The sequence below is a fragment of the Eptesicus fuscus genome, chromosome 21, assembly GCF_027574615.1.
Source record: "Eptesicus fuscus isolate TK198812 chromosome 21, DD_ASM_mEF_20220401, whole genome shotgun sequence".
NCBI classification, from domain to species: domain Eukaryota; kingdom Metazoa; phylum Chordata; class Mammalia; order Chiroptera; family Vespertilionidae; genus Eptesicus; species Eptesicus fuscus.
This window is the reverse complement of record NC_072493.1, coordinates 39,410,057-39,553,463: the sequence shown is the minus strand read 5'-3', so window position 1 is coordinate 39,553,463 and position 143,407 is coordinate 39,410,057. Positions and strand designations below refer to the sequence as shown.

The 143,407-nt window shown below is 44.0% G+C and overlaps 6 protein-coding genes, 1 non-coding gene and 1 pseudogene across 9 annotated transcripts; 2 read left to right on the top strand and 6 right to left on the bottom strand.

Annotated features, from left to right (window-relative positions):
• The first annotated feature begins 3,408 nt into the window (after positions 1-3,408).
• ZNF180 (zinc finger protein 180) lies at positions 3,409-28,054 on the top strand. Its single transcript, XM_054710927.1, has 5 exons — positions 3,409-3,664; positions 7,293-7,380; positions 19,248-19,322; positions 24,184-24,307; positions 25,427-28,054. The coding sequence occupies exons 2-5, from the start codon at positions 7,327-7,329 to the stop codon at positions 27,151-27,153; spliced, it is 1,980 nt and encodes a 659-aa protein (XP_054566902.1). The 5' UTR covers positions 3,409-3,664; positions 7,293-7,326; the 3' UTR covers positions 27,154-28,054.
• Positions 28,055-33,633: 5,579 nt separating this feature from the next.
• LOC103301448 (centrin-2-like) lies at positions 33,634-34,497 on the bottom strand (annotated as a pseudogene).
• A 9,238-nt stretch (positions 34,498-43,735) lies between these two features.
• On the top strand, positions 43,736-55,889 carry LOC103301450 (zinc finger protein 233). Its single transcript, XM_054711132.1, is given in 5 exon segments — positions 43,736-43,750; positions 49,597-49,723; positions 53,780-55,499; positions 55,501-55,756; positions 55,758-55,889. Coding segments are annotated over 5 exon segments (2,250 nt in total).
• Positions 55,890-64,360: 8,471 nt separating this feature from the next.
• On the bottom strand, positions 64,361-80,140 carry LOC103301410 (zinc finger protein 235-like). The gene is made up of 5 exons (XM_054710923.1): positions 80,122-80,140; positions 78,382-78,444; positions 72,707-72,833; positions 71,930-72,034; positions 64,361-66,592 (listed from the first exon to the last, which is right to left on the bottom strand). Exons 2-5 carry the CDS (start codon positions 78,394-78,396, stop codon positions 64,626-64,628), a joined length of 2,214 nt encoding a protein of 737 aa, XP_054566898.1. The 5' UTR covers positions 78,397-78,444; positions 80,122-80,140; the 3' UTR covers positions 64,361-64,625.
• A 3,796-nt stretch (positions 80,141-83,936) lies between these two features.
• LOC103301451 (zinc finger protein 112) lies at positions 83,937-110,199 on the bottom strand. Of its 3 annotated transcripts, none has more exons than XM_054710913.1 (6): positions 110,161-110,199; positions 104,735-104,796; positions 102,855-102,884; positions 99,217-99,343; positions 94,941-95,036; positions 83,937-86,644 (listed from the first exon to the last, which is right to left on the bottom strand). In XM_054710913.1, the coding sequence occupies exons 3-6, from the start codon at positions 102,867-102,869 to the stop codon at positions 84,159-84,161; spliced, it is 2,724 nt and encodes a 907-aa protein (XP_054566888.1). In that variant the 5' UTR covers positions 102,870-102,884; positions 104,735-104,796; positions 110,161-110,199; the 3' UTR covers positions 83,937-84,158. The 3 variants fall into 3 exon arrangements, with proteins under 3 accessions (XP_054566888.1, XP_054566889.1, XP_054566890.1); XM_054710914.1 differs by lacking the exon at positions 110,161-110,199 and adding an exon at positions 109,839-109,861; XM_054710915.1 differs by lacking the exon at positions 83,937-86,644 and adding an exon at positions 94,556-94,666.
• Positions 110,200-117,870: 7,671 nt separating this feature from the next.
• Positions 117,871-124,172, bottom strand: LOC129147052 (zinc finger protein 233-like). Its single transcript, XM_054710840.1, has 3 exons — positions 124,158-124,172; positions 121,248-121,374; positions 117,871-119,753 (listed from the first exon to the last, which is right to left on the bottom strand). The coding sequence occupies exons 1-3, from the start codon at positions 124,170-124,172 to the stop codon at positions 117,871-117,873; spliced, it is 2,025 nt and encodes a 674-aa protein (XP_054566815.1).
• A 5,576-nt stretch (positions 124,173-129,748) lies between these two features.
• On the bottom strand, positions 129,749-129,855 carry LOC129147842 (U6 spliceosomal RNA). The gene has a single exon (XR_008555058.1). It is a non-coding gene; the product is annotated as a U6 spliceosomal RNA (small nuclear RNA).
• A 3,028-nt stretch (positions 129,856-132,883) lies between these two features.
• Positions 132,884-140,192, bottom strand: LOC129147037 (zinc finger protein 227-like). The gene is made up of 4 exons (XM_054710430.1): positions 140,133-140,192; positions 138,610-138,736; positions 137,252-137,335; positions 132,884-135,358 (listed from the first exon to the last, which is right to left on the bottom strand). Exons 1-4 carry the CDS (start codon positions 140,190-140,192, stop codon positions 133,245-133,247), a joined length of 2,385 nt encoding a protein of 794 aa, XP_054566405.1. The 3' UTR covers positions 132,884-133,244.
• Positions 140,193-143,407: the final 3,215 nt, after the last annotated feature.

The window sequence follows — 143,407 nt, the reverse complement described above, 5'->3', positions numbered from 1 at the left end:
TCTTGGGCCACAAGTTATGGACAGATGACCAGAGCAATAATATGAAAGGAGGCAGGGTCCCCATGATTATGAAGGTGCCACATTAGCCCTGACACTCTAACTCCAGACTCGGTTTATGTAAAAGCAAATTAAACTTCCTGCCTGGCTGGCATGGCTCAGTGATTAAGCGTTGACCTATGAACCAGGAGGTCACGGTTTGATGCCGGGTCAGGGCACATGTCTGGGTTGCAGACTCGATCCCCAGTGTGGGGTGTGCAGGAGGCAGCCGATCGATGATTCTCTCTCATCATTGATGTTTCTATCTCCCTCTCCCTCCCCCTCTGAAATCAATAAAAATATATTATAAAAAACACACACACAACTTCCATCTTGTTTAGGCCATTTGACTTTGGGTCTTTCTGTTACTTGCCGCTGAAACTAGTCTTGCCACAATGCCCTCTCCGGAAGTAGACATGCAGGAGCATCCCATCAAGGCAAGTAACCGGGATCCTGCCTGTCATCGACTGTCCATAGGCTGGGCTGTTTCCTCTCCTCTCGGTCAGAAATTCCAGAGAGTGAAGCTAGGAAGGAGTTTGGGGTGTGGTCTTCCCGGGGCCTGCCTAGCAGCAGTGTTGCTGACCATGGTGCTGAGCGGTGTCCCTGGCACCTGGGGAATTCAGAGGGTTTGGGGCATTGCCTGAGAACGGACGCAGGATATGGGCAGAGCCTGTGGAGATGGGAAGGACTAGATGCACAGAAGAATGAGGGTTTTTGGGGTTTCAGGTCCTCAAGGAAAATAGCAGGGGGCCCCACCCATGAGGTCATCACACCCTCCTCTGAGGAGGAGCACCCTGCACAGCCCAGTTCCGGTAAGTGACTTTGTAACGGATGCCCAGGGCAGCGGTGGGGGCTGGGGAAGAGGCTGGTGCTGGGAGCCCACCTGCTCCCAGCTTTGCCACCAGGTCCCCCTGTGATCACAGGCAAGCCCTGCACTTTCCGAGCCTCAGTGTCCCATCTGGAAAATGGGTGAGATTGGAGTTGAGATCTTGGACAAGTTCTGTCTATTCCAACAGCCATAGCAAAACTAGGGCACCGTGTGGCCATTCTCTCCTCCCACAATCTCAGGAAACTTTGTTAGTTGATTGCTGTAGACAGAGAGAATCAATCTCAACACAGCATTCAGGGAGAAGTGTGTGAGTCAGCCAGAAATCTTAGGCTTTTAACAATGTTTTGAAAATGGTAGCCAATGCAAAAGGTTATATCTGGCTTAAAATACTGAAGAGATGAAATTATTATCTATAGATGACTGTCTCATAGTAAAGCTAAGAGAATCAAATGTAATATTATAAAAATTCATAACATTTCAGTAGGTTAATCAAATACAAAATAAATGTTTTATATAAAACCAGCCACAACAACCAGTTATAAGAAATTTTGAGTATAGAGATTACAATGCAATAAGCAGTATTTCTTCTTCTTCTTATTATTATTATTATTTGTCATTAAAGGTTAGCATTTCTGTGAGGAAAACTATAGGAGTGTTATGGAAGCACTTAAAGAAACTTAAAAATACACTTAAAAAAAAAAGAATGTATTGTGTGGTAATATGTCTCAATTAGCTTCTTTTATTTTTAATACTAGGGGCCCAGTGCACAAATTCATGCACCTTGACTGTGGGCGTGAGGCTGCGGTGGGCACAAGGGTGGGTCTTGGCCCATCTTCTGCACCCCTGCCTGGCCCCTTCTGCCATGTCCTCCCCCCCGCCATCTTCTGTCTGCCAGCAGCCCTGCTCCCGCCACCGCCGCTCCCATGTGCTGATGGCACCAGCCCCCGCTCACACCCACCCGCTGACAGCACAGAGTGATTGGGGCCAGCGCCAGCAGTGGGTGTGATTGGAGCCAGTGCTGTCAGTGGGTGCAAGCAGCAGCTGCTGCCCTGATCGCCCCTCAGGAGCAGGGGGAGGTGGAGAAGCACTCAAGGGCGATCGGGACAGCAGCCGCCACTCACACCCCACTCGCACCGAGTGATCTGGACAGGCGCTGGGCGCTGGCCCCGGGTGCAAGTGGCGGCTGCAGTGCCAGCTGCGGGTGCGAACCAGGCCACCACCAGTAGTGGGTGCGAGTGGCGGCTCCCGTGCTGGCAGTGGGTGTGAGAGGCAGCTGCTGGCCCCCGATCGCCCCTCAGGAGCAGGGGGAAGTGGAGAAGTCCTGAGGGGTGCTGAGAGAGAATCATTGATTGGCTGCCTCCTGCACACACTCTACTGGGGATCGAGCTTGCAACCCGGGCATGTGCCAGGACTGGGAATCAAACAGTGACCTCCTCGTTCATAGGTTGACGCTCAACCACTGAGCCACGCAGGTCGGGCTAAAATATACATTTTTTAAAAACCATATTTTCATGCGGCAGAGCTCCAGTTTCCTGCTTCCTCCCTGGTGGGGTGATTGGGCTGGTTAAAGAGATGCTGGCTGTTAATGTGTTTTCACATAGAGCCAGGAACCTTTATTTATTCTAAACAAAACAAGTATTTTTTGAGCATCTATTACCTGCCAGGTACCTTAGGTCCTGGGGATACAGCGGGAAACAAAATAGATACAAACCCTTTCTCTTACAGTTTACAGTCAAGTGGTGAGGGCAGATGGACTCACATAAGCACCTAAAGTAGTGTGTTCGATAGTGAAATGTTCTCTAAAAACAAAAAGGTGGGAGACAGGGATTAAGTGGGGGGTGAAGGTTTTGTTTGCAAGTTTACATTGGTTGGTGGGGCATCCCCCATGAAAATGGGACATCGGTTTGAAAGACCGATGGTGGGGGAGTCCTCAAAGGAAGAGCCGGCCAGGCAGCATGAACAGCACATGCAAAGGTCCTGAGGTGGGCGTCCGCTTGAGCTGAAGAAGGTAGAAAGGACAGTATGGCTGAAGCTGAGACAAAAAAAAAAATTGTCCGGAGATGCAGGCAAAAGGGAAAAGGGGAGGGGAAGGTACAAAACGTATCAGATTCTTGAGGGCTTGATATGAGCCCCCCGACTGTATAATGGATTTGTAGCAACTATCTTTGGCCTTCAGGGCCAAAGGAGGCGGCGCCCGCCAAGCTTGGGACCAGCAGGCGCTGGGTTAGGGGTCCAGGAGGTTTCCATGCGATCCTGGTTTTTCGGTGACTCCTGGGCGTTAAGCCAGGCCCAGGGCCAGCCTTTCCCAAGTCAGCCACTCCTCACGCACGTCTGCCTCGGCCTCGGGTCCCGCTTCTCCTCTAGGCGCCGCACACAAAGCCGGACGCGCACAGCCGCAGCCCCCAGGGATCTAAGCTCGAAGCCGGGTTCCAGTTCACCTGCCCGGAAGCGCTGGAACCCTCAACGCGGCTCGCGCCGCCGAGGCTTCTGGGAATTGTAGTTCGGACCTCCCCAGCCCGCATGCACTTCCGGGTTCGGCCAGAAGCGCAGCCATTGTCTCCCCCTCGAGACCCCCCTCCACAGGCTCGGACGCTCGCTGTCGTATCGCACGTCGGCCCTTCCGAGGGTCTCTCCGAGCGGCCTTGCGAATACCGGGTTGGGGCGGGGACAGAACTAGCGTAACCGTAACCGGAGTCCGTCGTATGCAGAATCGGGGTACGTGTTTGCTTCACCGAGCTCGTCCCGGACACCTGAGGCTGGGGCAGGCCTGTCCTGGGCCGCGAGCCCTTAGACGCCCAGGTTGGTGCCAGCCGGGGCAGCGCTGGGTGTCCCGTGCGCGCACGGCATTGTCTAGGCCGGCCGCTGGAATTGGGGGTGTGGGTGGGCGGTCTGGGACCTGCGCGGGCGGCCCTTTGGCCTCACTCAGGTCACCAAAGTTGGAGGTACTGGTGGCGCAGCCGATTCCGGACTGTGCTCTGCGCGCGTGCGCGAGCGCTGTGGCCGGTGGTGCTCTTGTCTAGGTTCTGAGGATGCTCAGGTGGATGGACGACCAGCCCTGAGCTCGGGTGTTGGGGATGGGGCATCCTGAGAACCCCTCCTCCCCCTCATGCGAGGCCGGGCCTGGGTAGTGGAGGCCCCGAGGACCACTGGGTTGATGAAGTACCCACTTGCAGATTCTGGTTCCTGGAGGAGAGGGGCTGTGTCAGGGCCCCCATACCCTCGAGCAGGTGTTTGAGTAGGAAGCAGGAAGTGGGAAGTGAGATTCTGGGCAGTTGGCTCTGGACCCTGGAGCAGACACTGCCCTTCTCGGAGCCGCCCTGGGTAGTGGAGAGACTGGGTGGGAGTTGCAGATTCTTGCCCCTGGAGAGACAGTGGCGCTTCAGCCAACTCTCAGTGGGAATGGCTGATGGACTGCAGACTCTCAGGAGGGAGGAGGGCCTAGAGCAGTGGTTCCCAACTTTTTTGGGGCCATGCCCCACCTAAGCATCTCTAAAATCCTGATATTCCCCCTCCCCCCATGACATGTAATTCTTATTATTCAAAAAGTGAGCTCCTATTCACATGGAGGAAGCCTAAAAGGCCATTAACTTGGTCTAAACAAGCTTCCAAAGAACATGGCATCCATGAAAGAGAAAAATAAAAGAACGAAAGGACAGTTGAAGTACAGAGTAAGACATGGTTTAAAAATAGTAATAATATGAAGTGATATGAAAAAAATAGCAAAAAAGTTTCAAAACATATAATAGAGAACTGAAATGCATAAATATGTCACAATATATGTTTATATACTGTATCTGAGGCCCCTAGAACCATAAGAAATGCAAAAAATGTCACTTAATAACTCATTCTCGAATTGCCCCCCTTAAAAATCAAATTGCCCCCGTGTGGGGCATGTGCCCACGCTGGGAACCTCTGGCCTAGAGGCAGTATCTAGGCAGAGAGCTCCCTGCACGTGCTGGGCTTGGGCTTGGGGGCAGTTTCTCAGTGGGAGGCAGGACTTTGGACTGGTAACCCTGGGACCCTGGTAGGATGGTGCAGAGCCCGAGGGCGTTCGGGTTTGGTGGAGATGCTGGGTTGGAGGTACAGAATCGGAGCCCAGAAGGACAGAGCTGCAGCAGCTGCCATCAGATGGGCAGCTGATTGGGGGGGGCGGGGGGGCGGGAAGCAGGATGCTGCCTACATGATTATGAAGTCGGTGTTCCTGGGACCTTTGCCCAGGGGCTACTCTGCTTGCAGGCATGAGCAGGCCCAGGTTGGTAGAGGGACAAGGTGTGTGCTGCAGACTTAGGTGCTCATGTTTGGGTGGGGGAAGTGGAAGGTCCAGTTCCCATGAGAGCTGGTCTCTCATGGGCTTGACTACCCCAGGCCAGTGCTCAAGATCTGGGTTGCTTCTGGAGCTCTGTGCTAAGCTACTGTTCGTGTGTTCTGATGTTTTGGTGGCAAGCAGGCAGTGGACACAGGTGACCCCAGAACGCTAACAGAAACTTGCAGGTCCCAGGTAGGTTGAAGCACAGAATGGGGGATGCAGATTCTCATCGGAAGAGCAGGGACTGCACTGACCTGCAGGCTGGCAGAGAGCCCGGGTCCTGGATGCAGGTTCTGGGCATGAGCCTGCTCTGTGTATGCCAGCAGGAGGAGGGAACCTGGGCGGGTGGCCTCCGTGCATGGGCCCCTGCAAAGAGAGCCAGGACAGGCCCCTGAGAGCAGAGGCCTGGGTGTTCCATCTTGGAGCTGGAGGTTCTGGTATCGGGGCTGCTCCAGCTGCACTCGGCACATGCGCTGGCCTGTGGGCAGAGTGGGGAGGCATGGGCAGCCCTAGGGCCCAGATACTGCCCGAGGGTGCTCAGGTGGATAGAGGGAGCAGCTGCAGATTCTGGGCAGCAGCGGGGTAGGGCTGTCCAGTCCCTGCCCACACACAGGTGTGTGGGTGGGATACAAGAGGCTGGAGGTGGGTATTAGATGAAGGGTGCCGGGGTCTTTGTGCAGATGGCACCCCAGGCACAGCCTGCTGATGCCTAGGTTGGTAAAAAGATGGGATCTTTCTGAGCTGCAGGTGCCCACGGAGGTGTTTGGGCAGGAATTCAGGCAGGTGCGGCTCAAGTAGGGGCCTGTGGAGGTTGGTTGAATGAGAACCCAGTAGGGATGAGAGGGTGAGTGAGAGGGAGAGAGAGGGTGTGAGTGGGATGCATAGGGTGGGATTTGCCAGGGGCTATTCCATTCTCCAGCCCAGAAACGTCTAGTTGGTACAAAGACAACTGAAGCTCACATTCTGGACCTGGGAGGGGCTGGCACGTGCTGGGGTCTGTCAGGAGGCGACCACTGCCATGCCATCTCGGTTGCCAGTTCAGGCCTGAGGACATCCAGGTTGGTGGAGGGACCGGGTCAGAGCTACACATTCAGGGCCTTGGAGCGTTTTGGGATGGGAACCTGGGCTAGCGCTGGCAGGGGCTGGCCAACCCCAGAAGAGTGGAAGGCCCAGGTGCAGCTGAGCTCTGTGCATATGCTTGGTTATTTGAGCAGGAAGTTAGGAGCAGTCGTGACAGGTTGCTGGCTTCCTGCACGTAGTCAGGGAGTGTGATGTGGGGCCATGACTCCCAGAGCCTTGCTGCTTGCCCTAGGAAGAGATGCTGGTTTGGGGTACAGATTTCAGGTTGGGGAGGAAGGGGTCCTCGATGGACTAGGTGTTTGCAGGAATTTCAGAACCCAGTGGGGAGGGACTGATTTGCGCTGCAGATGGTGGTGGTGGTGAGGGCTGTGTTTGGGCGTGACCTGGGCTCACTGGTGCGGGATCCAGAGGCCTCCGCTAGGGGAGGACCCAGTTTGGGGCTGCAGTCCTGGCCTGGGAGAGGGACCAAGGATCTCCAGGTACACACACAGCTTTCCAGGCTGGAACCTGGGCAGGACCCTCTAGAGCAGTGGTTCTCAGCCTTCCTGATGCCGCGACCCTTGAATATAGTTCCTCATGTTGTGGTGACCCCAACCATAACATTATTTTCGTTGCTACTTCATAACTGTAATTTTGCCACTGTTAATGAATCATAATGTAAATATCTGTGTTTTCCGATGGTCTTAGGCTCTACAGCAGCGGTTCTCAACCTGTGGGTCGCGACCCCTTTGGGGGTCGAACGACCCTTTCACAGGGATCGCCTAAGACCATCGGAAAACACAGATATTTACATTACGATTCATTAACAGTAGCAAAATTACAGTTATGAAGTAGCAACGAAAGTAACTTTATGGTTGGGGGTCACCACAACATGAGGAACTGTATTAAAGGGTCGCGGCATTAGGAAGGTTGAGAACCACTGCTCTGGAAGCACACTTCTCATGAGAATGCACCCCGGAAGCAGAGACTAACCAGGGACGGGGTGCCAAGGTGGACCTACAGGACGGGGTTGTACTCAGGGTTTCTCCCTTTGCAATTCAGGACCTCAGGCCTCTGCCTGCGCTGGAAGGAGAGCATGGAAGAGCAGGAGGAGAAGCCCCCAGGGCCCCTGACGGAGGCCTGTATGCAGGTGAGTGAGCTTCCCTTCCCCTCGTCCGGAGACCCAGAGCCGGGTCCCGCCCAGGCCCCACAGCCCAACCCTCTGGACTTGGGAGCTGTCCCGCTCTCTGCAGTGTTTGGGGGGCTTTTGGCCCCTCCTGACTAGCAGGCCCCTAACACTTACACACGATGCATTTAATGAGGCTCTCTGCATTTCTTCACCCTTCTCACCCATATAACTCCTTCTGGGAGGAACTTGGCCCCCTGTATCAAAAGCCCTTAGAATACGGAGTGCCCTTTGACCAGCAACTCATGGCTTTGCCTGAGAATGAGCGCTTGAAAGAATGTTTGAGAATATGCAACGCAAGAGGAGCGTTGGATGCGTTATGGTAAGACCATGACGTGAGGTCCACTGTAGGCATTGGTGATAATGCATGTTTACCAGCGTAAAGGGATGTTTGTTTATGACCTACATTAAGTCAGTAGCATTTATTTTTTTATTTTTATGTTTTTAAAATATATTTTATTGATTTTTCACAGAGAGAAAGGGAGAGGGATAGAGAGCTAGAAACATTGATGAGAGAGATACATCGACCAGCTGCCTCCTGCACACCCCCCACCGGGGATGTGCCCGCAACCAAGGTACATGCCCTTGACCGGAATCGAACCCAGGACCCTTCAGTCCGCAGACCGATGCCCTATCCACTGAGCCAAACCGGTCTCGGCAAGTCAGTAGCATTTAGAAATGACCCCCTTTTTAAAAGGGGTGCGGTTTGTGTGTGTATAGAAAATACGGTAGGCCCGCATCACCCCGTGCTCCGAGGGCTGCAGGTTCGATTCACCGGTCAGGGCGTGTACGGGAGGCAGCTGATTGTTGTTTCTCTCTCACATAGATGTTTCTCTCTTTCTCTCCCTCTTCCTTCCTCTCTCTCTAAAAAAATCAATAAAATCCAATCCTTGGGCAAGGATTTGAAAAAAGAAAAAGGTATGTTAGAAGACAGTAAATATATCAGTTAACAAAGATTATCTGTACGTTACTTTCCAGGTGACTTGGTGTTTTTATTTATCTACATTGTTGTACTTTTGTACAGCGCATTTTAAGGTTAAGACATTACCAATTTAAATCATTTTCCTACAGCAAATATTCTTTGAAAATATTTAATTTCTTGAAAATGTTAAGTTAGGATTTCACTTTCGCCTTCCTGAACAATGCAGTCCCGAAGCCATTAGGTGGGGCAGAAGTAGGCAGAGCCGGGCAGGCCTCTGCACGTGAGGGAGGGCTCCCAGCTGTGGGGGTCACGGCCTGATCGGGGTGAGGAGGGCATCTCTGTGTGGAGGCATCAGGCGGGGCAAGGAAGGGGTGTTAGGAGTCAGAGCCCAAGTAGGTGCGGTTAGTGTCCATACGGAAGAGGGGATCTCGTTTGGGGTGACGGGGCCAGAGCAAGTGAGAAGGGCATCCAGAGAGAGGAGCCCAAGTGCAGAGAGGGTGCCAGCGTGGGTATCAGAGCCAGAGCAGGGTGACATGTGCACCATGTTGGGACTGGGGGGGGGGGGCGTGCATCTCGTTTGGGGTGTCACAGCCTGAGCTAGTTGAGATCATCCGTACATGAGGGTGGCCTGGCATGGAGTATCAGAGCCCAAGCAGGATGTCGAGGGCTTCCCCACGGAGCCAAGTCTGGGGGCAGGCGAGTGGGTCCATGAGGAGGGGCCACCTGGCCTGCAGAGTCAGAGCCCAAGCAGGGTGGGGGGGCCCCCCGGCACAGGGTGGCTTCCTATGGGGCAGCAGGGCCCAGGGGGGTCGAGGAGCATCAAGCAGGGTCTCTCCGTCAGATATGGACAGAGAACACTGGAATGAACTGGTGTTCAGTGGGCATTGGAGGTATTGTGGCTCATGGCTTTCAGAATGTTGATGCAGAAATACGTAGAAATGTGTGTGTGCTGTGTGTGTGTGTGTGTGTGTGTGTGTGTGTGTGTGTGTGTGTGTGTATGTACAGGCACATACTCCTATGTTCCCTAACTCTGGCCACTCTGAGGGGCTGGGAGCAGTGACACTTTGATACCATGTGCACACCTGGTGCCCAGATTTGGACTTCTACATGAATGCTGTGAGGTTTATGGACACACTGTTAATGGCTATTTAGTGTTCGGTTTTTTGCTATTACAAATAGCACTGCTGTAAATGTTTTTTTGCATATGCTTCCTGTACACATGCATAAGAGTTTTTTGAAAAGAGTTAAGCAAATATAAATTTATATTCTTTTTTTTAAATCAAAATTACAGGTACAAGGCATTTTGATGTGACCATTGGCATTCTACTATAAGCTAGTGACTTCATGTGTTTTCTGGGAATCTTTCTTTCTTTCTTTCTTTTTTTTTAATCTTCACCTGAGGATATACTTACTGGTTTTAGAGAGAGGAGAAGGGAGTGAGAGAGAGAGAGAGGGAGAGAGAGATTGAGAAAAACATGGATTGATTGCCTCCCACATGTGTCCCAACTGGGGATCGTACCTGCAACCTAGGTACGTGCCCTGACTGGGAATCAAACCCACAGCCTTTCGGTGCAAGGACGGCACTCCAGCCAACTGAGCCACATCGGCCAGGGCCCTGGGAATCTTAATGGTCCTTCTTCTATGTCATACAACGGAATCAGCAGTCTGTTCATTGTAATGTGTACTTTCCTCGCATGTTTTTTATTGCCTAGCCCAGGGGTCCTCAAACTTTTTAAACAGGGGGCCAGTTCACTGTCCCTCAGACCGTTGGAGGGCCGGACTGTAGTTTAAAAAAAACCTATGAACAAATTCCTACGCACACTGCACATATCTTATTTTGAAGTAAAAAAACAAAACGGCAAAAACACCCGCCTGTGGCCCGCGGGCCGTAGTTTGAGGACACCTGGCCTAGCCAGTGTAAAGGCCTAAGTGAGGCACACTGGGCAGAAAGATGATTTCGTTCTCGTAGACAGAATTGTGCTTCTTATATATCCCAGGGTTACATAGGAACCTTGCATTAGCTACCTATGGTCGCATACCCCAGGACTTAGCAGCTGAAAGCAGCCAGCATTTGTTATCTCACACGTTCTCTGAGGGCCAGGCCCCTGGCAGCGGCTTGTCTGTGTGTTTCTGGCGCTGGTGTCTGGCGAGGGTGCAGTGTTGTTGCCGGGCCGCTGCCCGCAGAAGGCTGCTGTGTAGGACGACCCACTGGCAAGGTCACTCACGTGGCTGTTGGCGAGAAGCCTCCGTTCCTCACCAGGTAGACCTCTCCCCAGGGCCAGAGAGAGAGAGAGAGAGAGAGAGAGAGAGGGAGGCAGGCAGAGAGAGAGAGTGCACCACCGAAAGCTTAAATGCACACACACCCAAGATGGAACCCACAGTGTCTTTTGTCATCTGATCTCAGAAGCGGCACTCCATCCCGTCCTCTGCAATCTGTTGGTCACACAGACCCACTGCGGTGCCATGTGGGCAAAAACGACATGAGGGGGTGCCTACCAGGAGGCGGGGTCACTGGGGGCCATCTTGGAGGCTGGGTACCATACTTCTCAGATCTGAATGTCCTCTAGTTAATTTGTTTGGGCCTGATGGGTACTAAATAGAGCCATGGCAGGGAGAAAAATCGAGTGAGCCCAAGTCTTGGCCTTGAATGAGGGACGTGAGTCCAGTGAACTGGCCTAGGAAGACAACGTATTGGAATGTTGCCTGAGGTATTTCAGCAACGTCCACACCTACAAGTAGCTAGCCTTCCCCGCTACCCCCACCCCCACCCCCACCCCGCTCCCCCGGGGAAGGCCTTGAGGCAACTCTGAGCCCTGCCTGCCTTCAGGGGCTGAGACCAGAAATCCTGCCAAGGGGGTGGTAGAAGCTCACCTGTCCCCTGTCATTCTCAACATTCATGGACGGGCAGGCTGTTGGTGAGTGGGTGACTGCATGGTGGAGGGTCTGTCCTGTCTATTTGAGTTAAGTGAGAATTATTCGTGATGATGATTGCGGGATGGAGAGGGAATTTTCTGGTGCATGAGAACTAGCGAGACCCTCTGGTCAGGAGGACCTGAGAACATCAGGCAGGGAACCCTCGGCTCTCTGATTTGGGCAGGGGCTGGTTTTACTCCCGGGCCCCGTGTATGACATCCCTCGCACGGAAACGTGAGCTCTGCCCTTCGTCTCCTGTGGGCAAGAAGAGAAACACACCAAAGAGGGGAAGTCTCCTGCATGATGCCCATCAGATTCATGTTCCGAACCCCCTCACAGACAGAGGGTTTCCAGCCCGCAAACCCCAAATGCAAAGCTCTGGGAACTGAGTTCAGCAACAGTTCTGTCATTTGACTGGAAGCTTTGTTTTGCCCCCAAAACGTCCTACCCCCACGGTGGGAGGGGTATATTTGGTCAGTTTTACTTACAGGGGAGGACAGAGCAGAGCCCTCCCTGGGTCTGCTTTGACCACAGGCCAACGTGCAGCGAGCAGGTCACTCCATGCCGCCTGGCTAGTCTCGGTTCCTCTGTTCTGGGTCACGTGGTTCCCCGTGTCACATAGAGAGCAGTTGGTACCTTCTGCCTAGGACTCCTCTGTGTGGAAGCCAACATTCTGGCTCCTGTCCCCATTCTGTGAAGCAGGCGAAGGAAAAAGGAGACTGTTCCTTTATTACGTGGAGAGGTGACTGCTGGACAGAAAGCATGACTTTAAAGTGCTCAGTGAAGTAAGCCAGACGTGGAGAGACAGATACTGCATGATCTTTCTTATATGTGGAGTCTAAAACAGTCGAACGCATGAAAACAGAAGAGTGGTGGCTGCCAGGGGCTGAGGGCTGGGGACGTGGTGCAGAGGTTCAGCTAGGTGGGAGGAGTAAGTTCTGGAGCCAAATGTACATCCTGGTGACTACAGTTAACAATACTGTACTGTGAACTTACAGCTTTAGTACATACTGTAGTACATCCTGGTGACTACAGTTAACAATACTGTACTGTGAACTTACAGCTTGCAAAGAGAGTTTATCTTAAGTGTCCTCACCATGCAAAATAGCTGTAACTGTGTGAGGTGATAGATGTGTTAGCGTGATTGTGGTACTCATTTGACAGTGTATATGTATAATCAAGACGTCACATTGCACACCTCAAATATAGACATTTCTATTTGTCAAGTATGCCCCCAAAGTTGCCAAATAAAATAGTGTGTGTGTGTGTGTGTGGTGTGGGGGGTGGTGGTGGTGGTCCAGAGCACCCAGAAGTGGGGGTAAAGGCTTTTAATTCCATTCATATATCCCAACCTGCACACATTTCTAGTCCTGTCAAATTCAGATAACTTAATACTGAGGAGAGTACAAAGTTGAAAAATACAGTTTTCTGTTTTTAAATATATTTTTATTGATTTTAGAGAAGAAGGGAGAGGAAGAGAGAGATAGAAACATCATTGATGAGAGAGAATCATTGATTGGCTGCCTCATGTCCCCCACTGGGGATGGAGCCTGCAACCTGGGCATGTGCCCTGACCAGAATCGAACCGTCACCTCCTGGTTCATAGATCGACGCTCAACCCCACCTGGTGGGGCTACAGTTTTTTACTGTATAGAATTCATGACCCAGGGAAGAGGCATATAGATAGAAGTAATACGCGGAGAATGATTTTAGTGGCCTAGTAAGAAACAGCCAAGAAATCATAAGGAAAGAAGAGACAGACTTTATGCTATCTGGGACCGCTTCCTGGAAGAGGTGGCATTTGATGGGGGCTTGAATGATCAGACTTTGAGCTGTGGGGTAATGGAAAGGGGGGGAGTGTGGATCAGGCAGGCAGTGTGTGGACCATCCCTGGTGAACTCCATGACTTAAATGAGTTTACTAAACTTTATTACCATTATTTTCTATGTTGGTGAAATAGACTTCACTCCTTCAAAAAGATTTAGATAATTGTCTGAGAGTGTCCATGTTGAAGTACTCTGTGTACTGTTAAACATAGTAGGCAAAAGATAGATGGACAGAGCTCAGATATAAGTAAGATGTAAATACAGGAGACATTCCCAAAACAGCCAGTAATCCAAAGTGGATAGAAAGTGTGTAGGTGTAGGTGTGTGTGTGTGTGTGTGTGTGTGTGTGTGTGTGTGTGTGTTCACACACTTTTGTGACAAGATGGTTTTTGAGCAGTAACTTGAGAAAGTTGGGAGTGGGTGCTGGAGGATGATGCTTTGAGTTTTCTGAGAAGGAAGGACTTCCAAAAGGTTTCTTGAGGCCAGAGGAGGGGCTTGAGCTCAGTGTGACTTGGTGACTCCGGGACCCATGGGGACAAATATGAGGCACGTTCCCTGTTGTTTTTTTCAGTGGTGGTTTTACTGTCAACACACATCTATGAAGTTCCTTCCGTGTCGGTACTGATTTAAGCCCAGTGCAACCACAGTGAACAGGAGAGCTCAGCTTTTACCAAACCCGCTCTAGTGGAAGTAGAATAAAAAAAAAAAGGTAGCCCGGCCAGTGTTGCTCAGTGGTTGAGCATTGACCACGAACCAGGAGCTCACAGTTAGATTCCCAGTCAGGGCACATGCCCTGGCTGCAGGCTCGATCCCCAGTGGGGGGTGAATAGGAGGCAGCCAATTAATGGTTCTCTCTCATCATTGATGTTTCTTTGTCTCTCCCTGTCACTTCATCTCTCTGAAATAAATAAATAAATATGTATATATATATATTTTTTAATTTATTTTTTAAGATTCTTACTTTAAAAGTTACACACACACACAAACAAAAGTACAGAAACAAAAGCAGGTCAGGTGGCAGAATGGACTGTTTGGATGGGGGCAGGCTTGACTCTGAGCAGAACCCATCTCTCTTTTATTTTCCCTGTGAAAAAAAAATTTTTTAATCCTCACTCAAGGATATGTTTTTATTGCTATTTATTTATTTGTTAATTGGCACCTGAGGACATTTTTCCATTGGTGTTTTTTTTTTTAAATATATATTTTATTGATTTTTTACAGAGAGGAAGAGAGAGGGATAGAGAGTTAGAAACATCAATGAGAGAGAAACATCGATCAGCTGCCTCTTGCACACCCCCTACTGGGGATGTGCCCGCAACCAAGGTACATGCACTTGACCGGAATCGAACCTGGGACCCTTGAGTCCGCAGGCCGACGCTGTATCCACTGAGCCAAACCGGTTTTTGGCTCCATTGGTTTTTATTTTATTATTTTTTAATACATTTTTATTGATTTCAGTGAAGAAGGGAGAGAGAGAGAGATAGAAACATCAGTGATGAGAGAGAATCATTGACCGGCTGCCTCCTGCATGCTCCCCACTGGGGATCAAGCCCGCAACCAGGGCATGTGCCCTGGACTGGAATTGAACCTGGGACCCTTCAGTCCACAGGCCCAATGCTCTACCCACTGAGCCAAACCAGCTAGGGCTCCATTGATTTTTAGAGAGAATGGCAGGGAGTGGGAGAGACAGAGAGAGAGAAACTGATTTTAGCTGTTTCAAAACAAAACACAAAAACTGAAAGTGTGTGTAATAATTTAAACTAGAGTCTAGTATTTTCCTTTCTTGAGAAACTTCTCATTTCCAAAGTTTTTTGTTTTTGTTTTTAATTATTATAGGATGAGTTAACTTCTGACCTTTAAATTGTTAGAATTCAACATCAACCACTTTTGTGGCAAGAAAAGACGTGTCTGCATTGTCACATGTTACAAATGGGATTTCTCTTTGCAGTGAGTTTCCACAATATGGTTGAGTCCATTAGCAGTTTGAGGTTGAATGGGGTTCCCGGACCCAATACCAACGTGTGTGTGTGTGTGTGTGTGTGTGTGTGTGTGTGTGTACGCGCGCGCGCATGTGTGTGTGTGTGTGCGCGCGCATGCGCTTCCTCACACCAACAAGCAATTCTCCAACTCCAGCAAGGTGTCATTCAACTCAATTCTGGCACTATCTACCCAGAGATAGAATCAGATTCCATAGGTAAGGAGCTCAGTCCCACAACGCCACCCTCTACTTTAGATGCCAGCTGCAAGCCACGTTGTTATCTGTGCTTTTCTGACCAACTGACTATAAACCACAGGTTCCCATGACCCCTCTTTGAGTTCAGTTACTTTGCTAGAACAGCTCACAGAAATCGGGAAACCCATTGACTTTCTAGATTACCGATCTATTTCAGAGGATGCTAAAGGATATGAGTCAGCACCCGGATGAAGAGACACGTAGGGCCAGGTCCTGAGGGAAGGAGCTGCTGTCCTCGTGGCCCCTGGGCCTGGCACGGTGGCTCTCGGAAGCGCTCTAGTTCCCTGTGTGGAAGCTGTCTAAAACAGGGACTGAGGGCTGTTCTTTGGGGGTTTTATGGAGGCTTCATTACATAGTCATGATCGATCCAACCCCAAGCCCCTCTCCTCTCCCTGGAAATCACGGTGGGACCGAAAGTTCTAGTTCTCTAATGACATTGTTGGCTCCTACTGGCAACCAGAGTCCACCCTTGGGTAGGATTCAAAACTCACTTCATTAACAGAGCAAGAGAGAAAATCCTAAGGAGCCGTGAATTAGGAACTGTGGGTGAAGACCAGCTATATCTGAGACATATATTTTAGTCACCTGGATGACCAAATATATGTATACTAGAGGCCTGGTGTGCGAATTTGTGCACATTTAAAGTAAATTAATTAGAAGGTGGCCTGCGGGGCAGGACTGGGTGAGACAGGCTGGACACGCCCTGGAGCCAACTTCCCATGGTCCCTCCCCAGCCGGCCGCACCTGGGGCAGTGCTGGGGCTCAAAGGGTGTCTGTGGAGTGAGCGGGGTCCCTCCAGCAGGTGGGGTCCCTCGGCCTGGCCTGCGGGGATCAGGCCAAAACCGGCAGTCTGGCATCCCCCAAGGGGTCCTGGAGTGCAAGAGGGCACTCTGCAAAGTTGCTGTCCCTTGGCAGCTCCTGTGTTGAGCATCTGCCCCCTGGTGGTCAATGCGCATCATAGCTACTGGTCAGACAGTCGCTTAGGCTTTTATATATATAGATATAGATACTAGAGGCACAGTGCACAAATTAGTGCACCAGTGGGGTCCCTCGGCCTGGCCTGCGGGGATTGGGCTGAAACCGGCTCTCCGACATCCCCTGAGGGGTCCTGTGTTGCAAGAGGGCACAGGCCAGGCCAGGCCAAGGGATCCCACCGGTGCACGATCGGGGCTGGGGAAGGATGTGGGAGGTTGGCCAGCAGGGGAGGGACCGTGGGAGGGCTCCAGGGTGTGTCCGGCCCATCTCACTCAGACCCAGTCAGCCAGACCTCAGAAGCAAGCTAACCTACCGGTCAGAGTGTCTGCTCCCTGGTGGTCACTGCACATCATACCGAGTGGTTGAGGGGCCTTAGCATATCATTAGCATATTACACTTTGATTGGTTGAATGCTCAACAGGACGACTGGACACTTAGCATATTAGGCTTTTATTAGATAGGATAGATATTATAACTATAAACCTACTTTTGCCCACCCCCATATATATATGTACACACACACACACACTCACACACACACACACAACACTCTTAGGAATTATCTGGTTCCAAAGTGATTTTTCAAGAGAAAAATATTTTTTCTGGTTTCTGATTAAGGGAAATAAGTGTTATTAAAAAATAGATACAGTATTAAAACATAGACTGTGAACCTGCTCCTCAATTCTCTCCCTCCCAAAAATAACTGCTTTTAATGCTTTGGAGACTGTCCTTACTTTTCTGTGTATGTTTGTATTCTATAGAAATCTGTTCATATTTTATAGATTTTTTTTCATTCAACAATCTATAATAATAAAAGCATAATATGCTAATTAGATCAGACTTTGGAAGAAACCGGGGCTGCGAGGAAAGCCCAGGTCCCAGGTGCCAGAGGGAAGCTGGTGCCAGCAGCCAGGGGGAGGAAGGCCTACTCTTGCACGAATTTCGTGCATCAGGCCTCTAGTGTATTATAAACATCTGTCTGTCATTTATACACATCAGTTTAGGCAAATTTGTCTCTTCTCTCGACTGCTACATAGTATTCATTTATCTGGATGAAGCATCATTTATTTAACCAGGCACTTACTGATGGACATTATTTAATGCATCCTCCCATTTATCTAGGATACTGTAACCCTTTAATGAGTTTTCTTGTACATATATACATCTAAGTGTACTTTCTGTTATTTGCTAATGAAATATAAGTAGACTTATTGGATAGTATATTATATTAAAATATTTCTATTAAAAAGACAAAAATAAAAGCAAAGAGTATCTACAAAAACTGACAAAATCTGAAAAAAAAAGTTTGTGCCTGAGTTAAAAATACTGTACCAATATCAGTTTTCTAATTTTGACAGTGTACTGTGGTTGTGTTAATACTAGCATCAGCGGAAGCTGGGCTAAGGGTACATAGGAATTCTTTGTTCTATTTTTGCAACCTCTTACAAGTCTTAAACTATTTCCAAATAAAATGTTATTTAAAAAATATATTGCTAACGTGGCTGGTGTGGCTCAGTTGATTGAGCATCGTACAATACACTGAAAGGTGGCAGGTTCGATTCCCACTCAGGGCACATACTCAGCTTGCAGGTTCGATCCCCAGTCAGGGTGCATATGGGAGGCAACTGATCGATGTTTCTCTCTCTCTCCCTCTCCTTTCCTCTCTCTATGAGACTGACGCGCTACCTACTGCGCTGAGGCACCTTCCTCTCTCTAAAGTCAATAAAAATATAAAAAAAATAAAATAAAATAAATAATATATATATAAATATATATTTTTTTTTTTTTTTTTTTTTTTTTCCAGTCCAGCCCTGGCAGATGGCTCAGTTGGTTGGAGCGTTTTTTTGTGCGCCAAAATGGTTTCGGATTTAATTCCCAGTCAAGGCACATACCTAGGTTATGGATTTGATCCGTGGTCAGTGTACGAACGGGAGGCAACCAATTGATGTTTCTCTCTCACATCAATGTTTCTCTTTCTCCCTTCCTCCCTCTCTCTCTCTCTCTCTCTCTCTCTCTCTCTCTCTCAAATCAGTAAAAACACATCCTCAAGTGAGGACTTAATATATATATGTAGCCAGTGCAGAAAGATTGGGTCAAGTTAAACTTCCACTAGGAGTATAAGAAGCTCTTGACCAGTGGGCCACAGGAGGAATTGTAAGCAACAGACAAAAGAAACACTCCACATGGTTGGGATTTTGGTTACATACAGGGGCTTTGAGCAGATCAGTAAATTTAAGTGAACATTGGATGCAGGAGAAGGAAGGTGCCAATATGGAAAACAGGAAAGCTAGAATAAAATGTGTTGAATTATAATTGGAGGTACCAGTGTGAATTGATGGTCTCTAATATATAGAGAGATAATTATAGAAATTTGGTTTTATTTGATTTAACGAGGTGAGCATCTTTTTGCATATTCACTGGCACTTTTATTTCTTCACAGTTGAGCTGCATTGTATTTTCCTTTGTCCATTTTCTGTGGCGGCTATCTTTTTCTTACCGATTTGTAAGAAGTCTTCACAGTAGATTTTCTATTGGTGGTGCTTTATGCCAAATGTTTCGTGAAGTTAATTTATTGATTTTCCCCCCTCGATCATTCTTTGGTCATGCTGGATTCTGTCTTACTTGCTTGCAATTCTGAGGTCCAGGGATTCAGGCAGGGACCAGCTGGACATTTCTTTTCTTCTACATAGTGCCTGGGGTCACTCACTCGGCTGGCAGCTGGGCTAGCTTGGAAGGTCCACAGAGACACAGGTCTGATGTTTCAGTGACCCGCCAGATGCACCCCCTCACGCTCCACCCCCCACATGGCTCACTTGAGCTTACCAAAGGGAGGGAGCAGGAATATTGGTGGGATGCATTAAAACAGGTGGTATGTCAAATCCTAGCCTGCTCACAGTGAGAGTTTTGAGCTGTGATGGAACTCCCTTTAATTTCCTTTCTCTCACCTCTTCTACTTTCTCAGGACTCTCTCCTTCCTCAAGAGATTATCATCAAGGTCGAGAGAGAAGATTCTGGGCCAGTGGCCGTCTCATCCCAGGTGAGTTGGACACATGGCCTCTTTACATTGAGAAATGTGGGCGGCTGGTTGGTGGCAGAAGCCAGATTGAAGTGAACTGGGAAGTGAGTAGAAAGTGATGGAAATGGAGGTAAATTTACAGAAACTTGGTGATCATGTGAAAGATTGAAGAGAGTGATAGCTGTCAGGACATTTGAAGTTGAAGGGCTTTTTTAAAATTTCCTTAAAGGATTGAAAAGATATGACTCACAGGTGCAGGAAGGAGTTAGTGGGGGGAAAAGAAGTTAATGGTCAGGAGAGAGAGAGAAGATAAAACTATAAAGCAGAGTCCTTCATCAATGCCAGGGGAATTAGTTCAGAGTGTATGTGAATAAATGGCTCTCCACAGGAAGAAGGACGCATAAAGGACGAATGAGATTGAGTTATGTGAAAGCTTAGATTTGCCTCTGAACAATAGTTCCTGTATCTGTTGGCTGTGAGGGTGGGGATTGGAATGGAGAGACATTTGACATGTGTAGAGAGGTCTTAAAGTAGTAATGTTGGATTATGGGAGAACATATTAGGGTTGCTGGAGGATCTGAAGGGATTATCCAAGGTAGTGACCATCAATTGACAACACTCTAACCAGCTGCTTCTACAGGTCTCCCCTCTCCCAGAGGGGAGCATTCTGTAACCTACTTCCCATAGATGGTAGATTGACATTCAGATTGGTTTCGTTTTTGTAGCCACAAGCATTCAGTGGAAGCCCCATAGGTCAAGGTAATATTTGAAAGAGAATTTTTTAATATTAAATAGGATTAAAATGAATGATCTCCAGACTCTAAACTGAATAATTAAGATAGAAAAGATAAAAGAGGATACTAACTAGAAAGGAAAAGAATATAGACTATTGATAGATAGTAATAGTAGACATGTCAACAGAGTAATGGCCCCAAACCATCCAAGAATGAGAAAGGTAAAGGGAGTAATTGAACAAGTAAAGTGGAGAAGTTGCCAGAGAGGATGTGGTTGGGGGACTGGGTATAAAAGGCGAAGAGATTGAGAAGAACAGATTGGTAGTTACAAAATAGTCATGGGGATGTAAAGTACAGCATAGGGAATATAGTCAATAATATTGTAACAATTATGTATTTCCAGTGCCAGGTAGGTGTGTGCTGAAAATACTGTGGGGACCACTTTGCGAAAAGTATATGATTGTCTAAATATTATGCTGTACATATGAAACTTATACAAAACAACATTGAATATAAACTGTAATTGAAAAAAAATTTTTTAATCTGATATTGTAGTAAAGAAATAGTAATGTGATGTAATCAAAGAGTAGGCCGTTCTATGTGTTTGATTTGAGAGGTAGAGTACTTTATGTTAGGTCTGGGGTATCACCCTAAGAGTGGGGTGCTGAAGAGCACTTTTAGGGTCTGGGAGTTTGGCTAGTCCATGTGAATTGATGACTGAGGATACAACCTCTGATGTCAAGCAACCATGAGGTTGTAGACCAGCTACCAACTGTAGGCATATGTTAATTTCTCTAGTTCTTCATCTGAAAAGTGGTGTTCCTAGTAGAATTTTCTCCCAAGGACCTTGTGAGAATTGAATGGTAATTTGTGTCATGGATAAGCACACTGCCTGGCACTACACAGTAAGGGCTTCCTTAAAGTCAGTTATTTGTATAGTGTTACCAGAGAACTCCACCAATGGATGCTGTAGACCAGAGATTCTCAACCAGGGTGCTGCTTCAGGCTCATTGGGTGCCATAATAATTTTTAAAACATACAATATCTGACTATTTAGTCAGGGGCACTGACTTCTTTTCCCTTAGATTGTCAAATTAAAAAATGACAACAGCCAAAACAATAGCCATCCAGTGTGAATGCCCTATCTTGAACCATAAATATATAGGTCATATAATAGAGTTATATCTTATTGGTCACGTCGCACAGTAAGGTTGTGATTGGTTAATAAATATATGCACCTGTTGTTGTTTTTTTTTAAAGTCACTTTGGAGCAAAAAGGGTAGGTAATTACTATTATTTTTTGTAAGTTAATAAAATTATACCTTTTTTGTCAGATTGGCAAAAATGTAGTATATTTTTTGGTGTACCTCAGAATTCTAGTAATTAGTTTATATGTGCCATGAGATGGAAAATATTGAAAATCGCTGCTATAGACAATGAAGGTAAAACAATTCAAGTTCTTGAAATGGGGAATGAACCATGGGTATTATAAGTCTTCAGGGGATGGGCGTGGTGGTTTCAGAGGTTGGTAGGACAAAACTCTAAGAAGTATGGTAAGTGATAAGGGTTTCAGTGTAACTGGGAGGACTCACACCCTCCCCGCCTTGGATGGGAGAGCATGACCACCCTAAGCCTGGGAGGTCTGTGGAGGAAGGAGTCCACAGGGGGAAGGTAGGTTTCCATTAACACAGGGATGTAGAGGGAATATTCAGTGAAGATGTTGAAGCCGTAGGATTTCATTATTATAGCAGATGAGTTCCCAAGGATGCAGTTGAAGGTTTTGAGAAGGACTTTGGAGGAGTGGGGATTTGGGGCCAGGTGAGGCAGAATAGAGTAAGTGGGGATAGAAAAGCCAGTATCCACATATTGAAGGACTTTTTTCAAATAGGTATGTGATAGGCCCTTTGCGTTTCAGGTGAGAGGAGAAGACCTAAATCAGAATTTGGACCAGACCCAAAACACCAATCAGAAAGAATGTATACACCTCAATGTTCATAGCAGCACAATTTACAATAGCTAAGATCTGGAAACAGCCCAAGTGCCCATCAGTAGATGAGTGGATAAAAAGCTGTGGTGCATTTATACCATGGAATACTATGCAGCAGTAAAAAAAAAAAAAAAGAAGGATCTCTTACCCTTTGAGACAGTATGGAGGGACCTGGAGAGTATTATGCTAAGTGAAATAAGCCAGTCAGAGAAAGATAAGTATCACATGATCTCTCTCATATATGGAATCTAATGAACCAAATAAACTGATGATCAAAAATAGACCAAGTCATAGAAGTATAAACAAACTCTTGAACTTCAGAGGGAAGACGGGGAGGGTAGGTGGGTGGGTGGAAGAGATCAAGAGATCAACCAATGAACTTGTATGCATATATGCATATACCGTGGACACAGCTAATAGAGTGGTGAAGGCCTGGGGTGGGCTAGAAGGGTTAATGGGGCAGGGGGTGGGGAACTTATGTAATACTTTCAACAATAAAGATTTAATTTCAAAAAATAGACTTTGGACCAGGATTATTTGGATATATTATAAAGTCTATTAATTCTATTGATTGATGTATTGACATAATTTACCAAATATGTATTTAGTATTTACTGTACACCAACACTATTCTAAGCACTGGAGTTACAGTTGCAAACTATAAATACCTTCTACTTTCTTTCATGGACTGTAGCCTAGTGACAAAAATGACCATTATGCAGATGATAAGAAAATGTGGAACTTCGAGAACATATAGCTGGGATGGAGTGGGAGGTGCTAGTCTAGTATTATTTATTTGATATTTGAACCAGCTTGATTAGGTACCTACATTAAATGGCAAAAAGGAGTACATATTTATTAAAAGGAAGCATGGAATAGAGGTTGGAAAACAGTACTATAGAATAGATCCGTATTCAACAGAGGTTACAGAGGTTCAATCCCATTTTGGGCTAATCATGAAAACCTTTGAGATTTTGGTGAAATTTATGGCCCCAACATAGAAAAATGCAGTACAGTAGCATTTCGCTTGGAGTTTCTTGGGATTCACAGACCCTGTGTCCTATTCATGAATTACAGCTTAATAAAATCTGGTCTATTTTAAAAACCTTTAGTGGCTAGTGGCATTCAATTTCCCTGGCTTTTGCTGCCTTTGGGTAAAGACAGGTCACCCTCAGCACTTCTTTTTTGGATCAAAGTTCCTCCCCAGTAGTTTTGGAAATAGGTCCTTTCCTGCTCAAAGGAGGCAGTGCTTTTTATATGGCAGTAATGCCTGAACATCTCCTGAAGGCTCTACTACAGTGCAGGTCTGTGTAGACAAATAGAACTGTCATCTGAAGACTAGAGGTCACATTGGCTGTCATTGAATTTCTCAGAGTTTTCAGACAATAATAATTGCTAATGTGATTATATTCATCATCACAGTTGACTCAGCAACCCAATGAATTGGGTATGATTAAGCCTAATAAATAGAGTAAACTCACCATTAATACACAGATTGTCACATTAGATTTATTTTTTTTAATTCAGACATATACTGTTTATAGGTGAGAAAACCCAAGTCTCTTTTTTTCCAAATCCAGTGCTTTTAACCTCTGTTTCATCAAGGTCTACATTTCATCTTCTACTTCAGGCATCAGCAAAGTAGAGCCTGGAACCAAATGCAGCCTACTACCTGTTTGTGTAAATAACATTTTATTGTGATATAGCTACACCCATTTGTTTATCTTCTATGGCTGCTCTCTTGCTACAGCTGAGTAGTTGTAACAGACTGTATCTTTGACCTTTGATAGAAAAAGATTACTGATCCTTGTTCTGTTAGTTTCTTGGTAATTTGGAGGGAATTCCTATGTGGGAATTCTATATACCAGTGCAAAAATAGAAGTAAGCATTTTCTTTAAGGCGACCAAGAGAGAAATTGTATATTAGTTCTTCTCTGGTGTTTCTCTTTGGGGTTGCAAAAACAGATCTAGCATCCAAAACCCAAAAGGGCTCACCTAGAAGACACATGTACTCCTTGACTAGAATTCTTTGAATGCTGACTATTTCAGTACAGCTTCCGGGACATCAAGTTTCCTTTCTGCCATCTGTCAAACTTTTCTTCCTCTATGAACATTAAAGGGAAATGATGCCCAGCTGAGCAGGAATGTGTGTCCTGTTTTAGGAAGGAGTAAACTTCAAAATTGTGACTGTGGACTTCACTCAGGAAGAGGGCATTTTGAACCCTGCTCAGAGGACCCTGGACAGAGATGTGATCCTTGAGAACCACAGGGACTTGGTCTCTTGGGGTAAGAATATGGTCCCCAATTTATTAAGAAGTCTGTATGTTTGAAATTATTTCTTATTGATTGAGAATTTTGCAGTCCAGAGGTAAAAATGGCTTTGGCCACATATAGATTTTATTTGTGCTTTTTATTCCCCGGTGAAAATTTAATTTAATTTAAATTTGTAGGGTAGAAAAGGTACAGTTTCTTTGGGTTGAGCTTGTTTAATCTTTATGATTTCCAAAGGCCAAAAACTGAGACCAAATTCTGCAGTAATTTTCCTTGTCTCCAGCCCAGGCACCCAAAGTCCTATATCTTTCAAACCAGACACAATTTCCTACTTGGAGCAACAGGATGAGTATAAAAAGAATTTTCCAACACACATATCCTGGTGAGAAACAGACACAAATGAGTCATCATAGGTATAGAAGGTTAGATTGAAAAATCCCCATAGGGCATGCCACATTTTTCTTCATTTCCCATCTCCTAGTGGATTATATACATCACCACTTTTCCAGATACTCTCTAATGCTTGACTTAGCCAGCGAGGCTTCTGCTTATGAGCTAATCTCCATTCTCTCTCATTCGGAATCACAGGAATCCATGGGGACATATTAACCCTAAGGCGTTTAGGGAACTCTGGGATAACAGTGTCCCCAATTCTTTTTTCTGGTTCACTGTTGTAGTTTGCTCATGTCTTACTGACATAGGCTATGCTAACAAGTTTCATGCTTTTAGAAATTCCTAGAAATGTAGACACTAATTTCTATTTCATTGAACATGTGTTTAGCACTAAAGAGGGTAGAAAGGACCCTTTATCACTTTGCTAAGAATTGCAAAATTGTTTTGTGATTCTTTTAGTTTATATAAGTGATCTTATTTTGGAACATGGAGATTTTGATTTGGTATCTAAAGTCTTAGATATTCAGTAAAACTATGATTAAATTATTCCATTTGAATGCCGTGTTATACTATTGGGCTGTGGTAGTTTTCAGCTTATTGCTTCATCCCACCCTCTTGATTCTCAATCCAGGTTATAATAGCTGAAAACAAATCTACATGTATTTTGCATTCTTTCTTGTCAGCTTTATTTCACTATTCCAACATTTTTTGGCTAGGTTATTTTATTTTGCTTTCTTCCAGACTTGGCAACTGCACTTGGAAGAAGAGAATCAACAATAAAGCCGAGAATTATTGATGATGAACCATCCCATGGAGTGAAATTAGAAAGGCTGACAAGAGATGATCCTTGGTTATCTTCATGTGAAGAAGTTTGTATTTGTAAGGACCAGTTGGAGAAGCAACAGGAAAAACAAGAAAGACTTTTTAAGAAAGTGGCATTCATTCAAAAGAATGCTGTTACTCATGAGAGAGTCTGCAAAAGTGATGAACTTGAGGAAAAGAGTTGTCTGAATTCCAGTTTTCTTTCACCCCAGATGATACCCATAAGAAACCATTTCCATAAACATGTCTCTCGTGTTAAAAAATTACATCATTCTGTTGTGGGCAGTCATCAGATGATTAGTGACAATGAGAAACTATGTGAAAATAATGAATATGGAAAAAACCAGAGCATTCACCTTATTCAATTTACAAGAACTGAAACAGAAGATAAATCCTGTGGGTTTAGCAACAATATTCAATCTTTTAGCCATGGTACACCGGTAAATATACATGAGAAAATACATGCAAGAGGAAAACCCTTTGATGTTAAGGAATGTGGGGAAGTTTTAAACCATAGCATATCCCATAATGAACAACAGAAAATTCCTGTTGAATATAATTGTAGTAAAATCTCTGAGAATTCATTTCTTGCTCCAAACATGAAAAATTCTGAAGAGAAACCCTTTGAATGTAACCAATGCAGGAAATCCTTCAGCTGGAGCTCTCATCTTGCTGCACATCAGAGAACGCATACAGGGGAGAGACCTTATGAATGTAATGAATGTGGGAAATCCTTCAGCCGGAGCTCTCACCTTGTTTCCCATCAGAGGACTCATACTGGAGAGAAACCTTATAGATGTAATCAATGTGGGAAATCCTTTAGCCAGAGCTATGTCCTTGTTGTACATCAGAGAACTCATACTGGAGAGAAGCCTTATGAATGCAGTCAGTGTGGAAAGTCATTCAGACAGAGCTACAAGCTTATTGCACATCAAAGAACTCATACAGGAGAGAAGCCCTATGAATGTAATCAATGTGGGAAATCATTTATCCAGAGCTATAAACTTATTGCACATCAAAGAATTCACACTGGAGAAAAACCCTATGAATGCAACCAATGTGGAAAGTCCTTTAGTCAGAGTTATAAACTTGTTGCCCATCAGAGAACTCATACAGGAGAAAAACCCTTTGAATGTAATCAATGTGGGAAATCTTTCAGCTGGAGTTCTCAGCTTGTGGCACATCAAAGGACTCATACTGGAGAGAAACCCTATGAATGTAACGAGTGTGGAAAATCTTTCAACCGCAGTTCACACCTTGTTATGCATCAAAGAACTCATACAGGAGAAAAACCCTATGAATGTAATCAGTGTGGGAAGTCGTTCAGCCAGAGTTATGTTCTTGTTGTACATCAGAGAACTCATACTGGAGAAAAGCCCTATGAATGCAGTCAGTGTGGGAAATCCTTTAGGCAGAGTTCATGCCTTACTCAACATCAGAGAACTCATACTGGGGAGAAGCCCTATGAATGTAATCAATGTGGGAAAACATTCAGCTTGAGTGCTCGACTTATTGTACATCAAAGAACACATACTGGAGAGAAACCCTTTACATGTAATCAATGTGGGAAAGCTTTTATTAACAGCTCTAAACTTATTAGGCATCAGGCAACTCATACTGAAGAGAAACCCTATGAATGTCACTAGTTTGGAAATTTCTTAGCCAGAGTATATTCCTTCATCCCTCCTCCCTTCCAAGGAAGCATATATATGGAAAAACATGGATAAGATTAATGTATGCAGAAAAGCTTTCCGTTAGCCCTATTATTATGTATCTGGAAATTTGTTTTGGAGAAGAAAGGAGGGACCATGGATCACACTTTTTTAAAAAAATGTGTTTTTATTGATTTTAGAAAAGCATCGATTGGCTGCTTTCTGCACACCCCCTACTGGAGATTGAGCCCACAACCCAGGCATGCACCCTGACTAGAATTGAAGAGGTGACCTTTTGGTTCATGGGACAGTGCTCAACCAACTGAGCCACTCCGGTTGGTCAGGTTCTCACATTTTATTTAAAAATTCTGCATACAAAATCAAACAGTCTTTATGAAACCATTTTGGCAGTTTTCCTTGCAGAAAGCACTTAGAGAGAATTGCCATTAAATGGACAATATGCTATGGAGTGATTGCCAATGGTATAGACCTCTTTTCCAATAAAGAGTAAATGAGAATGCTAGCCCTGGTGGTGGTGTGGAGAAGGTTGAAAAATTACTGTGGTTATTAGAAATTGGGTTGGAAAACAGTAGTTCAGTGTATCATCTGACAACATGACTTCTTCACTAACTACTTTATATTCTCTTTTATGCAGCACTTCCTCTCATACAGAGGATTTTGTAAAAATTAGGAAAATGGCTATGATGCAAAGTGAAAAATGTAGGACAGGAGTTTGGAACATTTATTTCTAGAACTATTGTGATAAGATATTTGTGTGTGGATCAAAATTAAAAGGGATTCTAGGTGTGTCTATTTAATTTTTAGGTTTTTGCCTGGTCTTTTTGAATGCATACTATTTTGATAAATGATATGATGAGTAAAAATTGGTCAAAAGCAAGCAAGAAAGATTTATTTTCATTTCCTTTGACCATTTAGGAAAGACCAGACAGCCAGATAACAGAGATTCCTCAGGGTTCTGAAGTTTCCATAGGATTACTATGATTAGGACACTTGGGTAAAACCTAGAGTTCTCAGGAATATTCCTCATTGAAAATAAAATATTTTCATGGGAATATGGTACTGGAAGTTTAGGCCAGGAAGGATTTTAGGTATTGGGACTGAGTTGCATGGGCAGTGTAAGAACAGGTGGGCTTCTCTGTCTCCCCTCCACCCCCATATAGATTGTCTTTTTTCTTTGAAATATGTTTCTTTTTAATATATTTTTATTGATTTCAGAGAGGAAGGGAAAGGGAGAGAAAGATAGAAACATCAATGATGAGAGAGAATCATTGATTAGTTGCCTCCTGCAAGCACCACACTGGGGATTGACCTTGCAACCCGGGCATGTGTCCTTGACCAGAATCGAACCCAGGACCCTTTAGTCCACAGGCCGACGTTCTATCCACTGAGCCAAACCAGCTAGGGCTGAAATATGTTTCTTAATATGAGAGTGTTCTGAATGGGAAGGCACTGCCCTGGCTAAGTGCTCATCACCTAAATTAAGCGAGGTAAGATTGGTAGCTTCTCATTTACTTTTTTCCCCCTTAGATTTGGTTCACATGTCTTTCTGGCCTTTCCTCCTAAATCATGAATTTTAATTCTGTGGATTATGGACCTGGAATCTCTAATCCCAGAGTTAATAAAAAAACATGATTTTGACAGTTGAAGTGAGAATAGAGGTAAATTCCCTGGAGAAAGAAAAGGCTAAAGTGACATCTAATAAGGGGTTTTCCTTGTAAAATTATGTCCCAAAGACATGACTCTAACTGGAGCCATCTCTGAGGATTAAGTCAGAGGGTGAAACACACCTGGTAGTGATTGAATTTCTGGGAGAACAAGTGTTAATGGCTGGAAAACTGGCTCCTCACCCCAAGAGAATCTTCAGTTAGTCCATAACTGTACAGATAGTGGGACAGCAGGGATTCTCCATGCATTGCCTTTTGGAGAGAACATAAAATTGTGAAAATTCTAAGTTAGAAAAAAAAAAAAAGAAAATCCTAAGTTAGCAATGGGGCATTATTAGCCACCTCCCCCATTATTATCTCTCTACATATAAAAGGCTAAGTGACCATCCATCTGATCAGTAGCTATGACGCACACTAACCACCAGGGGGCAGACGCTCAACACAGGAGCTGCAAGCTGCAGTAACTTGGCAGTGGCTGTTCTTAGGTGATGCACCCCAGAACCAGAGAGGAGGGAGCTCTATTCTGGGGTGTGTCACCTGAAAACCGCCCTCTTGCAACCCGGGAACCCTTAGGGGATGTTGGAGAGCCGGTTTCTTCTAGATCCCCGCAGGCCAGGCTGAGGTACCCCACCTGTCGGAGGGACCTCGCTCACTCCGCAGACCCCCTTTGAGCTGCAGTACCGCCGCAGGTGCAACCAGCTGGAGAGGGGCTTCGGGAGGTTGGCTCCAGGGCGTGTCCAGCCCCTCTTGCTCAGTCCCGTCCCACCGGCCACCTTCTAATTAATTTCCTTTTAATGTGCACAAATCTGTGCACCGGAGCACTAGGTTTAGATAAAATTAATGCCAATGCTACATACAAGTGGATTATTTTCTCTGGGCACATTGAATTTTACTTTGAAGGCAAGGAACTATGATTTTACAAATACATCTAAAGCCAGATGGCCTAAGAAGGAGGACCGTGGAGATTTCAAGTTTGGGAAGTGATTTATTGCAAAGTAATCTCTTGAGTAAATGTTAAAATTTCATTGAAAATGAAGTTTCTGAAATGGCAAAAATTTTTTGAAGTGAGTATGTGTTTGGCTATGTGTGTGTTTTACTGGCCAGGTTGAATATGTGAGTCATCAGTGTCTATTATATATCAGTTCTTAGATGGTGATTTGTGGTTGCCAAGTGTTTTGATTAAGATAAATTCAGTAAATAAACAAAAATGTTAATTTCTGTCATTTTCCCAATATCCCTTTATAAGAAAGATAGTCTTTTTTAAAATATATATTTTATTGATTTTTTACAGAGAGGAAGGGAGAGGGATAGAGAGTTAGAAACATCGATGAGAGAGAAATATCCATCAGCTGCCTCCTGAACACTCTCCACTGGGGATGTGCCCGCAACCAAGGCACATGCCCCCGACTGGAATCAACCCAGGATCCTTCAGTCCACAGGCTGACGCTCCATCCACTGAGCCAAACCAGTCAGGGCAAAAGATAGTCTTTTAATTAAAAAACGGTCAACCAAAAATGAAAAGAAGTTAAAGTGACAACATGCCAAAAATACGTAATTTAACTTCTGAACTTAAAACTTAGGGTTCAAAAAGGAAATCAATAACTTTACTTTGATATGTATGACATAACTTGATATATCTCCCTTGCATTAAAATGGTCTGTGTAAAATTCACAAAATAAAATTTCACTTTGCCAGAGGTGTACACTGTATATATACATATACATATCTATATATCTACATTTATCTACATATGTATATATAATTTTTGTACATATATATAATTTTGCACATATATAATTATACATAAATATATAATTTTTTAATTTCTTTTTTGTAGGCCAAATTTCTTTAACCATACTCTAGTAAAATTAGAAGTAAATGAAAGGTGGTCAAAATGTTTTCAACTACTTGGATGTTAAGAAGTACTCGCCTAGAACCAATTGTGTTTTACTTTCCCCCAGTTTTATTGGGATATAATTGACAAGTAGGAGTTTAAGGTGTACAGCATAATGACTTGACCAATATTGTGAAATGATTACCACAGTTAGTTAACATTTATCATTTCATACAGATACCAAAAAAAGGGACAAAATGTTTTTTTCCTTGTGATGGGAATGCTTATGATTTTATTCCGCACAGCAATGCTTTTTTCATATACACCTTTTGCATTTTTTTTATTTCTTCTGGATTTTGTACTCAATATCATATATTCCATATGTCTTATTTAGTATCTTGATAAGACCAGCTAATCTTAACTAGGACTTGATCTTTTTAAAAAAAATCATTTTTCCAGTTTGTTGAAATAGGTTGCATGTGGACTCATTTTCTCTTTAGAAGATTTGATAAGTCACATCAATGAATAGCATTTGGCTCTTTAAAAATTATAGCAGCCCAGATTCTTAGTTGGAAAGCACATGAGCCAGCTCTAGCAAATTGATTCAAAAAGGAGTTTATTGAAAGGATAGCAGGTGGCTCCAAGAATTGGCAAGAAAGACTATGTTCAGAGTTTTATAGACAGAAGCAATTGGCAGAATCATGCTACAGAGCCTATGAGAGTTCCTTAATGTTCCAAAAGTTCCTTAAGAAGCAGTAAGTTCCTTAATATATCTCTGCTTTGATTACTTCTAGTTCCACGTCTGGGGCAGGCACCTAGGTCTGGTGGAAGCTATGTGGAAGGTTGGGAAGCCAGGGACACTGGTGCTGGTGTTTCCTGGAGAGTCCATAGTGGTAGGTGGGCTCTACCTTCCACTCACTCAATGTGGGCCTGTGAGTCTCTTCCCCCCCCCCCCCCCCCCAATGTCCCGCGTGGTTCAGGGTTCGGGTTCTGGAGGAGGCAGCACACAAATGAAAGAGACTAGACAAGAAAATAGAAATTTGGGAATTGGGGGCCAGGCGGGAGCCCAGCTCAAGAGGAAGGACTCTGCTTTGCTCTGGCCTTGCGATCCCTTTTATTCAGGTTTTGGGATACACCCATAGCCCTTAGGCAGGCAATTCCAATAATAGCCAATCAGCAAGGATTTACATAAAACTAAAAGGTGGTAGTTGCTTCAGCTACCATTGTCTCAACTAAACATTGGGTGCAGAGCTCTGACCTTTCAGAGCTCAAGGTCTCCAGCCTTCCGGGTTCCTTGTCAACACCTCTCTGCTAGTGAAGACAATGGATGGCTTCCAGCATCTCCCCCGTTTCTTTTCTTTAGTAAATCTTGCATGGTGAATGCCGCCTGAAGGGTTCCAGTCCTCTTAAGACTCTTCATTTCGCATCTGCAGACTAGAAATAAACATATGAGAACAAAAATGAGATAAGCAATTGTTATGCTGAGAGGCAAATGCAAGGACATCCAGTGAAAGGGATTAAATTATTTCATGTCCTTTTTAAATTGCTGCTAGACATTCAAAGAATTAGTTTGTAAGTTTGCTTGGGATAATTGTAATTCTAAAATATCAAGAGTTGTGTTACCTTTGTCTCCAAGCACCAAGAAGATGATTTTTTATTGATTCCCAAGGGTGCAAGGTACTATTATAGGTAACAGGGGTAACACAAATCTGGGGAAAATTATAATGACATTGTAGGGATATTCTTTGCTCTAGGCCATGGATTTTATCACCTGTCCACAAGACTGTAGACCTTAATGCCGTCAATTCAATTTCAAACTGGCTGTCAATTCCTTTTTGTATAGACAAGGTCTTAGTTACATTTTCTGCACCTCTCCCCGGAGCAAGAGGTGACAGTAGACATATTTGGGCTTTTGCCACCCCCTCCTTTGGTGTCCATGCAAGCCAGAAGCCTCTCTTTAATTTTACACACAAAGGAGCAGCGGTTTGATTTTGTGTCACACAAAAGGGAAGCTGGGTGGCGACACCTGTGTAATTATACTTTGCCCATATACTTCCTTACCCCACCCGTGGTCCTCCTGGGTGACCAAAGTGTTTGGTATTATTGGTGACTACATTAGGCGGGGCATCAGCCATGGAGGGTCAGGAACATAAGTCCAAAATACTTCCCCATTTGCCCAGGTAATATTACTGCACAGCTGATTACTGCTAGCATGGCAAGAAAGATGTTCTCAGGCATTCTCGGGGTTCTGGTCTCCTCACAAACTCGCTCAGCTTTCTGTACGTCTTCTTTACCATGCCCCAGGTGACCTCCGGGCTGTGTGTTGTCCGGCTCGTCCTTCTCCTGCTCCTCCTCTTCAGTGGATTGCTTGGAGTCGCTGCTCTCTGTGGCTAAGGTAGTTGATTGTCTGCAGCTGCATGGTGTGGCTCCAGGCGCAAGGTCCTCAAGAGAGGAACTAGCCAGATTAGTAAGGGCCTTGCTGATAACACTGACATCCGCTCCAGTGTCCACTAGACCCCTAACTTGTTTTCCCTCTATTCTTTTTTTTTCAAAGTAAGAAATGCTTTAAGACAAAACAACTAGGAAAAACACATCCAAATGCAAGTGACAAAGTTCACTGGATTTTTTAAAAGAGAAAGGTGTCAATTAAAACCAGAACCATCGTAGAGATAAGCCTGCTGTTTGTGGTGACAAAGTTACATGTATTTTCCTGAGAAGTCTTTCTGTGGTGGCATAAATGTGGGACTGCATGACAAGAGCGAAGCAATACAAGGTAGAACGGCAAGTGGGTGAAAGCTCTAACGTGCTCTTGTTCTTTTTTGGAGAATTAAAGGAAGTAACAGGTCGCTTCACAAAGAACTTATTGTCAAAGAACACTTGCAAAAGTTGAAAACGGATGTGAGGTTATTACTGAAGTATAACAGCGAGGTTAGTGGGGAAAAACATTTGTGTTCTCAAAAACCAGGTTTCACACAATAATGGGCACTAAAACTAGTTGTGTGTGCTTAGAGTAGGAGAGAATACTCTCAATAAAGGCTGGTCTTTTTCCTGATGTGCAGGAATTCTTGTTCATTGACTTCCCCGTCTCCATCTCGATCAGCTTCATCAATCATTTCCTGAAGCTCCTCATCAGTGATGTTCTCACCCAACTCCGTGGCTACATGTTTGAGATTGTTGAATGATATGGTCCCGGTTTCATCATCATCAAAAAGCTTGAAAGCTTTCAGGATTTCTTCTTTGCTATCTTTCTCACACATTTTTTGAGTTATCACAGCCAAGAAGTCATTGAAATTCATTTTTCCTGTCCCTTCCTTATCAATTTCACTTATCATCTTCGTAATCTCTTCTTTCTTGGGTTCAAAGCCCAGTGCTCTCATCACCATCTTCATTTCCTTAACATCAACGGTCCCAGTTGCATCAGTATCGAAGAGATCAAAAACTTGACGGATCTCCTGTAGCTGCTCCTTAGAAAGCTCCAGCTTAGGACTCACCCTTTTCGCTGGGACGATGATGCCATGTCTGCCTCCTTAACGCTAGAGGCCTTTGGGGAATCCGTATCTTTGCCCTGGAACAGTTTGCGGAGAGGGCCAGGGAAGCCTGATGGGCAGGTGGGGGCTGGGTGTGGGTTAAGGGGAGCTGTTTTCCCTCTATTCTTAAAATTAATCATAGGACGGGTTTTGCTAATTTCATGTATCCAATAGATGTCTGAGCTTCCAAATCCTTGCATTCCTCTTTTCCTATTTATAGCCTCACCTTGCTGGACATAAGGTAGAAGTAGTATCTGAGCAATTCTTTGTCCTGGAGTAACCCGCATAACATGATTACATTCTAGTATAACTTTAATTTCTCCTTCATAATCTGAATCAATGACTCCAGGCAGAACACTTAGTCCTTTTAGAGTGTTTCTACTCCTTCCTAAGCTTAATCCTGAAGTTCCTGGTGGCACAAGTCCCCAAACTCCTGTAGGAATAGCTTGCCGAGCAATATCGGGCATCAAAGTGACCCCTGTAGTGTTGTTAAGATCCAGGCCTGCGCTTCCTGGAGTTGCTCCGATGAGGGAATCCACTGTGGGCCTTGCAGGGCAGATTTCCCCTATTGATGACGGGGCTAGGGGGCACCCCTCTGGCCATTTCCCGGCGGTTGACCATGCCCTATGTCTTGATCTAGCGGCTGCCCATTTCTATGAAATTTCTATCTACACAGACTGGCCCAATGGTTCCCTTTCTGACATCTAGGACACTGAGAGATTAAATCTGGAGGCGGAGTGTTCACGCCTCTCCCTAGAGCGCTACCTTGTGTCCTTCTCGGTTGCCTACATTCCTTTTGGAAATGTCCTGGTTTTCCACACTTATAACACCTCTTACTTCCCACTGTTACTGCAGCAGCGAGTAAATTTGCTTGAAAAGTGCCTGATCCCACATTCTGACATGCTCAAATCATTTCTGTAATGGTACTATCTTTCCTCAGAGGCGTCAGGCATTTCTTACAATCAGCATTGTTATTTTCATAAGCTAATTGTTGAATTAAAATATCTCCTGCTGTCTCATGTTGAATCTGTCGTCTCACTGCTCGAGTGAGACAAGCCACAAAATCAGAAAATGACTCTGTAGGCCCCTGCACGCCCTGAGGGTCCCCTTTTTGCTGGTAAAGCCCACCGAGCTCTCCTTTCACAAAGTCTAATTTGCTCATACGCCTGTTGCACATAATGTAGCTGATTTTGTACATCCATATACTGTCCCAGTCCTGCCAGCATTTCATAGGTTATTTGAGCATTCTGCCCTCTGTTTGCTTGGTCTTGCTCTCGAGATTTCTCCAAATATTCTCCCTTTCATAGTAAATAATCTCCTCCATCCAGAGTTGTACGAGCCAGAGAATACCAATCATAAGGAGCTAAGAATGCTTCAGAAATATTATTCATAATTTCTCCTGTAAAAGGCTCTAGCAAACGCAATATTGTGTTCCCCATGGAAAAACAGTTTGGAGGCAAGTTTTTTCCCTGCTGCTGAGCTTTTTTTCAAGTTTCGGCCAACTTTTTGCCAAACATTCAAGATCTAATGTACCTTCTTCAGGAAACCAAGGGTTATGTTCTATAACATCAAGCAAAAACTGTAAGAGAATACCTTCTAAAACTTTAATTCCTTAAGCATGCAAACCAAAAGTTTATAATAAAGTTTACTTTACAACCTAATTCTGTCCCATTAGCCTGGCTGAAAAAGACGTTCCCACCCTACTTACAGATCGAGATTTCTGCAGCTGATTGTGGGCTTTGCGTGCGGTGAATTTCCCTCACCTATACTTTGAATTCTTCCCCACCTTTTTGGTGTATTCTTCCTTTCTTCGCTCTAGATGAAATATCATCCCCTCCAGAGGTTCCACGTCGAAGGCGCCCAGTTGTGAGTGTCCCCCTCGTCCCGCGTGGTTCAGGGTTCAGGTTCAGGGTTCGAGTTCTGGAGGAGGCAGCACACAAATGAAAGAGACTAGACAAGAAAATATAAATTTGGGAATTGGGGGCCAGGCGGGAGCCCAGCTCATGAGGAAGGACTCTGCTTTGCTCTGGCCTTGCTATCCCTTTTATTCAGGTTTTGGGATACACCCATAGCCCTTAGGCAGGCAATTTCAATAATAGCCAATCAGCAAGGATTTACATAAGACTAAACGGTGGAAGTTGCTTCAGCTACCATTGTCTCAACTAAACATTGGGTGCAGAGCTCTGACCTTTCAGAGCTCAAGGTCTCCAGCCTTCCGGGTTCCTTGTCAACACCTCTCTGCTAGTGAAGACAATGGGTGGCTTCCAACATGGGCCATTTGTCATTCATAGAACTGTTATTCATTTGCTAAGCAGCAGCCAAGGAAAAAAGGTTTCTAGTATAGCCTACCCTTTTGCCTAGCCCATATGTCAACATTTTCTTCATTTTCTGGACTCTCATTTAAATATGTATATGTAGCCTCCTACTTAACATACCGCTATTTCTCTTCCAACCAAAACCATCTGTACTCCCTTCCCCACAAAGGCATCCAGTTCCAAGTTTGGGATCTCTGGGTGGCATTCATTTCTTTTCTTACAAAAAATTCCTCATGTAAAAAGATGGTTCAGATGCTGGCCATTATAAAAAGATCATAAAACCAGTCCGTTTTACCCAGCTAATTTCAGTCGCCTTGGTTGTTGCCAGGAGATACGCAAAAGTTTTCTAAAACTGCTTTTGTGAAACCACCAAGTTGGTGGCATAGACAGTTTTTACTGCTTAGGATAATTTAATCCTTATTTGGATTCATTTGGGTTCATCAGTGACTTTCATCTACTTTGCAGTAAAAACAGTATTGTTACTTTTAAAAATACCACTTTGGGCATTTGCCAAGTGGATCTTCATGTTGGAACAGTAATGTTGGATTTTCCAAGTATCTTACGGCCAATGTGGCATTGATTTGTAATCCACTTAGCATGGCATTTCAATGGACATAGGTTGATAACCAGGATTGATAAACCTTTCCATGGCAGTCACATCACCTGTCTGGGCTCTTTAACATCTGTGTTCATTGCATGTTCATTCTGAAGTCATGACAATCTTCATGATCATTGATGGCCTCTCTTCTTCAGGGAGGATTCCTGGAATTTAGCTGTTGGGTCAAGTTTGTGAAACTTGGATAGCCTTGGACATTGTATGCCTCTCTTGCCCAGGTTCTGCGCATTTAAGTAAAAGAGAGCCTGGCCTGTGTGGCTCAGTGGTTGAATGTCAAGCCATACATCAAGAGGTCACAGGTTTGATTCCCAGTCAGAGCACATGCCTGGGTTGTGGACTCTATTCCAGCAGTGGGTGTACAGGAGGCAGCCAATTGATGTTGATGTTTCTCTCTCATCAGTGTCTCTAGCTCTCTCTTTCTCTCCCTAAAATCAATAAGAAAAACATACTAAAAATAAAAAAGATGGAGTCTAGCTTCAAACAAGAAGTAAATTGGAAATAGCAGCATCAGTTTGTACCCTTAAAGGCTGAGCACATCATTCTGAGGAACCATTAGTTGTGTAGCAATGATGTGGAACCAGGGCTGTGTGATAAGTAGCTTATCTTAAGGCAGAACAATAAAAATGGCTTGTAATACCTGTGGATAATAGATAAAAACACTTTCAAAAGACATCTGAGCCCTAGCTGATTTGGCTCAGTGGATAGAGCGTCGGCCTGTGGACTGAAGGGTCCCAGGTTCGATTCTGGTCAAGGGCATGTACCTTGGTTGTGGGCACATGCCCAGTAGGGGGTGTGCAGGAGGCAGCTCATCGATGTTTCTCTCTCATCAGTGTTTCTAACTCTCTATCCCTCTCCCTTCCTCTCTGTAAAAAAATCAATAAAAATATATTTAAAAAAAAAAAGAATGAGAAATGTGTTCATTTCAGTCAGGTTGTACATCTAGTTTTTGGAGAGTCCATGCTGGGGATAAAATGTTATAACGTTTTGAGAGTGGAAAGGGGTTTCTTTACTTGTAATCTCATAAGTCCAGGAATAGGACTGATATTCAGGGGAGAAATATGTTGTAACCCTCTTGTAAAATCCAATTGATGTAAATGATCTTTCAAAATGAGTACATGCCAAAAAAGAATGTGTGAAAAGGATATTTGCCATATACAAGCTAGTTTGGGGGCTAACAGGGAAGGTTTTGGATTATTTTCTCATTAACTTCCAAGTTATATGTATTTACAGTGACCATTAATTGTATTAAAGCTTAAAAGCTATGAAAAATTAAATGAATAAAATAACTGACTAAAAATTTCTTGTGGCCAAGAACTCATAATATGATTCCTTTATTTCATACAGTATAGTGGATTAAAATTAAGGAATATATTAAATTTAAGGAAGATTCACCTTTACTCTTCAGAAGTAAATTTTTGTCTACTGCAGATATATATAGAAGAACATTTGCCCCGGCCAGAGTGGCTCAGATGGTTGGGCATTGTCCTTTGCACCAAAAGTTAGCCAGTTCAAAGCCTGGTTAATCTCTTTCCACCCTTTTCCCCTTCCTTCCCTTTCCTTTTTTTGAAATTTGTTTTTTGGTAGGTGACAGAATTAAAATCAACTTATGGAATCTTCAAGGTGTATATTGCCTTTGGCAGAATTTCATTATTCTCCATATGAATATCTAGTTGTTCCTATATCAGTTACCAAAATTTTTCCTCATTCCCCACTACTTTGCAGTACCACCTTTAAAGAAAATCAGTTATCTATATATATATAAAAGGCTAATACGCAAAGTGTCACCTTGGGAGTTCAACTGGGAGACAGGGAGTTCAATTGCTCGCTATGACGTGCACTGACCACCAGGGAGCAGCGTGGAATGAAGGAAGACCCCGGCTGACAGCCAGCAGCCAGGGAAGGGAGGCCCTGGCTGGCAACCAGAGAGCCCCGATTGGCCCTGATTGAGGCCTAGGGACCCTACCCGTGCACGAATTTTGTGCACCGGGCCTCTAGTCTATACATAATTACAGGTCTGTCTTGGCCTCAATTTTCTTTGATTGGTCTATTTTTCAATACTTTTACCAATACCATAGTGCATTAATTATCATAGCTTTGCAATGAGTCTTGCTATTTGGTAGAGGAGGTCTTCTCATTTTGTTCTCTTTTAAGTTTTCTTGGCAGCTTAAGAAACACCCATAAAGTATTCTTCCTTAAAAATTAATCAAATTGAGCCTCTAATTCCAACCATTGGTTTCAAAAAAAATATGGAGAAATATCTGCAACAACATGAATGAAAACACAGGGCATTATGTTAAGTGAAATAAGCCAGACAGAGAAAGACCAATACTGCATGGTAGAAGTATATGTGAAATCTAGTGGAGGGGTGGGAATGAAAACCAACCTCCCCAACCTCCAAGAAACAGAGTAGAATGGTGGTGGTTGCCTGAGGGATGCAGGTGGGGTGGAGGAAATGGGGAGAGATTGGTGAAAAGGTGCAAACCTATGTGGACTACAATTGAAATTTGTTGACAGAGTAGATTATAAAGGTTCTCACCCTAAAAAACAAAAAAGCAATGTGAGGTGATGGATGAATTAGATTGTGGGGATCCTTTCACAATGTACTTACTGTACACATCAATTCATTACATACATTTTAAGTACATTATAATTTAAAATTTTTTCATTTATCAATATTAGAGAGAGGGGGCAAGGGAGAGAGAGAGAAATTGACTGGTTCCTCCATCCTTAATGCATTTATTGGTTGCTTCTTGTATGCACCCTGACAGGAGATCGAACCCGAAACCCTGGTGTATTGGGGCAATGCTCTAAACAATGAGACTCCTGGCCTGGGCCTAAATATATTACAATTTTATTTGTCAATTATACTTCAATAAATGTGCAAAAAGGAAAGAATTGAATTTGTTATAGTTATCTGAGCAGGATCTCAGACTTCCACATCTACTTTTTAAAATATATATATATCTAATTGATTTTTTACATAGAGGAAGAGAGAGTTAGAAACATCCATGAGAGAGAAACACCAATCAGCCGCCTCCTGCACATTCCCCATTGGGGATGTGCCCGCAACCAAGGTACATGCCCTTGACCGGAATCGAACCTGGCACCCTTGAGTCCGCAGGCCGACGCTCTATCCACTGAGCCAAACCGGTTAGGGCCACACCTGCTTTTTGAATAACCGTGGCTCATTTCAACCACCTTGTATAAAAATAAAACATCCTATCATATTTACGATGTCAAGAGCAGGCTGGTAAAATGAGACATTTGAAGGTGAGCTAAAGAAGAAGCATTTTCAATGTTTATTGTAGGCTTTTCTTTTTGAAGTACAGTGTAGTATTTCCTTCAGTTTCTTGACAGTGCATGTTGTTTCATTTGCCAGAAAACTAATTTCAAAACCAGCATTTTAAATTAAGAAAAATGAGAAACTTTAGGTATTTGTTTTGTGGGTTGATGAGAGGTTACTTTTCCTATTTGTGTGCCTTCGGCATTTCGGAATGAATAGCTCCCACAAGATAAACTGTCAGAGGTCTAGATGCATCCAGGCACAAGTGGACTAAAGAAAGCAACAGCATCACACCGACAGTAAGATATTCAGCCACAGTTACTGTTTTTGTTTGTTAATCTTCACACAAGGATTTTTTTCCCATTGATTCTTTTAAAAAATGCTTTTATTGGTTTTTTTAGAGAGCAAGGGAGAGGGATATAGAGAGAAAGAAATATGGATGAGAGAGAAACATTATCCATCAGCTGCCTCCTGCACACCCCCTACTGGGGATGGAGCCAGCAACCAGGGCATGTGCCCTGACCAGCAATCAAACCCATGACCTCTTGGTTGCTGGGTGGATGCTCAACCGCTGTGTCACACTGGCCGGGCTGCATTGATTCTTAAGAGAGAGTGGAAGGGAGGGAGGGAGGAGAGGAAGGGGAAGAGAGAGAGAGGGAAAGAGAGAGAGATTGAGGATTGGCTGCCTCTCTGGGGATCCCATTTATCATCCAGGTAGAGCCCTTGACTGGGAATGGAACCCGTGACCCTTCCTTCGGGGGCTGCTGCTCTAACCACTGAGGACACCGGCCAGGGCACAGCCACAGTTACTTTTCAGTCACACTTATATGTGCTATGATTTTTAAAAGTCAGGAAAAAGGAAGAAGAAAAAGATAAAGAAAAAAAGAGGTCAAGTGCCAATAGCGCCCGAGAACTGACTGAAGTGAACCATCTTATGCATTTTTTTTAAAAAGTGGCTGGTTGCTCAGTGGTTAGATCGTTGGGGTGGAGGGTTCCATTCCAGGTCAAGGGCATGTACCTAGGTTGCGGGTTCGCTCCCCACCTTCAGGGCGCCGGGGAAAGGCAACCAGTGGAGGTTTCTCTCTCTCTCTCCCCCTCTCTCTCCCTTCCAGTCTTTCTGAAAAGCAATGGAAAAAATACCCTCAGGTGAGGATTATCGAAAAGAACAACGCACACCACAACATTTTTTAAAGGTATATTTTTATTGATTTCAGAGAGGAAGGAAGAGGGAAAGGGAGATAGAAACATCCAAGATAATGGAGAATCATGGATTGGCTGCCTCCTGCAAGTCCCCCACTGGGAATCGAAGCCCATAACCTGGGGACGTGCTCTTGACCGAAATCGAACCTGGGACCTTTCAGTTCTCAGGCCGCCGCTCTACCCACTGAGCCATGCCACAGTGTGTTTTTTTAAAGTGGTGACCTAAGGAAAGCGCTACCTGCGGAGGATTCTGGGAATTGTAGTCCAGGGCAGTCAGAGCCACTTCCGCTCTAGGAAGGGGGCGCTGCAGCCCTCGTTTCGCTGGGGGATTGTGCGGAGCGACGCGGGACGTTCGCAGTGCCTTCTGGAGGTGAGTGAGCGCGGGAGCCCTCGGTCCCTTCCCGGCTTGCCTGGGCCCGGGGAGCCCTCGGTCCCTTCCCGGCTTGCCTGGGCGTGGGGGCCGCAGGTGCCGTCTTGCTCGGAGGAGTAGAAGCCGCGTTGGCAGGTCTGTGCCTGCTCCTGGGATGGAGTTGGGGGCGGGCCGGGGTCCCGATTCTAGGGTGGAGGTCTGTGGGCCCGGGTCCCTCGCCTCCCTTACTTCTGCTCGCTCTGCCGCCTCCCAATGATACCTTGGAAGAGTTATTTAATTGCTCTATTGCTACCTTGAGTGCAGTTAATACTAGTGGCCCTGGATGCGGCCGGCCCAGTCACCCCCCAGCCAGCCAGTAGTGTGTGGGTTCGTGGCTTCCTGCGGGGGAGATTTCACAGCAGGAGTGGAGGTTATCTTAGGAGTCTGTTTATTAGTGCTGGGGACAGTTAAGAGTTTAGGAGAAAGAAAATAAAAAGTCATGCCAGATATAAGAGAGCCTGGGGCTGGCTTTTTCTGTTGAGGGGTTTTAGCTGCTTTCCAGAGGCGGAATTTTTAGGGGCGGGGGGTGGGGGGGGGGAAGGGGTGCCTCGCTGAGGGTCTCAATAGAATATTCATCAGCTTTCCAGGTGTGCCCTTTCAGGGTTAGGTCTCCCTGCTTGGTCAGCGCCAGGGCAGGGGTCATTAGTCATTGCAGCTGGCCCTGGCCTCCCTGCCCTGGTTTTGCAGCTTTTCTGGGCCCGGAGCTGAAATACAACTGAATCCTATATGTTATCTCTAGAGAGCAAAGGTCAGGGGGGAGGTCTAAACCCATGACCCTGCTTTCCACCTCCGTGACCTTCTATATCTAGCTGTTAATTGTAGTATCAGTTTTATCAACAAAAGAAAAACTCAAACTTACAGAGAATATAAGTTTATCTGAGCCGAACTATCGACAATAGTCAGGAAGCAAAATCACAACGGCTCCCGAGAACGGCGGTTTTTGCACCTTAATTATTACATTACAATCAGGAGAAGATGCAAGTGGGTCACATGAAATGCCTCGGTGATAGATTACGGAGGTGAGAGAAAGCAAGGCGGGAAACCTCCGGGATTGGGTGAAAAGTAAAATGATAGACGCGTCTTTTCATAGGTGGGTACAGGATACCTACCCGTCAACAATTAACAGGATAAAGATAACAAGGAGGATTTGTAGTTTCCGCTCTGGTGCATTGGCTGAACCCTGCGGGTTCTGCCTGAAGTAGGAAGACCCATGAACATGAGTAGCTATCGGGCATTGCGTGCTTAGTCGAATGTATTCACTGAAACCTCTTAACAACGCTGTGAGCTAGATAACGGTGCTATCCCCACCCGATAGATGTGGAATAGGCACAAAGAGCTAGTGGGTCCGAAGGATCAGTAGTGGGATCCTGGCGATAGGCCCCACCCAGACCTTTTGGCCTCCGAGTTTGCTTTCACTGTCATGGCCAGTACATCCCAGTGCCCTGCATTTCCCACGGTACCCAGGCTGGGAGTGCTAACCCTGGGAGCGACAAGGGACTCTGTGCTAGCCTTACTGCGTGGAGCCGGGCAGGCAGCTCACTGCACCAGGGCCCCTGGCTGAGAGGTACTGCTGTGGGCCAAAGGAGGGGGTCACTTTTAAAATTCACACAGAGCAGCCGTGTGTGCCAGGGCCCGTGTCTCATGGCTTCTTTCTCCTTTGCCACTTCTGCCTTCCCAGGGTTCTGTGCTTCTCCAGGAGCAGGAGAAATGGCCAAGTTCCAGGTGAGTTGAGTTTTGATTTTGATCTCTTCAAGATCTCTTCTCAAAGGTTAGACACAGCACCTTTCTCTTCCTGGGGAAGGATGAAGGACAGGTGTTTGTTATGTGCCTGTAACTAGCTGGCCTTTTATATTGGGTCTGTTTTTGTTTTGGTTTTATTTTACCGTCTTCATTTCACAAATAATGGTGCAGAGATTCATAGATAGAAAAAAACGTTTTAAAAGCCACATTACTACACTGCTACGTCAGCTGTTTTTCCCTACGCTGTATTACATATAATTTCAGCCAGAGTATATGAACAATTTTCAATCTTATGTTTTCACTTGAGTTTTTTGTGATTCGGCCTTCTTTTATATACTCATTTCAGGAGGTTTCTACTTTTGGTGTGTGAACTTCAGAAGCTACAAACAAGCATACCGTACACTCCACTGTGCCTCTGAAAAAATTTATTTTTATTTATAACACTTTTGCATGGGCTTTTAAAAATGAAATATAATTAAACATAATTTAAAAATGGGCTCCTAATTTTTATTGTTAAATGAAGGAGCTCTTTACATATTTCATCACCACAAAAGGTTCCCTCGTGCCCCTTGCCACACCCCTGGCTGTAGACAACACCTGATTAACTTTATGTCACGACAGATTAATCTTTCCTAAAGTTCAAATGGAATTATACAGTATGTCTTGCTTCATTTGTTCATCATTACGGTTTTGAACACATATCAATAGTTTTTATTGCTGCATAGTATTACATTGTATGGGTATATACCACAATTTGGTTATCTAATCACCGGTTCTTAGTTTTTGGCTGTTCTATATAATAAAGAGGTGATATGCAAATTGACCATCATTCCAACACACAAGATGGCCAGCAGGGGCGGGCAGTTGGGAGGGACCAGGCCTGCAGGGGAGGGCAGTTGGGGGGAACCAGGCCGGCAGGGGAGAACAGTTAATGGTGACCAGGCCTGTAGGGGAGGGCAGTTAGGGGCAATAGGGCTGGCAGGGAAGCAGTTAGGCGTCAATCAGGCTGGCAGGGGAGTGGTTAGTGCATGATCAGGCTGGCAGGCAGGCGAGTGGTTGGGAGCCAGCATTGTGAGAGGGATGTCCGACTGCCCGTTTAGGCCCAATCCAGATCGGGCCTAAACGGGCAGTCAGACATCCCTTGAGGGGTCCCAGATTGGAGAGGGTGCAGGCTGGGCTGAAGGACACACACCCCCATGCACGAATTTTGTGCACCGGGCCTCTAGTTGTAAATAAAGTTCTATGAGGACTTGTGTACTAGACTTTTGGATGAACATGGGTTTTCTTTCTTTTTTTGATAAATAATTAGCAGACGAATCTCTGGGTCATATGCTTAGCTTTTTAAGAAACTGCCAAATATTCTCCACTGTGGTTGTATATTTCACGTTCTCACCAGTAATATGTGAGAGTTCTAGTTGCTTCCACCTCATTTCCAGCGTTAGATATTTTCCATCAGCAGTAGTATAATGGTATATCCATGTGATTTTCTTCCTTTTTTTAATCAGTGCGATTTTCATGTGCATTTCCCCGATGCCTGAGGATTTTGAATATCTTGTTTTCTTTTTGACCATTTGTATGTGCTCTTTTGGAATTGTTTGTTCAGCTCTCCTGTTCAATTTTTAAATTAAGTTGTGTTCTTACTATTGAATTTTACGAGTCCTTTTTAGATTGTGGATACAAGTCCTTCTGACCCATGAACATTTAGATCTTTCATTTATGTCTTTTTCGTTTATTTGAGTCTTATTTCCTTTCTCTGCCATGTTTTATGGTTTACAGTGTGTAGATTTCTTATACATATTTTGTTATATTCATCCCTAAATGATGTTTTGGATCAGCTATTCTAAATGATATTATTTTTGAAATTAAGTTTCTATTTAATTGAGTTTTGTATCTTGACTTTACTACATTTGCATATTCTAGTAACATTTTGTATGTCACAGATTTTTCTGCATAGACGGTAAATAAAGATTTGTCCTTCTTCCATTCCCATCTGCATCCCCATTCTCTTGACTTCTTTTCCTTCTCTCATTGCACTGGCTAGGAATGCTAGAACAGTTCAGGATAGAAGTACTAACCATGTACAGCAAGCATGTCAAACTCGCAGCCCGGGGGCCGCATGCGTCCCACAATGAGTATTTTTGCAGCCCAGCCAATATAATGGTATGTAAGAAACGTTTTAATAAAAATTTTGTAACTTAATTTTTACAATATCCTGTTATACATGATTATTAATAATGAACTACAACGTTAGCTAATGACTGATTACTATAATCATGTTGCATTCATTTCCCTTACACACCTTATGCACAGGTGCACCATATCTCTCCACTAATACTAGCAGCAGAATATTTTAGCAGCCAATGGCCACGTCATTAGTCTTGAACTGAGCTGTTTGGTGTGCACAACAGGAAATATTTCGCTTTCGGAGAACAAGAAAAATAGGTTTATTTGCATTACGCTTATTAATTTGTGCAGTTATTCAGTGTCTGGCAAGTTAATGTTCAAGAAAAAATATTAATTTTTATTAAAATGTTCTATTTATGTTAATGATTACCCATTTATTTCAGCCCTTTGTATTCAGCATGTCTCCATCGAAATAAACCTACGTTTCTATGAAAATGGAAGCTTTTGGGTTTTTTTTGCGGCCCACATACACTTAAACCTTGTTTATTTGGCCCGTGTTAGCCTTTGAGTTTGACATGCTTGCTGTACAGCCTTGCCTTGCTCCTAATATCGGGGAGAAAGCATTCAGTCTTTTGCCATTACCTGATGGGTTTTTGTAGATGCCTGTATTGGGGTTAAGAAGTTTCTACTTGGAGTTTTTATCATGAATGAGTGTCTAGTTTTGTAAAACTCCATTTCTGTTTATACTCAGATGGTTGTGTGTTCCATTGGTTCAGTTTGATTCTTTTGAGCCTTATTTTTAAGCTTTGTTAGGGTGAGTCTGGAGTGACCTTTATCCTAGAGCAGTGGTTCTCAAATTCAGTGGGTTTGCCCCACCGTGCGACACTTGGCAATCCTGTAGAGATTTCTAACTGTCATGACTAGAGGGGTGGGTACCACAGGCAGCTACTAAACAGAAGCAAGGGATGCTGCGGAATGTCCTACAGTGTTCAGGATAACCCCCACCCCACCCCCCGCAGCAAACAGGTGTCCAGTGCAGCAGAGCCCCTGTTGAGAACCTCCCTTCTAGAGATGGGTTAGCCCTTTTACTAAAGCCTTTACTAAAGGGGCTGCTGTTGCTCGTCCCTAGTGATCAGTGAGGGCTTTCCACATTGGCTGCTTGGAATTCAGACACCTCTGAGTCCTACTAAGCTCTGGGAACCGTTCAGCCCGTGGCTCCCCAGCCACTCCAGGCCGGGCCTGTGCTTTCTCATCCCGTGCCTGCTCGAAGGGGTGCAGGGTGCCTGTGCAGGTCGGCAGCGCTCTTGCTCTGCAGAGCTCCCTTCCTTCTGGAACTCCGCCCTGGAATTTCCACTCCCGTGGCCTCCCCATTCTCTGATTTCCGACTCCAAGTCAGGCTCTGTTTGGGATCCCCTGTCCTGCACCTGCAGCTCAAAAATTACCTACAAGCATCCCGGCCAGCGTGGCTCAGTGGTTGAGCGTCGACCTGTGAACCAGGAGGTCACAGTTCGATTCCTGGTCAGGGCATATGCCTGGGTTGCAGGCTCAATCCCCAGGGGCGTGCAGGAGGCAGCCTATGGATGATTTCTCTCTCATCATTGATGTTTCTATCTCTCTCTCTCTCTCTCCCTTCTTCTCTGAAACCAATAAAAATATATATTTTTTAAAATTATATACAAGCAGAAATGTACAGTCATCCTAGGGCTCATCTCATTTGTTTCCTTGATTTCAGGGATTAAAGGAATGTGCTTCAATGTTGAAAACAGTTTCATATATTTTGTCCCTGTTTCCTACTGACTCATGATAAGAGGGAATGTTCAGCACCCGTCCCCCTGTTCTAGCCGGAATCAGAAGTTTCCCTCCCCGGCATTTTTAATGACTACATCGTATTTCAGTAGATTAATCTGTCTTAAAAAGTTTCCTATTTCTGTGTATTTATGTGGTTTAAGGTTTTTGTGGGGTTGTGTTTTTTTTCACATAAAGGTTTAGTGTATTCATCCTCTCATGAAAAACCTGCACCGTCACCGCAGATCAAGTCACCGAGGAATCTTTCCTCCTTTCTGCCGGCACCAGCGTTGGCCTTGGCAGCCCCCTGACGCGCTTCACTCTGTCCGTGCATCTGTTTCTCTGTTTTCTTGAGTCGTCGTCTTCTCATCCAGGCACGTCTTGCAGGTCTGTGTTGGGGTTCATTCTTCTCTGCAATCCAAGGAGTCATAGATCATGCCAGAGCCAGTGGTCCTGCCACCACCGACGTGGGTTCTGATCCAAACCCAAAGACGGCATCAGGTGTGGTCTTACACGTGCTGGCTGGTTTTTCCCGGATTTCCGTCACGGGAACTGGTGCCTTCCCTGGGTGAAGGACATCCATGACCATTTGCTTCCGCTGAAGGAGTCTGATGGTCATGAACTTCCTGGTCTGGCTGGTTACTGTCATTCATGATGAAAGTTAATCTTCAAGCAGCCAGGGAGGGGAAAACTGGTTTAAGGTTTTAAAAAAGTTGTTTTAAAGAGCACCGACCGGGAATCGAACCAGTGACCTCTTGGTTCGTAGGTCTGCGCTCAACCACTGAGCCACACGGGCGGGGCGCTCCATGTGTAAATTTGGTTGCATGCGCTGCAGCGAAGTCCGTGAGACTCCGAGCTTGCCAGGACGTCTTCGAGTGGACGTTCTTGGTTCGTCCTGAAGGCGTTGCTGCACGAAATCCTGTTGTGATCTCCTAAACGTGATCTCCTGGCTTGTGGAATCACTAACAGAATTGCTGCTGCAAACGCTGAGCAAAGGGATGTATTGCTGACGTTGTGGGCGGACTCCTGACATGGAAATAGTGCGTGCTTGCTCTCTGTGTTAGAACAATGGAGCGCTGATTTCCGAAATAAAATTCAATGATTCTTACGCGTTGTTCCATTGTGAATTTTTCGTAATAGATTTCCACAAAAGACATTTTTACAATCTGAAGCAAATTTTTTAAAATTACGGCCTAAAAAGTTATGACATTTTTAAATGGTAACGTGACTTATGGGCCAGCCTGTAACTCTGGTGTGAGCACCATCATACAGATGAGGAGATAGATCCAGGCATTGGTCTGTCTGAAGTCATGCAGCTTGGGAGGGGCACAGCTTTGGGATTTAAACGGAGGTGTGCTGGCATGAACACGGGCACTTTGCTGTCACAAACAGTGTCACAGGCGGGTGGCCTGTGCCTTGGGGGCACAGAGGATCCATTTCATTGCTCCTCAGAAGGGGGCCCTGCTGGTTGGTCAGTTTGTCACAAAGTGACACAGCCCAGGCTTAGTGACTGTGAGTGAGGAAGGAGAGGGAAGGGCTATCAGACCCGGTTGGGAGTAAATTGACCTAACATTTCTGGAACAATCGGGTAGTACTAATCAATGTATGAAATGTACAGTACATCCCCCACAATTCAAGACTTACAGTTCAGGGTGCTTCCTGTAGAAATACCCACAGACGACACCAAGTGAAAGAAACAGGGATTGTTTTGTAAATTGCACACACTTTGGACGGGACTGTGGAAAATTAGTGTATGAAATTGACACGCTGGGTTGAGATGAGGGGGAAACTACATGAAGTAGACTCAGGGCCTGCAGAATCCAGGACAACTTCCCCCCCATCCCCTCTGCCCTCAGTGCTGCCCCTCTCCCCGTGGCCATTGGTTGTAAAGTTGAGGTTTCCTGTGTTTGGTGCTGTAGGAGGCGGTGACGTTCAAGGACGTGGCTGTGGTCTTCACGGAAGAGGAGCTGGGGCTGCTGGACCCGTCCCAGAGGAAGCTGTACCGAGACGTGATGCTGGAGAACTTCCGGAACCTGGTCTCAGTGGGTGAGGACAGGCGCCTCTGCCACTGAACGTCAGCTCCCAGGAGTATTTTGATTTCAAATGTTTCAGACTTTGGGGCTCTTGAAATGTGTCCCCAAACCTGGGATCTCAGTTTCCTAAGTCCTGTGAGATATCCTGTCTGTACCTTTCCCTTTTTTTTGAAAATTGCAGTAGCGACATCTTGGTGGCGTTTAAAATCAGTTGTTTAGTTACATCTGTATTGTATTGAACAAAATAGAACAAAGACAGCATCGCTCCTTGTCGGACCCTCAGATAGTGTAACCAGAATTGTGAGTAAATCAGGAAAGGATGATCGTCGTGAGCAGCGGCCCATCCATTTGCCCAGTGACATCCTCCCTGCCTACCACCCTCTCTCCTCCTCCCCTCCCCTCCCCTTCACTTCACTTCCTTCTTCCTTCATGCATCTTTTTTTTTCTTCCCACATATATTTTTATGGCTTTCATAGAGGAAGGGAGAGAGAGATAGAAACATCAATGATGAGAGGAAAACATTGATCAGCTGCCGCCTGCACGCCTACTGGCGGCTAATTCCAGCATGTCTTAAATGCAAGAAGTTTCATCAAAAGGTTGATGGAACTTAAGGCTTCAGCAGGGCTGAAGAATCATATTACCTGCTGCTGGAATAGCTGGTAGCCTTTCCCCAAACCTAAAGATTTATATATATTATTGCCTGTTACTAGAACAGCCAAAGGCAGTTCCCCCAAACCTGACAATGCCTACTGTATACCAAACCTTAACCTTCGATATGTATGTCTGCTTTGCTTTAGGGCAATTTGTGTTAATAAAAAAGCTAGGGGTCCAGAGATTCAGGGAACTTGGTTACTGAAGGTAGGTCTCCTCTGGCTCCCCCATGTATTCCAAATTTATATTTCTAGTCTCTTTATTAATTTACACACAGCCCTTCTCCAGATTCCTGAACCCTTCTAGATGCTGAGAAAGACCCCGGCACACGCCCCCTGCTGGGGAGGAAGCCCGCAACCCGGGCATGTGCCCGACCAGAAATCTAACTGTGACCTCCTGGTTCACAGGTTGACACTCAACCACTGAGCAACACGGGCCAGGCATCCTTCATTTATCTTTACTTTGTATATCCCTCGGGTAAACCCTGCCTGAAATACAATAATTACAGTCATCCCCATTGGATGTAAGCACCAAACATCAAAAAGTAAATCAGACAACAAACAAAAAACACCTGGAAATTCTAGCTGCTTTTCTCATAGACAAGGCCCTGCCTGTGGTGAGTAGCGGGGAAATGTCTTCTTCTTCTTCTTTTTTTTTTTTTTTTAATATATTTTATTGATTTTTTACCGAGAGCGGAAGGGAGAGGGATAGAGAGTTAGAAACATCGATGAGAGAGGAACATCGACCAGCTGCCTCCTGCACACCTCCCTACTGGGGATGTGCCACAACCAAGGTACATGCCCTTGACCGGAATCGAACCTGGGACCCTTCAGTCCGCAGGCCGACGCTCTATCCACTGAGCCACACCGGTCAGGGCGAGGTGTACCTTTTTATCCGAGGAGCACTTGGGCTACGTGGCAACCAACCAAAGAGCCGATTTCCACTGCTGGTAGGTGGGCAAGATGAGGAGGGCCTCGCCCGGACAGCAGTGAAAGCCCCAAGGGCCGGGAAATGCCTTCTTGTCCTTCTATCTTTCTGTTCTGTGTCTTCATGCTGGGGACAGCCTCACAGGCGGGAAGTGTGATACAGTCTCCACTGACTCGCTCTCTTACTGTTCTGTACAGACCTGCCTTGGAGTTACCATCCCAGTTACGACTGCTGTAACTGTTGTCTGTTTCTTACCAGGTAACTTCCCAGCTGCTTTGCCTTTTTTTTTTTAATTATTTTTTTAAAGGAAGGAAATTCTTTTCTTATTTGTTGATTGATTGATTTTAGAAAGAGCAGAAGGAGAGAGAGAGTAAGAAAGAGAGAGAAAACCATCGATTTTCTGTTCCCCTGGTTTAGGCGTCCAGTGGTTGACTCTTGTATGTGTCCTCACCAGGATTCAAACCCACAACTGTGGTGTATTGGGCAGTGCTCTGACCAACCGAGCTACCCAGCCAGGGCTGCTTCGCCTTCTTGAACAAATGTTTACTATTATTCTTAAATTTGGGGCTAACATTTTATTGAAATATATACAGAAAACTGCATAGATTATAAACTTATACCTCCGTGAATTTTCAGGGACTGAAATGACTTCTTATTTAACCTCTTTTTGTTGAGGTAACATTTCCATATGTACACCTAAGCACTCAATTTAATGAATTTTGACAAATCGATACACCTTTCAGGAAGCTGAACAAATCTTATAGCATATTCAACTCCATCTCCCTTATTAAAAGTTCTTTTTGGGCCTGGCCGGTTTGGCTCAGTGGATAGAGCGTCGGCCTGTGGACTGAAAGGTCCCAGGTTCGATTTCAGTCAGGGGCACATGCCCGGGTTCCAGGCTCAATCCCCGGTAGAGGGCGTGCAGGAGTCAGCTTATCAGTGGTTCTTCTCATCATTGATGTTTCTATCTCTCTCTCTCCCTCTTCCTACCTCTCTGAAAATAATAAATATATATATGTATTTTTAAAAAGTTCTTCTTGGCAACATCAAGATTTTACATTTTGTCCATCTAGTTCCCCTGCTCCACCCATGAAGAATGTCCCAACAGGTCTGTTTTCCCTCCACAAGTACACAAACTAAAGGGTTTCTTCTCCCTTAAGGATTCTTATAAACAAAAGCTCACTGAGAATGGTGGTAGTCGGATCTCATTGTTTTCACTCCTCCTGGAGATGGCTCACAAGTGGAGGGAGAAACAGTGTGGTGAAATGATTATCTCAGAACATTACTACTCTTCTGATGAATTTCTAACCTAATTATAATTTTTATGGTACTTGTATTAGCTACTTATACCTGTATCACAAACTACTCTTAAACTTAGCAGCTTACAGCAACAAGCATCTATAATAATAAAAGCGTAATATGCTAATTAGACCAGACAGCCGAACGACCTTCCGGGTGTCCTTCCAGACGACCTTCCAGACGAAGCTGGGGCTGTGAGGGCTGAGGCAAGCCACCGCAGCTGTGAGGGCTGAGCCCCTTGCACGAATTTCGTGCATCGGGCCTCTAGTTTATTTATACTTCTGTGAGTCAAGAATCTGGAGGAAGCATAGTTGGATGATATGGGTCAGGATCTCATAAAGTTGCTGTCAAGGAATCCAGCAGAGCGTCAGGCCTTTGAAGGCTTAATGGGACTGAAGTATTAAGTTCCCAGATGGACTCATTTACATGGTTGTTGACAGAAGGTCTCGGTTCCTTGCCATGGGCCTCTCCCTTGAGCTCCTGAGTGACCTCAAAACTTAGGCAGCTGGTTTCCCCCAGCTGCTTACACCTGAGAAAGTGGAAGGCAGAAACCACAATGTCTTCTATGACTTAACCTTGGAAGTGATGTCCTTTCACTTCTGCCATATTCTATTGCCTTCACAGACCAATCCCGATACATTGTGGGAAGGGATTTGATAGGATATGGACGTCAGGAGGCGGGATCATTGGGGACCATCTGTATGCTGGCTACCAGGGCACCTTCTCATATGTACAAATACATATGTACAAAGCTTGGAAGATAATATTAGCCATTTACATTTATCATAAAATTCAGCCAAATTAAGTGGCAACAATTATCATGGGATTTTTACTCCCATAAGATGTGTCAGTTATGGGAATGAATTTTCTAGCTTTTTCCAGTTATAATGTTCCCCAATTGAATATTATATATTTTCCCTTTTGCTGAGAAAATCCCTGGTCTATAGCCACGTATTTCTCATTTTGACCTCATATGTAAGTCTTGGTATAGTTCCAAACGATTCTCCTTAACACTTAGCAGTTAGATGCCTATTCATCACATCATTGTTTTCATAGGCATGTAAAAGCCAATGACAAAGTCCAGCTGATTCAATATGGTCTCCCAAAGTAGTTGACCTGAGAAATATTTTTATCTTTGAACAGACATTCATTTGTCTTCATTTTCATTTCTGAAATCTCTTTATCCTCCCAGGACACTGGAATCAAAATGAGATAGAAACTCTTCAAGAAGTTGGGTTAAGGTATCTTTTCCATGAAGACATTGTGTGCTGGCAAATATGGGAACAGCTTATAAATAAGTTAACCAGAAATCAAGACTTGATAAAAAATCTGCAAGGCAAGATGTCTGATTTGCCCAAACAAGATGATTCCTCCTTTCATTTGTGGGCTGGAGAATCTACTCAAGTTTCTGAAGATGAGAACTGTGCAATAAAGTTTCCAGGGAAAGTTAAAAGTTCTAATAGTATAAAAAGTCAGGAGTTTCCAATTAAGACCAACATGAATTTCTGGAAGAAAATGTATCTCAGAGAGTCACAGAATTATCAGAATAGGTGTCAGCAGATTGATGGAAGATGTAAACTGTACAAGTGTGATCGTTGTGTTATGAGAAGGACCTCTCATGACCACGATGATGATCAGGAAGTACAGAAAGGCGTGAAGTCTTGTAGCCACAAGAATTGTGGAAAAGACTTCATGAACAAATCATTCCATCCTAGTGTAATCAACTCAGGCAAGCAAACCTCTGATGAGAATAGAAAAGGCCTTGGGCCCAGTCTTGAAGTTCATCAGCAGTTGCACCAAGGAGCAAAACCCCATATTTGTAGTGAGTGTGGGGAGGGTGTCAGTTATAGTTCAATGCTTTGCTCTCAGCAAAGTATTCCCATAGAAGAGAAATGCAATAGGAATGATGAGTGTGGTGAGGACTTCAGTCAAAACTCACATTTGCAAATTCATCAGAGAGTCAACACGGGAGAGAAACCCTACAAATGTGGCGTTTGTGGGAAGGGCTTAAGTCGGAGTTCATATCTTCAAGCCCATGAGCGAGTCCACACAGGAGACACACCCTACAAATGTGCTGTGTGTAGTAAGTGCTTCAGTCGGAGTTCACAACTTCAAGTCCATCAGCGAGTACACACTGGAGAGAAACCCTACAATTGTGCTGTGTGTGGTAAGAGCTTCAGTCATACCTCAACTCTTCAATCTCATCAACGAACCCACACAGGAGAGAAACCCTACAAATGTGCTGTGTGTGGGAAGGGCTTCAGTCAGAGTTCACTTCTTCAAGATCATCAGCGAGTCCACACAGGAGACGCACTGTACAAATGTGCTGTGTGTGGGAAGAGCTTCAGTCGGAGTGCACATCTTCAAGCCCATCAGCGAGTCCACACTGGAGAGAAACCCTACAAATGTTCTGTGTGTGATAAGAGCTTCAGTCGGAGTTCAAATCTTCAAGTTCACCAGCGAGTCCACACTGGAGAGAAACCCTACCAATGTGGTATGTGTGGGAATAGCTTCAGTTGGAACTCACAACTTCAGTACCATCAGCGTGTGCACACTGGCGAGAAAACCTACAAATGTGATGAGTGTGGGAAAGGCTTCATGTGGAGCTCGTGTCTTCATGTTCACCAGAGGATCCACACAGGAGAGAAACCCTTCAATTGTACTGTGTGTGGGAAGAGCTTCAGTCGAATCTCAAGTCTCCAAGCTCATCAGCGTATCCACACTAGGGAGAAACCCTACAAATGTGCTGTGTGTGGGAAGAGCTTCAGTTGGAGTTCACATCTTCAAGACCATGAGCGAGTCCACACAGGAGAGAAACCCTACAAATGTGCTGTGTGTGGGAAGAGCTTCAGACGGAGTTCACATCTTCAAGCCCATCAGCGAGTCCATAGAGGAGACAAATCCTACAAATGTGCTGTGTGGAAAGAGCTTCAGTTGGAGGTTACATCTTCAAGACCATGAGCAAGTCCACACTGCCAAGAAGTCCTACTGATGTGAAGAGTGTGGGAAAGGCTTTATGAAGAGCTCGTATCTTCATGTTCATCAGAGGATCTACACAGGAGCAAAACCCTACAAATGTGTGTGGAAGATCTTCAGTCAGATCTCAAGTCTTCAAGTTCATCAGCAAGTTCACACTGGGAAGAAGCCATGGAAATGTGAGACGTGTGGTACAGGGCTTTAGTTGCACTTCAGGTCTTCAGGAACATCAACAAGTGCACAATGGAAACAAATCCTGCAAATGTGCTGTGTGTGGGACAGGCATCAGTCAGACCTCAAGTCTTCAGGTTCATCATCCTATCTAATAAAAGAGTAATATGCAAATTGACCATCACTCCAACACAAGATGGCTGCCCCCATGTGGACACAAGATGGCCAGCAGGGGAGGGCAGTTGGGAGGGATCAAGCCAGCAGGGGAGGACAGTTGGGAGGGACCAGGTCTGCAAGGGAGGGCAATTGAGGACGATCAAAGCTGCAGAGAAGGGCAGTTAGGGTGACCAGGCCAGCAGAGGAGGGCAGTTGGGGGTGACCGGGCCTGCAGGGAAGGGCAGTTGCGGGGGACCCAGGCCTGCAGGGGAGAGCAGTTGGGGGGAACCAGGCCTGCAGGGGAGGGTAGTTAGGGGCAATCAGGCTGGCAGGGGAGCAGTTAGGCATCAATCAGGCTGGCAGGGGAGTGGTTAGGGGGTGATCAGGCTGGCAGGCAGAAATGATTAGGGGCAATCAGGAAGGCGGGCAGGCGAGCAGTTGGGAGCCAGCAATCCTGGATTGTGAGAGGGATGTCCGACTGCCCGTTTGGGCCCGATCCTACCAGGTTGGAGAGGGTGCAGGCTGGGCTGAAGGACACCCTCCCCACCCCCCCCCCCGCACGATTTTCGTGCACCAGGCCTCTAGTAGTATATATAATGGAGATATGTCCACTACAAGTGATGAGTGTGATAAAAGTGTTCTTCAGAACTTAGACTTCGAGCTTCCATCAGATAATCTACACTGCAGAGAAAGTTGTGTTTTAAGAATTCAGGCATGAGTTGAGTTTTGTTTTGTTTTTTACAGTCATCTGCATCCCATTGGAAGAAACCTCTTTGTTACATGAACATGGTCAGTATTCTAGCAGAGCTTAAAATGTCAGTTCTTAAGAGGATGCACCCCAGAGAAACCCTATAAGAGTAGTACTGTTTGTTTGTCAGAACCTCCACTTTCACTAAAATCTACACAGGATAGAGGCCTTAAAAATAAAGACCAGGACCTTAGCAACGGTAAAATGACGGAAACCCACGTCCGTGAGAATGTAAGCTCCATGGGGTCAGGAAGTTTATTTTCTGCTGAATGAGCATGACCTCAAACCACTGCCGAACAAATAGAAGGTGCCTGGAAATGTCTAACTTGATGGAGAAGAATACCTATTATAAATAGAATAACTACTTGAAAATTTTAATGAGTTCAACCCCACTTAGTCATAATTGTGCTAGGAAAAGGACTTTTGTAGGAAACCATAAATACTAATTCAAGCAAATGATCACTTACTAGAAATACACAAAATCATGCAATGTGCAATTTGAATGTAAGAGTTTTGCAATTGGCTCCTGACCTCCGCTCAGCTTTACTTTTCAAGCAGTAATGGACTGAAGTGTTTAGCTTATCATTTAAGACGTTCTCTGTGCCATGTATCATCAGGAGTTAACAGCATAAGTTTCCCTTATTTTGTGAGAGGAGCAGACAGCAGGAAAACAGGGAAACTTTATTTTAATTCCCTACAGCTTCATTAGAAAGAGGTGGGGGGAATAGATGGGGAACATATTAGAACAGGACTTTGGATGTGGAACTAAGCTTTTAAGGCGCACTACACTCTTGGTCCCGCCCAATACTTGTCAGGTGCCTCAGTGGAGTGTAGGTTTGCTTGCTTAAGTGGTTTACTCAAACAGGTGTATGTTTACTAGAGGTAGGGGACAGTCTCCCACAATTATTTTTCTTGGACCTTCACTTCCAGACACTGGATACTTAGGATCCACGATATGTCAAGTTTTATGTCGGTTATGGTATATTATTCTTTTTACAAATTGCTGGATTTCTCTTACTAATTTTGTTCATGAGGGATATTGATCTGTGGTGTTTTGTATTTTATACTCTTTGGTTTTGGGATCAGGGTCATGCTAGCTTCATATAATGAGTTGGGAAGTGTCTCCTGTTTTCAATTACGTAGATAACTGGTGTTATTTCTTACTGAAATGTTTATAGAATTTACTAGTACAACCATCTGAGTGCATATTGTTTAGAAGTGTTTTTTAAACTATGGTTTCAGTGTATTTCATACTTAAGAACTATTTCGATTATCTGTTTTATTTTAGGGAAAGACTGGTTTTTGGTTTTGGAGGAATCGATCCCTTTCATCTAAGTTGTTGATTTATATGTACAGAGTTTTTCATTTTATTGCCTTAATATCCTTATAATGTCTGTAGTGTCTGTTGTGATAGCCTCTCTTTCATTCCTGATTTTTTTTATTTTTTTTTTTCTTTGCCATTCTTGGTAGAGGTTTATCAAGTTCATTGATCTTTTTGAAAAAAACAACAACACAGTTTTCAGTTTGATTTTTCTCATTGATATTTGTTCTTTTGACTTTCCTAAAATGCAAACTTAGATTATTGACTTGAGTCCTATCTTCATTTCTAATATAAGCATCTAATGCTATAAGCCACTGCTTAGCTGCACTGCACAAATTTCATTATCTTATATTTTCTTTTTAAGACGTTTTTATTTGAGAAAGAGTGAGAGAGATCAGTTTGTTGTTCCACCTGTCCGTGCACTCACTGGTTGACTCCTGTGTGTGCCTCGACCAAGCACTAGACACACAACCTTGGCGTATGTGGACAGCACTCCAGCACATTGAGCTACCAGCAGGGCTATTTTCTGTAAAATATTTTTCTAACTTCCCCTGAATCATCTTCTTTGATCCAGGGGTTATTTACAAGTATTTTGTTTAATTTCCAATATCTAGAGATGTTTCTGTTTCCTTTCTGTTGATTGGTTTCTAGTTTAATTCTTTTGTGCTCTGAAAATACGTTATATGGTTTTAATTATTTTAAATTCATGGAGGTTTGTTGATGACCCAGGAGTATGATCTGTCTTGGTGACTGTTACATGTGTCCTTCAAAAGAATGTCTGTTCTGTTGTCATTTTCATTGTCGCCAGGTGGAATATTCTACATAAATGTCAATTATATCCAATTATATCCAATAGTTCAGTTCTTCTGTATCTTTGCTGATATTCTGCCTAATAATTCTGTATATGGCTGAAAGAAGAATATTGAGGTTTCCATATGTAATTGTGGATTTGTCTATTTCTCCTTTCAGATTTACCAGCTTTTTCTTTTAACTATTTTTGAAATTCTATTGTTAGGTGTTTATTCATTTAGAATTGTGTTCACTTAATGAACTGATCCTGTATCATTATAAAATTTATCATTGGTAATTTTCTTTACTCTGAAGTTTAGTATGTCTTAAGACACAAGACATTGGAAAAAAAACACAATGTACTCACAAGTAGCCTTCACACCATTGTACATTTCTGGTTTTAACACCAGGAAATTGGCATTGACACAGTGTTATCAACTAAACTACAAATCTTTTTTTGTTTTCACCCATTTTTTAATTGAAATTTCTATTGAGATCATTTAAGTTGACATACAGTTGTAAGACATAATAAAGACCTATATCTTGTACACTTTGCCCGCTTTCCCCAAATGATAACATTTTGCATATTACAAGCAAGGCATTAACATTTATAGAATCCACTGATCTTAATCATGTTTCTTTAGTTTTACTTGTACTCAGTTGTGAATTAAGTGCTATACAATCTTATCACCTGCGTAGATTCATGTACCCACTACACCAGTCAAGATACAATTCTTGCCCATTTGTAACCACACTTACCTTCCTGCCACTCCCTCACCCCACCCCTAACCTGTTATGACCATTGATCTGTTGTCCATTTCTGTGATTTTGTCATTTCTGGAATGTTACATAAATAGAATCTTACCACATTAAACCTTTGGGAATTGGCTCCCCCCCGCCTCCCCCCCCCCCCCCCCCCCCCGCCCAGCCTCAAAATTCTCTGGCTATTCATCCAAATTGTATTTAGTTTGCCCATTTTATTACTGAGTAGTATTTTATGGTATGTACGTGTCACGATTTGATTAGTCACTTACCTGTTGAAGTACATTCGTGCTGGTTGTATTTTGGGCTGTTATAAAGCTGCTGTGAGCATGTGTGTGTAGGTTTTCGTGTGGACATGGGTTTCCTTTTCTCTGGGATGCATGCCCAGAAGTGCAAATACTGAGTCAGAAGGTCAGATGGTAGTTGCATATTTTCATCAGTGTTTGCATGCACTGTGTGTGTGTGTGTGTGTGTGTACTAGTATGTGACTATGAAATTTCATCCCTTGTGTAGATTTGTATAGATTTTGGTAACTGTGACTATAATCAGAATACAGAACTGGCCCACCTGTGTCCCCGCTTTGGCCTAGTCAGATCCTTCCTCCAACCCTACCCACTGAGTATGTTCTCTCTTACTAGAATTTTGCCTATTATAAATAGAGCTGCTATGAACATTTGTCTGTAGGCTTTTGTGGGGATACATTTTCATTTCTTTCTTTTTTTTAATATATTTTATTGATTTTTTACAGAGAGGAAGGGAGAGGATAGAGCCAGAAACATCGATGAGAGAGAAACATCGATCAGCTGCCTCCTGTGTATGTGCCCGCAACCAAGGTACATGCCCTTGACCTGAACCGAACCCGGGGCCCTCCAGTCCGCAGGCCGACGCTCCATCCACCGAGCCAAACCAGCTAGGGCTACATTTTCATTTCTACAGGATGAATTCCCAGGCGCACGATGTCCAGATCATATGGTAGTTGCATGTTTAGTTTTTAAAGACTCCCAAACTCTTTTCTAGAGTGACTGTACCATTTTCACTCCTACCAGTAACTTGTAAGAGATGCAGTTGCTCCCCATTCTCACTAGCACTTGATATTATTGCCAGCATTTTTATTTCTTTTCTTTTTTTAAATATATTTTTATTGATTTCAGAGAAGAAGAGAGAGGGAGAGATAGAAACATCAATGGCTGAGAGAGAATCACTGATTGGCTGCCTCCTGCATGCCCCACACTGGGGATCGAGCCCACAACCCAGGCATGTGCCCCCGACCGGAATCGAACCCGGGACCCTTCAGTCCGCAGGCCGACGCTCTATCCACTGAGCCAAACCGGCTAGGGCGCATTTTTATTTCTTAATCCTCACCCAAAGATATGTTTCTATTGCTTTTTAGAGAGAGGACGGAGGAAAGAAAGAAACGTCGATGTGAGAGAAACATCAATCCTCCCGTACATGCCCTGACCAGGGATCGGAACGTGCCGGCCACTTTTCAGTGTATCGGATGACGCCCCATCCAACTGAGCCACCAGGCCAGGACAATATTGTCGGTATTTTTATAAATTTTATCTATTCTGCTGGTTGGGTAGTGGGATCTTAATTTGCATTTTTCTAACAGCTACAGCTGTCCTTTGATTGATGTTTGCATGGTGTCTGATAGCGGGGCAAAGGTGTTATGGCCACTGTAATGAGTGAGTGCCTTCAGAAAGGCAATGAAGCAGGCAACTCCACAGAACGACAATTTATCATAGGGTAACTTACTTACAGGACGACTGGGCTGGAGGGGAACGGGAGACCCAGCAATTTTGCACAGATTAATCTCTGCTGACAGACCTGTTACTGTATTTTTGGATACTATAGCTCAGATACTAATGATTGGTCTTGTGATAGACGATGGTTTATAATCAATACTTTCACCAGTGTTGATACTAGATGGGTCTGAGGCTGCCTGTCACTACTTGAGCCGAATGAAGCACAGACGGGGTTGGATCACATCTGAGCATTGATGCCAATGATGCCGCCAGTACGGGGAGAGCAGCAGGTCATCCTGGAAATTCTGTTCTGATCCACCCTTGACGGCTGGATGAGGGAGAAGAGGCTGGGCTGTGAGTGTAACGGGGAATGAGGGGAGGGTCTGGAGCCTTGCCTACCTGTATCGTAATTAAAGCTTCCCCTGTGTATAGTTGTTTCACTTAAAAAAATCTTGATTCTAGCCCTGGCCGGGCGGCTCAGCTGGTTGGAGTGTTGTCCCGTACACCAAAAGGCTGCAGGTTCGATCCCCGCTTGGGGCACATACAGGAGATAACCAATCCGTGTTTCTCTCCTATCAATGTTTTTGTCTCTCAATCTTTCTCTTTAAAATCAATAAACATATACTCTGGTGAGGATTGGCATATTATGTACGTATTCTGGAAATCTCTGTATTTATTATTATTATTTGTAAACACCACTCGAGGATATGTTGATTGATGTGCCAGGGAGAGGGAGGGGGAGGTACACATTGCTTTGTCGTCCCACTGGTTTGTGCATTCATTGGTTGGTTCTCGTGTGTATCCTGACCGGGAATCCAACCTGCCGCCTTGGCGTATTGAGACAATGCTCTAACCCTGTGGTCGGCAAACTGCGGCTCTCGAGCCACATGCAGCTCTTTGGCCCCTTGAGTGTGGCTCTTGCACAAAATACCACGGCCTGGGCGAGTCTATTTTGAAGAAGTGGCGTTAGAAGAAGTTCAAGTTTAAAAAATTTGGCTCTCAAAAGAAATTTCCATCGTTGTCCTGTTGATATTTGGCTCTGTTGACTAATGAGTTTGCCGACCACTGCTCTAACCAACTGAGGTAGCCGGCCAGGGCAGAGGTACCATGTACTCAGTGCCTGAAATGCTTCTCTGCCTGGACATCTGTGGGAGTGAAGACTTGAAGGATTTGACACTTCAGTGTATAGGCTGATGGGAAGAAGTTTCCATTCCAGGAGGCGGTGCTGAAGCACAGCTTTTATTTCCTCTTACTTGCTCTGCTGGGGCTTCTAGGATCTCTGAGGGGCGGTGTTGGCTCTGCCATGGAACACGCCCCATATTCCCTGAGGAGGTGGGTGTCCTTTTTACAATCTGGTCACCTCTGTCTAAGGTGACAGCCCACCACTCCTGTGGACTGAAGTGTTGGGCTTTGGGTCTCCTGTGTATCCCCAGCACTGCCTGCCTGTTAGCCAGAAGCCGCTGGCAGAGCCGCACCGAGTGGACCAGGCTGCCTCCCCAGTCTGCACCTTGACGGGTGGGGAGGGGCTGGCAGGGGAAGAAGGATCACACATCCGCAGCTCTGTCCTTCCGAGGGGTTTAGCCACAGTGAGTACAGACCCCTTGGATGGAAAGTTTTCAGCACTTTGTCTACCCAGCAGGCCACGGGGATGGGGTGGGTGGGTTCTCATGTCTGTGAGATCCTCTGTCTGGTGGTGCTAGCAGGCTGTGGAAGGCGGCAGCCCTCTGCACCGCTTCTCTGATCTTGTCCCTGTGCCAGTCTCAATGTGTCCCAGCCCCTCTGGTTTGCCCAGTGGGGGTTGACCCCCATCCTTGAATGCCATTGTGTCTGCTGGGGGCTTCAGCAAGTGCTAGACTGGGCACAGCGTCTGTCCCTAGCCTTCGCACCCCCCCCCCCCCGCCCCACCATCTCCACTGTTCACTCAGATGTGTCCATTCATTTCGATGTGCAGCTCTCAGACATGAATACACTGAGCAGGAAATCCTTTGTGAATTATAGGGGTCCAGCCAGCGTGTTGTAACTTCAAGAGGAGACCACCATCACACCTTGTGGCTGTATAATATTCAAACAAAATTTAAAAATTATTGATACTTATTTCCTTTTATTGAAGTCAATATAAACATCTTTGTGTACTATCTAACTTTTTTCTATAGTCTCCTAAGCAAAACCTAGGGTTGCTGGGTTGAAGTGTATTTTGATACATGTAGACCAGCTAATGTTGTCCACTTCTACCAAGAGAAAGCATTGAACACAGAATGCTGTGAAAATGAAAATTTACCTAAATTGTTAGTGAAATTTCAATAAAAATTTAAAAACTTTCTTATCCTGCGTCCCCCTCCCCATTTTAGCAGGAAGAATGAGGGTGGAATGTGACAAAACGAGGTCCATGAAATCTGCCAGGGCCCCTGCTTAAAGGTCGGGATGGATGAAGAACCATGCATAGGTACGTTGACCTAAGTTTGCATGAAAATGAGAAGAAACCAATTATTCACAATTCAAGTTTACTAAAACCTTTTGTCATGAGTAACTATTTTTAACATTTTCAGAGAGTTACAGAAAAACCGTACCCTAATGAATTAGGGTTCAAAATTTCTAATTGTGTAAATTCAGTATCATGTTATTAGATTAATAAAAACCAGTACTTTTTAGTCTATAAAATACAAACTAATGATTAAGTATTATACTGTACACACAGATAATACACTGTACAAAAAACTGAGGCTGAATGGGGGATGGGAGCCATTCCGAAGTCTTGTTGAAATTAATTTGTATTATTGTGGATGGCAGCATTACATGATTCTTTCTGCATATGCTGTTATGAATTTAAGGTAGGGAACTGACTAGAATTTTCAAATACCTGTCCTAATTATAGTGGTTTTCTCTACTTTGTTCAGTAATTGATGGGCACCTAGTACAAGCCAAGCAGTTCTACAAGGGAGACATACTGGTAGTGGTGAAAAACACCTCTATTACATGAGGTTACATTGTAGTTGACTTAAATTTTATTTGTCCGTCAAATCTGCCAAATATACTTTTGTTCGAGCGCCGCACATCATCTCCATTCCTACGCCCTCTCTTCTGGGCGACTCTAATGAAGTGGAAGCTCCTTCTGTTGTGTTCTTTGGAGCTGGGACATTGAAAACTCTGGTGTAACCATTTACCATTTCATAAAACCAGTTTTCTCTCGCGTGAAATCTGATGTTTATAAAGAACTCATCCCCCAACTGAGCTGTTTTATAGAGCTGCTTTGCTGAGGCCATTCCTCGAAGCTTCTGAGTTCTGAAGGAGCTTTCCACATGCACCAGCACAGACTCTCTAATGGGGCTCAAGACGTGAACTCCAACTAAAGGCCATGTCACACCTCGCATTCCTACAGGTCCCCTGCAGTGTGGATTCTCTGATGATATACAAGATGGGACCTCTGGCTGAAGCCCTTACAACATACATCACATATGTAAGGTCTCTCTCCAGTGTGGACCCTCTGATGTGTGTGGAAATGTGAGGCCTGGCTGAAGCCCTTCCCACACTGCTGACACGTATAGGGTTTCTCTCCCGTGTGGACCCTCTGGTGAGCGCTGAGCCCAGCACTCCAACTGAATTCCTTCCCACACTGCTCACACTTAAACGGCTTCTCCCCAGTGTGGATTATCTGATGGACTTGAAGATTGGACCTCTGGCTGAAGGCCTTCCCACAGGTGTCACATTTATATGGTTTCTCTCCAGTGTGGACTCTCTGATGGGCTTGAAGATGTGAAGATTGGCTGAATCGCTTCTGACATGCTTCACATTTGAATGGTTTCTCCCCAGTGTGGACACTCTGATGGGCTTGAAGATTTGAAGCCTGACTGAAGCCCTTCCCACACTCGTCACATTTATAGGGTTTCTCTCCTGTGTGGACTCTCTGATGATTGTGAAGATTCAAACTCCAATTGAAGCGCTTCCCACACACCTCACATTTGTAGGGTTTTTCTCCAGTGTGGACTCTCTGATGGGCTTGAAAATACGAACTCTGACTGAAGCCTTTCCCACACACATTGCATCGAAACGGTTTCTCTCCTGTGTGAACCCTCTGATGGCTCTGGAAACTTGAGGCCGAACTAAAACCTTTTCCACACTCTCCGCATTTATATGGTTTCTCTCCCGTGTGGACTCGTTGGTGACTGTGAAGATTGAAGCTCAAACTGAAGCACTTCCCACACTCATCGCATCTGTACGGTTTCTCCTCCGTGTGGACTCTCTGATGGGTATGAAGATTTGAACTACAACTAAAGCGCTTACCACAGTCTGCACATTTATATGGTTTCTCTCCGGTGTGGATTCTTTCGTGGGCCTGAAGATGTGATCTTTGTGTGAAGCCCTTTCCGCATATCTCGCATTTGTAAGGTTTCTCTCCAGTGTGGACTCTGCAGTGAATATTAAGATCTGTGCTACGACTGAAGCCCTTCCCACAGCTTTCACATCTATAGGGCTTCTCTCCGGTGTGAATAGGCAAGTGAGCATAAAGATGTGAGGTCTGATTAAAGCTCTTCCCACACTCTACGCACGAATAGGGTTTCTCCCCCGTGTGGACTCTCTGATGAGTTTGCAGATTTGAGCTCTGACTAAAACACTTCCCACACTCATGACACCAATAGCGTTTTTTTCTTGCGTGAACATATTGTTGAAGGGGAATGGCTGAGCTATAGCTGGTATCCTCACGTGTACTACAGTTAAGGGACTTCTTTGCCAAGTGTGCCTGCTGATGAACTTCAAGTCTGGAGCTATCACTGAATACTTTTTCACATTCACTACACGGGTAGGTCTTCTGTCCCGTGTGGATTATACTGAGCTGGGCAAGAGATGATACATTTGAGATGTCTTCACCACCATCTTCGTTGCTGTGAGCTTTCTCTCTTTTGTGTACTATATCATCATCATGGTGGTGTGAATTACAACTGAAGATGTTAGCACATGGAGCAAATATACATAACTTGTTTTTCATTGGCATCTGCTTACAACTTCTCTGATAATTCTGTGTCTCGTTCAGATATATGTTACTCCAAGAATCCTGATCTCTCCCTGCTGTAAATGCCTGACTTTCATTAATACTGGAATGATTCTCTATAAGACTCATTATGCAGCTGTCTTCCTGAATGGAGACTTCTGCCCCCACCTGACCAGGGGAATTATGTTGTTTGGGGAACTGAGAAGTCTTTTCTTGAATATGTAGCATGGAGACTTGACTTTTCCTTAATTTACTCACAACATGCCTCCCGATTTGCCAGCACGAAAGCTCTCCCAAAGAAAGGCACCTGACTCCTGCTTCATCAAGAGTCTCCATCTCATTTTCATTCCTGCCTCCTGAAAGAATCAAGGACAGAGTGACATCAGCAAGAAAGCGGGCTAGGAAGCACCAAGTCCTTGCTCCCTCATTGAAATATAAAAAAACAAGATCAGCAAAAATAACTGTGAGGTTTCTGAAAATGGTCAAAGCAAACAAGAGAGCATCCAATTGAGAAAAAGCCACACTTAAAATGCTATTAAATTTGGTACCACCTCTGGCTGAGCATTGATGAGATACATTTAGAACTACAGGTCTAATAGGGTAGGAGGTAGATATCAGCCAGCTGCAGAGCAACATTAAAACATCCCAGGAAGTTTTTAGAAAAGGAGAACCTGACTTTATTGCCTATAAAAATAGTAAATTAAAAGTCTCCTCTTCTTCAGCTATAGCTACTGATTCATAGTAGTATCTGCATAAATCGGCTAAATATATGCCTCAATGACAGCCCTTCACTGTACAACTTGCACACCTGGAATTGGTGTTCAAATTTACTTTCTCAATAACTAGCAAAATAAGTAGAAAATGAATGAAAATATAGAAAACTTGAACAATACTATCAACCAACATCAGAAAACACTCTTCAGGTGCACATGGAACCTATTCCAAAAGATACCATATTCTGGGTCATGAAAGAAGTTGTAACAATTGCAAAAGGACTCAAGTCATACAAGTCATGTTCTAACCACAACTGAATTAAATCAGAATTAACACACTACTAAATAAACTACACCACAAAACAAAGAGACATTATAAAGGGCATTTTGAACTAAATGATAATGGATTTGTGACTTGCTACTAAAAGAGTACTTAAAGGGACATTTATACACAACACAGGTCTCCAAGACACACACACTTAAAGGGATATATTTGAGATATGGGTATGTCATTATACAAACATCATCGAGTGCACTTACAGAAATCTAGCTAGGCTGTATGGTATAGCCTATTGCTCCTAGGCAGCTAACCTGCACAGCATGTTCTTATACTAAATAGTGTAGGTGATTATAATACAACTAGGAGCCCGTTGCACGAAGTTTCGTGCAATAGACTTTTCCTTCACCTGGCTGCCAGCACCAGTTTTCCTCTGGCCACCCGCTGATCAGAGCGCCTCCCGCCAGCACGATCGATCGGCCACCCCGAGAGGAACTCCAATCGGGAGGCGCTCCGATTGGGCTCAGGCAGGTGGCCAGAGGAAAACTGCTGCTGGCGGAAAACTGGTGCCGGCAGCCACGCAATCGGCCACCCCGAGTTCCGCCACCAGCGTCTTCCACAGCGCCAGCCTAAGCAGTGCCGGCTGTTTAAGCCACCCCCCCGAGTTCCACCACCCGCTCCTACCGCCAGCCAATCGGCCACCCTGAGTCCCGCCCCCCGCGCCTCCAGCCGGCCCAATCGTGGGCGTAGCAGAGTGATGGTAATTTGCATATTACCATTTTATTAGGTATGATGGTAAGTATATGTATATCTAAAAATAGACAAGGTACAGTAAAAATATGGTATAAAAAACAGTGTGTATGACTTCCAATCAAGATGGTGGCACAGATAAATGCTGTACTCACCCCCTCCCACAACCACATCAAAATTTAAACTACAGAACAACCATCATTCAGAACCACCTGAAATCTGGCTGAATGGAAGTACGACAACAAGGCAATTAAAGAAGCAGCCACATCGAGACTGGTAGGAAGGGCATGCATCCCCACTCAACCACCTCCACAAGCAACACACTCAAGGGGCTGACGCGGCGTGGCGGGCACAAGATCCCTGCTGAGGCAAGTCCATCTATGGGTGGATCCCTGCATAGCTGATACTCCTTGGAGATCTGAGGTCGGAGGTACAGAGATCAGTGGTTGCAGCCAGTCTTTGCAGCTGATCAGCCTGGGGGTAAACCCCTCCCACTGATGTGCCAATAGTAATCAAGACTCAACTACAAGAGGAAGGTGTATACAGCCCACATGGTGGGCACACCTCAAGGGCCTACCGTGGGCAATTGAGGCCGCTGCTCCATTGGACTCTACAGAACACCTAATACACAGGCCACTCAACCAAGTGAGGTGAACAGAGCAGCTCTATCTAATACATAGAAACAGACAGGAAGGCTGCCAAAATGAGGAGACAAAGCAACATGTCCCAAATGAAGGAACAGACTAGAACTCCAGAAAGAGAATGAAACAAGCAATCTACTAGATGCAGAATTCAAAACCCTAGTGAGAACCTCAACAGCATAAAAAAGCACCAGTCAGAAATGAAGGATACACTAACTGAAATGAATAATTTACAGGGCCCAGCCTGCATGGCTCAGTGGTTGAGTGGTGACCTATGAACCCAGAGGTCACGATTCAATTCCTGGTGAGGGCATATGCCAGGTTGTGTGCTTGATCCCCAACGGGGGGTGTGGAGGAGGCAGCCAATCAAAGATTCTCTCTCATCATTGATGTCTCTCTCCCTCTCCCTTCCTCTGAAATAAAAATATATTTAAAAAAAAAAATGAAGTTGGACCCTTCCTTACACTACATACAACTCAGCCCTTGCTGGTTTGGCTCAGTGGATAGAGTGGCAGCCTGCAAACTGAAGGGTCCCGGGTTCGATTCCAGTCAAGGGCACATGCCCAGGTTGTAGGTTTGGTTCCCAGTGGGGGCCGTGCAGGAGGCAGCCAATCAGTGATTCTCATCATTGATGTTTCTATCTCTCCCTCTCCCTCTCTGAAATCAATAAAAATATATTTTTTTTAAAAAGCAAATATTAGCACAAAATGCATCAAAGACCTAAACATAAGAGCTAAAACTATAAAACTCACCTGGCAGGCATGGCTCAGTGGTTGAGTGTGGACCTATGAACCAGGAGCTCATGGTTCAATTCCCAGTCAGGGCACATGCCCAGGTTGCGGGCTTGATTCCCAGTGGGGGGCGTGCAGGAGGCAACTGATGAATGATTCTCTCTCATCATTGATGTTTCTCTCTCTCCCTCTCCCTTCCTCCCTGAAATCAATAAAGATATATTTTAAAAATAATAAAAAGTAAAAAAAAAAATTTTAAAAATTGATTCAACAATGAGCAAAATATATGGGGGAATTCTTTGTGAAATGTATGATTGTCTGACCACCATGCCGTACACCTGAAACTAATACAAAATAATATTGCATGTAAATTGTAATTAGAAAAAAATGAGCACCAGACTTGAATAGACATTTCCCTAAAGATGTACAAATGACCAATAGGTACATGAAAAGATGCTCAACATCACTAATCATTAAAGAAATGAAAAACAAAACAATGAGTTACCACTTCATACCCATTAAGATGGCTACTATATACAACAAGGCGATGGGGGAGGGAGAGACCAGTATTGGTGAGGATGCGGCAAATTGGAACCCTTGTGCATCGCTGGTGGGAAGGTAAGTCCTACACCTACTGTGGAAAACAGTATGGAGGTTCCTCAAAAATTAAAAACAGAATTACCATATGACCCAGCAATACTACGGGTATATACACAAAAGAAAGGAAAGCAGGAATTTGAGCAGATATCTGTACACCCTTATTTACAGCAGCAGCATTCATAATAACCAGAAGGAAATTAAAACAATTCCATTTACAACAGCATCAAGAAGAATAAAATACTTGGGAACTGAGTATTAGACAAACCCAAATGTCCATCAATGGATGAAAAAAAAAATGTGGAATATGCATTCAATACAATATTATTTAGCCTTAAAAAAGAAATTCAGACACATGCTACAATATGATATTACAATACTGAAGATGTTACACTAAATGAAATAAACTAGACCCAAAAGTAGCACAAATACTAGCCCTGGCCAGGTAGCTCAGTTGGTTAGAACGCCATCTGATACACCAAGGTCGCAGGTTCAATCCCTGGTTAGGGCACATACAAGAAGCAGGCAATGAATGCATGGATGGGTGGAACAAAACAAAAAAAGTACAACTACTGTATGATTCCACTTATAATGAGGTACATCGGACAGTCAAATATATACAGACAGACAGAAAGTAGACCAGTGGTTACTGAGACTGGGGAGAAGGGAGAATGGGAAGTCACTGTTTAATGAATACAGAGATTCAATTTGGGAAAAAGTTCTGGAGATGAATAGCACTGATGGCTGCATAACAATATCAATGTACTTAATACTATTGAACTGTACACTTAAAAAGGTTAAAATGATAAATTTTATTTTATGTATATTTTACCACAATACACACACACACACACGTCTAGTAGTGTTTTAATGCTTAAACTCAAATTAATGCGAGTTAAAGATGTGGATAATAAAGGGAAGACAGTATTTTATTTTACTTTTTTTTTTATATATATATATATAACCTATTTTATTGATTTTATACAGAGAGGAAGGGAGAGGGATACAGAGTTAGAAACATCGATCAGCTGCCTCTTGCACACTCCCTACTGGGGGATGTGCCCACAACCAAGGTACATGCCTTTGACTGAAATCGAACCTGGGACCCTTCAGTCCGCAGGCCGATGCTCTACCCACTGAGCCAAACCGGTCAGGGCTTTATTTTACTTTTAAAATATTTTTTTATTGATTTGAGATACAGGAAGGGAGAGGGAGAGAGAGAAACATCGTTGTGAGAAACATCAAGAGGTTGCTTCCCAGTCTGGGGATCGAGCCAACAACTGGGGTATGTGCCCTGACTGGGAATCGAACTGGCAGGATGACACTCAACCAAATACGAGTCACACCGGCCAGGGTGGGGCACGGCCAGTGGAGCAGTCACGGGACTTGGATGAAATGACTTCTGAGCAGAGACGTGAAGGAGTAAGAGTGGTTGGGGTTTATGGGAAAGCAGTGTTCCAGCCAGAGGAAAGAAAGTAAGAGGTCCTGATGCAGAAGCATAATCGCCAAATGTTAGGAACAAGCAAAGCCGGCAGCATCAAGGGAGGGAAATGGAAGGAGAAAAATGCACAGTGGTACAGCCAGGTGAACGGGCCGACACTACAGGGCCTCCCTGCCCCTTAAATACTTTGGGTCTTGTTCTGAGGGAAATGGAAAGCCAGTGGAGGTTGTGAAGCAGAGGAGAGACATGATGTGATTGATGTTTGTCTGTTTTTTATTTATTGAGAGAGAGAGAGAGAGAGAGACATCAATCTGTTTTCCACTCCTTTAGGCATTCATTGGCTGATTCTTATATATGCCCGGACCTGGGATTGAACCTGTGACCTTGGTGTTTCCGGACGATGCTCTAACCAACTGAGCTACCTGGCCAGGGTGTGTGACTGGTGTTTTCAGAGGGTCTCTGAGGTCGCTGTGTGGAGAACGGATCACCCAGAAGAGAGACAGAATAACGGGCTCTTACCTGCAAGGACTCTGGCTGCACAGTTCTCCGCTGAATGCCCGCCTCTTTGAGTTTGTATCTCCATCGTCCAAAGCTTCTCCTCTCTCTCCAACTGGGATATCACATCTGGTTTAGAGGACAGGTGCCCTGTGAAAAGACAAGATCTAAGTGGGATATTAAAGGTAAAAAGCACCAAAAAAAACTGGGGTTCCAATCCTATGATAGAGGGCTCTATCCCTCCTCCAAAACAGTGTTTATCAAACATTTTGATGCAACTTACTAAAATAATTTCATGACTCACCAATGGGTCATGACCCACAGGTTTAATAAAAGATATACGAGCCCTGGCCGGTGGAGCGTCGTCCTGTACGGGTTCGATTCTCGGTCAGGGCATTACCAAGATTGTGCATACGGGGGTGGGGAGGGTGCAACCGACGTTTCTCTCCTCTCTCCCTCTTGCTTCTTCTCTCTCTAAAATCAATAAAAACATGTCCTCTGGTAAGGATTAAAAAAAAGATATGTGAAATAAGGAGCCAGGTACAGACAAGCTCAACTGTTCATTTACAGTTAATTTACAAAAGACAAGTGTTTGCCTTGGAACAGACTAGAAACCTCTTGTCCCTACGTTCCAAATGGACTGGAAAACTGGTCTCTACGGGGTCCTGAAGCCTTGGAGCAGTGGGCAGAGGCCAGGGATGCCAGCAAACCTCCTAAAAAGCACAGGACAGCCCCACCGTAATTATCTGGCCCAATGGCAACCGTGTCACTGAGAAACCAGCTCAACGGACGAAGCCACGTTACAGAGGGCACCGTCCTCACCCACTGAGACCAGGTTCCGGAAGTTCTCCAGGGTCACGTCTCGGTACAGCTTCCTCTGGGACGGGTCCAGCAGCCCCAGCTCCTCCTCCGTGAAGACCACAGCCACGTCCTTGAACGTCACCGGCTCCTACAGCACCGAACACATGGAACCTCTGTTTCACATCTGGGAGGAGGGCAGCCCTGAGAAGGTGCCTCTAAGGGACCCGAATACCTCGTTTTAGTAGAGTTTCTCCTCCTCCCCTTCCACAATCACACCATAAAGGGAGGGAGAGGAAGAAACTCAGAGAAACATGAAAAAATCTTGTGCACATTTAACACGGTGCCCTTTGTGTCATTAAATGAAGCCTCTAGAGCCCGGGCTGGGTAGCTCCGTTGGTTAGAGCATCGTCCCAAAAAGCCAAGGTTGCAGGTTCAATCCCTGGTCAAGGCACATACAAGAATCAACCAATGAGGAGTGCATAAAGGAGTGGAACAGCCGAAACCGGTTTGGCTCAGTGGATAGAGCGTCGGTCTGCGGACTGAAGGTTCCCAGGTTCGATTCCGGTCAAGGGCATGTACCTTGGTTGCAGGCACATCCCCAGTAGGGAGGTGTGCAGGAGGCAGCTGATTGATGTTTCTCTCTCATCGATGTTTCTAACTCTCTATCCCTCTCCCTTCCTCTCTGTAAAAAATCAATAAAATATATTTAAAAAAAAAAAAAAGAAGTGGAACAGCAAGTTGATGTTTCTCTCTCTCTCTCTCTCTCTCTCATAATAAATAAATAAATAAGCCTCTAGAACAGTCACTGTTAAATCATGGCATGCACATGTCTTACAATTAGACGGACAGTGCCAGATACTGTACGAAACGGAGTTAATTTAGACTCCACAGCACGTAACCGTGCCTCTCTCCTTCCCTCCCTGGGCAGTACCACTATTTCGTCAACGTCTGCCAGTCGCACAGGCTTCCAGGACCCCTAGGAGCAGGTGTGTAATCCATTCTGTCCTCGGGAACATGCTGTGTCTGCCAACTGCAGCGGCATTCCTGGCAAGGTTAAGGGCACAGGCTCCGGAGACGGACTGCCTCGGTTCACACGCCACGGCTCCGTCCACCACTAGCTCTGCCACCCTGGGCCAGTCACCTAACGTCTCTGCCTCCGTTCCGCGTGTGTGACGGGCCATCGCAGGGCACGGGGAAGGGTTCGGTGAGAACACGTACAGGATGTAGGACGGTGCCTGACACAGGAAGTTCACGATAAACGCCAGCCACCACCATTATTACTCTCAGTAGTCAGGGCTGCCAGGTGTTTCATCAAAGTGATGATCTAGAATATGCTTAACCATGCCAAATAACGAAATAATGCAGTAATTTAAACTTTTAAATGATTGATAATGCTGCACACAACGTATTTTTACATAGATCTCAGCCAGCTGGTCTGGTCTTCCCTTAGGATAAGTTCCAACAAGTGGCCATTGTGTTGCCAAAAAATTTGCACCTTTGTTTTGCTAGTATAAGCCCTAGTGCAACTAGTTAAAGCAGGCGTCCTCAATTATCCCAATTAACTTTTCCTGTGAGAGATTAAAAGTGCTCTGATTCTCCATACTCCAGCCAAAACTCAACCTTATTTTTTAAATCTTGGGTAATTCAGTAAATGACAAAAACAGTTTTTTAAAATTTGCATTTATTTAACTTTTTAAGAAGATTATCTTTGGCGCTAGCTGGTTTGACTCAGTGGATAAAGCATCAGCCTGTGGAATGAAGGGTCCTGGGTTCAATTCGTCAAGGGCACATGCCGGGTTGTGGGCTCAATCCCCAGTGAGGGGGGGCATGCAGGAGGCAGCCAGTCAATGATTCTCTCTCATCATTGATGTTTCTATCTCTCCCTTCCTCTCTGAAATCAATTAAAAAAAAAAAAAAAAAAAAGCACATCTTTGGATATTTTTTTACATATTGCCTGTTCATTTCATTTGCTCATATCCTCATGCATGAGGAAGATTCCTATTGCGAATATTAAGCCTTTTTCTTGCATTTATAAATCCTCAGCTTCACCCCCCACTCCTATTTGTCTCATAACTTTGTGTATATCGTTTTTCTTTTTCTTCATATTTTCAAAAATTGATTTCAGAGAGGAAGGGAGAGGGGAGAGTGATAGAAACATTGATGAGAGAGAAAATCGATCGGCTGCCTCCTGCACAGCCCCTATTGGGGATGGATCCTACAACCCAGGCATGTGCCCTGACAGGGAATCGAACTGTGACCTCCTGGTTCATGGGGTGACCTCCTCATGCATGGGTCAATGCTCAACCACTGAGCCACACTGGCCGGGCTTTTATTCTTTTCCAATCCTCACCTGAGAACGTGCTTAGAGAAAGGAATGGAGAGAGAGGGAGAGGGAGAAGAGGACTGGAGATGGAGAGAGAGAGAGAAACAACAACGTGAGAAGCATTTACTGCTTGCCTTCCGTACATGCCCTGACCAGGGATCGAACCTGTAAACTGGGCACGTGCCCTGACCTGGAATCAAACCGGTGCACAGGACGATGCTCAACCAACTGAGATACTCCAGCTGGCCCATGGCATTTTCCTTTGTGGAAATTAAAATTACTTATCTGAAGACTTTGCTCATCTCTGTGTTTCATGTGACTGTAGTCAGAGCATCTATGTACTGAACAACCCGTTGACACGTGGGGAAGAGACAGGTGCTAAGAAAGCTGCCCCAAGGGAGGGGCAATGTTACTTTTGGAGACCTTCATCCACCAGGCATGCCAGGTTTACACGCAGCGTGGCCTCGGGCCCCTCAATAAAGCAGTCTCATTTTGTCTGGGTCTCTCCATTTACCTTACTTGGATTCCTGAAACTCCTGGCTCAGGTGACTGAACCTTTAGAGTGTAAAGAGAATTTAAACAGATCCACTTCAGAATGGAATCGGAGCAGCCATCCAGAGGAACTGCTTTGCAAGTTTTACTTCTCAAGCCTTTGGAACGTCACAGCTAGGCAAAGTAACCTTTGCACTGGGCCACGCGCAGCATTGCATCTCAAACAACTGTTTGCAAAGCTAGCAGGAAAGCAGACATTCTTCATTTTTATTGATTTGAGAGAGAGAAACATTGCTTTGTTGTTCCACTTATTTATACATTCATTAGCTGCTTCCCATATGTGCCCCGACTAGGGACTGAACTCAAAACCTCAGTGTATCGGGACTACACTCTCACCACCTGAACTAACTGGCCAGCCCAGACATTCCTTAGAATTAGCAGCACTGCGTTATCCTATCTGCACCTATAGAAATCTATCCTTAGCTTATTAACACCCATAGAAATTCCTTCCTTCTATTCATGTAATTACTCCCCGTCCTTTCTCATAAACACCCCTTCCCTTGGTCCCCTAATGGGAACAATATTTGGGATTCTGCCTGAATCTCTGCTCCCCCAATACCTATTCCTTTGGGATCTCAAATGTAAGTTTGTTGCCTCTCACTTTGGCCTTTTATTTTTAGGTTAACAGGTGTCAGCTGGGGTCTGAGTGGACTTCAGTAGGCATGTGAATGTTCACAAATGTGTTTATGTTAAAATACGAACAAGCCCTGGCCAGGCAGCTCAGTTGGTTAAAGTCCTCCCCCCCCTCCTACCTCCCCCCTACACTATGGTTGCAGGTTCAATCCCCAATCGGGGCAGACACAAGAATCAACCAATGAATGCATAAATAAGTGGAACAACAAATTGATGTTTTCTCTCTCCCCTTCTCTCTCTAAAATCAATCAATAAAAATAAAATGCGAACAAGACCATCTATATCCTCACACAGCTATTCCACAGAATAAAGGTCTGGCAAGTCCCTGGTGGTGCTAGACCAAGGATATACTTCTTGGTAAAATATGCTAACATGTCAATGAAAAAAACAACAACAAAACAACAACAGAAACTATAATGCATACATGGTTAACTTAGAATTAAAGTCTGTGCTTTGAGGGCTTCGGAAAAAGGAAATCACTTTGACATCGCAAAGGTGTGTTATTGCAGATGCAAAAAGACAGTAGACAGGCTCAATTAAGGTAAAGATTTTGTCAGGGAAGAGTCTAGCCTAGGACAAGACTACCTGCCATAAACTGCTTTTAGTTAAAAGGTCTTAATTTTAGGGAGACCATCCTTTGTGGTTACTTTCAGTCTCTGAGTTTTTAAGGCTGCCATGCAGGCCTCCCCTGAGCTTGTCAGGTTTAGTATGTGGCCTCTTTTCGTCTGCACCTAATATTTCCCCCCTATTTTTGTGCTTTATGAATTTTACCATTTTAAAGTTGTTTGCAATGACAGTTTCCCAACATAAAACCTTTCTTCCCAAACAGAGAGTCTGAGAATTCAATTTTTTTCTCTCTCCTTAAAGTTGTAGGGTCTGTTTTCTGATACATGGTGCCTCACATTTTGTGGAAAAAAATGTCTAAAGTATGGCTTGATGCAACCAAGTCCAGATGATACTGAACTCAGAGAAAAGAATTTTAGTTGTTTTCAAACAAGAAGAGCTACAAAGTTTCAATTATAGAAGATAAATAAATTCCAACAAAATGGCGGCAGCCACGGAGCTGGAGAGAGCAGGAGGCTTGAGTTGCCCTCAGCGAAGGAGGAAGCCAAGCTTCCGCAGCCCTGGCCTGCCTTGGCCTCCACTCAAGGCTACAAAGTTTCAATTATAGAAGATAAATAAATCCCAACAAAAATGGCTGCAGTCACAGAGCAAGCAGGAGGCTTGGCTCCACTCAAGGTTACAAAGTTTCAACTATAGAAGATAAATAAATCCCAGATACCAGGGCATCCACTTGGGTCTCCGGGGGGTGTGGCTGGCCTGCAAACCACCACAGGCCCCTCACCCAACCGGCCCATGCCCCAAGGGAATCCCAACCCTGATTCGGGACACCCTTCAGGGCAAACCAGCTAGCCCCCACCCGTGCACCAGGCCTCTATCCTATATAATAAAATAGTAATATGCAAATTGACCATCACTCCAACACACAAGATGGCTGCCACAAGATGGCCAGCAGAGGAGGGCAGTTGGAAGGGACCAGGCTGCAAGGGAGGGCAGTTAGGGGTGACCAACTGACAGAGGAGGGAAGTTGGGGGCGACCGAGCCTGCAGGGAAGGGCAGTTGGGGAGGACCCAGCCCTGCAGCGGAGAGCAGTTGAGGGGGACCAGGCCTGCAGGGAAGGGCAGTTAGTGGTGACCAGGACTGCAGGGGAGGGCAGTTAGGGGTGACCAGGCCTGCAGGGGAGGGCAGTTAGGGACAAACAGGTTGGCAGGGGAGCAGTTAGGCATCAATCAGGCTGGCAGGGGAGTGGTTAGGGGGTGATCAGGCTGGCAGGCAGAAGGGGTTAGGGGCAATCAGGAAGGCAGGCAGGCGAGCAATTGGGAGCCAGCAGTCCTGGATTGTTTAGGCCTGATTCTAAACCGGCAGTCGGACATCCTCTGAGGGGTCCCAGATTGGAGAGGGTGCAGGCTGGGCTGAGGGGACACACACACACACACACACACACACACAGTGCACAAATTTCGTGCACCGGGCCTCTAGTTTGGAAATAAGCAAAAAGCAAGAGCCTGACATACAACAATTTGTCAAGTGCCTTTGGTTCCCTTTTACCCTTCCCAGGCAGAAATGTGTGTCCGACCTTGTGAAATGAGATGTCATTTTAAGAAACAGAAAGGCAGATCCAACTCACCTTGAACTTGATCATTTTTCTCCTCTTCCTTTTGAGGAAAGGCAGAGTTCTGGGAAGGCAAAACTGGGGAAGGGAAAGACATCATGAGAGAATGTTAGGGATGCTGCCAGTCCACAGGGCACTTCATAGGAGCACAAAGTGGTGCCCCTTCTCTAGGCAGAGGCAGTGACCCCGAAGCTTAGTGGGAAAAGGGGCGGGACTCCAGCTTCCCGGGGGGCCCCAGCCAGCTGCCATTGTTCATCAACATTACTCAAAACAGTCCTACCCCAAGTGCGTCTTGACGCTTCCAGAGTATTCCTGAACCTGGGTATCAGAGGAAATGCAAGGCAAGCAGGCAGGCAGTATCACTTAATGGGGCCAAAATGCCTGGGTTCAAATTCTGGCATGTCTATGTATTACTTTCTACTCATCAGCAGTGTAAATCTTGAGCAAGTCATTTGTCTCTCTGTGCCTCCTTCCAGTCACCTATAAGTGGGGATAATAACAATGCCAGCATTCCCTGTTTCTTGCAGCTAAAGACAAGCAGTAGTTTAGGATTCAAAAAACTGTCCTTGAGAATGTGATTTTCAAAGAGAGAGAGAGAGAGAGAGAGAGAGAGAGAGAGAGGAGAGAGAGAGAGAGAGAGAGAGAGAGAGAGAGAGAGAGAGGGAGAGGGAGAGAGAGAGAATGAGAATGTGACTTTCCAGAAAATTCTTTTAAGAAACCCAGAATTCAGAGATGATTGTTCTGTCCCATGAGTTATCATTACCCTTGGAAAAATCTAATTCTGACTGGTTGTCTCACAGATAATTCCTTTTGTTAGTAATGACAGTTAAATTGCCACGGATTTTCTTCTCCTAACAGGTATAATTACTTGCAAATGTTATGAAGCTGGAAGAGTCTAGACGAAGTTTCTTCTCCCATATGCAAGAAGGTAAATAATGACTAATAAAAACCTAAGCCTAATAAATCCTGTTGCATTTAAATCAACAACACGGGCTCATTACACAGCATTGCCCACTTATTAAGGCCCTGACGCACGTGTGGTGAGGCACTCTGCAAAGCCGAGGTCACGACTGTTGCCTTGCAATTCAGATGCATGTTGTTAACACTATTTTTCTCTCCAATTGCACGACTGTCTCCACAGAGGGCTTGCTCCAGGACCGGCTGAAGCTCACTCTCCTTCCTAAACAAGAGGCTAGAAAGGGTCCAGGTGCAGAAACAACAACCCACATCCAGGCATCATCAGTGAGCTCCGCTCCATCCCGGGCTCACAGAATCTCCCGAATAACAGGGCGCCTTTCTGAGTATTACAGTCGAATTTATGGTTAGCCGCCAACATTTTACTATGCACGAGGCACTATTTTTAAGCTTCTTACATACAACCTCACTTAATTCCCACAAGAACACCATTGGAAAGAAGTAACCCTTTTTTTGCCGTGAGGAAACTGAGGCAAGGAGAGATCCAGGAACTCGCCCAATATTTCACCGAGAGAAGGAGGCAGAGCTGGCTGGCGGGCCCTGCAGGGAGGACCTGGGGGAGCAGAGAGAGCGGGAGACCCTCAAACTCCAGTTACCACGCAAGCCCGCCCCCGACTCGGGAGGCTCAGCTGAGCGGATGCTCACCGCCGCCGCCTCCACGTCCGCCCTCTGCCGCTGGCCGCGGCTTCCCTTCCTCCGGAGGGAAGACCAAGTGCCTGCTCACCCCGCACCAAGGCAAAGAAGGTTCGGAGAGAGCGCCCGGACGCGGAGTTAACTCACCTAACTGCGAGAATCTCTGCCCCAACCTCGCCTTCCTAGAGCGGAAGTGCCTCAGTCTACACACCGTTCCCGAACTACACTTCCCAGAATTCCCAGGAGGAAGCGCCTAGTTTTCACGCACTCCCGAACTACGTTTCCCAGAATGCAGCTCGCAGGACCACTCTTCCCACCCGTTAGCTTGTTTTGAGTAGAGGGGATTCCGATTGAGTCACCTATCTGGCGCTTAACTGTTAGATTACTTTTTGCTTTATTCATTTCTTAAAACTTACGAGAAGATAATTGTGGATTTTAAAAAATGCGGCCACATAAAAGAAAAAAGCGAAGACATGGTAATGACAGCTGTGTGGGAGGGTAGCTAAGAATGTAGGAAGTCTCACTCATTCAGTGACCAAACTGTGCAAGCCAGGAGTGGAGGGAGGGAGGGGGAGTGTAGAATAGTGTTTAATTCCTTTAGCCCCTCTAATCCAAAGGCAGCTAAGATTTCTTGATATGTTTTGCTGAATGAAATCATTCAAATATGCTAAGAATTTACAAAATGGCAATACAAGTATTGATTAGGCTGTAATAGAGAAAAACCTTGAATTTTTAAAAAAAATTAGTTGTTACCGCAAACAAAAGCAGCTCCATTGCAGGTAATTTTAAGAAAATATTGTGATGTGTGCATATATAATATCCTGAATTGTTTTCTAATTTGGGTTTGGCTTCAGACATTTCATTACATACTTCTGATATCCTCCTAAATAATAAAAGGGTAATATGCAAATAGACTGATTGGCAGAACAACCAAACAACCAATCAAAGTGTAATATGCTAATGATATGTTAAGGCTTCTCAACAGCTCGCTATGATGTGCACTGACCACCAGGGGACAGATGCTCCGACTGGTAGGTTAGCTTACTGCTGGGGTCCAGCCGATCAGGACTGAGATGGGCGGGACACACCCTGGAGCCCTCCTGCAGACCCTCCCTGGCTCGATTGTGCGCCGGTGAGGTCCCTCCGCCTGGCCTGTGCCCTCTCACAATCCGGGACCCCTCAGGGGATGTCAGAGAGCTGGTTTCAGCCCAATCCCGCAGGCCACTCCCCCTGGAAGGGCACCAGACACAGGGTTCAGGGCTGGCAAGTGCTGCTACAGCAGCACGAGCCTCTCCCAATTGGGACTGATTGGGTATGAGCCTGCAGCAGGCACAGTGGGGCCAGGATGAGCGGAAGCGGCAGGTAGGAACTGCAGGCAGTGTTTGACTGCAGGTTTCAGCCCAATCCCTACAGGCCACCTAGTGGGAACCCACCCATGCATGAATTCATGCACTGGGCCTCTAGTCTATATATATAAGGCTAATATGCAAAGTGTCCCCTCTGGAGTTCAACTGGGAGACTGGGAGTTTGATCACTCACTATGACATGTGCTGACCACCAGGGGGCGTCGAAGAACAAAGGGAGGCCCGGCAGCCAGCAGCCAGGGTAGGGAGGCCCTGGCCAACAGCCGGAAGGCCCCAATAGGCCCTGATCACCGGCCAGGCCTAGGGACCCTACCATGCACGAATTTTGTGCACCGGGCCTCTGGTATATTAAATAAAGTGTCTTGTGATTAAATAAGACAAGTGAAACCAGGAAGCCATGATTTATCTCCTAGGAAGAAAATATATTTTGTAGCTTTTTATTATAAGAGTTCAAAAATAGACAAAAGTAGGAGAATAATAAAATGGACCCAATATACTCCTATCCCAAATTCAAGTTAATATGGTTTTACCATTAATCTATCACTATTTTTTTTTTTACTTACAGTACAATTTTAAAACAAATCTGACATCTTTTCAGCCGCAAATACTTTGCTTAATATATTTTTAAAAGGAGTAGCCGAAACCAGTTTGGCTCAGTGGATAGAGCGTCAGCCTGTGGACTAAGGGGTCCCAGGTTCGATTCCGGTCAAGGGCACGTGCCTTGGTTGCGGGCACATCCCCAGTGGGAGGTGAGCAGGAGGAAGCTGATAGATGTTTGTTGGGTTAATTTGCATGCTCACTCCTGATTGGCTGGTGGGTATCACAAAGGTACAGTCAATTTGCATATTTCTCTTTTATTAGTGTAGATTACTTTATGATTTTCAGATGGGTAAGCATATTTGATATTTTTAAAAGTTTTTTTAATTTTAATTGATTTTAGAGATCCAGGAAGGGAAATATTGATTTGTTGTTCCAGTTATTTATGCCTTCATTGGTTGCTTTTTAAAAAATCCTCACCCAAGAATAAATAAATAAATAAATAAATAAATAAATAAATAAATAAAAAATGCTCACCCAAGGATTTTTCCCATTGATTTTTAAAGCAAGTGGGAGTAAAGGGAGAGAAAAAGGGAAAAGAGAAACATGATGTGAAAAACATTAATTGGTTGTCTCCTGCATGTACCCGACTGGGGTTGGGGATCAAATCTGCAACCAAGGTACATGACTTGACTGGGAATCAAACCCAGGACATTACAGGACACAGGATGAGACTCTAACCCACTGAGCCATACTGGCCAGACAGCTGGCTTTCTTGTATTTGTCCTGAAAGGGGATTGAGCCCACAACCTTGGCTTATGGGGACGACACTCTAACCAACTGAGCTACCTGGCCAGAGTACATATTTGACATATATTGTGTGACTAACTCTTCTCTAACAAGCTTATACTTTTCATTCCCATCAACAATATACATTGTTCTTGAAGAGACCAAGAAGTAAAAGGCAATCATATCCTCATAATCAATGTATTTGATTAAATGTTTCTAAAATTCAATATTTTTCCTTTCTTTGTGTGAGTGGGAGAAGTATGGGGATGGAAAACTTGACAAAATTAATGTCCTCCAAACTCATTACAGATCCTGCCTAAGGAGGTTAAATTGAATAAAGGCTGTAACTCAGAAGCCAGTCAGATCAAAGGGCTTTGATGGAAAGATGGAGATTTAAAACAAACACTGTAATTTTGACATTTATTAAGAAAGTATTTTTCATTAGTAACCATTTCTGACATTTTCTAAATATTACAGTAAAATTCTGCCTTAACACACAGGCAGGAGTAAAAATTCAATTATGTAAAATGCAGTGTTCCATTTTTGCAAAGTTAACCAGAAACATTATCAGTTTGCACTGTCACTTAAAGTGCACATATGTACATACTGGCACACACACGCGCGCGCGCGCGCGCACACACACACACACACAGCTAAAATTTAAACTGATAGTATATAAAAGCAACCAGATGGTAAGAAATTCAGTTCATCCCTACTTAAGATAGCATATAGGACAGAAATAAATCCTAACAGGGTTATAACCAAATTCATGTCATTTCAGATTGAAATGCTACTTGATGTTCCATGTTTCAAATACTTGATTATATTAAGGTTACTTGCAGTCTTCCAAATACATCTTTTTTTGTGTGCAGGGGGTGGGGGTGGGGGGAGAATGAGCTTAATAAAAATTTCAATACACACTTTGTCATTTAGCAAAAAGTACTGAGCACCTACATTGAGTTAGGCAGTGAATGAAGCTCCTCCCCTCAAGCTTACATTCTAGTGGATATGGATTTAGGCATGCTCATCATTGTACTTTTGTTAAATTCCTGACCGTACTTTATAAGCCCTAGTGCAACTAGTTAAAGCAGGCGTCCTCAAACTACGGCACACGGGCCACATGCGGGTGTTTTTGCCGTTTTGTTTTTACTTCAAAATAAGATATGTGCAGTGTGCATAGGAATTTGTTCATAGTTGTTTTTTAAACTATAGTCCGGCCCTCCAACGGTCTGAGGGACAGTGAACTGGCCCCCTGTTTAAAAAAGTTTGAGGACCCCTGAGTTAAAGTCATGTGCAATGACTGATGCTATACATCCCTTATGAAACACCTCTCTCATTAGATATTTGCTGTGTGGTCTCCTATTGTGAATATTGTGAGGTTGGGTTAAAACATCACATTTTCATTAAAGATAATCTTTTTCTACTATAAGAACTCGGATAAACGGGAAAATTCAGCTTCCATTTGAGGACTTCAAAACAAAACAAAATACCATTTTACAGGATCTCATTTGTGTATGGATTATCTGATGGATAATGCTTACCATACTCCTCACTTTTATAAAACGTATCACTATGGACTCTTTGATGAATTAGGAGACCTGAGCTCCAACGAAAACCCTTACCACATGCATCACATTTGTATGGTTTCTCTCCTGTGTGGACTCTCTGGTGAGCCTGAAGATTTGATCTCTGACTGAAGCCCTTTCCACACACCTCACATTTGTATGGCTTTTCCCCAGTGTGGACTCTGTGATGGGCTTGAAGACTTGAAAATCCACTGAAACCCTTGCCACACTGTTCACATTTATAGGCCCTCCCTTCTATGTGGATCCTCTGATGTGCTTGAAGACGTGAACTCTCACTGAAGCGCTTCGTACAAACCTCACATTTGTATGGTTTCCCTCCTGTGTGAACCCTCCGATGTGCTTCAAGGCGTGAACTCTGACTAAAGCCCTTCCCACACATGTCACATTTATATGGCTTCACTCTAGTGTGGACCCTCTGATGACCTTGAAGATATGCTCTCTGACTGAAGCCCTTCCCACACACTTCACATACGTATGGTCTCTCTCCAGTGTGGACACTCTGGTGGCTTTGAAGGTATGATTTCTGACTGAAGCTCTTACCACACTCATCACATTGGTATGGCTTCTCTCCGGTGTGAACTCTCTGATGGGCCAAAAGAGTTGAGGCCTTACTGAAGCCCTTATCACATTCCCCACATTTATAGGGTTTCTCTCCTGTGTGAACCCTCTGATGAATTTGAAGGTTAAAGCTCCAACTGAATCCCTTCCCACACTCCTCACATTTGTAGGGTTTTTCTCCAGTGTGGACTCTCTGATGGCCTTGGAGGTGTGAACTCCGACTGAAGCCCTTCCCACACTCCTCACACTTATATGGTTTTTCACCAGTGTGAACTCTCTGGTGGCCTTGAAGGTATGAATTGCGACTGAAGCCCCTCCCACACTCTTCACATTTGTATGGTTTTTCTCCAGTGTGGACTCTCTGATGGGCTTGAAGGTATGAACTACGACTGAATCCCTTATCACACTCCTCACATTTATAAGGTTTCTCTCCTGTGTGGACTCTCTGATGGACATTAAAAACTGATCTATGACTGAAGTCTTTACCACAAGCACTGCATTTGTATGGCTTCTCTCCAGTATTGACTCTCTGGTGACCTTTAAGTTTTAAATTCCAATTGAAGCCATTTCCATACTCCTTATATGGTTTCTCTCCAATGTGAGTTTTCTGATGGCCTTGAAGATATGAATTTTGGCTGACATTGTTACCACATGAATAATGTTTATATGGTTGTTCCCTAGGATGGACTATCTGAAGGTTCTGAAAATGTGAGGGCAGACTGAAGCCATTAGCACACTCCTCCGAATTATGGGGAATCTCTTCCATGTGAATTCTATGCTGAATATTAAGATTTGAGCTACAAATGAAACCTTCCTCATACTCTAAATCGGTGCATAGTTTCTCTTCAGTGTGGATTTTCTGATGGACTTGCAGATGAGAACTATGATTAAGGACATTCCCATTCTCCTTATATTCATGGGGTTCCTGCCCAGTGCTAACCCTAAAAATACCACTGAGGTCTAAGCTGTGACTGAAGGCTTTCTCATAATTATAGGATGTCTTTCCTGTGTGAATAAGTCCATACATGTTAAGAGAGGAGCACCGATTCAAGTTCTCACCATATTCACATATACATGGCTTCTCTTCTGTATGTTCTCTCTGATGGGATTGCAGATGTGAACTCTCAAAAATACTATCATCTCTTCTATGAACACATTGATGAGTATGAAGAACTGAATTATAACTACAGCCCTTTCCACATGGACTGTATGTATGGGATTCCCCTTCTAAGTCTAACTGTTGATGAACCTCAGAGTTGAAGTCATCCCTGATGACTTTTCTGTAATCATTACAGGGGCAGGGCTTTTGCCTTGTTTGAATTAAATCTTGATTATGCAGTGACACCTTCATAATGTCTTCTCCACAGTCATGGCAGTTGTGGTTTTTTTCTGTTCTGTGTACTCTCAGATTGTCATTGTGATGTGAGATCCAACTGACACCATCACATTCACAGAAATTATTTTTCATGGAAACTTGTTGACATCCACACTGATAATTATGTGGCTCTGCCAGATACATTTTCCTCCAAGAATGCTGGGTTCTCCAAGATGGAAACTCTTGATTTTTTATGTAATCGAAACCATCCTCTCCAGGAGTCAAAATATAGTTCCCATCTTCAGAAATCTGCATTGGTATTCCTGCCCAAATCCGGCAGGGGGAATCACCTTGTTTTTGCAACTTAGAAATATTCCTTTGAAAATTTTTCATGGACTCTTGACACCTGGTTAACCCACTTGCACCCTGTTGCCAGGTCTGCCAGGAGGAAAGCTCTTTAGGAGAAAGGTAGCTTAATCCCACTTCTTGAAAACTCTTCATGTTATGTTGGCTCTTGATTCCTATAAGGATAAAGAGAATTTAGACATGTACATAGTGAATGCTTTTATTCATATTTCAAGGTTATAACATGAAACTTCAATGAACTGGATGAATATTCGTGTGAATACCTCTAAGAATACTTAAAAAATGGCTCTTCTGCCTAGTGGTGGGGCTCAGGGGTTGAGCATTGACCTATGAACCAGGAGGTCATGGTTCGATTCCTGGTCAGGACACATGCCCGAGTTGTGGGCTCAATCCCCAGAAAGGGGTATGCAGGAGGCAGCTGATCAATGTTTGTCTCTCATCATTAATGCTTCTATTTCTCTCCCTCTCCCTTCCTCTCTGAAATCAATAAAAATATTTTTTTTGCCCTAGCTGGTGTGGCTCAGTGGATAGAGTATCAGCCTGAGGAGTGAAAGATCCCAGGTTCAATTCCGGTCAAGGGTGTATGCCTGGGTTTCACGTTCGATCCCCAGTAGGGGGTGTGCAGGAGTCATTTAATCAATGATCTTCTCTCATCATTGATGTTTCTTTTTTTTTTTTTTAATATATTTTATTGATTTTTTACAGAGAGGAAGAGAGAGTGATAGAGAGTTAGAAACATCGATGAGAGAGAAACATCGATCAGCTGCCTCCTGCACACCCCCTACTGGGGATGTGTCTGCAACCAAGGTACATGCCCTTGACCGGAATCGAACCTGGGACCCTTGAGTCCGCAGGCCGACGCTCTATCCACTGAGCCAAACCGGTTTCGGCTCATCATTGATGTTTCTATCTCTCTTCCCTCTCCCTTCCTCTCTGTAATCAATACAATTATATTTAAAAACATACACACACACACACACACACACACACACACACACACACACACACACTAGGGGCCCAGTGCACAAATTCGTGCACCTTGAACTGTGGGCTGTGAGGCTGCAGTAGGCACAGGGGCGGGTCTCGGCCCATCCTCCACGACCCCACCTGGCCCTTCCCACCACAGCCCCCCAGTCCCCTGTCTGAAGGCAACCCCACTCCCGCCACTGCTGGTCCCACGTGCTGATGGCGCCGGCCTGCTTGCAGCTGCTGAAGACACGGAGCAATTGGGGCCTGCGCCAGCAGCGGGTGCAAGTAGCAACTGCTGCCCCAATTGCCCCTCAGGAGCAGGGGAAGGTGGAGAAGCCACTCACACCCACTGATGGTGCTAAGCAATCGGGACTGGCGCCGAGCACCAGCAGTGGGTGTGAGCAGTGGCTCTGGCACTGGCAGTGGATGCAAACGGAGCCGGCACCAGCAGCGGGTGCAAGTACTGTAAGGGACCACGGTGCATGGGAGCCAAGAATCTGCAGTAACCACCAGAGGCTCGCCCTGATGACAGCATCTGGCGCCCTGCCTTGGTCTGGCACCCCCGCTCACCTGCTCCACCATCCCACTGCAGCCGATGCCCATCATGTTCCACACACCCCCCCCTGGTGGTCAACATGCTTCATAGCGACCAGTGTTCAATTGTTCTGCTGTTCAGTCTATTTGCATATTAGCCTTTTATTATATAGGATAATATACATATATATATGTATATGTATATTTTAAAGAAAATGGGTCTTCTTTGGCTACATCAGGAATATTAGAATTCATATAATTGGGGATACATGTTTCAAAGTCAGGACTTTGCAACACAGCTAGATATTGAACGTGGTGGCCCTATTCAAAGGTTTAGTAAAACCATACACATTATCATGGATTGCCTGGAGATACCAAGGAAAAAATAGAAGGGAATAGTCTCAAATTAGAATATTTTTCAAGGGGACAAATCCTTTTTGTCCTGATAATAACTTTTTCTTTTATCTCTAGCGCATGGGCATGATAATGTTTGAGTTTGTCTGTTAAATTCTGTGCAGACGATGGCAAATACAGATCTTTAATCAATGTTTGAGGCATCATGTGGACTAATACTCTCATAAGGTATTTATCATCATGAGAATAATAAGTTCTTCTAAGTCACTGTAAACCTATATCAGCTTTAACTCCTTTCAAAGGATATCTCACAATTACCAAGAGCCATGGTGCAGATCAGAATGTGAAACACAGACAGAATTTCAAAGACACCAGAAAAAATGGAGGCTGAGGAAGGTAAGCAGAGCCAAATTTCATGGCATCTGTAGGTGTCCTTTAAGGCAACTTATCAAACAAACAAAACTCAGTGAACACTGATGTTGGCTTGCACCATTTTACTGTAAAGTTACTTTAATGTTTAGGGACTCTTAAACTAGAGGCCCAATGCATGAAATTTGTGCAAGGGGCTCAGCCCTCGCAGTGCCCTGGCTTCATCCAGAAGGTAGTTCAGCTGTCCAGTCTAATTAGCATATTATGCTTTTATTTTTATAGATATTTTAAATCTTCACTTGAGGATAAATTTTTTATTTTTGAGAGAGATTAATGTGAGAAACATCAATTAGTTGCCTTCTGTACCTGCCCCAACCAGGGATCTAACCTTCTTGTTAGGTATGTGCCATGACTTGAAATCAAACCTGCAACTTTTATTGGTGTACCAGATGACATTCTAACTAATTGAGCCACCTGGCCAGGCAAATCTTTTTCCTTTCTAAAATAACATTTAGCCAGCCAGTATGGTTCAGTGGTTGAACATGACCCATGAACTAGGAGGTCATGGTTCAATTCCTGGTCAGGGCACATATCCAGCTTTTGGGCTAGATTCCCAGTAGGGGACGTGCAGGAGGCAGCCAATCAATTATTCTCACTTATTGATTTTTCTATCTCTCTCTCCCTCTCCTTTAGTCTCTCTCTCTCAAAAAAAAAACCCACCCTAATAAAAGAGCAATATGCAAATTGACCATCACTCCAACACACAAGATGGCTGCCCCCATGTGGACACAAGATGGCTGCCACAAGATGGGCAGTTGGGAGGGACCAGGCCTGCAGGGGAGAGCAGTTGTGGGGGACCAGGCCTGTAGGGGAGGGTAGTTAGGGGAAAACAGGCTGGCAGGGGAGCAGTTAGGCATCAATCAGGCTGGCAGGGGAGTGGTTAGGAGGTGATCATGCTGGCAGGCAGAAGCGGTTAGGGGCAATCAGGAAGGCAGGCAGGCGAGCAGTTGGAAGCCAGCAGTCCTGGATTGTGAGAGGGATGTCCAACTGCCCGTTTAGGCCCGATCCTAGATTTTAAGATTTCAGTCCTAGATCGGGCCTAAACAGGCAGTCGGACATTCCTCAAGGGGTCCCAGATTGGAGAGGGTGCAGGCTGGGCTGAGGGACACACACCCCTGTGCACGAATTTTGTGCACCAGGCCTCTAGTATTTAAAATAACCTTTACATTGCTATATTTTCTCACACAAAATCTTACCTGTAGCCCCTCCTTATCTTTGAATTAATAAAAAGGACAAAGGAAAAGGCCATACTGATGAATGTGTGACATTCTACTTGGAAACTACCCTGCATTGACCCCAGGGTAACACTTATGGCACATTTTTAAGATTTCAGTCCTTAAAAAAATTCTTAGTGATGTTTCTGGCATCTCAAAAGTAAATTTTCAGTTATTACATTAATATTTTATCACCTGAAGGTGAAATGAAGCATACTATAGGAGGCCTGTCAGATAAAGTAAGTAGCTAATATGTAAAAAGTTTGGGCCTTCAGCTAGAGTTAATCATAATGCTTATAGTTTTGTTTTGGTATCATCAGAAACATTCAATATTCATCCAAAAAAATACAGTTTAATATGTTGGGTCTTTTGGAACTGACATGGTGGCTTTAGGACCTGAAAGCAGCTTGTTAGTGAAAGCCCAATTTCTTACAAATTTCAATAGAAATTTGTACAAAACTTATTTGACATAAGAATCTCTCAAATACACAAGAGATTTAAGGTTTTTTTTCTGACCAGTGTTTTTAATGTTAAAGGCATAGAGAGGAAAAATGTAATTTCATTTAGATTCAGCCTCTCATGGAAAAGATCACATATTTAACATTAACTTTAAATAAATCAACTTTTTTTTCAGTGCTTGCTTCGGCAGCACATATAAATAAATCAACTTTTTTTGATGGAGAAAATATACACTGCAAAAGAGCACTGAAAGAAATCACTTGAAGAATTTACATCTCCTTAGTAATCCTTTAGAGTTTGAGAAAGTCAGCCATATCAGTCCTGTATTAATTCATTCAATAATGAAGATGTCATACCAGGTGTACCGGTTAATAATGCGGATTTTGTAATCAAAGAAAACACGGTAATTTCAAGAGAAACATCAAAAATGCTTTATTCAAAATAATGTCCATTGCTAGCTACACATTTCCCCCATCTTTCAGGTAATTTGTGAATACCGTCCCAATAGAACTTTCCTTGTTTTGAGGCAAACCATTCAGAGACCCAATTTTCCACTTCTTCATACGTTTTGAAGTGCTGCCGAGAAAGTGTGCGCGCCATCGATCGGAACAAGTGGTAATCTGAAGGAGCAAGGTCTGGTGAATACGGTGGGTGGGTTAATACTTCCCAGGCAAGATCTTTTAATGTGTCTTTAACTGGTTTTGAAGTTTGTGATGGTGTATCATCATGAAGCAAAATTACTTTGCCTTGTCTTCTGGCCCATTCTGGTCGTTTCACAATCAAAGCATGGTTCAAACTGATTATCTGTTGTCGGTAGCGATCAGTATTAACAGTTTCACCTGGTTTTAGAAGCTCATAATACACCACACCTTCCTGATCCCACCAAACGCAGAGCATTGTCTTCTTTCCGAAGCGATTTGGCCTTGCAGTCGATGTTGATGGTTGACCTGGATCAACCCAGGATTTTGTGCATTTGGGATTCTCAAAATAAATCCACTTTTCATCGCCAGTCACAATTCGATGCAAAAAAGACTTTCTTTCGTGCCTTTGAAGCAACATTTTACTGATGACTTTTCGGTTTTCCATTTGTCTTTCATTCAGTTGATGTGGTACCCATTTTCCTTCCTTTAAAATCTTTCCCATTGCTTGTAAACGATCGGAAATTGTTTGCTGAGCAACATTTAATCTTTCTGCAAGTTGTTTTTGAGTTTGACCCGCATCTTCATCCAATAATGCTTGTAATTGTTGGTCTTCAAACTTTTTCGGTTGACCTGAACGTTCTTTGTCTTTCACATTGAAATCATCACTTTTAAAGCGTTTAAACCAGCGTTCACAAGTATCTTGAGATGGAGCATGTTCACCATAAGCTTCCCGAAGTATACGATAACTTTCAGCAGCACTTTTCTTCAAAATAAAGTAATGAATTAAAACTTCCCGCAAATGCTCTTTTTTTGGCACGAATTCGACATTTTTAAGTGTAAAAATATCTATGATGTTAACACCTCCAGCAAATTTGACATATGAAGTTTTGAAGCTTGCTGTCAATACAACAAAACAGCATACATATCAAATCACATATATATCAACATATGTGTAACTCCATCAATTGAAAAAAATCCGCATTATTAACTGGTACACCTAGTAAAATCCAACGTATTGGGTCTCTGAATGGTTTGCCTCAAAACAAGAAAAGTGCTATTGGGACAGTATCCACAAATTACCTGAAAGATGGGGAAATGTGTAGCTAGCAATGGACATTACGTTGAACATGCCAAAAAAATATTTTTTGCTGATCTGACCAAAAAACAGGTATAATTTTGATCATTCACACCAAACAGCTATTGTTGTGTTGGCTGTTGTCATTTTTTTTATTTGACAATTTAAGGAAAAAGAGGTCAGTGCTCCTGACTAAGTAGTTAGGTGTTGCTTGTTTTAAAAATTCTTGTGACACACCGGTTAAAAATAGCTGTTTTAAACAGTTTTAGATAGTAAGAGAAATTAAGGCATTTTCTCGACAGAAGATACAGTAACAATAATGTTTTCATTATACACTAATACTTAAGCTGCTGTGTGGGTTACACTCTTAACCACATCTGAGGCTTACCTTGCTTTAACAGAACATATTTACCTTATTGGACCTTTTGTCTGTTTCTACTTCTTTTTCTCACAACTCAATTAATTCTAAATTTGTTTTAGAAGGTTATTAATTATTGACTCAATTTCTTTAACAGATATAGGCCTATTCATATTGTTTCTTTTTTATTGTGTAAGTTTTAGCAAAGTGTCTTTCAAGGAATTAGTCCATTTCATCTAGGTTATTATTTGTGGTCAGGGAATTTGTTCATAAGTATTATTTTATTTTTATTTATTTTAAAAAATCTACTTTATTTTTATTATTTTTTTAAATCCTCACCCAATGATATTTTTCTATTGATTTTTAGAGAGAGTGGGAGAGAGGGAAAGACAGAGAGAAATATTGATGTAAGAGAAACATATCAATTGGTTGCTTCTTGCACAAACCCTGACCAGGGCCTGGGCCGAGAAGAAGCCTGGAACCAATGCACGTGCCCTTGACCGGAATGGAACCCGGGACAATTCGGTCCACAGGCCAATGCTGTAGCCACTGAGCCTAACTGGTGAGGACCATAGTATTCTATTAATATCCTTTTAAAGCTCACAGGTTCTGAGGTCATGTCTCCTCTTTCATTTTTAATATTAGTAATTTGTGTCCCCTCTTTCTTCTTAATTAGCCTGGTTAAATTTGCCTGTCAATTTTATGCATCTTTTTTCTAAGAACCAGTTTTTGGTTGCACTGGTTTTCTCTACTGATTTCCTATTTTCAATTTTATTGCTTTCTGCCCCAATTCTCATCCTTTTCATCTGCGTACTCTGGATTCAATTTGCTCTTCTTTTTCTAGTTTCCTAAGGTGGATGCTTAGATGTTTGAATACTTCCTTCTTTTCTAATGCATGGAATCAATTTTCTTCTAAGTACTGCTTTTGCTGCATGCCAAAATTTTGATATGTTGTTTTCCTTTTCATTTTGTCCAAAGTATTTTTTTAATTTCTCAAGATGTTTTTCTTTTACCCATGTGTTATTTAGAAAAGTGTTGTTTAATCTCCATGTATTTGGGGATTTTCCCCGCAATTTAATTTACTAATATCTACTTAATTCCATTGTAGTCTGAGAGCTGACTTTCATTCTTTCAAATTTGTTAAGGTATGTTTTATGGCCCATGTTTCATGTGAGCTTGAGAAGAAGAGTTCTATTTTTCATATTTTTAAAAATATTTTTTTATTGATTTCAGAGAGAAAGGGAGAGGGAGAGATAAAAACACCAATGTTGAGAGAGAATCATGGATCAGCTGACTCCTGCACGCCCCCTACTGAGGATCAAGCCCACAACCCAGGCATGTGCCCTTGACTGGAATCAAACCTGGGACCCTCAGTCCACAGGCTGATGCTCTATCCGCTGAGCCAAACCGGCTGCGGCAAGAGTTTTATTTTTCAAATTATCCACATTAACAATGGCTCCAACATCCAACTCCATGCCACAAAGCTATCGTTTTAGAATTAGTTTTAACTCAGTCCACAGGGGAAAATATATAATGTTATGAAAACAAAAACAAGGTTATGTGGAGCGGGGGCAGAGAAACGCAGCTATTTCTCTTTTTCACTGTAGGGAATGACATTCAACTTGGGACAGAAAAGGAGATCAGAGAAGAAACATTACCAGGATGTTTGTGCTCACATAAATGTCAAACTTGAAAGGTCTACTTCAAATTTTTAGTTAAATACAGAGACTATATAGGGGTTAGAGAATGGGAGGGGGAGCAGGATAGAATGGGAAGATGAAGAGCTGGGCATATGAATAAGGAAGTTATCGCCAATGCAAAACTGTCTCACGTGGAATTGTTGCATGGGAAGCTCAGTTATAATGTTGGCACTGATCATGTTCGATACATATTCTTGTTGATTAGTGATTCTTAATCTTTTAGGAATAATGACTACCCATCTATGAATATTCAAGGACACCTAAAAAGAATTAGGACAAGCATTCATCAGATGACAAAATAACGTTCTGGAGTATCCTTTGATTGCACTGATTTATTCTATACCTACTAGCTAGCTATCTCAGGGAGGACTGGTGACAGTGAAAACAATGCGTCCATTAACCAATTCATTCACTGAAGGCAGAGAGAAAACCAAGACAAGGAACCTGAGGCAGAAGCATAAACGATAGGTCTGAGGGGCAGCAGTGGGCCAGTGCAGCTGGAACAGAATGAATGAGCAAACAAGTAACAGTGTGAAGATAGGAAAGCTAGAGGGTGCGAGGGCACAGAAATCTGAAGGCCTAACAGCCACGGTAAGTACTTTAGATTCTACCACGTGTGAAATGGAAAGCCTTCAGAGGTGAAACAGAGACGTGATGTGCTCTGACTTGTTCGAGGAGGGGCTCTTTGGCTGCTGGGTTATTGCTGGACAGTTCTCACCTGAACACCCATCTTTCTGGGTTTCGGTCTCCACCATCAAACGCTTTTCTTCTCTCTCCAGCTGGAATATAAGGTCTGGTTTGAAGAGCTGAGTCCCTATAAAAAGGCAAGGAGAGCAAAATTTTTAAATTTTGAAGTCCAATTTATCATTTTCTTTTATGAATCATGCTTTTGGTGTCCCATCTAAGAACTCTTTGAAGATCATGAAGATTTTTTTCCTGTTTCCTTCTAGAACAGCGGTTCTCAACCTGTGGGTTGCGACCCCTTTGGGGTTGAACGACCCTTTCACAGGGGTCGCCTAAGACCATCGGAAAACACAGATATTTACATTACGATTCATTAACAGTAGCAAAATGACAGTTATGAAGTAGCAATGAAAATAATTTTATGGTTGGGGGTCACCACAACATGAGGAACTGAATTAAAGGATCGCGGAATTAGGAAGGTTGTGAACGCCTGTTCTAGAAGTTTCATAGTTTTAGATCTACATTAGATCTCTTATCTATTTTGAGTTAATTTTTTTTGTGAGGTGTAAGACATGCAAATAGATGCATATAGGCATCCAAGGTTTCTGCTCCACCTGCTGAAAAGACTGCACCTCTCCCGTGAATTGCCTTGGCACCAATACTACACTAGAATAGTTTCAGCTCAATTGATTAGTGTCTTCCCCATGGCCAAGGTTGTGGGGTTCCGTTGCCGGGTCAGGACACATATAAGAATCAGCTAATGAATGCATAAATAAGTAGGACAACAAGTATCTCTCGCTCTCTTTCTCTCACTTCCTGCCTCTAAATAAATAAATAAATACATACATGTAAAATAGTTTCAGAACTGCTTCTTCCATATATCACTATAAAAACAGACCCATTGGAAAATGTTCAGGATTGTAATTCATTCTCTGCTCCCCCTCTCACTGTACCTAAACCTAAGGGTATATAATTATATACTGTGTTCCCTTAGCTACTTCCATGAGTTCTTTCTTTTCTCTTCAATCTGGTTATGGTATTAATTGCAAATACAACTGAATTCATTTTATTCATTTTTATTTCAGTATTAGATTATCATCCCTTTGCATTCTAATTTAATTTTTATAAAGAGTTGAACTAACATATTTTCTAAAGTCCAAACTAGATAAGAAGCTATACTCAAAGAGGTGTGACTCTCTTCCCCATTCCTTCCACACTGTTACTTCCCCACCTATAAAAACTTTGTTACTTTTCAATTAATCCTTTTGTGTTTCTTCTTATAAAGATAGAGATACATATATTTACTTATTTCTTCTTTACAGAAATTACAGTATGCGCCCGGCCAGAGTGGCACAGTGGTTGAGTCGACCTATGAACCAGGAGGTCAAGGTTCAATTCCCAGACAGGGCACGTGCCTGGGCTGTAGGCTTGATCCCCAGTGGGGTGTGCAGGATACAGCTAATCAATGATTCTCTCTCATCATTGATGTTTCTATCTCTCCCTCTCCCAAATAAATAAAAAATATATTAAAAAAAAGAAATTATGGTATGCTATTAATGGTCTTTTGTACTTCGCTCTCTTTAGGAAAAATTTCTAGAAGTGAAATGCTAGAAAAGTTAATACATAGTTCTTTGTTATTTTCTTGTTTGTTTTGTTAATACCTGAGGATATTTTTTCCATTGATTTTGTTTTAGAGTGGCAGGGAGGAAGGGGGGGGGGGGGGAGAGAGAGAGAGAGAGAGAGCGAGAGAAACATCGATGTGAGAGAGGCACATCGATTGGTTGTCTCCCGCATTCATTGTGCTGGGGAGTGAAACTGCAACCCAGGCATGTGGCCTTGACAGGAAATGGAACCCGCAATCTTTCTGAGCCCGGGTTATAACCATTGCTAGGATTCTAACCACTAACATCGGCCAGGGCAGGTTAACACAGTTTTGTTATATACTGTCAAATTCCCCTCCTTTGTGGCTGTATCATTTTGTATTTCTATTTTTAATGTATGAAAGTTGTTTTATTTCCCACAGCTTTGCCCAAAAAATGTTTTAATTTTTGTTGCCAATCTCATGGGTCAGAAATGGTATTTCAAGTACATTTTAATCAATGTCTCTTTTATTTTAAATAAAACTGAACATCTATTCATATGTACATATTCACATGTAGTTTGTATGTTGTGTATATGAACATGTGTGTGCATGCACATACACACACATCCCTATCTCCTGGCTCTATCCCCTGAGACCAAGAAACAAAATGACAATGACAATTCTTAACATGCAGACCTTGGTGTTAAATACCATTCTCTAATAAAATAAATGGTTGATTCCAGAGCTGGGGCAAAGGAAAAGATGAGCATTACATAAGGAAGTGTTAAAAGAAAACGGGGCATATTACAAGGGCACAAGAGTCCACTTAAAAGGTTGGCCAGATTTGGGACAATTTTAGCACCAAAACAATTATAGCAGTAAATTATAAGTTATACTAAAAAAAATTTCACAAACCCCTATAAATAACAAATAAATGAATGGGGAGTCCTGCTTATTATACAACATCAAGTTCTACTGCTAAATATGAGGGAAGTACTAAGTCAGAACATCATTTTGTAACTATCATGGTAAAGACTGAATAAGGCAAGAATCATCATTGGATGCTAAATATTAGTGTGGTCTTAAAAAGTGTTACCTATGACTGCAAGAGGAAAACAACAGTATTTTATTGTGGAGCAACTGGACAGTGTCTTGACGATGATCAAATTAAAATCGCCCACAAGGGACAGGTGGTGTGCCTCTAGATGTGATGCCTCAAAAGGACACACCGCTCCCAGTGCAGAGTGCCAGCCAGAAAGGATCACCTGGATCTCATTAGGAGGAAAGACTAGGAATGTTCTATCCGAATTGGGGAACAGGTAACAATATTCTTAAAAAACGTTACTGCCATAAAAAATAAAGAAATGCTTTGGAAAGGTTCTTAATTAAAGGAGGTCGAAGAGACATGACAGCTTGACTAGATCCTAGACTAGATCTTGCTCTGGAGGGAGAAAAAAATGCTATGAGAATGGGCTCTGTTCATAAAATTAGAGCATAAATGATAGAATGGATAAAAATATTATATCTGCACTGGGGATATGTAGGAAAATATTCTTACTTCTACAAAATATACTGTTCAGTGAAGAATTAACCTTGCCCAAAGCAAAGTATGGTCTTTGCCCTCAGCTCTCGGGAGGTGGTCTCGAAGCCCTTGGAGTGTTCTACTCAATGAGAGTGTCTTTCTTACCCAGAGGCCGTGGGCCAGACCAGATAGCTTAACAATGTGATTTATGGTGGGGTTTGGGCCACGTGCTATCAGCTTGATTTCCAGAGGGGCTGGAAACTAAGCTTAGCCACACAGGTGTCCAACCACATCTACCTGACCAAGCCCCCAGAAAACTCGGGGCACCAAGGCCCGGATGTAATACACCGTGTGTACTGTCCAACACTCTGCTGGGAAGAGTTAGTGCTGCCCACGACTCCACTGGGAGGAGACGACTGGGAGCCTGTGCTGGAGACTCTCCTGGACTCTCCCCATGCATCGCCTCCCTTGGTTGACTATTTCATTTCCAGGTAATAAACTGTAACCAGGAGTATATCAGCTTTCAGTGAGTTCTGAGAGGCTTTCCAGCTAATTATCAAACCTCGGGGTGTTACTGGAGACCCCTGAACTTGCAGTTGGTGTCTGAGAGAGTGTAGTCTTGGGGACTCCCAAACTCTGCATATACACTGATGTATTTGGAGATAAAGGGAGATGGAGTATGTAAATTACCCACAATGGCTCAGGAAGAAAATGTTATGAACATACATACATTTACATGTACATACATAAAGCATAAAAGAGAAAGAATCTGAGCATACATGATAAAGCAAAGGTGTAAAATGTTATTTCAGGGGGATCTGGGTAAAAGCTAAATGGGTGTTCCTGTTCCCTATTTTTACTTTTGTAAATGTTCTGTAATTTTAAAGTTACTTACAAATACAGTTAAAGCGAGAAACAAAGTGCCTCTGAAAAGTCCAGTTAATAAACAGTTACTGACATCCTGAGAAACAAAGAAGCTGGAGCAACTCACTAAGCTGATCTCGTGACAAACCAGTGGGGCAGGGCCCCAATGTGCTCATTTACAGTTCAAAGCACAGAAAATCTTGCCTTGGTCACACAGGGATTGTTAGGACTCCTAGATGCCCAAGCCCAGAGGATGACGGCAGGAGTCCCAGAGCTTTACACAGCTGAGCACATAGACACCCAGGAGGCTGACCCTGACTTTACAGAGGGCACCGTCCTCACCCACTGAGACCAGGTTCCGGAAGTTCTCCAGAGTCACGTCTCGGTACAGTTTCCTCTGCGACGGGTCCAGCAGCCCCAGCTCCTCCTCCGTGAAGATCACAGCCACGTCCTTGAACGTCACCGCCTCCTACAACACCAAACACACACAGACTATGTTTATCGAAGAAGAGCAGCAATGAGAAAATCTAAGTATGGGAAAGTGTTCTGGCCTCTGAGGCACCTGAGTCACATTTAAGGAGCTGCTTTCTATTTGCCTTCCACACGGCTAATTCCATCCATCAAAAGGGCTGCAAGAAAAGAAATCCTAATACTTAAAATTGCTGCCTTTTGGTAGCACACCTATAGGGAAGTCCCTGGAACTCTGCTGCATCACGAGCTAATATTTTATTTGTTTATTCATTTATTTTTAATTATATTTTTAATCCTCACCTGAGAATACATTTTCCATTGATTTTAGAGTGAAAGGGAGAGGGAGAGACAGAGAAACACTGATGTGAGAGAGACACATCAACTGGTTGCCTCCCCCATGCCCCCAACAAGGGCCAGGAGCCTGCAACTGAGGCACGTGCCCTTGACCAGAATCTAACCCAGGACCCTTCAGTCTGCAGGCCAACACTCTATCCACTGAGCCAAACCGGCTAGGGCCATGAACTAGTATTTGAAATTTGATCAATAATGTCACCTAATAATTGTGACATTATTGCAGCTAAAAGTCCTAACAATCCCTGTGTGACAAAGGCAAAATGTGTCTGTGCTTTGAACTGTAAATGAGCACATTGTGGCTCTGCCCCACTGGTTTGTCATGAGATCAGTTTAGTGAGTTGCTAATATTTTAAATTTTATCAATAATGCTCCAGAAAAGATTTAGTTCTCCCCTGTGTGACGAGTCTGTTTTCCCTTTTACCCACACACTCCACTTATTTGTTAACTGACAGGGCACCAGTCACCCTGATGGTTTAAGTACGAAGACCAAACTCTGTAGCCATCTGGATGGAGTATGCAGCATTCATGGTGCTGTGGCTTGGGCGCAGCTCTGCCTGTGTTCACACTGGAATGTGATGCTGGCTGTGTGGCCTCAGACAAGTTCCTCATGCGCTTCTCATGCCTATACCTTAGGGCAGTGGTCGGCAAACTCATTAGTCAACAGAGCCAAATATCAACAGTACAACGATTGAAATTTCTTTTGAGAGCCAAATTTTTTAAACTTAAACTTCTTCTAACGCCACTTTTTCAAAATAGACTCACCCAGGCCGTGGGTATTTTGTGGAAGAGCCACACTCAAGGGGCCAAAGAGCCGCATGTGGCTCGCGAGCCGCAGTTTGCCGACCACTGCCTTAGGGCACTGGTAATAAAATGAGTGACTATAGGCATAGTCCTTAGGAACAGTGTTTGGCACATAGTAAAACCCAATAGGTGTTAGTTATTATTGTGATTATTGTCATCCCATTTCAGGGCTGCATAGTCATTCAAGGAATTGATGGTCTAGAATATACTGATATATACTAATAATGCATGCTTACTTTAGTTTTAGATTATTATAGACAATTTGAAAAAAAAACCCTTTCACAGAGAACTCAGTCCCTGGAAATCTGTTGATTATCTCCTTAAAATAGATTCCAAAAAGTAGAAAATGGTAATTTTGAAGAATCATCTTTAAAGTTTTAAAATCTTAACAGCAGGTTTTTCCTTCAAAAAGGTTTTTCCAGCCCTGGCCGGTCTGGCTCAGTGGATGGAGCGTCAGCCTGAAGACTGAAAGGTCCTGGGTTCAATTCCAGTTGGGGGCACATGCCCGGGTTGTGGGCTCGATCCCCACTGGGGGGCATGCAGGAGGAAGCCGATCGATGACTCTCTCTCATCAATGATGTTTCTATCTCTCCCTCTCCCTTTCTCTCTGAAATAAAAAAAAAAAAAATAAAAAAAAAGGTTTTTCCAACTTATTCTTCTGCCAAAAAAATGTAAATTCCTAAACCTCTATACCCTGGCCAACACTGGACACGAATACTTTTTAAAAAAACATCTTTGATAGTATTAGAAGTAAATTTGGGAAGTAAAAAGCAGTCATTTCATAACATTTTCACAAAATTTATTAGTAATGAAGATCATTCTCTTTTCATTTATTTGCTGGTCATCTCTAGTTCTTGTTTTGTAATAATGCTAATTTGGGGGCCATTAAGGCCTGTTTATCCATGTTTGCTATAAATATTTTTCATTTTACTTTGCTATTTGTCTTGTAACTTTTTGCTATAAAGAAAGTTGAAGATCTGTTTTCTTTAATTTTCACTCAAGGGTGTTTTTATTGATTTTTAGAGAGTGGAATGGAGAGACAGGGAGAAAGAAACATTGATATGAGAAACAGCAATCAGTTGCCTTCCTATGTGCCCTGACAGGGGATTGAACCCACAACCTAGGTATGTGCCCTGACCAGGAATCAAACGCGCAACCTTTTGGTGTGTAGGATGACGCTCCAAACAAATGAGCCATCTGGTCAGAGCAGGAAAGTTACATTTTTTCAATAGAGACCTGTTCAATTCTGCATTTCTGGCTGGAGCTCCAAACATCACAATTTCAGGTCTTGGTCTCTGAATGAGAACTGTGGGTGGTTTTAAAAGTTTCTGCTTCTCTTTACACCAATTAGTATGTCTGATATTCTTGGTCCAGATGAGAAAGGCTTTGGAGTGGGCCGGATGCTTATCTTCTGTAAGAACCTGAGGAGGACCTGAACATACATGAACCTCTATATTCATAATAGTACAGACGATTCTAAGTCCCCGTCAAAGCAGTGAATAAAGTGCAGGTGGAAAGTACCTACATCCTATAGTATGACTAGTTTTTAAATTAAGTACCTATATTACTCTAATAAAATAAATTAATATACGAATGATGAAACACATAAAGGCATGCAAGCAGACATACACATAGAGAGCCTCAGGTCCTTCCTGGGCAGAAAGGATCTAGCTAGCTCTTTTTGTATGAAAACATCTAACACTATTTTTTTCTGAGTTCAGGTTCATTCAGTATGATCCTGTGAGACAAAACCAATCTTTTTACAAACTACCTCAGGGACAAAAAAAACACACATGCTTTTTAGTTTTAAGTCCCTGGAACATAAGGACAAATTATATTAGAATTCTCTCAGAATTACTTTTTTAGTAAAGATTATATGTAGAAAACTGATACTGCTATGCAAAACGGCAAGAATCCTCGAGAACTTAAAAATTTGTGAATGGGAAATAAAGAGCGGGAGGTAGAACATTCACTGAAGTAATACTAGATGACAAAAATTACATGCTATAATTTTAACTGAAAATAAAAACCAATTCAAAATTGCATCTATTATTTCAAGTACAGTTATGAATGTACATAAAAAATGACTATGGGGGGGAGATGATTTGTAAGCAGGGTAAATAGCTTGTTTTTCTTTTTTAATTTCTAGCATCTTTTATGCTATTATTTGTGAAATAAAATAATTTAAAAAAACTACAAGAAAAATTTTTTCAAATGAAACAAAAAGCATGTCTTATAAATGGTATTAAATGTCTAGTGTCATTCTTTATACTGGTTGAGGAAGAGAAAAAAGATATCCACATACTGAGAAATGAAATAACATGTTAAGTGACAGAAATAAAAATGCCACTCACCTGGAACTTGGTCATTTTCTCCTTCTTTTCCTAGGGAAAGGCAGAACAAGGTAAGAAAGAAGCCAAGGGAGAAAGGGAAATAGATCTTTGTGCAAAGTGGAAAAGGTTGTCCCTTTCCCCAGGCAGACGCTGCCACATACACCTTAGCTGGCAGAGTGTGCTGGATTCCAGCTACCATTAGGCTATTCGGAAGGATGCCTGAGTGCACGAGACAGCCTCCACGCTGTACTCAGAAGTCCTCAGACAACTTGTGGCTTCTAAGGTATTCTTTCTGATCCTGAGAAATGTGGGAAGGGAGAAGTGGAGGAATATACTGGTTAAAAGTGGACCCTGGCCTGGCCGGTGTGGCTCAGGGGTAGAGCATTGACCTGCAGACCAGGAAGTCATGATTCTATTCCGGTTAGGGAACATGCCCAGGTTGCCGGCTTGATACTCAGTGGTGGGCGTGCAAGAGGCAGCCGATCAAAGATTCTCTCTCATCATTGATGTTTCTCTCTCCCTCTCCCTATCCCTTGCTCTCTGAAGTCAATAAAAATATATTAACAAACAAATAAAAAGTGGACTCTATTGCCCTAGCCAGCATCTCCCAATGGTTAGAGCGTCAGCCCAAGAACTTAAGGGTCTCGGGTTCAATTCTGATCAAGGACACGTACCTGGGTTGCTGGTTCCACAGGTGCAGGAGACAACCAATTAATGAGGCTCTCACATGGATGTTTCTCTCTCCCCTCTTCCCAGCCCTCCTCCTTTCACTCTCTCTAAAATTAATGGGGAAAATATCCTCCAGTGAGGGCTAACAACAACAAAAGTGGACTCTGTTGACAATTCCTTTAAGATCTGACATTGGTATATATTGGCTGTACATTTATTATATATTGACATTGACACTGCTATAGATATTTAAATACATGGTTAAATTAATAAACCTCTCTATGCTTCATTATGACTGTTGTTAGGAACATATGCGTGAGTAGTGGAAAACATGCCAACGTTTCCTATTATCCTGCAGCTGCAGAAAAGCAGATACTACTCTATATCATAAAACTGTCCTTGCAATTGTGTCTCGTAAGACATCTAGGTGGCAGGGATTATGGCTTCTTACTTAATAATTTGGTTTGTGGCCTGAGTAATAACATATGTTTAAACACTGAGACCATCCTTTAAAAAGTTTTATGGCTGGTGAATATACTTCCTAAAGCAGGAGGAGGCTCAAATAGTACACCCTATTCTCACAAGGATATCATGAAAGATTTAAAAAGCCCATGATGCTACGACATTTTTCATCTCTGAAAAGTGTTGGCTCAGCGCTCAACCCCTGGAAGGACTTGGAAACCAGGAGTTAAATTTCTTGGGTTCTTCCTCAAAATAATTCAATGTTCTCAACAGATATTTACTATTGTTTACTTTATTTACTGTTCCCAGGCAACGACAAGATCTAAAAACAAAGAACTAAAAAAATGGGCTACGAATAAGGCAGAGCCTTTTATTTATTTTTATTATTTTTATTTTTTATTGATTTCAGAGAAGAAGGGAGAGGGAGAGACAGAAACATCAATGATTTAAAAAAATTATTGATTGGCTACCTCCTGCAAGCCCCACACTGGGGATCAAAACCGCAACCTGGGCATGTGCCCTGACAGGGAATCGAACCGTGACCTCCTAGTTCATAGGTTGATGCTCAACTACTGAGCCACGCTGGCTGGGCAATGAGGAGCCTTTTAGCCCCACTGTAGGAGGTTTTCTGCTTCTCCAGTAGAGTACCCACCCCCTCCCAGTCCCTGCCCACAAGGCCCTGCTATAGAAGCCACAAAATGTATGCATAACTACTAAGTATTAACTTGGCCACATAATTAGCAACGAAAGGGTTGTTTTCTTTCACTTACCCAACATTTATGGATCACCTTCTAAAAGGGATATAAATCCCAGATCTTTATTTGCTCAGAGCCTAGGGTGAGAGAACAATTAGATAATTAGCAATTATACCACACACTGATAGATGACAGAGGAGAGTTTAAGTAGGGTCCTTTGGGAGAACATGGAAGGGGCCCTCAAACACAGACTGGATAAGGGAGGGGGCTGGAATGGGCTCAGTGGAGAAAATGTGGCTTGATCTTAGCCCTGGAGGATGACAGAGCTGTACTGGCTACTAAGAGCTAATCAGAGTACTCCAACAGATTGCGGGTCAGAGGGCACCTGGGGCAAATGAGGAAGCAGAAAGGTGGTGAGAAGAACCAAATCCTGTGTTTTAGAGGAATTGCCTCATTTAATCCTCATAACCTGAGATATTGGGACAGTTTTTACAGCTAGGAATATTGGCAAAAAAGCTGAAGAGAAAATATATCTGATGGACATCATTAATCATTAGGGAAATGGACATTATAATGAGATACCAATACACACCTATTAGAATGTCTAAAATTAAAAAAGACAATAATTGCTGACAAGGATGTGGAGTAACTGGAACTCTCAAAAGTCATTACACGGTTTGGCTGTTTCTTATAAAGTTAAACATACACTTTCCATATTACCCAGCAATCCCATTCCTGATTATGTATTTTGGGGAAATTAAGCACAAAATCTTGTACACATATGTCTACAGCAGCCTATTCATAACTGCCAAAAAGTGGATACAACACAAATAGCCTTCAATGGGTGAATGGATAAACTATTGTATGTCCATCCTATATAATAAAAGGCTAATATGCAAATTGACGGAACAGCGGAACGGCCAGTCGCTATGACAGGCACTGATCACCAGGGGGCAGACACTCGACACAGGACCTGCCCCCTGGTGGTCAGTGCGCTCCCACAGGGGAAGTGCCACTCAGCCAGAAGCCAGGCTCATGGCTGGTGAGCGCAGCTGTGGTGGTGGGAGCCTCTGCAGCAGCACTAAGGATGTCCAACTGCCGGCTTAGGCCAGGTTGAGGGGACCCTCCCCCACCCCCGAGTGCATGAATTTCGTGCACCGGGCCTCTAGTAATTACTATATTAACCAGTAATAACAACAAATGAAGTACTAATACATACAACTCGGATGAATTTCAAAGACATTCTACTGAAAGAATGCAGCCTCAAATGTGGAGAAAAGGGAACCCTAGTGCACTGCTGGTGGGAATGCAGACTGGTGCAGCCATTATGGAAAACAGAATGGCGTTTCCTCAAAAAATCCAATATGGAACTGCCATTTGACCCAGTGATCCCACTCCTAGGAATATATCCAAAGAAACCCAAAACACCAATCAGAAAAAATGTATGCACCCCTATGTTCATAGCAACACAACTTACAATAGCTAAGATCTGAAAACAGCCCAAGTGCCCAGCAGTAGGTGAGTGGATAAAAAAGCTGTGGTACATTTACACCATGGAATACTATGCAGCAGTAAAAAAGAAGGATCTCTTACCCTTTGAGACAGCATGGAGGGACCTAGAGAGTATTATCCTAAGAGAAATAAGCCAGAGAAAGACAAGTATCAAATGATCTCACTCATATGTGGAATCTAATGATCCAAAAAACTGCTGATCAAAAATAGACCCAGAAAAAAAAAAAAAAATAGACCCAGAGTCACAGAAGCGTGAACAGACTGTTGAACCTCAGAGGGGAGGCAGGGTGGGTGGGTGGGAAGAGAGCAACCAAAGAACTTGTATGCATAACCCATGGACACAGACAGTGGGGTGGGGCAGGGGTGGGGATGAGGTAGAAGGGGTCAATGGGGGGAAAAAGGGGACATATGCAATACTTTCAACAAAAAAGATTTAATTAAAAAAAAAATAATAAAACAACTCACCAGAAAAAAAAAAAAAAGAATGGAGCCTCAAAAGGTCTATCTGGCCTGGCCAGTGTGGCTCAGTTGGTTGAGCATCATCCCATGAACCAGAAGGTCGCCGGTTCAATTCCAGGTCAGAGCCCATGCCCAGGTTGTGGGTTCGATGCCCAGTAGGGGGCGTGCAGGAGGCAGCGAATCGATGTTTCTCTCTCCTTCCTCTGAAATCAATTAAAAAACATTAAAAAAAAAGATTCTGCCCAGCCGGTGTGACTCAGTGACTGAGTGGCGACCCATGAACCAAGGGGTTACCAGATTGATTCCTGGTCAGGGCCCATGCCCAGGTTGTGGGTTTGAGCCCCAGGGGAGGTGTGCAGGAGGCAGCCGATCAATGTTCCTATCTCTCTATCCCTCTCCCTTCCCTTCTCTCTAAAAAAAATTAATAAATAATATATTTTTAAAAAATTTTAAAGAATGTGATTGACAAAAACTGGGTGCTGTTTCCTTTAAAAAATGGTTCAGTCTGACATGAGTCCGTTTACAAGACATTCTCAAAAAGACAAAACTATAGTGTTATAGTGGTTGCTGGTGGGTGGTTACAGAGTGGCGAGGGGTGATTATAAAGGGAAAATAGGAGGGGAGTTTTGAGGGGTTATGGAACTGTTATGTATCCAATGATGGTGGTAACTACATAAATCTGCAATGTGTTAAAACTAATAGAATTTTTATATAAAAGAAAAAAGAGAGTCAATTTTACTATACAATAGTTGTTTAAAAAAAAAAAAAACACCCTTTTTTTTCTCCTGTAGAATCAGGTTTGTATGAGAAGTTAATATATGTAAACCATTGGAAACACTGCCTCGCTCAAAAAACACAACATTACTGTCAGCTGTTCTCATTTCTACCAATGTGGTTCTGAGGAAATTTGTTTTAAATCATCAAAATAATTGCTCATGCCGAAACCAGTTTGGCTCAGTGGATAGAGCGTCGGTCTGCGGACTCAAGGGTCCCAGGTTCGATTCCGGTCAAGGGCATGAACCTTGGTTGCGGGCACATCCCCAGTGGGGGGTGTGCAAGAGGCAGCTGATTGATGTTTCTCTCTCATCGATGTTTCTAACTCTCTATCCCTCTCTCTTCCTCTCTGTAAAAAATCAATAAAATATATATTAAAAAAAAATAAAATAATTGCTCACGAACTTTTTAATTCTCTGAAATAGTTGATGAATTCCATAGCTCATTAATACTATGGGAGATTAAGGAACATCTCCAAGGGTCATTTCTATTCTGCTTTGCTACTTAATTCAATTTCAGAAACTGAACTGCAGACCCCTCATGCCAGCTGTCCTTTGAGTACCGACTCTAACTGCAAACCCTCGCCAACCGTGTACTTCGTGCTGGCATGTTCCCAGCAACAGAAGAACTGTCAGTGTGTGGAAGGAGAGAAATAAGAAACCAAGAGCCCTAGCCGGCTTGGCTCCGTGGATAGAGCATCGGCCTGTGGACTGAAAGGTCCCAGGTTTGATTCCCGGCCAAGGGCACATGCCCGGGTTGCAAGCTTCATCCCCAGTGTGGGGCCTGCAGAAGGCAGCCAATCAATGATCCTCTCTCATCCTTGATGTTTCTCTCTCCCTTTTCTTCCTCTTTGAAATCAATACAAAATATATTTAAATAATTTTAATAAATAAGAAACAAAGAGCCACAAGACACAGGTTAAGTACAACTGGGTCTGAGAAAACAAGATTCATCACCGTCCCTCGCCGAAGCCTTCTCAAGCACCATTCTCCAAGCTGCAAAGACTGAACACCTTAGAGTAGCTGCCAGAATAGCCTTTTCTTGGTCTTGGATATAAACAAAGTGTGATAACCCATTTTTAACAATTATGGCAATAAATCAATCTCTATCATACTGACTCAACGTTGGGGATTTGCTTTAAAATACCGAAACATAAAAATTTGGAGGGGAGGGGTCAATACAAGACTGGCATGTTAACAAGGGTTGAATTTGGGTGATGGCTCCACAGGGGTTCATTATTTTATTATTACATTTGGCTATGATTATAAATTTCCGTAGTAAAAACTTAAAGGGAAATGAACACCTATGATACCTATTTTGTAAAACTTAAGTAAAAATCCAAAAATCTATGGAACAGGAAAACATTAAAGTATTACTATTTTCTCTGTATCCTGCGGTCCTGAATAATTAAATCTTTTTCTTTATACTTTGTCTATTTTCTTCATTCTTTAAAATGTGCGATCATGTCTATAATCAGAACTTGAACTATAAATATAATTTCAAATAAAGTACAATTAAATTGCAGATAACTAAAAAAAAAAAAATCTTATCAAAAACTCAGAGCTCACCCACACAGCTTTCATGGCCCTCTACAAAAATCCAAAACATGCCTTCTCAAGCAGATACTACACACGTTAAGAACTAAGACAACAGATGGAAACTGCCTCAGTTCCAATCCCAGCGCAGCATCTTGCGATTTAGGACAAACAACTTATGCCCCAGTGTCTCCGTTTCCTCATCTTTAACAGAAGAACAGGAGGACCCCTGACCCCCACTGGGCTCTTGTGAGGATTAAATGTTAATGCACATAAAACTCCCAGAATAACAGTTAGCACTCAGTGCTTGAACAGTACCGTTATTACTCATGCCAAGCACACCCCATCCCTCCCTGCATTATTCAACCAACATCACGGCATCTCGGAAGCAAAAGAATTTGCGGATGAGTGAAGGCAATTCTCCTCCCCTAAGAGACAGAAGAGGAAGAAATACGCTAAATCCTACTCGGCTGAGGCTCTGCCGCCAGGGGCCAAAGGGTCCTCGCCTCCTCCCTGCAGCCTTTTTTCAGGGGTCCAGGCTAGGACGGAAAAGGGGCGGAGAGAAATGAGAACTCAATCATCTTCTCCCGGACACAGGAGCAGCGGGCATCCCAGACAACAGCCAGGCGTGGCGCTCTCCAAAAATTAAAGTGAAAAGCATTATGAGAAAGCCGGGTACGGCCCCGCTTCCTTCAGAGATGAGAGCAGGACCGGGGGGCGCCGACCCCCTCCCGGGTTCACACAAGCTTCTCCGGAAAGGACCAAGGGCTGGTAGCAAGAGACGTATTGGTCCCGAAAGACAGGCTCTCGGTCTTTCACTTCGACGCTCCCATGTAACTCTCAAAATAGCTTTAACAATAAGGTGGACACACTGACACCGACTTAAAGAGGAAACGCACTCAGAGACATTAAGATGCTCTCCGAACGTCACTTCGCCAGGGAGCGGCAGCGCCGGCCGGCGGTCGGGAGACGGTGCGGGCAGGGACTGAACGCGGGCGGCCCTGCATCCCAGCGAGGTACGACCCAGGCTGGGCCTGAGGCGGGGAGGCGCGAACCGCCCCGCCGTCCCGCAGGCTCATTCAAAGGGAACACAAGCCCGCCCTTCGCCGCAGGTGGGCTCTCTTCCTCGCGGCGGACGGCCTGCTCACCACCGGCCCACAGCAAAGCGGAGGAAGGTCAGTGAGGGCGCGGGGAGAGGCGCGCGGGGAGGTGCGGGCTCACCTTTCCGAGAGGAATGAAGGCCGCGGCCTCGAGTACCTGGGGCGGAAGTGACTCTGCCTACAGAGACCTCCTGGACTACGCTTCCCAGAATTCCCGACGGGAGCTGGAACACAGCCCCGGCCTCCTGGAGCGGAAATTATCCAACTACAGTGTTCCCAGACTACACTTCCCAGAATTCCCAGGCCACTCCGTCGCCTTCCTAGGGCGGAAGTGCCGGCTGGTACACCTAGAGTCTGGATTGTATTTCACAGTTTACGGATCCGGAACGAATTCCATAACCCCGCTTTCCTGGAGCCGAAATGCTTCCAAACATGGAGAACTATACTGTATACTTGTGTATGCATGCTTTACAGGCGGCTTTTCGGGAGTGTGATTGCCTCTCACCCTGTGGACTACACTTCCCAATCTCCTGCGGGCAGCTCTTTCCGCCAAGCTGCCTTTTTTTTTGGGGGGGTAGTCAGTATTTGGATAGTCAGTCTTTAGGAGAGTCAGTCTGAATTCTATACTGTTAGGTGAGCGTGGTCACCTTCTCCCTTTTTTTCTGCAAACTTGACAGGGGTGAGGAGTAGGTGGAAGGTTTAGATGCAACAAGGTTAGCAAATACTGACGAGGGTTAAAGCCTGGTGATGGTTCTATGGAATGTTATCCTATTCTTAGAGCATTTGACCATACTGGTAAATTTCCAAAGTAAAAAGCAAAGGAGGGGAAAAAAAGACCTATGATATTATATATATATATACACACACACACACACCTATGTATATATATATATATATACTTTTATTGATGTCAGAGAGGAAAGGAGAGGAAGAAATAGAAACATCAATGAGAGTATCATTGATCGGCTTCCTCATGCACGCCCCCTACTGGGGATTGAGCCCGCACATGTGACCTCTTGGTTCACAGGTCCATGCTCTACCACTGAGTAATGCAGCTGGGCATGACACCTGTTTTGTAAAATGTAGGTAAATAAACAAAAACCCTGAAAAAAACCCACATTAAAGTGTTAGCAGTTATCTATATCCTGGGAATATGAATAATTCGAAATTTCTTCAAATTTCATATAGTCTCAATAATCAAAATATCAACTAAGTATTACTTGAAATAAAATACAATTAAGTAATGAAAGATTCCTTAAAAAGCTTACTCACACCTTGCTGACAAGCTATTTCGAGCCAGACATCCGCCCTGGCTACTTTTCGTAGTTTGGCAAATCACAGTTCTCCCTTATTGTTCCACAGACCAGTGTTTTGTTCTTTAGTAATAGTTCAGCTGTAGAAACGCTAGTAATTATCTTGGTAAGTAGGGTGCCAAGAACTAAGAAAAGGCCCTAAGACAGATAATATAGTCTTTTGTAACTTTTTGCCTTCATCCTTATATGTCTTGAAGTTGCAAACATAGCCACTCTCACTTTCACAAAGCATCTTTACTAAAATTCCATATTTTATTATTTTTACCAGATTATACATCTTGAATCTGATGCATCCTCTCCATGGAATCATTGCTTCATCGAGTGATAGCTGCTGCTTTGGTATATATAAAGATTTAAATTTTGAGATAAAGTAATCCAAAAGAGGTCTGATGATCTATGTTACATGTTGTTCGTGAATTATCTTTCAGGTGAAAGAATGTAAGTATTTGCTCGAACCTTGTAGGCTGCCGATTCAATCCCCAATTGGGGCGCATACGAGAGGCGATAGATCTGTTTCTCTCTCACACTGATATTTCTCTCTCTCCCTTTCTCTCTCTAAAAAAAATCAACAAACATATTCTTGGGTGAGGATGTTTTTTAAAAGGAATGAAGTAATGATACAGGCTACAAAACGTTGAAAACATTACACCAAATTAAAGGGCCAGTACACAAACATACGTGGTCCCACTCCCTCTGAGCTCCAGTGGCTTAGGGGGATCCAGGGATATAAGGGGAGGAATTGGATGGTCTGGAATTGGAGCAAGAACTCAGTGATGGCTTTCTTCCAGACAGGGTTGCTCGCAGGGGTCATTGTTCCTATGCTGAGACCTCCCCTGTCGTAGAGTTGACTGGCAGCCATATCTGAGTTTCCATCAGCCTGGTTCACACTGTTTGGTCAGCCCTGGTAATCCCTGAGACTCGGCCCCATCCAATTTGCAGCTCCATCCAAGCTGCTGAAGCACCTTTTTTATATGAATAACCTGTCCTGGCTCAGGCTTCACACCTTCCTAAAATCTCCCAAACAAGCACCAGCTGGCTTCACCAACACCTGGCACTAGCAGCAGCCTGCCTTATTTCACAGCTTGGCCTCACCTGGGCACTTCCAAGCCCAACACAAGTAGCAGCCATCTGCAGATTGCTCTGTAGCTCCTGCCAGGTGGAGCCAGGCAGTGGCTGACTTTGTACCTCCCAAGAGGGCCCAGAGCCAGTGCACCTGGGCGACAGCTTCAGACTATACCAGATTACAATGCTACATACCCATGAGTGACATAATCAAGGGGCAGACTCATTGAACACCAAAGCCCCACTGAAGCAAGTCCTTCCCCATAGGGGTGTCTCTTGCCTAGCAGTTCTTTTACTGTAGTCACAGCTGGTCCTCACAGCCAATTGGCCTGGAGGTCAACTCCTCCAAGTGATGCTAACAGTAATCAAGGCTCAACTGCAACAAGACTGTGCACACAGCCCACACAGAGGCCCACCTAGAGTAACCAACTCAAGTGACTGGGGAGGCTGAGTCACTGGGCCCTACAGGACACCTACTACACATGGCAACTCTATCAATTCCAGGAGACATAGCAACTCTACCTAATACATAGAAACAAAGGAAAGCAGCTAAAATGCAGAGACAAAGAAACATGTCACAAATGGAAGAACAGAAGAAATCTCCAGGAAAAAACCTAAATGAAATGGAAACAAATGACTAGATACAGAGTTCAAAACACTGATTATAAGGATACACAAAGAACTTAATGAGAGCTTCAAGGGACTTAGTGAGACTTCCAAGGATCTTAGAATTTTAAAGACATGAAAAGTATCAGTCAGAAATTAAGCATACATTAACTGAAATAAAGAATAATTTACAGGGATTCAACAGTAGAGTAGAAAATTCTGAGAATCAAATCAGCAATTTGGAATATGAGGAAGCAAAAAACACCCAATCAGAAGAGAAAAAATGACAGTGTAAGGAACCTCTGGGACAACTTCAAGCATACCAACATTCACATTATGGGGGTGCCAGAAGGAGAAGAGAGAGAGCAAGATATTGAAAACCTATGTGAAGAAATAATGAAGAAAACTTCCCCTACCTAGTGAAAGAAATATAGACTTACAAGTCCAGGAAGTGCAGAGAGTCCCAAACAAGAGGAACCCAAAGAGGCCCACACCAAGACACATCACAATTAAAACGCCAACAGTTAAAAACAAAGAGAGAATCATAAAAGCAGCAAGAGAAAAGCAGTTAGTTACATATAAGGAAGTGCCCAGACAACTGTCAGCTAATTTCTCAACAGAAACTTTGCAGGCAGGCAGGGAGTAGCAAGAAATATTCAAAGTGTTGAAATGCAAGGATCTACAGCCAAGATTACTCTACCACAGTAGAGCTATCATTTAGAATTGAAGGCCAAATAAAGAACTTCAGACAAGAAAAAGCTAAAGGAGTTCATCATCACCAAAGAAATATTACATGAAATGTTGAAGGATATTCTTTAAGCAGAGGAGTAGGGAGAAGGAGAAGGAGAGAGAGGAGGAGGAGGAGAAGGAGGAGAAGAAGGAGAAGGAGAAGGAGAAGGAGGAGGAGGAGGAGGAGGAGGAGAAGAAGAAGAAGAAGAAGAAGAAGAAGAAGAAGAAGAAGAAGAAGAAGAAGAAGAAAGAAGAGGAGGAGGAGGAGGAGGAGGAGAAATGTGAACAATAAAATGGCAATGAATAAATATTGACAATTGAATCTAAAAATCAAAATAAACCAAAAAAGGAATCTAATGAACAAAATAAATTAATGAATAAAATAGAACCAAAGGCATGGAAACATGGAACAGACTGATGAATCTCAGAGAGGGCGGGAGTGGGGGGGTGGGAAGAGATTAACCAAAAAACTTATATGCATATATGCATTACCCTATGGACACAGACAATAGGATGGTGAAGGCCTGGGTAAGGTGAGAACTGGGTGGAGGGGGGTAATGGGGGGGAAAGGGGGGACATTTGTAATCCTCTCAACAATAAGATTTAAAAGTAAAACAAATTTGAATAGTCACATGTATCCAGTGGTACCATATTGACTATTGTTTCACCTTGCACTTTTGGGCTGAGTAACTGCATGGAGTGATTTGTGTGTATGGTGTGAGACAGAAGTCAAGGTTCATTTCTTTTCCCCATGGGCACTTGTTGGTGTGATCATCTTTCCTTCACTAGCACTGCAGCAGCTCCTCTGTTGTATATCAGGAGGGCTACCAGACCTGAACTCTATTGTTTCACCGGTCTGATGGCCACCATTGTGCATTACCACTGTTTTAATAACTGTAATTTTAAAATAGGTTTGACATTTGATAGCATAACACCTTCAGTTGTGTAGTTATCCTAGATTCTTTCCTATTCTTGGCCCTTTAAATGCCTATATACATTCTAGAATCAAAAGGCCTACCTGTGCCCTAGCTGGTTTGGCTTAGTGGATAGTGTCGGCCTGCAGACTGAAGATTCGAACTCCACATGAATCCACTCCCACACTCTTTACATTTGTAAGGTTTCTCTCCTGTGTTAACTTTCTGATGAATTTGCACAAGGGAGCTTTAAATGTCTCCCCACACATTACACATATGGGGTTTTGCTCCTAGGAGAAAATGCTGATGGAGTTCAAGATCGGGCCCACAACCCGACATGTGCCCTGACTGGGAACCAAACCCATGACCTCCTGGTTCATGGGCTGACACTCAGCTATTCTCTCTCCTTTTAAAGAGAGTTTTGAAAATAATTAGCCTATTTAATATACTTGAAATTACACAGAAAGCTTTCCCAAATCAAAATTAATACTAATAGTAATAATGTCCTATTTATGTACATTTATTCAAAATGGATATTCTAAATATTCCACTCTGCCCTAGGGAAAAACTTGCAAACATTGAAAGCCAAGTTCAAACAGGCAGCTCCCAGGGATAGCAGATGTCCCGTCAGTGACACAGGGCAAGCCAAGAGCCATGGTTCTCTATGGGGGTGTCTGGCAGTGCTACTCTGGATATTTGTGATCTACACATTGGAAATTTCCAGTGCTCAATACATACTTCCAATAAGCCATGTGTAACTTATTTACAAAAAAAATTGTTGTCTTTGAATATTGTGGTTTATAAAAAAAAGTGTTGTTTTATCAATTGCATTGAAATCAAATTTATAACCACGCCATTTTGTTTTGTCATTTACAGTCATTTTATTTTATACATTTACAAATATATCTTTAGAAAAATCCATAAAAAAGACTCTGACTTACTCTAAATTATAGGTTTCCAAAGAGATCAAATCTTTAAATTAGATAAAAATTTATAAAACTCTGAAGACTTTTAAGATCATAACTTACAACCTGGAGATTTTTGTCCAATGGTAAATACATTAATTAAAGACTCTCTACAACAGTGTTGGAAGAGACCTTACCTAATCAGGTGCCTAACCACGAATGGACATCTGACCCTGACTCTGACACTTACCTCTATCTACAGTGGAGATCAAAGACTTTTCAAGAATGAAAAGCCCAAACATCAGAAATAGACAGCCATCCTGAGATACCAACAAGGCCTATATACCTACAAATTAATGTTACTACTACTATTAGTAATAATAATAATACTTGTTCTTTAGGCTTTTCTCAAACCCTATACAGTGTATATGTAACCCAACTGTTAATAATTACTGAATGTGTACAACATCTACCTGCATGATAAATAATAGTATTTTTATGGTATCACTTTTAAAATTTATTTTAAAATGCTATTATAAAAAGTTAAGTAAAAAGAAATAGTAAGCCCAGCAGGTGTGGCTCCATGGCTGAGTGTCGACTTATGAACCAGGTGGTCACGGAATGATTCCTGTTCAGGGCACATGCCCGGATTTTGGAAGCAGGCAATTGATGATTCTCTCTCATCAATGATATTCCTATCTATCCCCTCTCTCTTCCTCTATGAAATCAATAAAAATATTTCTTTTAAAAACAAAATCTTAATCTGGGCCTGTGTAGCTCAGTGGATTGAGTGTTGTCCTATGCACCAAGAGGTCACTGATTTGATTCCTGGTCAGGGCACATGCCTGGGATTGGGCTTGGTCCCTAGCAACGCGTGTGCAGGAGGCAACTGATCAATGTTTCTCTCTCATTGATGTTTCTGTCTCTCCCTTTCCCTTCCTCTCTCTAAAATCAATAAAATATATTTTAAAAAAGAGAAATATTAAGAAAGGAACTTTATATGTAAACACAAAAACCTAATTATGAAACATATCTCATATTTGTATAACTTCTATCTTGTGTGGACTCTCTGATGAGCTTGAAGACTTGATTTCTGACTGAAGTTCTTACCACACATGTCACATATATAGGGTTTCTGTCTTGTGTGGATCCTCTGATGAACATGAAGATACGATCTCCCCATGAAGCCTTTCTCACACACAGCACTTTTGTAGGGTTTCTCTCCACTGTGAATTCACTGATGAACTTGCAGATGTTAAGTCTAATTGAACCTCTTAGCACACACAGCACTTTGTAGTGTTTCTCTGTAGTTGGATTTGCTGATGAGTTTGGAGACTGCGGTCTAACTGGAAACTCTTACCACAACCAGCACATTTGTAGGGTTTGTCTTTTGTGTGGACACATTGATGTTCTTGAATACGTGAACTGTGATTAGAGCCCTTCTGACATGTCTCACATTTTTATAGCTTCTCTTTTGTGTGGATTCTCTGGTAAACTTGCAGATTTGATGTCTGACTTGAGGAATGAATGATGCTCTTATCATACACGCCACAATTATAGGGTTTCTGTCCTGTGTGGATCCTCTGATGAATATGAAGGTAAGATCCCCACATGAAGCCTTTTCCACACCCAGCACACTTGCAGGGTTTCTCTCCAGTGTGGCCTCACTGAAGAACTTGAAGATGTGATGTCTGACTGAAGTTCTTACCACACACAGCACATCAGTAGGTTTTGACTCCACTGTGGACTCACCAATGGGCTTGAAGAAGTGAACTCTAACGGAAGCCCTCCCCATGCACAGCACACTTGTAGGGTTTCTCTCCAGTGTAAACTCGCCGATGTCCTTGAAGATGTGAACTGTGATTAAAGCCCTTACCACATATCTCACATTTGTATGTCTTGTCTCCTGTATGAGATCTCTGATGGACTTGAAATTGGAAAATCTCAATGAAGCCCTTACCACAAGACTCACATTTGTATGGCTTCTCTCCTTCTGGACTTGCTGATGAACCTGCAGATGTGATGTCTGACTGAGGCTCTTACCACACACAGCACACTAGTAGGGTTACTGTCCAGTATGGACTCAATGGTATTCTTTTAGACATGAACTATGACAAAAGCCCTTACACGTCTCACATATTTATGGCTTTGCTCAAGTGTGGACTTAGTGATGAGCTTGAAGACGAGATTTAGTAAGATTGAAGGTACTGCCTCACAGGTGACATTTATAGGGATTCTCTCCTGTGTGGATCCTCTGATGAACCTGAAAATACAGGCTCTACATGAAGCCTTTCCCACACTCCTAACATTTGTAGGGATTCTCGACAGTGTGGATTCGCTGATGGTCTTGAAGACTTGAGGTATGGCTGAAGCTCTTACCACACACAGTACATTTGTAGTGTTTCTCTCCAGTGTGGACTCGCTGATGGGATTGAAGATATGAACTCCGACTGAAGCTCTTTACACACATAGCACATTTGTAGGGTTTCTCTCCTGTGTGGACTCGCTGATGAGTCTGGAGACTTGAGGTTTGACTAAAGCTCTTCCCACACACGCTACATTTGTAGGGTTTCTCTCCTGTGTGGATCCTCTGATGAACATGAAGACTTGAGGTCACCATGAAGCCTTTACCACACTGTTCACATTTGTAGGGTTTCTCGCCAGTGTGGACACGTTGATGGTATTGAAGACTTGAGGTCTGACTGAAGCTCTTCCCACACACAGCACAACTGTAGGGTTTCTCTCCTGTGTGGAATCGCTGATGGCCTTGAAGATGCGAACTCCGACTGAAGCTCTTACCACACACAGCACATTGGTAGGGCTTCTCTCCAGTGTGGATTCGCTGATGGGCTTGAAGATGTGAACTCTGATTGAAGCTCTTCCCACACACCCCACATTTGTAAGGTTTCTCTTCTGTGTGGATCCTCTCATGAACGTGAAGATATGAGCTCCACATGAAGCCTTTCCCACACACAGCACATCTGTAGGGTTTCTCTCCAGTGTGGACTCGCTGATGAACTTGCAGATGTGATTTCTGACTAAAGCTCTTACCACACACAGTACATTTGTAGGGTTTCTCTCCCGTGTGGATTCGCTGATGGGCTTGAAGACTTGAGGTCTGACTGAAGCTCTTACTACACACAGAGCATTTGTAGGGTTTGTCTCCAGTGTGGACTTGTTGATGTTCTTGAAGATGTGAGCTATGAATGAAGCCTGTACCACATGCCTCACATTTGTATGGGTTCTCTACAGTGTGGACTCGCTGATGGGCATGAAGCTGGGAACTTAGTCTAAAGCCCTTTTCACACACAGCACATGTGTAGGGTTTCTCTCTAATGTGGACTCGGTGATGAACTTTAAGATGTGAACTCCGACTGAAGCCTTTCCCACACACAGCACATTTATAGGGTTTCTCTCCTGTGTTGACTCTCTGACGGATTTGCAGAGGTAAGCTTTGACAGAAGTCTTCACCACACTCACGATTCCTATTGAATTTCTCTTCTGTGAGAACACTTTGATGAGTGCAAAGCAGCGAGCTATAAGTGATGCCATCCCCACACTCACTACACATATGAGATTTTGCTCCTAGGTGTAACTGCTGATGAAGTTCAAGATTGGGGCCAAAACTGAAGCCTTGTCCATTCTCATGAGAATTTTGCTCTCCTGCATGGATTCCATTATGCTGAAATGATGTCTTCATGAAACATTTCCCACAATTGTTGTGGCTACACGACTTCTCACCTTTATGTACTTCTTGATCATCATCACGGTCATGAGAGGTCCTTTTAATATCACAACCATCACACTTACACAGTTTACACTTCCCATCAAACTGCTGACACCTACTCTGATAATTCTGTGACTCTTTCCAGAAATCCCAGGTGGTCTTACTTGGAAACTCTTGATTTTTTAAACTATTGTCACTTTGAATTTCCCCTTGAACCTTTATTACATAGTTCTCATCTTCAGAAACCTGAGTAGATTCTGTTGCCCACAACTGGCAGAAGGAATCGCCTTGGATTGGCAAATCAGACTTCTTGCCTTGTAGATTTATTATCAAGTCTTGATTTCTGGTTAACTTAGTCATAATTTGTTCCCACATTGGCCAGCATACAAGGTCTTCATGAAAAAGGTCCCTTAATTCAACTTCTTGAAGAGTTTCTATCTCATTTTGATTCCAGTGTCCTGAAAGGATAAGAATTCAGAGATGAAAATGAGGACAAATGAATATTTATTCAGAAATAAAAATATTTTCACCAGTCAACCACACTGGGAGAACATATTCGATCAGCTTGGACTTTGTCATTGGCTTTTTCATGCCTATGAAAACCAAGAGGTGATGAGTAGGCTCCTATACGCTAAGTGTTAAGGAGACTCACTTGGAACTATAACAAGACTTACCTATGAAGTCAAAATTAGAAATAGATAGCTACAGAGCAGGGAACTTTCTCAGCAAAAGTAAAAAGGATAGATAATATTCAACTGGTGAACAACTGGAAAAAAATAGAAAACTCATTTCCATATCTTATGGGAGTAAAATTCCTAAGATAATTGTTGCCACTTAGTTTGGCTGAATTTTATGATCAATGTGAACAGCTAATATTCTCTTCCATGCTTTGTACATATGTATTTGTACATATGAGAAGGTGCCCTGGTACCCAGCACACAGGATGGTCCCCAATGATTCTGCCTCCTGATGTCTATATCCTATCAAATCCCTTCTCACAATGTATCAGGATTGGTCTGTGAAGCCAACAGAATATGGCAGAAGTGAGAATATATCACTTCCAAGGTTAGGTCATAAAAGACATTGTGGTTTCTGCCTTCCACTGTCTTGGGTGTAACCAGCTGGGGAAACTAACTGCCATGTTTGGAAGACACTCAGGAGCTCAATGGAGAGGCCCACTGGCAAGGAACTGAGGCCTTCTCCCAACCATCATGTGAATGAGTCCATCTTAGAAGCCGAAACTTTAGTCCCATTAAACCTTCAAAGGCCTGACGCTCTGCTGGACTCCTTGACAAGTTTATGACATTCTGACCCTTATCATCCAGATAAGCTGCCACCAGATTCCTGACTCACAGAAGTATAAATAAATGCTTGTTGTTGTAACCTGCTAAGTTTAAGAATAGCCCTAGCCGGTTTGGCTCAGTGGATAGAGCATTGGACTGCGGACTGGAAGGTCCCGGGTTCGAATCCGTTCAAGAGCACTTGCCCGTGTTGCGGGCTCATTCCCCAGTAGGGGGCGTGCAGGAGGCAGCTGATCAATGATTCCCTATCATCACTGATATTTCTCTCTCTCTCTCCTTCTCCCTTCCTCTCTGAAATCAATAAAACTATATTTTTAAAAATACAACAGGCAATCAAATGATCATCCTTTCCTGGTTTATCCACAATTTTGGTTATACTGTATGTAGTTCCGACAAAGAGCTATGCTGTCTTTATTCTATTTTGTTCAATACAATAAAGATGTAACTCACCAAGTGATTTTAAACCCCACCAAGATGCTGTAACTGCAATTTGCAAAGGAAAAGGAAAGGTACAGACAGGATATCTCACAGGATTTGGGAAATTGAGATCCCAGGTTTGGGGACACATTTCAAGAGCCCCAACGTCTTAAACATTTGAAATCAAAATACTCCTGGGAGCTGACATTCAGTGGCAGAGGCGCCTGTCCTCACCCACTGAGACCAGGTTCCGGAAGTTCTCCAGCATCACGTCTCGGTACAGCTTCCTCTGGGACGGGTCCAGCAGCCCCAGCTCCTCTTCCGTGAAGACCACAGCCACGTCCTGGAAGGTCACTGCCTCCTACAGCACCAAACACAGGAAACCTCAACTTTACAACCAATGGCCACGGGGAGAGGGGCAGCACTGAGGGCAGAGGGGATGGGGCGGAAGTTGTCCTGGATTCTGCCAGCCCTGAGTCTACTTTAAGGCCCTTCTCTCTCTTCTCCATCCAGCATGTCAATTTCACAGACTAATTTTCCACAGTCCCTTCAAAAGTATGTGCAACGTAGCCTCTTTGCTGTGGTTCAGTTGGTTGGACATCAGAAGGTCTCGGGTTCAATTTCTAGTGAGGGCACATGGACGGGTTGTGGGCTCGATCCCTAGTAGCGGACTTGCAGGAGGCAGCTGATTGATGCTTCTCTCTCACCCTCTCATTTCCTCTCTCTCTCTCAAAAAAAATTAATAAAAACATATATGAAAAATTGTGCAATTAAAAACAATCCCTGTTTATTTCACTTGGTGTCATTTGTGAGTATTCCTACGTAAGCACCCTGGAACCGTAACTCTTCAATCGTGGGGGATATACATTTTGATTAGTACCACCAAACTGTTCCAGCAATGCTGGGTTAATTTACTCCCAACAGGCTCTGGTGGCTTTTATCTTTCCTTTCTCCCTCACACATTCACTAAGCCTGGGCATTCTCACTTCGTTACAATTTATTTATTTATTTTATTTTTTTCGACTTCGTTACAATTTAACAAACCAACTGGTCACCCTTCCTGAGGAGCAATGAAATTGGTCCTCTGTGCTCTCAAGGCACATGCCACCTACCTGTGACATTATTTATGACAGCATTCAAAGTGTCTGACCGTGTTCATGCCAGAATCCCTCAGTTTAAATCCCAAAGCTGTGCCCCTCCCAAGCTGCAGGACCTTAGACCAGTGGTCGGCAAACCGTGGCTCGCAAGCCACATGCGGCTCTTTGGCCCCTTGAGTGTTCTAACGCCACTTCTTCAAAATAGACTCGCCCAGGCCGAAAACCGACTTCTGCGCATGGGCCACGAAGTTTCAATCGCACTGAACGTGCGCGCCCGCACGTGGTATTTTTGTGGAAGAGCCACACTCAAGGGGCCAAAGAGCCGCATTATGCTGAGTGGAAAAAGCCAGGCACAAGAGTACATACTGTACGAAGTAAGTATATTAAATTTGTAAACAAGTAAACTAATCATGTGATGACCGATCAGAACAGCAGATGCCTCCGAGGGGTAGAAAACTGACTCGAAAGACTATGTGGTACGAGAGAACACGGCCTCCTCCACCTCTCCCCTGGGAATATAATGAAGGTCATCTGAACGGATACCATGGGACTTGGGGAACCTGGCCAAGGCCTCGGTCAAGGAAGGGCCAAGAAGAAAACGTTTCTGGGTGTGAGGCTAGAGTGAAACATTATGGCTGGTGGCTCTGTTTTCTGTACTCTATCTAGCCCTGTACTAAGAAAGCCCGTGTTGAGAGACTTCACTGGCAAACACCCGCCCCAGCTCCCCGCCCCATGCACATGTAAGTTCAAATAAGTCCTAATAAACTCATGTCTTTCACAGCCAGTCCAAGACACAGGACAGAACGTTCGGGGTTAATGTAAATGGTCTACTTCGGGTTTTGGGCGGTGACCCAATGTCATTATTCAGCTTTCAAAATGGGGCATAGCACTGTCACCGACCTAACACTTAAGATGTCTAATTTTTGTAAATAAATTATATTTCAAGTTTAAAACCCATGCAAAAGTGTTATGAATCAAAACAAAATTCATTCAGCGGCACACTGGGGTATATGCATGTTTGTAGCTTCTGAAGTTTACTCAAAAAATAGAAACCCTTCTAAAGAAATAAAATAATGCCAAATCACATCATAAAATAATGCCAAATCACAACAAAGCTGCTAACATTAAGTGAAAACATAAGATTTAAAATTGTACATGTGCTGTGGTTGTAATCATATAAAATATAGCATGGGGAAATAGCTGACGTAGCAGTGTAGTAATGTGGCTTTTTAAAAAATTCTTCATTGCCATGGCCGGTTTGGCTCAGTGGATAGAGCGTCGGCCTACAGACTGAAAGGTCCCAGGTTCGATTCCAGCCAAGGGCACATGCCCAGGTTGTGGGCTTGGTCCCCAGTAGGGGGCATGTAGGAGGCAGCCTATCTATGATTCTCTCTCATCATTGATGTTTCTATCTCTCTATCCCTCTCCCTTCCTCTCTGAAATCAATAAAGAAATATTTTTAAAAAAATAAAATAAAATAAAAAATTCTTCATTGCCATGGCCGGTTTGGCTCAGTGGATAGAGCGTTGGCCTGCGGACTCAAGGATCCCAGGTTCGATTCTGGTCAAGGGCATGTACTTTGGTTGCGGGCACAGCCCCAGTGGGGGGTGTGCAGGAGGCAGCTGATTGATGTTTCTCGTTGATGTTTCTAACTCTCTATCCCTTTCCCTTCCTCTCTGTAAAAAATCAATAAAATATATTTTAAACAAACAAACAAATAAATAAATAAATAATTCTCCATTGTTTAAAGTCTTACATATGTCTCATTTTTCCATCATTGACCTCTCCCCAGCCACTCCCACCTCCCAGTAATGTGGCTTAAAATGTTTTTATATCTATGAATTTCTGCACTTTTTGTAAAATGAAGATGATGAAAACCAAAAGTAAAAACAAAAGACAAAAACCAAAACAGAACCAATATAAAAGGCCAGCTAGTTACAGGCACATAACAAACACCTGTCTTTCATCCTTCCCAAGGAAGAGAAAGATGCTGTGTCTAACCTTTGAGAAGAGATCTTTAAGAGATCAAAATCAAAACTCAACTCACCTGGAACTTGGCCATTTCTCCTGCTCCTGGAGAAGCACAGAACCCTGGGAAGGCAGAAGTGGCAAAGGAGAAAGAAGCCATGAGACACGGCCCTGGCACACACGGCTGCTCTGTGTGAATTTTAAAAGTGACCCCCTCCTTTGGCCCATAGCAGTACCTCTCAGCCAGGGGCCCTGGTGCAGTGAACTGCCTGCTCGGCTCCACTTAGTAAGGCTAGCACAGAGTCCCTTGTCGCTCCCAGGGTTAGCACTCCCAGCCTGGGTACCGTGGGAAATGCAGGGCACTGGGATGTACTGGCCATGACAGTGAAAGCAAACTCGGAGGCCAAAAGGTCTGGGTGGGGCATATCGCCAGGATCCCACTACTGATCCTTCGGACCCACTAGCTCTTTGTGCCTATTCCACATCTATCAGGTGGGGATAGCACCGTTATCTAGCTCACAGCTTTGTCAATACATTCAAATAAGCACGCAATGCCTGACAGCTACTCATGTTCATGGGCCTTCCTACTTCAGGCAGAAGGACTGTGGTGGGAATGAGAGCAATGCATCCACTTCTCAAAGCCTTTATAACATCCAATTCCTTGCTCTGGCCCTACATTTGCTGCTCTCTCCTGCTCTGCTCAGTAATGGAGTTTTGCAAGGAGACCTGACATTTCACAGTATTTAGTGAGAGAAAGCAAGCGGGGTCTGGGGCGTCTGGCTAGCAGGTCACCTGCCCGCCACCTGCCAACCACCAGCCTGCTGCCTGCCAGACACTCTGAGAAGCCTCCCATCACCTGGGGGTAGTTGGGGGATAATTAGTGGGTAAGCAACTCCTTTGCCTATATTACAGTGATGGGCATCCTTTTGAGCTTGGTGTGTCAAACTGTGTTATACAGAAATGTACACTAGTCTGGGTTTGTTCCTAAGTAAATTTGTGTTAGGATATGAATGTATTGTCAATAACTGTACATTAAGTATCAAATACTTTGAAAAGCAACTGTACAGCCAAGAGTGGTCCTATAAAGGACCAGAGATACCCATATGGATCCTTTTCACAGTTTTGTCACCTAATCCGCCTTCAGGAAACCAGAAAACAATCTCTCGGGGCTGCAGGCCCTGGTATCCGGCTGCCAGTGGACACACGCACCAGCCACAAACACTTATTGAGTAACTTCCCTCTGCCAACCTCGTCACAGTGTTGGGCACGCTGAAAAGAACGACACAATCCCCACAACACAGGAATCCACAGCTTAGGGGGAGACACCGGCTGGAAACCAAGAGCAAACTAAATTCCTAATAGCAAAAAACATTCAGCGCTTCCCCTTTAACTGCAACTCTTCAGGACCCCCAGCTTTCTCACCTACCACCACTCTCCTGGTTACCAGGTGAGGACTTTGGAATTGTTCATGTCTCCTCTCCCTTGACCTCCATATATTTATAACAATCCAACATACATCCTCTAGACTCAGTGTCTGGAGTTGGCAATAAAATACCAAAGCAAATGTGAAAACGGGGGAGGACTATATCACAAGATGGACAAAAGTTGACAACAGTTGAAGGCTGTGATCATACATGATAACTCATTAGTATATTATTTTCTCTGTACTTGTGTTTGAAAAGGTTCATGATCACAGTTGTCACAAGGATGACAACTATGATACAAGTTTTGAGAAGCTTAGAGAATATATACATACATAGAAACAAGTAAAGAGAAATACATTAACATCCTTATAATTATCTCTACATGTGGGATCATGGATAGTGTTTGGCTTCCTTCAGCTATTTCTCAAATTCTCTAGGATGAGCACAAATTAACTCAATAATCAGAGTCTATACTAATAAAAGGGTAATATTCTAATTAGACCAGACATCTTCCAGACATCCTTCTGGACAAAGTCACGGTGGCAGGGGCCCAGGCAGAGGCCGTTAGGGGCAATCAGGCCAGCAGGGGAGGGCAGTTAGGGGATGATCAGGCTGGCAGGAGAGGGCAGTTAGGGGGTGATCAGGCTGGCAGGAGAGGGCAGTTAGGGGGTGATCAGGCTGGCAGGGGAGGGCAGTTAGGGGGTGATCAGGCCGGCAGGGGAGGGCAGTTAGGGGGCAATCAGGCCAGCAGGGGAGGGCAATTAGGGGGCAATCAGGCCGGCAGGCAGAGGTGCTTAGGGGTGATCAGGCAGGCAGGCGGGTGGGCGGTTAGGAGCCAACGGTCCCAGATTGCAAGAGGGATGTCCGAAGGGTCCTGGATTGGAGAGGATGCAGGCCGGGCTGAGGGACCCCCCCACCTAGTGCATGAATTTTGTGCACCGGGCCTCTAGTATGAATATAATCCTATCTAATAAAGAGGGAATATGCTAAATGACTGCCCCGCACTCAAAGATGGCAGCGCCCACAGCCAATAAGGAGGGACTATGCTAATTGACTGCCATGCCCTCAAAGATGGCAGCGCACACAGCCACAAGATGCCAGCATCCACAGCCACAAGATAGCAGCGCCCAGTCCCCTCAGCCCCGCTGAAGCGGTAGGCACGCAGCAAGGCTCCACGCGCTTGCCTCTGAAGTCCCCCAGTCCCCTCAGCCCCCCAGCCGCCCAGGACCAGCCGGAGGCGCAGGCAAGCCTCAGATGGTGGCTGCCCAGCCACCCAGGGCTGCCCAAGGCTCAGGTAACCAGGGCTGGCCAAGGCTTGCACTGCCAGCAGTGGCAGCAGCAGAGGTGTGATGGGGGCATTGCCTTCCCCTGATTGCCAGGTTGCCTCCTGCCCCTGAGGGCTCCCAGACTGTGAGAAGGGGCAGGCCTGGCTGAGGGACACCCCCTCCAGTGCATGAATTTTCATGCACCAGGCCTCTAGTGTCATATAAAATAACAAGGAATTAATTAAATGAGCACAGACATCAAGGGCTCTAATATCCTAAATTATTACCCAATGACCCTCCCTCCTTCAGTCCTCAGGATTACCATTTCTTAGGGCTGAAGGAGAGTATGGCAGGAATGTCAAGAACCAGGCTGCCTGGGTTCAAATTCTCAGTTCTGTGTCTTCCCTGTTCCCTTAAACTCTTCACCTATCAACTTCTTTGTCTGTTATGAGCATTAAACTAATTAAAGCAAATAAAACCTATAGAAGACTGTCACTCAACATGTTAAATATTGTTACTCGTTCATCAGCACTTGTCTCATCCAACCTCTCCTTCACTCATTAAATATTTGAACGTTTGCCCAATAGAGAAAACTTGCTAATGAGTGAAGGAAGTCTGCTTCCCTATTGAGAACAGAAAGGACACACACTTTTGGGACAATGTTACCAGGAGCCAGGGGTCACTCCCTCCTCCTCTCTGCACCCGCTTTGAGAAGTCGGGCTGAGAAAGGAAAGGAGGCTGGAAGATATTACAATTGTGTCTCTGGTCCAGGATGAATCACAGTGGACATCCTCCAGGCACCAGCTGGGGAGGACCCACTTCTTCCTTTGAAACAGGATGGGGGAGTGGGAAGTCCTTAGCAATCCACGAACATCCCACTCCCCGCAGTGGACAGACAAGAGCCAGAGGTGCTGAAGCTGGAGCTCAGACCTTATGCAGGCTCAGCAACGAAGCTTTCAGGGACTGAGCACGTCTCAGAAAGAAATAATAGATTGATAACAACCAGCCACCTCTTACTAGTAGCTTGTGCTGGGATCACTGCTAAGCACTTTTACATCTTTCACTTTCCCCTAATCTTACAACGTGCCCACTAGGGAGGTCCTCCTGAGGCAGAACAGTAAGAAGCTAGGAAAACTCCTTGGCAAGTGGAATGGGAAAAGCTAGGAAAACTCCTTGGCAAGTGGAATGGGAAAACAGAGCAATTTACAGCCAGATACAGAGGTCACACAGGTGGAAAGCCCGGGGGAAAACTGGTGCCAGACCTTGCCACAGGTGATGTTTCATATCGCTGGTCATCGGTTTAGCCCTCCCTCCTGACTTTCCCTCTCTAGAGATAACATCAGGGCATCAGTTGTACTTCAGCTCCAGGCCCAGAAAAGCTGCAAAACCAGGGCAGGGAGGCCAGGGCCAGCTGCAATGACGAATGACCCGTGCCCTGGCGCTGACCAAGCAGTGGAGACCAGGACCATGAAAGTGCACACCTGGAAAAGCTGATGAATATTTTTTTGAGATCCTCCCCTATGGCCTCCCCTAAATATCCCGCCTTTGGGAAGCAGATTAAACCCCTCAAGATAAAGGAAGCCGGCCCTAGCTCTCTTGGGAGCACGCCCACGCCTTCTCCCGGGGTGAACTTTCTATTTTCTTTCTCCTAAACGCTACCTGTCCCAGCTTTAATAAATAGCCTCTTAAAATCACCTGGGTTCCTGTTGTGAAATCCACCCTACACGCAATCCAGAACCCACACACTCCCGGCTGGCAGGGGGGTGACTCGGCCTGATCCCGGGCCGGTGGGACACTACGGTTAACTCGGTCCCTGTCCGGTGACACCACTGTCCACTCCTCTCCAGCCAGGAGAAACAGATAAATCAATAACTCTGCAAAGATTGTATAACTGGAAAGGTACGGAGTACGCGGAAGCAAGGGGGGCGAGGGAACCGGCCCAGAGACACTGAAAGGGATTCCCGACCTGGCCGACCCCCAACTCCACGCGCGAACCATGCACAAACCTGCCATCCGCCGCTTCTGTTCCCCAAGAGCGAGGGTGGCACCTACGGGGGCCCACGCCCCGCAAGCTAGTAAGAGACACAGGGGTTCCGCACTCACTCACTCACTCACCTCCCAGGTCCTAGGAGATCGTGGTGACTCGCGCCCATCCCACTCCAGAATCCCGGAGGGAAACGAGGGCTACAGCTCCGCCCGCCCAGAGCGGAAGTGGATCTCACTGCCCAGCGCCTCTGGACTACACTTCCCAGAATCCTCCACAAGGTAGCGCTTCTATTAGGTTGACACTTCCAAAAAATAAAAAATAAATACCTAAGATGGTTCAGTTCAGTCAGTTCTTAGGAACTATTAGAGCTTGACTTTTTTTGTTTTCCTTTTCTTTTTTCTAAATTAAAAAACCCCCCACAGTATTAATAAGTGTGACTGAAAAGCAAATGTGGATGAATAGGGCAGAAAGTTAAAGGATCTCAAAGTCTGTTTGGTAGCCCTCAGATGCCCCTAAATCTCTGACAGTTTATCTTGTGTGAGCTGCTATTCATTCGGAAATGCTGGACACACAAAAAGGAAAAGTGATCCCTCACCACCCCACAGAACAAATACCAAAAGTTTCCCACGTATCTTGGTTTTAAATATTCATTTTTAAATTAGTTTTCTGGCAAGTGAAAGAAAAGACAGTCAAGAAAGTGAAGGAAATACTGTAAGTTGAAAAAGCCTAGAATGTATGTTGAAAATGTTTTTTTCTTTAGTTCACCATCAAACGTCTCATAATCTATATCCAGCCTGCTCTTGACATCATAAATACGATAGGATGTTTTATTTTTCTACAAGAGCTATGATTATTCAAAAAATAGGTGTGGCTGTATGGGGTCGCACTCAAGTAACTAATAAATTCAACTTTTTTAGGGCACTTTTATTGAGGTATGCTAGAGTGTCTCAAAAAATGTATACACTTTAACAGCTTATAGCTCAGTTTTTTTAAAAAAAATATGGAACGCTTCACGAATTTTCGTGTCATCCTTGCGCAGGGGCCATGCTAATCTTCTCTGTATTGTTCCAATTTTGATGTATGTGCTGCCAAAGCGAGCACTGATAGCTCAATTTTGAAAATGAAATGTATTTTAATAAGCACGGCCTTTGTAATTATTCAAAGTGTGTGTATACATTTTGGAGGGACACCCTATATTTAGTCTCTAGCCAGGTAGCTCAGTTGGTTTTGCCCTGATACACCAAGGTTGCAGATTTGATCCCCAGTCAGGGCACATACAAGGAGCAACCAATGAATACATGAATGGGTGGAGCAACAAGTCAATGTTTCTCTCTCTGCCTTCCCCTCACTCTCTAAAGTCAATCAATAAATTTTTTGTTAAAGTGTATGCTATGAATTTATATGTATAGTAAGTACATTGCGAATGTACTTACAATCTAACTTACACATCCATCAACTCACATTGCTAACTTTGTGGTGAGAACCTTTAAGATCTACTCTCAGCAAATTTCAACTGCAGTCAACATGGAATACATTAGATCCTCAGGCCTTAATCATCTTATAACTGAAGGTTTGCTGATTATAACTGAAGGTCTCTCCAATATGGGACTCCCTCTCACAATCCAGGACTGCTGGCTCCCAACTGCTTGCCTGCCTGCCTTCCTGATTGCCCCTAACCGCTTCTGCCTCCCAGCCTGATCACCCCCTAACCACTCTGCTGCCAGCCTGTTTGCCCCCAACTTCCCTCCTCTGCCGGCCTGGTCACCCCTAACTGCCCTCTCCTGCAGGGTTGATCACCTCCTACTGCCCTCCCTTGCAGGCCTGGTCCTTCTCAACTGCCCTCCCTTGCAGGCCAGGTGCCTCCCAACTGCCCTCTCCTGCTGGCCATCTTGTGGTGGCCATCTTGTGTCCACATGGGGGCAGGATCTTTGACCACATGGGGGCAGCTATATTGTGTGTTGCAGTGATGATCAATCTGCATATTACTCTTTTATTAGATAGGATAGAGGCCTGGTACAGGGTTTGGGGCCAGCTGGTTTGCCCTGAAGGGCGTCCCGGATCAGGTGGGGGTTCCCTTGGGGTGTGGGGCTGCCTGAGTGAGAGGCCTGTGGTGGTTAGCAGGCTGGCCACGCCCCCTGGCAACCCAAGCAGAGGCCCTGGTATCCGGAATTTATTTTCCTTCTACAATTGAAACTTTGTAGCTTGGAGCGGAGCCAAGCCTGGGGCTCCCTCAGAGGCCGGCAGCCATTTCTGTTGGGGTTATAATTGAAACTTTGTTGCCTTAAGCGGGTGGGCCCGGCCAGGGTGTGCAGAAAGCTTTGCTTCCCCTGTTGCCGGCAGCAACCCTGGCCTGCTCTCTCAAGCTCCATTCTGCTGCCATTTGTTTGAATTTGTTTACCTTCTATAATTGAAACTCTGTAGCTTGAGTGGAGGCTTAGGCCTGGCCAGGGCAGGCGGAAAGCTTGGCTTCCTCTGTTACCTCGGAAACCTTGCTCTCTGTGGCTGTAGCCATCTTGGTTTGGGTTAATTTGCATACTCGCTCTGATTGGATGGTGGGCGTGGCTTGCGGGTGTGTCGGAGGTATGGTCAATTTGCATATTTGTCTATTATTAGATTATTAGATAGGATATGGTGTCAGGTGATACTAGACTTTCTTTTTAATATTTTTTTAAAATTTATTTCAGAGAGGAAAGGAGAGGGAGAGGTAGAAACATCAATGATGAGAGAGAATCATTGATCGGCTGCCTCTTGCACGCCTCCTGTCCCCCTTACTGGGGATCAAGCCCACAACCCAAGCATATGCCCTTAACCGGAATCGAACCCGGGACACTTCAGTCCGCAGGCCGACGCTCTAGCCACTGAGCCAAACCAACTAGGGCAGGTGATACTAGACTTATTGGGGATCACTTCTTAAGTTATATGTCTAACCACTATACTGTATTGCTATAATATTGAATGTCTACTGTAATTTAAAAATTTTTTTAAATATGATCAGCTACATTATGAGTTGGCAAACTATAGCTTGTGGGCCAAATCCAGCCTGTCATCTCATTGAGTATGGCCCATGAACTAAGAATGGTTTATATACCCTGGTTGGTGTTCTCAGTGGTTAAGAGCATTGGCCCTGGCATGAAGGTTTGTAGGTTCAATTTCCAGTCAAGGGCACATACCTTGGTTTCAGGTTTAATCCCTGGCCCCAGTCAGGGCATGTGCAGGAGGCAGCCAATCCACGTATCTCTCTCACATCAATGTTTCTCTCTTTCTCTAAAAATCAATGGAAAAAATATCCTCAGGTGAGGATTAACAACAAAAATACCCCACAAAAATAACCAAGAATAGGTTCTACATTTTTAACAGATAGGGGGAAATGGAAAGAATATTTCATGACATCTGAAAATATATAATTAATTCAAATTTCAGTGTCCATAATAAAGTTTTATTGGAACACAAAAAATGCAAAATTCCATTTAGAGGTAACTAGAATACCTACCTAATGCATCTATACCTTTTTTAAAAAAAAAAATGTGACCACATGAAAATCCCAAGATTTGTTGTCCAAATGAATATATTCTGGACATCATCCAACACCTTTTACTACAAATTTTTTTTTAATATATATTTTATTGATTTCTTACAGAGAGGAAGAGAGAGGACAGAGAGTCAGAAACATCAACGAGAGAGAAACATAGATCAGCTGCCTCCTGCACACCCCACTACTGGGGATGTGCCCGCAACCAAGGTACATGCCCCTGACCGGAATCGAACCTGGGACCCTTCAGTCCGCAGGCCAATGCTCTATCCACTGAGCCAAACCGGTTTCGGCCTTTTACTACAAATTTACCTTCTCCCATTTGATGTTTGCACAGTGTTCCTCTGGATCAATGAATTGTAAAACACTTTGACAATGATTATTTCTATGTGTGTTTTTATAATCAATAATGCAATTAATGTTTATATATATATATATATATCTGCAGCAGACACAAATTCACTTCTGAAGAGCAAAGATTCACCTCTGGGGATATATTCCTTAATTTTAATCCAACATACTGTATGAAATAAAGCATTCATATTATGAGACCTTGACTACAGGTAATTTTGTCAGTTATTTTATTCATTTCATTTTTCATAACTTTTAAGCTTTAGTAAAAAAATAATGGTCACAGTAAGTACATATAAATTGGAAGTTAATGAGAAAATAATCCAAAACCTCCCGATAGCCCCCAAACTAGCTTGTATATGGCAAATATCCTTTTCACACATTCTTTTTTGGCATGTACTCATTTTGAAAGATCATTTACATCAATTGGATTTTACCAAGAGGGTTACAACATATTTCTCCCCTGAATATCAGTCCTATTCCTGGACTTATGAGATTCCAAGTGAAGAAACCCCTTTCCACTCTCAAAACGTTATAGCATTTTATCCCCAGCACGGACTCTCCAAAAACTAGATGTACAACCTGACTGAAATGAACACATTTCTCATTCTTAGAGATTCTTGCCAGAGTGGACTTTCTGATGGTACGTCAGACGTGAACGGTGACTGAAGTCCTTCCCACATACGTCACACTTGTATGGTTTCTCTCCAGTGTGGACTCTCAGATGGGCCTGAAGACGTGAACTCTGACTGAAGCCCTTCCCACACTCCTCACATTTAAATAGCTTCTCCCTAAGGTGAACACTCAGATGGACTCTAAGATTTGAGGGGAGACTAAAGGACTTACCACACTCCTCACACTTATGGGGCTTCTCTCCAGTGTGCACCCTCTGATGATGGCGAAGATTCAAACTCCTACCAAAGCCTTTCCCACACTCCTCACATTTGTAAGGCTTCTCCCCTGTGTGGCCTCTCTGATGGTAAATAAACTGTGAGCTGTACCTGAAGCCCTTGCCACAGACATCACAGGTGTATGGCTTCTCCCCAGTGTGGACTCTCTGATGGGACTGAAGGCCAGAGGACTGACTGAAGCCCTTCCCACACACGCCACACGTGTACGGCTTCTCTCCAGTGTGGACTCTCCGATGGACCCGAAAATCTATGGCCTGGCTGAAGCTCTTATCACACTCCTCACATTTATAGGGCTTCTCTCCTGAGTGGACTCTCTGATGAGCGTGAAGATTTGATCTCCAACTAAAGCCCTTCCCACACTCCTCGCACTTGTATGGTTTCTCTCCAGTGTGAATTACTTGGTGCAGTTTAAGATTTGAACTATAACTGAAGCCCTTCCCACACACATCACATTTGTAGGGCTTCTCCCCAGTGTGGACTCTCTGATGGGTCTGGAGCTTTGAAGACTGACTGAAGCCCTTCCCACAAGTTTCACATTTGAATCGTTTCTCCCCAGTGTGGACATTCTGATGGACTTGAAGATTCGAAGCCTGACTGAAGCCCTTCCCACACTCCTTACATCTGTAGGGTTTCTCTCCTGTGTGAACCCGAACATGGATGTGAAGATCTGTATTGCGAGTAAAGCCTTTCCCACACACCTCACACTTGTACGGTTTCTCTCCAGTGTGGACTCTCCGATGGCATATTAATGGTGAGTTGTGACTGAAGCCCTTCCCGCAGACATCACATTTATAAGGTTTCTCCCCAGTGTGGACCCTCTGATGGATGTGATAATGGGCGGCCTGAGTGAAGCCCTTCCCGCACTCCTCACATACATAGGGCTTCTCACCCCTGTGGACCCTCTGATGAACACGAAGATTAACACTCCAACCGAAGCCCTTGCCGCACTCTCCACACTTGTATGGCTTTTCTTCAGTGTGGACTCTCTGATGGCATTGAAAGTTTGAGCTCTGACTAAAGCATTTACCACACTCTTCACATTTATAAGGTTTCTCTCCAGTGTGAGTTCTGTAGTGAATGGTGAGACCTGTGCTGCTACTGAATCCCTTGCCACAGCTGTCACATCTATAGGACTTTTCTCCTGCAGGATTAGAATGAGAATGAAAGGAACTCTTATTGAAACAATCACCGGAATCATGACGTTTCGTGAGTTTCTCTCCTGGGTGAGTCCTCTGATGAGCCTGCAGGTGTGAGTTCCGAGCCACGCATTTCCCTCCTGGGTGTGCAGTCTGGTGACCTGAAAGCAGTGAGCTATAACTGAAGCCCTTCCCACACTCACCACAGAGATGCAGTTCCTCTCTGCAGGGTAAATGCTGACTGACGCCATCGCTCATGCTGTTACCACAGTCATGAGATTTGTAGGGTTTCTGTTCTGTGTGGATTTTAATATGATCGCTAAGTAGTGATTTCTTCATGGCTTCACAGGCATGCCGGTTATCTTTCACATGACTTTGCTTACCTCCATTCCGATTCTGTGACTCACTCAGGTGTATATTCCCACGAGCACCCTCGACACTGAAACAGTCCTGATTTTCAACACAACAGGCGCCATCCCCTTCACAATTCATGACACCGCTCCCACTCTCAGAAGTCTGATGGGAACTGCCTTGTAGTAACTGGGACCTCTCCCTCTGAAGACACCTGGTTGAATCACTTGCAATCTGTTTCCAGATCTGCCAGAATAGCTTTTCATGTGAAAGGTACTTTAATGCAACTTTCTGAAGAATCTCCACCTCATTTTGATTCTTGCTGCCTGAAAGAAAAAGCAGGATTCCAAGATGACGACACGTGAACGCTTGGCTCAGAAATGCCAGGACTTCACACTAAGACCATGGGACAAGGCCTTAGTAAACCAAGGGGCCCGGTCGTCTCTGTATGACATCATTTATCCGTTTCTTGCTATCCCGTGCGGTTGAAGCAAAGAATGGAGTTGTCAGACTCTTACCCACTAAGTGTAAAGGTGACCCATTCAGAACCATCAATCTAACATTTAACACCTGAGCTGAAGTCTGGAATCAGATGGCTGCAGAGCAACAAAGACAATCCCCATTCCCACCTACAGTGACATCAATTAAAAGCCTGCTCACCTTGTCCACAGTAGTCTTATGACCAGTGGGATTCTACCTCATGAGGCTGCAAAAGCTCAGACTGTAGGCATACAATAGGATTTTAGGTCCTGGTAGAAATTACCTTCTAAGAGTAAATTTGGGAAATGGTTGGACGAGTAACATTCATTGTTCTAAATCTGGAAGTAAATCAGGTCTCGGTAAGAAGTGGAAAAGGGAAAACTAATCTGGTACAACTTGGGAAGAACTTGGGAGAAGGAAAGAAACAGGGCACAGGGCAGACTCTCAAAGGCAATCCTGACGAGGAAGAGGGAGAGGTCTCCTCGCCTTGGAAAGCTTTCTCGGGAGAGCTGTGTACCTGGCTGTTTCTCGTTCCCTAAGGTCTCTCTCTACTCAACTGTCACTCAATTGGGTGAGGCCTTCCTTATCACTCAATATAAAATAATTCCTCCTCACCCCCATACACCTTTGACTCTTCCGATTTGCCTTTCCTGCTTTATTTTGCCCCACAGCACTTACCTGGTTGACTATATACTTCCTAATTTTTCTTGTCGTTTTAGACCCACTAGAATGTAATGGTCACAGGGAAATCATGCAGTTTTCTTTACTGCTTTATCACGGCTGCGACAGAATTATTCAAATTGCTGAGAGGTATTAGTGAACTGTGAACCCAATTCCATAATTGTGACAAATATTTAAAAAAATGAATAAAAACATGAGAAGTGTATCACAAGCTAAGGGTACCACAACTATATGAAATGCTTGTTTCAGCTACAGGCACATATGTAAATATGCACATACATGATATTTATGCTGAGTCAAGATGTAAAATATTTCTTATTGAAGGTCATGACTAAAAATGGTTGGAAGCCATTGGCTTAAAATGTTTAAGGTGGGGGAGAAGGGTACCAAATCCTTAAAAATTTATTGGAAAGTTAGATTCTAATAATACAGGCTAAAAAAGTCTCAACAGGTATATGCACAGTTCTGGGTGTGCTGGCTAATTGAATGGCCCTCAAAGATGTCCACACCCTAACCCCTAGGACCTGGGAATATGTTAATATTCTTTTTTTTTTTAATATATTTTATTGATTTTTTTACAGAGAGGAAGAGAGAGGGATAGAGAGCTAGAAACATCAATCAGCTGCCTCCTGCACACCCCCTACTGGGGATGTGCCCGCAACCAAGGCACATGCCCCTGACCGGAATCGAACCTGGGACCTTTCAGTCCGCAGGCCGAGGCTCTATCCACTGAGCCAAACCAGTTTCGGCATATGTTATGTTAATATTCTTGATAAAAGGGACTTTAGATATGATTAAATTAAGGCTCTTGAGAGGGAGGTTATCCTGGATTATCTGGATGGGTCCAAAGTAATCATAAGCGCCCTTATAAGAGGGAGCAGGAGGGAACCCTCCCAGACCTCACCCTCTGCATCTATCCCTTCTGCTCGTGTGGAGACTACTGTCACAGTCCAGGCAAGAGATGACAGCACTCCCATAGGAGTGGTAATCACAGATGCAGGGAGCAGATTCGCCAGTACCTGAAAGAACAGCCATGTGGTTCTCCCTGGAATTCCCATTTCTTTGAGTTTCTCTTTCCATCATCCAAAGGTTTTCTTCTGCCTCCAACTGGGTTGCCTTACCTGGTTTGAAGGGAAGATGTCCTATGAAAAGGCAGATATATATATATATCTTACATATATATATGTAAGATGCGCAGAGAGCTAAAATATATTTTTGTTCAAATTCCATAATCCTCAGAACCTGTAAAGTGGTATTTTAAAGAACTTTTTGATCATGAACTATAATAATAAAGAAATTTAGGTCGTGACCTGGTTCATGTCTATCCTATACAATAAAAGGCTAATATGCAAATCGACCAAACAGCAGAACAACCAGTCACTATGATGTGCACTGACCACCAGGGGGCAGATGCTCAACCCAGGAGCTGTCCCCTGGTGGTCAGTGCGCTCCCACAGGGGGAGTGACACTCAGTCAGAAGTCCTGAGCCAGGCTCATGGCTGACGAGCGCAGCAGCGGTAGTGGGAGCCTCTCCTGCCTCCACTGCAGTAGGACATCCCCCGAGGGCTCCCGGACTGAGAGAGGGTGCAGGCCAGGCTGAGGGAAGCCCCCCTCCCCAGTGCACGAATTTCATGCACTGGGCCTCTAGTATATAGCTAAAATTAGGTTGAACCATTGTCTGTTTTCATTGAATTTCTCACACGCTCACAACCACTCACTGCCAATGGACACAGTATAGGCTGCAATGTGAGCAGGCAGGTCTTGATAAAGAACATTGATAGAATAAAATAGAATAAGGATAGGAACTATTTCATGGGGGGGGGGGAAAAGTAATGCCAATACAGGGGTGGGCAAAAGTACATGTACAGTTGCTCGTATGGAAAAGCTTTAAATCAAAAGAGTGTCACTCACAGCTGTATACTTCCTTTTGCCTACCCCTGTACAATGTGCTAAGTTGATTCCATGACCTATCAATGGGTCACAACCATAATTTAAAAGACGAAGTATTTGACGGACAAAGTACAGAAGCTAAGCTGCCCATTTATAATTCATTTAAAATAGGACTTCTCAGCCAAGGCACTGTTGGTCATTTGGACTGGCTAAGTCTCTGCTGTGGGGGTTGTGCCGTGCATTGAAAGCGGTTTAGCAGCATCGCTAGCGGCCCTCCCCCAGTCATGACAATCAAAACTGTCTCCAGACATTGCCAAGTGTCCTTGGGCGGGGAGGAGGGAAGGGTAACAAGAATTTTCCCTGAGCAGGAAGACCAGAAGAACCTTTGCCTGTAATCCCAGGGGTTAGAAAAACTGTGTCTTCAAGGTCAGGGAACTATTTCAAAACGTCCAATGCTCTCAACAACTGAGGACACAGGGACTCTCCAAGGGGCTGAGCTTCAGTGTCAGAGGGAGCCTGTCCTCACCCACTGAGACCAGGTTCCGGAAGTTCTCCAGCATCACATCTCGGTACAGCTTCCTCTGGACAGGGTCCAGCAGCGCCAGCTCCTCCTCGGTGAAGACCACAGCCACGTCCTTGAAGGTCACTGCCTCCTACAACACCAAACACACTCCACCTAAATCTTGCAAAAAAGGCCCACAGAAAGAAGGCAGCATCGACAAGTTAAAGAGGGTTACCAAAAAAATTGTTACAGAGATAGAGGACCCCAGGCAGTTTTTAGTCAACAGTTGCCTCTCTCACTGCCTCTCCCCGTCTCCCTACAAATCTTGGGCTCTATCACTGTTTTTAACGTTTGCAAAGTTCACAGGCCTTCAGCAATCCTCCAAGACAGGTCCATAGCTTATAGCTCTTCCTGTGTTTTGAAGACACATGCCACAGCTGATGAAGAAACAGGCTGAGTTCAAATGCCAAGGTATTAATTACAAGATGTTGGACAAATTCCTTAACTTCTAACAATCTCCACTTCCTCTTCTCTACAAATGGTGTCTAAATTGCAAGATGTTTGAAAGGACTAGATGAGTGAATATATGTAGTTAAAATGGTGCCTGGCACATAACAAATACTAAGTTTGAACAGCCGGTACCGTTATAGACTCTTCCATTCCATTTTGCAGAGTATAGTATTCCTTAGAACTAACCATTTATTTTTTTTTATTTTTTTTTTTGGTGGTTGTTATTGTGATGATTTATCTTTAATTAATACAAATATATAATTAATTATGGATTTTTTATTTATAATCAATGCTGCAAAGATCCTTTTACAGAGATCTTAGCTAAGAAGTAGCGATTGCAAAGTCATAGAATAGAATATGAAGTTACAAATTTGAAAGCAGAATGGCAAATAACAGATTTCCCTCTCTAAAGATTTTCCCAAGTCACCTTTCATGTGAGAATACAAATGTCCCTGAATCTCTAGACTCTGGACAAACAGGACATTAATTCCTTTAAAAAAAAAATTGACAACCTAAGTGAAGTAAAGTTTTTATTAACATTTACACACATTTAGTTATTAGTGATCATTATTTTCTACATAAATTTACTTTATTTTTTGTGTGGCACTTCTGTTCATTTCTTTTGTTCATATTCCCTTGAGTTTATCTTACTAACCTTAATAAGAATTGTCAATAGTAAGCCTTTATCTAATATGTATAAGTATATCCTGTCAATTCTAATTTTGCAAATGTATGAGTGCATGTGAGAAAGGGATATGGGAAAGTGAAAACAGCTAGTTTGTAAAACAGGGTAGTAACAATGGAAATTATTTTTGTCTATTTCAGATTTGTATTATCTTTTTCAGATTATTTTGTGAAATAATAAAGATAAAATAAAACAAACAAAACACACAGACACACACACAGTCTGGCACACAACATGCACTCAAGATCGGTGTTGTTTTCCATGAACCTTTCCAAGGAAGAGAAAAAAGAGGTGCCTAATCTCTGAGAAATAAAATCACATCTTAGGAGACAGAAAGGAATGCCTTACTTACCTGAAACTTGGTCATTTTCTCCTGCTCCTTCTGGGGAACGTCAGAGTCCTGAAAAGGCATAACTGGGGAAGGACAAAGAAGCCATGAGCCTGGCTGGTGTGGCTCAGTGGTTGAGCATCGACCTATGAACCAAGAGGTTCGATTCCCCATAAGGGCACGTACCCCAATTGTGGGTTGGAACCCCAGTAGGGGCGTGCAGGAGGCAGCTGATTGATGTTTCTCTCTCAAGGATGTTTCTAACTCTCTATCTCTCTCCCTCCCTCTCAGTAAAAAAATCAATAAAATATTTTTTTTAAAAGAAAAAAAAAAAAACATCCCAAGCCCATAATTTCAAAACCCCTTGAGAGCAAATAAAAGGAAATAAACTGCACTGAGGACAAGAGAACAAAAGAAATGCAAAGCGTAGTAAATTTAAAATATAAATATATTTTTTAAATGTGTGTGGTAGTAACAGAATGGAGCTCTAAGACAATTAGATCTGTAGGCTAAGTTAAAAAGGTTATAGATATATATGTTTTTAATTATAACCACTCTTCAAATTTGTCTAATCATTTTCGGGCATTTAAAAAATGATATTAACAAACATATTTACAATTTTTTTTTTTTACCATTGCTTCTTTCTGTATTTCTTTTTCTTTCTGCATTTTTGAGACATGACTTAATTGTCTTCGATCTCCATTCTGTTTCCCTTAATATGTAGTAACACACACATATTAAGAAGCAAATTGAGCATCCTCAGGTTTAGTCAACAGATAATCTGAACATTTTCCTAGCTGTACTGTACTGAGTGAAGGAAACCTTCTAACCGAAACCGGAGAGGACAGGCCAGGCAAGTCCTTGGGTGTGTGGCGGGGGCGGTGCTGTGGGACCCCGAAGTCCCTCCCTCCCCCGTGGCCGAACTCAGGGGTGAAGGAGAGGCGGAAGGGGGGCTGTGAGCCCCAGTCTGCCTGCCCGACGAGGGCCCGTGCAGGCACTAGCGTGGGGAGAGTCCCGCCCCCTTCAACAGAGACGAAAACTCACTCCGGCTCGGCAGGAGCGCGGTCCCGGGGAGGGCAGAGGGCCCGGCCTCCCGCTCTCGGAGCCCCGGCCTTCGCGCTCCCTTCAGCGGGGAGGGAATGGCCTGTGCCCGTCACCAAACGCCACCACGGTCCTTAGCTGTGGACACGTGCCGTCTCCTTTACCTCTAATCACAGCGCTCCCCAGGAGGTGCTCTCCCCGCTCCACTGCAGAGGGGGGACCTAGAGCGCAGACACAACAGCGCGCCCCGCATCTTACCGACGGACGCAGCCCCGAAGAGCCTCCGCCCTCAGCCTCTCCGCCTCCGCGGGCGGCCCCGACTGCCCCGTCCCAAGACCGCCGCCGGGGGAGGGACTGGTCCCACGCTCACCTCCGGGACGGAAAACGCGGACGGCGGTGACCTTGCCTTCCCGGCCGGAAGTGCCTCCGACTACACGGCGCCGGAACTACACTTCCCAGAAGTCCGTGGTCTCCCGACAGGGTTGGGGAATACAGTTCCCAGAACCTCCAGAGGAGGAATATCGAAGTCTCCCACCCCACCCCCGCTGCATTAATGCCATTAAAAAAATAATAAAAAAAATCACCAAGCTCTCCGTCTACAACTTCCAGAAATCCCTTTAATGTTAGGTGACCAGATCGTCCCGCTTTTGGTGGTGGGACAGTCCCGATTTTTAACAATTTGTCCCGCGTCCCACGGCGTTTTAAAGAAGTCCCTATTTTTTGGAAAGATTCTTACTTTAATGGCTTCTCGCCGTATTGCAGGCCTCAAGCAGTACTCTGAGGCCCCGAGAGTTTAGCTTTTTCTCATTGACAAAACTATGCATGGCTAATATGGCGGATGGTGCGTGGGCAGGCTAAATAGCCATTTCAGAGAGTGGATAAAGAAAAATCAAATTTCTTGAAGGAAAGGGGATAGGGAATGGGATATCCAAAGGGACGGGCTGCACAGCACCGAGCCAATGGGACATTGGGTCCATGATGGCAGCACCCAGGAGCTGGAGTTTCATCTTTATACTAGAGGCCCGGTGCACGAAATTGTGCACAGATAGGGTCCCTAGGCCTGGCCTGTGATCAGGGCCAATCGGGGCCTTCCAGCTGCTGGCAGGGGCCTTCCTTCATTCCGCGCCGCCCCCTGGTGGTCAGCGCACATCGTAGCAAGTGATTGAACTCCTGGTCTCCCGGTCAAACTCCAGAGGAGACACTTTGCAAGTTAGCCTTTTATATACATAGATGCAGTTGCTGGTGGAAAGCTATGGTCCTCAGTGGGTCTGGGGAATGAGCTGGTGAGCTTGAAATTTGGATGGAATGCAGGTGTGCGATCAGGTGTCTTTAGGACAATTTCAGTTCCCTATGTGGTCTGACTCCTGGTGTCCAGCAAGTTTTTTCTGGTCTTTTGTTTTACTGTGGTGGGAGTTGAACCCGCAACCCTTTGGTGTGCAGGTCGATGCTCTAATCACTGAGCCAAACAATCTAGGGCTAATGGTAATTTTTATTTTTATTAAAAACTAGTGCCCCGATGCACAGATTCGTGCACATTGAAAGGAAATTAATTAGAAGGTGGCTGGCAGGGCGGGACTGGGCAAGATGGGCTGGACACGCCCTGGAGCCAACTTCTGGCAATCACTACCCAACCTGGGGTGGTGCCATGGCTCAAAGGGTGTCTGCAGAGTGAGTGGCGTCCCTCTGGCAGGTGGGGTCCCTCAGCCTGGCCTGCGGGGATTGGGCAGGAATCGGCTCTCTGACAGCCCCCCGAGGGGCCCTGGATTGCGAGAGGGCAGTTCTCGGGTGACACACCCCAGAATCAAGCTCCTTCCTCTCTGGTTCCGGGGTGCGTCACCCAAGAACCGCCGCTGCCAAGTCACCGCAGCTTGGCAGTTCCTGCATTGAGCGTCTGCCCCTTAGTGGTCAGTGCACATCATACCTACGGGACAGTTAGATGGTCAGATGGTCGTTTAGCCTTTTATATAGATGTTTTTATTTATTTTAGGGAGAGATAGAAACATGGAGCAGCTGCCACAGCCTGGGCATGAGCCCAAACTGGGAGTTGAATTGGTGACTGCTGGGTTCTTGGGTCAGTGCTCAACTACTGAGCCACACCAGCTGGGCTTAGAAAATTAGTTCTGTAAAGAGCCAGGTAGTAATGATTTGTCACAACTACTCAATTCTGCCATTTTGCATAACAATAGTGGTCATGGCTGTTTCAATACAATTTTATTTACAAATATAAGTGGTGGCCAGATTTGACCCAGGGACTATAG

What these genes read in the sequence shown, in the direction of transcription:
- LOC103301451 (XM_054710913.1), bottom strand. An exon ending in CCGGAACCTGGTCTCAGTGG is followed by an intron (nt 95,037 to 99,216) that starts GTGAGGACGGTG and finishes GCCTTTTTATAG; the next exon opens with GGACTCAGCTCTTCAAACCA. An exon ending in CCAGAAAGATGGGTGTTCAG is followed by an intron (nt 86,645 to 94,940) that starts GTGAGAACTGTC and finishes TTATCCTTATAG; the next exon opens with GAATCAAGAGCCAACATAAC.
- LOC129147037 (XM_054710430.1), bottom strand. Translation starts at nt 140,192, where the DNA reads ATGCCTTTTCAGGACTCTGACGTTCCCCAGAAGGAGCAGGAGAAAATG. An exon ending in CCGGAACCTGGTCTCAGTGG is followed by an intron (nt 137,336 to 138,609) that starts GTGAGGACAGGC and finishes GCCTTTTCATAG; the next exon opens with GACATCTTCCCTTCAAACCA. An exon ending in GGAAAGAGAAACTCAAAGAA is followed by an intron (nt 135,359 to 137,251) that starts ATGGGAATTCCA and finishes TTTTTCTTTCAG; the next exon opens with GCAGCAAGAATCAAAATGAG.
- LOC129147052 (XM_054710840.1), bottom strand. An exon ending in CCGGAACCTGGTCTCAGTGG is followed by an intron (nt 119,754 to 121,247) that starts GTGAGGACAGGC and finishes TTATCCTTTCAG; the next exon opens with GACACTGGAATCAAAATGAG.
- ZNF180 (XM_054710927.1), top strand. Translation starts at nt 7,327, where the DNA reads ATGGAAGAGCAGGAGGAGAAGCCCCCAGGGCCCCTGACGGAGGCCTGT. An exon ending in TGACGGAGGCCTGTATGCAG is followed by an intron (nt 7,381 to 19,247) that starts GTGAGTGAGCTT and finishes CTACTTTCTCAG; the next exon opens with GACTCTCTCCTTCCTCAAGA. An exon ending in CAGTGGCCGTCTCATCCCAG is followed by an intron (nt 19,323 to 24,183) that starts GTGAGTTGGACA and finishes GTCCTGTTTTAG; the next exon opens with GAAGGAGTAAACTTCAAAAT.
- LOC103301410 (XM_054710923.1), bottom strand. An exon ending in CCGGAACCTGGTCTCAGTGG is followed by an intron (nt 72,035 to 72,706) that starts GTGAGGACGGTG and finishes GTCTTTTCACAG; the next exon opens with GGCACCTGTCCTCTAAACCA. An exon ending in CGGGCATTCAGCGGAGAACT is followed by an intron (nt 66,593 to 71,929) that starts GTGCAGCCAGAG and finishes TTCTTTCAGGAG; the next exon opens with GCAGGAATGAAAATGAGATG.